The sequence below is a fragment of the Oncorhynchus nerka genome, linkage group LG25, assembly GCF_034236695.1.
Source record: "Oncorhynchus nerka isolate Pitt River linkage group LG25, Oner_Uvic_2.0, whole genome shotgun sequence".
Classification (NCBI taxonomy): Eukaryota; Metazoa; Chordata; class Actinopteri; order Salmoniformes; family Salmonidae; genus Oncorhynchus; species Oncorhynchus nerka.
In genome coordinates, this window is record NC_088420.1 from 27261346 (window position 1) to 27385459 (window position 124114).

At 43.9% G+C, this 124114-nt stretch overlaps 2 protein-coding genes and 1 long non-coding RNA gene across 6 annotated transcripts; 1 reads left to right on the forward strand and 2 right to left on the reverse strand.

Annotated features, from left to right (window-relative positions):
* Positions 1-2344: 2344 nt before the first annotated feature.
* LOC115109298 (SNF-related serine/threonine-protein kinase-like) lies at positions 2345-53474 on the reverse strand. Of its 2 annotated transcripts, none has more exons than XM_029634057.2 (6): positions 53219-53474; positions 22262-22985; positions 11231-11372; positions 8035-8247; positions 7691-7828; positions 2345-7448 (listed from the first exon to the last, which is right to left on the reverse strand). In XM_029634057.2, exons 2-6 carry the CDS (start codon positions 22848-22850, stop codon positions 6056-6058), a joined length of 2475 nt encoding a protein of 824 aa, XP_029489917.2. In that variant the 5' UTR covers positions 22851-22985; positions 53219-53474; the 3' UTR covers positions 2345-6055. The 2 variants fall into 2 exon arrangements, with proteins under 2 accessions (XP_029489917.2, XP_029489915.2); XM_029634055.2 differs by lacking the exon at positions 53219-53474 and adding an exon at positions 49048-49362.
* Positions 52999-98439, forward strand: LOC115109300 (uncharacterized). 2 transcript variants are annotated; one of them, XR_003860499.2, is made up of 4 exons: positions 52999-53276; positions 57371-57475; positions 57617-57772; positions 98137-98439. It is a non-coding gene; the product is annotated as an uncharacterized LOC115109300 (long non-coding RNA). The 2 variants fall into 2 exon arrangements; XR_003860498.2 differs by lacking the exon at positions 98137-98439 and adding an exon at positions 59780-60031.
* On the reverse strand, positions 58257-98204 carry LOC115109299 (E3 ubiquitin-protein ligase znrf1-like). 2 transcript variants are annotated; one of them, XR_010461103.1, is made up of 6 exons: positions 96947-98204; positions 84112-84207; positions 62708-62813; positions 62283-62373; positions 61456-62003; positions 58257-60789 (listed from the first exon to the last, which is right to left on the reverse strand). XR_010461103.1 is itself a non-coding variant. In XM_029634059.2 (5 exons), exons 1-4 carry the CDS (start codon positions 97329-97331, stop codon positions 62316-62318), a joined length of 645 nt encoding a protein of 214 aa, XP_029489919.1. In that variant the 5' UTR covers positions 97332-98204; the 3' UTR covers positions 60819-62003; positions 62283-62315. The 2 variants fall into 2 exon arrangements, 1 of the variants encoding a protein (XP_029489919.1); XM_029634059.2 differs by lacking the exon at positions 58257-60789 and having other exon boundaries at positions 60819-62003.
* Positions 98440-124114: the final 25675 nt, after the last annotated feature.

Consider the following 124114-nt stretch of genomic DNA (forward strand, 5'->3'; position numbering starts at 1 on the left):
ACACTAGACAGACAAAATGCATACACAAATCACAAGGCAAATCCAACAACATTTTACAGGTATCCTCCCCCATTCGAAAAAATATATAAATTTCAATACATTTAACGTAATGTAAAATATATTTCAAATACATGTAGATACATTTGCATCTTTACTAAAATGCATGTAATGCCTGACAATATTCCGGAAACGCATGGCTATGACATCTAGTCTAAAGGGTGTCAAAGTGGTTCCTAATTGGGAAAAACTTAGGCAGTGATATCATTTAAATTGTGATGGTGAGTACAAAAAAAAAACATTTGATTTCACCTAATTATTTCATTCTGTCATAAAGAGCACATGTTCAACTTCATAAAACATATGTTTTCCCCATAGAAAAAGTAAGTGCCTTCTAGTAAGTGCCTCTCTTCAGCTTAATTAAATAATAAAAACATTGGGCACTAGGCTGTTTTTATTATAATAAAATGTTTTATCAATTCAAACAAAAACGATACATAATACAATGCTCCACAATATGTCAAAGTGTAGGTCTAGGTCTTGTGCTTCCAATGAGTGGTTTTATAGCAGCTCTACAGAGGATGGTTAGTGGTGTTATAGCGGCTCTACAGAGGATGGTTAGTGGTATTAAAGCGGCTCTACAGAGGATGGTTAGTGGTATTATAGCGGCTCTACAGAGGATGGTTAGTGGTGTTATAGCGGCTCTACAGAGGATGGTTAGTGGTATTATAGCGGCTCTACAGAGGATGGTTAGTGGTGTTATAGCGGCTCTACAGAGGATGGTTAGTGGTGTTATAGCGGCTCTACAGAGGATGGTTAGTGGTATTATAGCGGCTCTACAGAGGATGGTTAGTGGTATTATAGCGGCTCTACAGAGGATGGTTAGTGGTGTTATAGCGGCTCTACAGAGAGGATGGTTAGTGGTGTTATAGCGGCGGCTCTACAGAGGATGGTTAGTGGTGTTATAGCGGCTCTACAGAGGATGGTTAGTGGTGTTATAGCGGCTCTACAGAGGATGGTTAGTGGTGTTATAGCGGCTCTACAGAGGATGGTTAGTGATGTTATAGCGGCTCTACAGAGGATGGTTAGTGGTATTATAGCGGCTCTACAGAGGATGGTTAGTGGTGTTATAGCGGCTCTACAGAGGATGGTTAGTGGTGTTATAGCTCTACGTGTTATAGCGGCTCTACAGAGGATGGTTAGTGGTGTTATAGCGGCTCTACAGAGGATGGTTAGTGGTGTTATAGCGGCTCTACAGAGGATGGTTAGTGGTTATATTACAGAGGATGGTTAAGCGGCTCTACAGAGGATGGTTAGTGGTGTTATAGCAGCTCTACAGAGGATGGTTAGTGGTGTTATAGCGGCTCTACAAAGGATGGTTAGTGGTATTAAAGCGGCTCTACAGAGGATGGTTAGTGGTGTTATAGCAGCTCTACAGAGGATGGTTAGTGGTGTTATAACGGCTCTACAGAGGATGGTTAGTGGTATTAAAGCGGCTCTACAGAGGATGGTTAGTGGTGTTATAGCAGCTCTACAGAGGATGGTTAGTGGTATTAAAGCGGCTCTACAGAGGATGGTTAGTGGTGTTAAAGCAGCTCTACAGAGGATGGTTAGTGGTATTAAAGCAGCTCTACAGAGGATGGTTAGTGGTATTAAAGCAGCTCTACAGAGGATGGTTAGTGGTGTTATAGCGGCTCTACAGAGGATGGTTAGTGGTGTTATAGTAGCTCTACAGAGGATGGTTAGTGGTGTTATAGCGGTTCTACAGAGGATGGTTAGTGGTGTTATAGCGGTTCTACAGAGGATGGTTAGTGGTGTTAAAGCAGCTCTACAGAGGATGGTTAGTGGTGTTAAAGCAGCTCTACAGAGGATGGTTAGTGGTGTTAAAGCAGCTCTACAGAGGATGGTTAGTGGTGTTAAAGCAGCTCTACAGAAGATGGTTAGTGGTATTAAAGCAGCTCTACAGAGGATGGTTAGTGGTATTAAAGCAGCTCTACAGAGGATGGTTAGAGGTGTTATGGTGCATTTGTAACCAATTGGGAATTTACCAAATCTGGGAAAAACACACTTGAATGGCCCTCCAACTGGTAACTACTAGTTAAATCAGCCATAAATCCCCTTGTGACAGGGGGATTGGAAGCTTTATTCATATTGAAAATCAGATTTTTTGAATTATCCTTGTGGTCTATATCAAAGGGCACTTAAATTCATATAACAGGCTTTCAAAATTCAATAGTGGTGTATAATTTCTACTTAACATAAAAGGGACGCAAAAAGGCACCATTTTTGTGGAACAACCCAGTACACGTTAAATTCTGCCCGTTGGACATTGGTTGCAATGCTCTCATCAAGTTTGTTTGTTTATTTGTCATATGCACATTCACTGACCGATAATGTATCATATTTGTAGTTATTTTTGTAGTCATTTAAATGCATGTATTTTCATGTTAGTGCTTTTGGTATGTGTCAAGTACAATAAATGCATTTTGACAAGATAGATTGTGTAATAGTGGCAGCCTATTAGAAGACTTGGAGGTGTGGCTTGTTGGGGTGTGGCTAAGTCTTTTTAGCCTCTCATGTGACAAATTGACATGACACTTAATGTGTTATGTTGTGTTCTGTGCTTAAATGTTGAGCTTGTAGACTGACAGTTCTGCAGTCTTAATGAGACTCACATAACTGCATGTGATACCAAAGAGCCTACTAAAGCTTCATTGTTAAGACAGTCACCATTTTGCTGCAATATGATTTGGCATTTCTTTTCCATGTTTGCCATACATTTTAATAAAAAAATATATTTCTTACAAATACATTTAAATGCATGTTGGAATATATTTAACAAAACACTTCCAAATACATGTCAAAATATATTCTAAAATACATCTTTAATGTATTTCAGAGTGCATTTTAAAATACATTAAATACATTTTCTGATGACCTTAACATATATTGTGATATACATTTTATAAACATTGATATAAACCTTTTAAATATATTCTGTAATTTATGTCGGAATGTATTTAAAGTGTATTCAATAAATAAAAATGCATTATTTGGCCAATTTTGTTTTTAAATTTCACATGTATCCTAAATAATTTATCAAAACATATATTTGAAATGTATTTTTTTCCCCCGTATGGGCACTCATGAGACTCATGATCACTCCGGATGAATTCTGTCAAAACTTACAACACAAAACAATTGTTATAATCACACACCTCTCTTCTACAACAACAAAAAATACGTTATGATAAAAGAGTTCAATAGCATTTGTAAGAATAAAGTACATATACACAAATAAGCTGGAAGACCTGCATTTACTTAGCTGATACCATATATATATATACACTGCTCAAAAAAATAAAGGGAACACTAAAATAACACATCCTAGATCTGAATGAATGAAATATTCTTATTAAATACTTTTTTCTTTACATAGTTGAATGTGCTGACAACAAAATCACACAAAAAATATCAATGGAAATCAAATGTATCAACCCATGGAGGTCTGGATTTGGAGTCACACTCAGAATTAAAGTGGAAAACCACATTACAGGCTGATCCAACTTTGATGTAATGTCCTTAAAACAAGTCAAAATGAGGCTCAGTAGTGTGTGTGTGGCCTCCACGTGCCTGTATGACCACCCTACAATGCCTGGGCATGCTCCTGATGAGGTGGCGGATGGTCTCCTGAGGGATCTCCTCCCAGACCTGGACTAAAGCACCCGCCAACTCCTGGACAGTCTGTGGTGCAACGTGGCGTTGGTGGATGGAGCGAGACATGATGTCCCAGATGTGCTCAATTGGATTCAGGTCTGGGGAACGGGCGGGCCAGTCCATAGCATCAATGCCTTCCTCTTGCAGGAACTGCTGACACACTCCAGCCACATGAGGTCTAGCATTGTCTTGCATTAGGAGGAACCCAGGGCCAACCGCACCAGCATATGGTCTCACAAGGGGTCTGAGGATCTCATCTCGGTACCTAATGGCAGTCAGGCTACCTCTGGCGAGCACATGGAGAGCTGTGCGGCCCCCCAAAGAAATGCCACCCAACACCATGACTGACCCACCGCCAAACCGGTCATGCTGGAGGATTTTGCAGGCAGCAGAACGTTCTCCACAGCGTCTCCAGACTCTGTCACGTCTGTCACATGTGCTCAGTGTGAACCTGCTTTCATCTGTGAAGAGCACAGGGCGCCAGTGGCGAATTTGCCAATCTTGGTGTTCTCTGGCAAATGCCAAACGTCCTGCACGGTAAGCACAAACACCACCTGTGGACGTCGGCCCTCATACCACCCTCATGAAGTCTGTTTCTGAACCGTTTGAGCAGACACATGCACATTTGTGGCCTGCTGGAGGTCATTTTGCAGGGCTCTGGCAGTGCTCCTCCTGCTCCTCCTTGCACAAAGGCGGAGGTAGCGGTCCTGCTGCTGGGTTGTTGCCCTCCTAAGGCCTCCTCCACATCTCCTGATGTACTGGCCTGTCTCCTGGTAGCGCCTCCATGCTCTGGACACTACGCTGACAGACACAGCAAACCTTCTTGCCACAGGTCGCATTGATGTGCCATCCTGGATGAGCTGCACTACCTGAGCCACTTGTGTGGGTTGTAGACTCCGTCTCATGCTACCACTAGAGTGAAAGCACCGCCAGCATTCAAAAGTGCCCAAAACATCAGCCAGGAAGCATAGGAACTGAGAAGTGGTCTGTGGTCCCCACCTGCAGAACTGCTCCTTTATTGGGGGTGTCTCGCTAATTGTCTATAATTTCCACCTGTTGTCTATTCCATTTGCACAACAGCATGTGACATTTATTGTCAATCAGTGTTGCTTCCTAAGTGGACAGTTTGATTTCACAGAAGTGTGATTGACTTGGAGTTACATTGTGTTATTTAAGTGTTCCCTTTATTTTTTTGAGCAGTGTATATTTTTAAGTCTCCATTATGAAACTCTGTCCAAAAATGTTTCTCTCCCTGGGTGTTGCTCTTACATTCAGTTTACATCCCAAGCCTTGCTACTGTAACACACGTGATATGAACCATGGTCTCCCACGGGTCCCAACGCAGACCCTGATCACGTGACCATGAGCAACCAAGTCTGACAAGTCCACTACATTCACCCCCCTTTGACCTCCTCCCCCACGAGAGATCGCCTCACGTTGGGCGCCAATGTAACATACAGGATATCATCGCGGGTCTCCCTAGGGAGCAACCAGACCATTAGACCAAGAGGAAATTCCCCCATGGTCCAAGGTCAGACACTGGTTTTGAAGTTTGCAAGCGGGGCTACTTCATCACGTGACCATGAGCAACGCTGCCCGACACATCTCCTCTGCACTACTGTGTACCACTGAGATTCAACAATCCACCCACATTAGTGCACCAACAATGTCATTGACGTAAGTAACCCCCCTCATTAAATGATACCCTGCTTCCAGCTACACTGTCTAGAGCCTCATCACACCTTCCATCATGCTGCTAGCTGAGCTAACGAAGGATGGCGCCTGAGGCATGGAGTGTAGCTTTCACCTATACAGCATGCATCATCTTACACATTCCAATTATAGCACTGTACTAGCAGGCCTCAGAGTGACAACATACCATATGCTAAAATGGGCTCAGTTCTAGATAAGCTAGTACTAAATGAAAAGCTATGATACAAGGGCAAATAAAATAGCAATCAATTCAAAGCTACAGTATATAGTGATAGTCTAAGAAGACCACACAAAAAGCATTTTCTATAGTCCAGTACATAGCAGCACAATGAGGTCCAGTGTTTGTCTCGTAAAGAAAGCAGCACTAGACAGTAAGTATAAAGAGGTCAGGGTGGGGGCTACACAGGTCTAACTACAATTGGCTGGAACGTGTCGGAGGTCACAGTATGATAATTCCGTTTAGGTTTACTGTCTGCACCAGTGTTTTGTGTTGAAGTTGAAGTAGATGGAACAGTGACAGGGTCTGGGCCTGGTGTGAGGGTGTCTGGAGTGATGCCCATTCCTACCCCTTGGCTAGGGGACAGAGTGAGTAATGTGGGAGGTATAGGGTATCTACAGGTGGCCCTGCCTACAGTACATGGCAGCAGTTGTACTGGGCGAAGGGCAGGAGTTTCTCCTTGGAGGTGGGCTGGATGTTGAAGGACAGGGCCTTCTCACAGAGAGGGAACTGCAGCAGGCGGTCTCTCAGGTTCACGTTCTTCCCCTTTCCAGGATCCAGTCTGAACGTAGGGTCGGTCCCCGTCTCCCTGGGCCCAAGGCGACCCTGTGGTGCATTGTGGGATCTCTCTAATTGAAGCTCCTCCGGAGTGTCCCCTTCAGACTCCCCAACAGGCCCTTTCACCTTGCGGGTCGTCTCCACCCCGTCGGGGCCCAGGTCCACACAGTGGTTATGGGGCAGAAAGCGGGGTGAGGCGCCTGGGGTGGGCCCCCCACCCTGCACCAGGAGCTTAAGCTTGGACTCTGTGGTGTTGTTGTTTTTAAGAATAGCATCTTCCCCTTCTATGATGTCTGGGCTGGGAGTTTCCTGTTGCCCACAACAACACTGCACCCCCCCGAGGCGATGCAGGTATGGAGGGTGAGCTTTAGGGCTGATCGAACTACTATTGATTGGCTGGTCTGAAGTCAAATGACTACCTAGCCTCAGTTGGTCACATGACATGTCTCCTTCCTCCATGGGCTTCTCCCCTGACTCCATCGTACCCTGTTCTTGTTCCTGTATGGCTGCCAGCTGGTCACATGACATGTCTCCTTCCTCCATGGGCTTCTCCCCTGACTCCATCGTACCCTGTTCTTGTTCCTGTATGGCTGCCACCTGGTCACATGACATGTCTCCTTCCTCCATGGGCTTCTCCCCTGACTCCATCGTACCCTGTTCTTGTTCCTGTATGGCTGCCAGCTGGTCAGGCTCCATCTCTCTGCTGTGGCTAGAAACCCTGGCCTGCAGCTCCCTGTCCCACTCCCCCCTCTCTGTCTCCAGTGCCTCCTCCACTGAGGTGGCTAACAGGCCTGTTTCCTCTCCCTGAGCTAGGACTACTCTGACTGGGCTCTGTGGAGCCTCTGGAGCTGTGAGCATGGGACTAGACTGTTCTGTAGACACAGAGGTTGATACCAAGCCTATTATATGAGGCAGTGTTTGAATATTATGAAGTCCAACATGTGGTTTGCCTGTCTCTTCCGCCTCATCTTCCTCCTCCTCTTCCTCTTCACAGATGAGCTGCAGGGCTCCCAGGCTCTTGATCTGTGGAGGTTCGTCAGGGGGTGAAGGGCGCAGGGTGAGCCCCAGGTAGGGCTCTGTGCTGTACTCAGGGAAGGGGCTCTCTGTGCGACTTGGCTGTGGCTGAAGCAGCAGGGGCCTGTGGGTCAGGAAGTCCACAGCATCAGACACCCCTCGGCGGGGACAGCCAGCCAGCAGGCCATGGAGCCCCCTCTGCTCCAGATCCAGAGGCTCAGACCGCGGCCTCCTGCAGAAGAGAAAGATATATTAGAAATTAGTAGAGTTCATGATCAGCTAGTTGCATTTTTACTATGACTGACTGACTGCACTGTGTGCCTTTGTGAATCATTGTGACTGACTGACTGACTGCACTGTGTGCCTTTGTGAATCATTGTGACTGACTGTACTAAATGAATGCTGAGTCTTACTGGAGTTGCACTGATGGTGAATCATTGTGACTGACTGTACTAAATGAATGCTGAGTCTTACTGGAGTTGTGATGGTTCGGCCCACGAACTGTCGACTTTCGGGATCTCGCTGGGCTGCTCCTGCTTGTCTCTCAGGATGCGCTCCCCCAGCAGGTAATACGTGGCTGTGATGTGGTTGTATTGATCCGCTTCTAGAGCCCTGGGTGTACCACAATGACACACAATTTTGTTTAAATTTAGAATAGAATATTTTAAAACAACCACATTTCAGAACTGCATCCACAAATGCATTTCACCAAGTTATCTTGCTTGAAAAGCGTTCAGATCTGAGGTAGAGTACAAAGGAAGAGGATTGAGAGAATAGGAGAATATGGGGAGAAGAGGAAGATATAGGGAAGTCCTCACTGTTGGATGGCATCGCGGTCAGAGATGTTGCCGCTGGTCATGGCATGGAGGATGATCTCGTGTTCCTCCTGGGACAGGCTGCGGTGGGAGGTGAGGGGGGCGGCACTGTGCCCTGTGGGGGAGGGGTTGACCCCCTGCAGCCAGGGATGGTTCTCGATCTTCTCCAGGGAGGCACGACTAGACGGGTCCCTCTGCAGCATACGGGAGATCAAACTGGAAGAAAGAGAGAGAGAGACAGATAGAAAGAGAGAGAGAGACACAGTTGAGAATTCACCTTCCATAGATCAGATACTATATATACCTCTGTGGCCTCTTGTTTGTAACACCGGTACACGAGTGAAGTTCTCATGCATACTGATTCAGTTATTGACAGTCAAAGCACATAACCCCATTTATCTGCGATACGAGAGTGAATGAGATCAAACTGTCAATCTATTTCATCATCAATATTCATGAGCGCCTGCAGACATCAGACAGTCTTTAGGTGCATCCATGCAGGGCAGGTAATTTGATGAAAGGCATGGCTGAGAGGCATGGCACAGCCTGACTCTGTGCATCATCATGCAGGCTCTGACGCAGGATGGGGACTTTGTATTCCTCTCTATATGTCTGTGTGTGTGTGTGTGCAGAGAGGTATGCAAAGTCTGCATCAGACTAATCTATTTGTTATTGTGACTGTTTTAATGCACTGCAGTGAGGCTGAGAGCTGGCTCTAGTCTGGTGTAGAGGAACAAGTTCCTGTGAATGACCACCAGGGGATGCCACTGCTCCCTCCGTCTCACTGGTAGGCGTGTGTGTGTGTGTGTGTGTGTCATCTTGCTCTTTTATCCTCGTGGGGCCCTAAAATCTCCAAAAGTCCCCACAGGGATAGTAAAACAAGGAAATATCTCCCTCGTGGGGCCATGGAATATGTTATTTTGAGTTTAGGGGTTACAATTAGGGTTAGTGTTGGAATTAGGGTTAGGGTAAGGGGTTATGTTTAGGGTTAAGTTTAGGTTTAGGGTTAAGGTTAGGGTAAGGGGTTATGTTTAGGGTTAAGGTTAGGTTTAGGGTTAAGGTTAGGGTTAGGGGTTAGGGAAAATATAATTTTGAATGGAAATCAATTTTAGGTCTCCACGAGGATAGAAAAACAATTGTGTGTGTGTGTGTGTGTGTATGTTTGCACACGCCTTTAAGTGGTTTAACCATGCAAGACCAGGATCACCATTCAGCCTAAAGGCTCTATCCTCCTTTAATAATGCCCTATTTTCCCTTATGTCCATTTACACTGTGCAAGTACCCATACTTCTCTGAACCTCCAATAATGCTCTTGTTGTTTGGTATATCCTACTCATACTACTGAAATATTAATACAAACGAATGATTTACACACTGTCTTCCTAACTGACCCATGCACATCTCACAACACTACTACGCAGTAAAGTAAAGCACTTAATACAAAGTAAGAGTAGGTAGGGAGAGAGAGAGAGAAAAAGAGCAACAGAGGGACAGCACAAGAGAAAGAGAGAGATAGCAGGAGAGAGAGAGATAGCAGGAGAAAGAGAGATAGCAGGAGAAAGAGAGCAACAGAGGGGAGAGAGAGATAGCAGGAGAAAGAGAGATAGAGGGAGAGAGAGATAGCAGGAGAAAGAGAGCAACAGAGGGGAGAGAGCAGGAGAGAGGGAGAGAGAGAGGGTGAGAGAGAGCAACAGGGGGGAGAGAGAGATATCAGGAGAGAGAGAGAAAGAGAGAGGGGAGTGAGAGGGAGATAGTGAGAGAGAGATTGTAGGAGAGAGAGGGAGAGAGAGATGGAGGGTGGGTGGGTGGAGAGAGGTCTGCTTTCGCTCTGTTGATTGTGCCCACAGGACTGTTCTGTTTTGCAAGGAATCATCTTCCCATGAAAATAGCTTTCATCAGGGCCTTGGTCATATGACCCAGGTTTTATGTTTGAAACTGTTCCTGAGCCAGTCAGTTAGATGTCTGAGGCTCATTCATCTGACTCAGAACCACAAGGTCTGGGAGGTCTGGACTGCGGTTCAGTGGCCGCAGGGGTGTTCTTGAGTCTCAAACACAAATAGCATTGGTACCAAGGGGCTTAGCTAATTCATCCCCTTTTAACACAAAGACAGTTATGTTCAGATTGAACTTTAATAGATACCAGAGCTGGGGTGAGATCTGGGGTGAGATGTAGAATGGAGTGACTAGGTATCCAGGGATTGATCCTAACCACGCAATGAATTACAGACAAGTGGCAGTCCAATACAGCACGGATCTGAACCAACTCACTCAGCAACTCTCAGTTTCCTAGAACTCTCATCATTTTTGGAAATCCTGAGATAAACTTTCCTTTCAGCCATCTCTTTATTCTACCCACTGGTTGGCTGGCCACCTCAAATCAACTTTCAATATTGTATTCCCTATTCAGTGATTGGCTTGCGCCCTCTGACAAAAACAGCCAAAGAGCACAGGGTAGACTGTGTCCAGAAGGCTGTTTGCACGAGGTTCTCAGTCAGGCGTGAGGTTCGGAGTTTGGGCGATAGGAGACATGGGTTTAATAAAATCTCACCCACCTCTTTGAAGTCATGCAGATCACATCAATACGCTCCACAAACGTCTGCCTTGCCTAACATCCCTGTTAAGATTTCAAATGACAGATGATCAAGCCCGCTGGTGTCTAGAGAGTTAGGTAAATCAACCTTTCATTTTCTTGCACCTTACTTGTGGAATGATCAACAATACAACTGGTGCCTCTAGGGCATTTCAGCCGTTTGTCAGGGGTCCTTTTTACTGACGAATGTGTCCGTTTTTTAGGATTGTTTTGCTCTTCATGTATTGTTGTGTATAATAACGTGTATTTTATTGTGCATATGAATGTGTAGTTTGATGTGTATTGTGGTGCTATACAGGGCTCATCTGGAAAACAGACCGTGGTCTCAGCACTGACTCCTTGTCAAAATAAAGGTTGGCTGGGGCTGACTGGGATAGGGCAGGTTAGGGCCAGGCATTCAGAAACACACAGAGAGCCGACAACTGGCATCGTTGTTATTATGTGTCTGTATGTATCACTGTTGCATAACCACAGTCTATTTCTAGTGCATCTGAGAGAATTATAAAAACCATATGACATATTTAAACTGCATTGTGTGACACCGTGTTGAGGTTACTGCATGGTGTGTGTGAGAGCTGGAGGCCCAAAGAAGAGAGTGATGCTACTCACTCTTTACAGTCTGCGGAGACATGGGTGGGGACGGTGTAGCGACAGTCCATAATCATGGTGAGCGTCTCACTGTCATTGGTCTCCTGGAATGGCGGCTGTCCACACACCAGCATGAAGAGGATCACCCCCAGTGACCAAATATCTGGAACACAAACACCATGCATACAGTCACCATAGATACATAAACACATTGTCAAACTTCGTAATGTGAGTATGCACACACATACTATTTGATCACTAGGGCCCAGATATTTGTTTGTTCAGGACTCCTTGCCCTAATAATCACTGGAACAAACCAACCAACAAACATCTACAGTATAACTGTCCCTCAGTAGTCTGGTTCCAGTGGCTGAAATGAATGATGTTGTTTACAGATCCAGGCCTTTGTCCCAGACAGCTGGTGAGTACATACAGTATGTAACTCTCCCTCCCCCAGTCAGTGTGTCATTGGCAGGGTCTGGAGCCTGGAGCAAACACACAGGCCTTGAGACACTCCGGGCAAACCTCTCACACACACTGTGAGTGGCCCTATGAGACAGAGAGAGCCAACCTCTCACCCACACTGTGAGTGGCCCTATGAGACAGAGAGCCAACCTCTCACCCACACTGTGAGTGGCCCTATGAGACAGAGAGAGCCAACCTCTCACCCACACTGTGAGTGGCCCTATGAGACAGAGAGCCAACCTCTCACCCACACTGTGAGTGGCCCTATGAGACAGAGAGAGCCAACCTCTCACCCACACTGTGAGTGGCCCTATGAGACAGAGAGAGCCAACCTCTCACCCACACTGTGAGTGGCCCTATGAGACAGAGAGAGCCAACCTCTCACCCACACTGTGAGTGGCCCTATGAGACAGAGAGAGCCAACCTCTCACCCACACTGTGAGTGGCCCTATGAGACAGAGAGAGCCAAACTCTCACCCACACTGTGAGTGGCCCTATGAGACAGAGAGAGCCAACCTCTCACCCACACTGTGAGTGGCCCTATGAGACAGAGAGCCAACCTCTCACCCACACTGTGAGTGGCCCTATGAGACAGAGAGCCAACCTCTCACCCACACTGTGAGTGGCCCTATGAGACAGAGAGAGCCAACCTCTCACCCACACTGTGAGTGGCCCTATGAGACTGAGAGCCAACCTCTCACCCACACTGTGAGTGGCCCTATGAGACAGAGAGAGCTAACCTCTCACCCACACTGTGAGTGGCCCTATGAGACAGAGAGAGCCAACCTCTCACCCACACTGTGAGTGGCCCTATGAGACAGAGAGCCAACCTCTCACCCACACTGTGAGTGGCCCTATGAGACAGAGAGAGCCAACCTCTCACCCACACTGTGAGTGGCCCTATGAGACAGAGAGAGCCAACCTCTCACCCACACTGTGAGTGGCCCTATGAGACAGAGAGAGCCAACCTCTCACCCACACTGCGAGTGGCCCTATGAGACAGAGAGAGCCAACCTCTCACCCACACTGTGAGTGGCCCTATGAGACAGAGAGAGCCAACCTCTCACCCACACTGTGAGTGGCCCTATGAGACTGAGAGCCAACCTCTCACCCACACTGTGAGTGGCCCTATGAGACAGAGAGAGCTAACCTCTCACCCACACTGTGAGTGGCCCTATGAGACAGAGAGAGCCAACCTCTCACCCACACTGTGAGTGGCCCTATGAGACAGAGAGAGCCAACCTCTCACCCACACTGACACTCTGTGTTCCTATGGCCCTGCCCAGAGCCTTCTATATATCCGGCTCTGGCTATGCTCTTACTGACTGACATTCTGTTTTAGCATGCTAGCAGATACCCATAGACTTCCAGTCATTGAGCTAGCGCTAGTTAGCAATGGCTCGCAGAACTACTTATAACTTCTGTCATACTGGACATAGAGACATAACAATGCTATCCACTGACTCTGGGGAAGTATCGCTTCAAGGTTCAGTTAATGATGTGGGGCGGCAGGTAGCCTAGTGGTTAGAGAGTTGGACTAGTAACCGAAAGGTTGCAAGATTGAATCCCTGAGCTGACAAGGTAAATATCTGTTGTTCTGCCCCTGAACAAGGCAGTTAACCCACTGTTCCTAGGCCGTCATTGTAAATAGGAATTTGTTCTTAACCGACTTGCCTAGTTAAATAAAAGTAAAATGTATGTGAGAAAGCCCTGTATGAGGATAGATTTTACCCATGTGGAATCCCAGTGGTTATTCTCCTGTTCTGTCTCTGTGATCTCTCTCTATATACACTGAACAAAATATATAAATGCAACATGCTACAATTTCAAAGATTTTACTGAGTTACAGTTCCTATAATAAAATCAGTCAATGTAAATAAATAAATAAAACAATAAACACGTAACACAAACAACGCACCAACATGAAAACAGAGTCAATAACGCCTGAGGAAAGAACCAAGGGAAGTGACAGATATAGGGACGATAATCAAGGAGGTGATGGAGTGCAGGTGAGTGTCATGAGGCGCAGGTACGCGAGACGATGGTGACAAGTGTGCGGGATAAACAGCAGCATGAGGTGAATGAATGGCATGACAATGGGCTTCAGGATCTCATCACGGTACCTCGTTGCATTCAAATTGCCATCAATAAAATGCAACTGTGTTTGTTGCCCATAGCTTATTCCTGCCCATACCATAACCCCACCGCCACCATGGGGCACTCATGGTGGCACACCACTCACCCACACAACGCTCACCCACACAACGCCATACTCGCTGTCTGCCTTCTGCCCAGTACAGTTGAAACCGGGATTCATCCGTGAAGAGCAAACTTCTCCAGCATACTAGTGGTCATCGAAGGTGAGAATTTGCCCAATGAAGTTGGTTACAATGCCGAAGTACAATCAGGTCAAGACCCTGTTGAGGATGAAGAGCACACAGATGAGCTTCCCTGAGACGGTTTCTGACAGTTTATGCAGAAATTCTTCAGTTGTGCAAACCCATAGTTTCATCAGCTGTGACTGGTCTCAGTTGATCCCGCAGGTGAAGAAGCCGGATGTGGAGGTCCTGGGCTGGCGTGGTTAAACGTGGTCTGTGAGGCCGGTTGGACGTATTGCCAAATTCTCTAAAATGACGTTGGAGGCGGCTTATGGTAAAGAAATAAACATTACAATATCTGGAAACAGCTCTGGTGGACATTCCTGCAGTCAGCATGCCAATTACACACTCCCTCAAACCTTGAGGGATCTGTGGCCTATTGTTTGAAATTTTAGTGGCCATTTATTGTCCCCAGCACAAGGTGCACCCGTGTAATGATGATTTCATGACGTCCCTAGGAGGGGTGCGTCACTTGAGAGGGTTGAGTCACTGATGTGATCTTCCTGTCTGGGTTGGCGCCCCCCCTTGGGTTGTGCCGTGGCGGAGATCTTTGTGGGCTATACTTGGCCTTGTCTCAGGATGGTAAGTTGGTGGTTGAAGATATCCCTCTAGTGGTGTGGGGGCTGTGCTTTGGCAAAGTGGGTGGGGTTATATCCTGCCTGTTTGGCCCTGTCCGTGGGTATCGTCGGACGGGGCCACAGTGTCTCCTGACCCCTCCTGTCTCAGCCTCCAGTATTTATGCTGCAGTAGTTTATGTGTCGGGGGCTAGGGTCAGTCTTTTATATCTGGAGTATGTCTCCTGTCTTATCCGGTGTCCTGTGTGAATTTAAGTATGCTCTCTCTAATTCTCTTTCTCTCTTTCGTTCTCTCTCTCGCTCTCTCTCTCCGAGGACCTGAGCCCTAGGACCATGCCTCAGGACTACCTGGCATGAGGACTCCTTGCTGTCCCCAGTCCACCTGGCTGTGCTGCTGCTCCAGTTTCAACTGTTCTGCCTGTGATTATTATTATTTGACCATGCTGCTCATTTATGAACATTTGAACATCTTGGCCATGTTCTGTTATAATCTCCACCCGGCACAGCCGAAAGAGGACTGGCCACCCCTCATAGCCTGGTTCCTCTCTAGGTTTCTTCCTAGGTTTTGGCCTTTCCAGGGAGTTTTTCCTAGCCACCGTGCTTCTACACCTGCATTGCTTGCTGTTTGGGGTTTTAGGCTGGGTTTCTGTACAGCACTTTGAGATATCAGCTGATGTACGAAGGGCTATATAAATAAATTTGATTTGATGCTGTTTAATCAGCTTCTTGATATGCCACACCAGTCAGGTGGATGGATTATCTTGGCAAAGGAGAAATGCTCACTAACAGGGATGTAAACACATTGCATTTTATTACAGCTCATGAAACATAGCATCAACACTTTACATGTTGCGGTTATATTTTTGTTCAATATACATTGTATACCTACCGAATGCTTTCACTCACTCACACTGTGTTTTTGTGTGTGTGCATTCGTTCAAGTGTGTGAATATAAGGATCATGTGCAGACAGACATACACAGAGCTCAATGCTGCTAATTATTGACCTGCCCACAGTCTGATGTGTGTAGGTCAATGGAGTGGGCGTCTGACGGCCAAATCTCTGTACTCTCTTTCTCTGCTCTCCCCCTCTCTCTCTACCTGTGCCACCCCCCTCTCTCTACCTGTGCCACCCCCCTCTCTCTACCTGTGCCCGCCGCCTCTCTCTCTCTCTCTCTCTCTCTGTGCCCTCTCTACCTGTGCCCTCCGCTCTCTCTCTCTCTCTCTCTCTCTCCTGTGCCCCCCCCCTCTCTCTCTCTCTACCTGTGCCCTCTCTCTACCTGCGCCCTCTCCCCCTCTCTCTCTACCTGTGCCCTCCCCCCCCTCTCTCTCTCCTCCCTGTGCCCTCTCTCTACCTGCACCCTTCTCCCCCTCTCTCTCTACCTGTGCCCTCCCCCTCTCTCTCCCTCTCCCTGTGCCCTCTCTCTACCTGCGCCCTTCTCCCCCTCTCTCTCTCCCTCCCTCCTCTCCCTGCGCCCTCTCTCTCTGCACCCCTCTCTCTCTCCCCTTCTGTCCCTGCATCCTCTCCTTGTGCCCTATCTTACTCTCCCCCTTCCACTTCTCCCTGTTATCCCCCTCCTCCTCTCCCTGCGCCCCCTCTCCGCCCTCTCTCTCTAAATATCCCAGCAGATGGTGTTTGTCTCCAGAGGAAATCCGCTCCCTCACTCAGATGAAATACTTTGTTCTAGAGTACATAATGAGAGCTCTCTCCCATCTACATCTCTCCCTCCCTCTAAACCTCACCCCATCTGTTCATAACTCTTAGTACAAAATTCACAACAGATCATCAAAAAGGCAGTGGTTTCAAAACTCTAAGCACATTTTCAATTGACAAAGTACAACACAAAATCATAGTCACCTTTTCACCAAACTTAATTAGTGTTTCATCTAGAAATACATGTATACAAATACATCAAATGTACTTGCTCTTTTGTTAAAATATATGACTTAATCCTATTGCTCTTAATTGACGATCACTTAAATGTTCGGTAAACCTAGAGGTTTGACATGTCAACTGGTTTGTCTACAAGAGATTTTGAGAAATACTGTCACATGAATGACGCTGGAGATACGTTGCAGGTACGGGGAGTAAAACATTTAATAAATAACGGACATGGAACGAGACAGGAACAGTGTCAGCAAACAGGTAACACAAAAAAAAGACAATGCATCAGCAGCGAACAGAGCTGGGAACTGACAAATATAGGGGAGAAAATAAACAGATGAGGAGTGAGTCCAGGTGAGTCCAATATCGCTGATGCGCGTGACGAGGGAAGGCAGGTGTGCGTAATAGATGATAGGAGTGCGTGATGCAGGGCAGCCTGGCGCTTGGGGGGGAAGAGCGGAAGCAGACGTGACAAATACATAATGAAAATGTCTGCCTGTGAAGTAGACTTGAATGTTAAGGCAGAACAGAGGTAGACAGACAAGTTCTAATGAAATAGCCCAGGACACAAGACAAGACAGAGGGCCTGAGATGGTATCTGACTATCTGTTCTTCCCCACTCTGCTTGGTTTGGCTTATGTAACGTTAACAGCCATGTGTTAGACACAAAAAACAGACTCCCTCTCCGATTGCCCTGGGTCTGGGACGTACCCTGTGTGACTCTGCACACACAGGCCTCTGATTGTCTCTGCCTCATCATATAACCACTGTGTTCAGACAGTCACACTGCTCTCATAATAACTAGGAGACAGACACTCAGTTCAATGACCCTGGAGGTCCATTCATAGCAGTATGCAGTACCCACCTATACAATATTCCATACAATATACAGTACACACTGTACAAATAGTCAATACATGATTCTACATGTGTGCGGGTGCGTGTGTTCGTGTATATGTGTGTGTATGTGTGTATGTGTGTGTGTATGTGTGTATATGTGTGTATATGTGTGTGTATGTGTGTGTATATGTGTGTATGTGTGTATATGTGTGTATGTGTGTGTGTGTATATGTGTGTATGTGTGTGTATGTGTGTGTATGTGTGTATATGTGTGTATGTGTGTGTATGTGTGTATATGTGTGTATGTGTGTGTGTGTGTATGTGTGTGTGTATGTGTGTGTCTCTACAGCTCTTCTTCACCTGGCAGTTTGCTGCAGGGCCACGTTCTGCCCATTCAGCAGATGAAAGTCCAATCTTTCAGGTGTCATTTACCTTCAGAGTGGTTGGAAATTCAATTCACTTTCTGAATTGCCTGAATTGAAATGGAGTTGACCTCAACCCTGTGCTGTGTTTTGTTATGCTTTGCACTGTTGCGTTATCATTAGCAGGGCTGTATGGCAGTGTAGTGGCGGCAGGCCTCAGTGAGCGAGCTGCCTCTCTCAGCTGGCACTCTGTCACCGAGGCCTAAAGTGTGGATTAAACCAGCACCTGATCAGTGGACCAAAATAATAGCATGCTGAGCTAAAGAATATGAATTGAGAGTCAGTCATACTGTAACTGTACACCACCAGCCAGGGAACCTGTGGAAATACTACACCACTCTGACTCAGTCTCCATCCATGGAGTTTTCAGGCGTCATCTGAAGACTACTGAGTCACAGAGACTAGACCATATAATGACATATATAATCCTGTAGTAATAGGACCCCCCCCCACACACCCACACTCGTCAGGCCTTGTCCCAGCTTGACTTCAACACAGCCTGTCAGATTACATCAGAGACAAGTTGACACTAGACAAAGGTATCTTCTGCCACATTGCTATGTGTGTGTTTCCCAGGTTCTGTTTAGACAGGGCGCTAATCACTGGGTCATCATGACCGGGCTCAAACCAGGTTAATGCCAGAAACCTGTCCCGTGTCGTGTGTTGGTTGGGGAATGGGACCTTTCGCTGGTCAGTTCACACAGTCTCACACACAACGCTAAGGCCACCCACATGCAATAGGCCCAAAAATGTGGGATTTTATTTTATAGCAGTGCCACTGCCGTGTAAGCCAATAAACATGTTTTGATTTTTGTGTGTGTCTGTCGCAGATGTGTTTGTGGATTAGCTGATACATCAAGCGGATGTATTAACCAGTGGGAATGAAAGCATCCACTACAAATGTAGGTGAACACTGCCCAAACACACATTGACACACACAGGACTGATCAGAGAATATAGATCTAGGGATTCTGTCACAAATCTCCTGGGCTGGCTCGTGTAGTCTTTATTTTGGGGGCATGTTTGAGGTGTGTAGGTGCTCACGCCAGGTCCTGATTCTGCAGGTGAATAAGGTGGTTGTGGTTTTGGTTTCAGTGCACGTGCCTAAACCCACTGCGGTCCCTCTGCAGTGGGCGGCCCCCTTGGCTCTGGTCACCTCGTAGGCTGGTCTGGGTCTGTGTCTCAGAGGAATCTGACCCAGTTAGGGGCTTTCAATCTGGCACACTCCCAGCACAGCACCACATACAGCCCTGTACTGTAGTATTACCAGTCCTGCTTGGGTCACACTGTGCTGAAATATCAACATCAAACCGTCTCAACTAGATTTTCTAGAGTATGTACCCATAGGAGATATACTTTACTTAGTGTAGTGCTGATCTTCATTATTTCACATGGCCAATCCCATCAGCAGTTATGACTAAGGAATGTATAGAACCACACTGTGGACTAGTAGTGTGTGGTGCTGAGATGAGGTGGGAGTCTAATTAGATTCCCTCTAAGCTGTAATCCTGTCCTCCTGTATATGTGTCTGTCTGGGTCATTGAACACTCAGCTGTTCCCTGGCCGGTGGCCATATTACCTAGCAGATATAATATGTTTACTGGATTCCACACTGCTAGGAACAGAAGGAATTGCTCTACCTTCACTCACCTCTTTGACTGTCTCTCAGTGTTCTGTTAGGGTGATAATGGCACAGCACCATAACACGCTCCACATGTGTGTGAGGACGTCATGGCGTTTTCACAACAACAGTCCATTTTCTTAGCAACGAGGTCAGGTGAATACGGTGCAGCCAGGTGTTCATATATCTGGGGCAGGATAGAAGTGTGTACTTGGGGAATGTTAAGGTCAGGAATTACTGCAGGTCTGGAGACCTAGTACATATCTTCATAGTTCATTCATTCTCCCTGCACTACTCTCCATTTGATTTAATTCGATTTAAATGGAAGAAAAAGCCCATGTCTGTCTGCGGTAAACAGACCAGATTAAAAACAACATCAGTGTGCGGACACACTGAACTGTAAGTGGCATCCCACAATCCTCCTATTCTGACACAGAGACAACTATACCCCTGACTGTGGGCTTTAAGCCCAGCATCGGCACAGCTTCAACGTCCCTGGCCTAGATTAAAGCCGTGCGAGGATTGCTATGCCGCCTATCCATGCGCAAATTACATTTCCATTCCAGATTCTCTGCAGCCCAGAGACCATCTGTTCACATTTGTGTGTTTGTATGCGTGTGTGTGTGTGTGTGTAGAAAGTCTACATCCCCTTGAATTTCTTTTCACATTTTGCTGCTTTAAAATCTAAATAGGGATTCAATGAATATACACTTGTGTTGGGTGAGCTAGAGTAATGATTGCATCATGGACAGACCGACAGACAGTACCACAGATAAACAAACCCATGTTCATTTCTCCAGCTTTATAATGGTCTCAGAGGATTTGTGTAAATTCTGTGGAGCTCCCAGGGTGCACGTTATGTTTTCTACCCTAGCTATATACAGCTGATTCAAATGACCAACTCATCACCAAGCTTTGATTATTTTTAATCAGCTTTGTAGTGCTAGGGCAAAAACCAAAATGTGCACCCAGGGAGGGGGGCACCAGGACCGAGTTTGGAAACCCTGGCGTAGAGGGACCAGAATGTGGTCTGGACAGAATTTTAAAAAAATCTGTGAATCGTTTGTCGGTAAAATGGATCACACGCTGACTTTGTTTTCTATGGAGAATTATATAGAACTGTCTTTCCACATACAGCGCCCCTTTTAACATACAGTACCCCTTTTAACATACAGCGGCCCTTTTAACATACAGTACCCCTTTTAACATACAGTGCCCCTTTTAACATACAGTGCCCCTTTTAACATACAGTGCCCCTTTTAACATACAGTGCCCCTTTTAACATACAGTACCCCTTTTAACATACAGTGCCCCTTTTAACATACAGTGCCCCTTTTAACATACAGTACCCCTTTTAACATACAGCGCCCCTTTTAACATACAGTACCCCTTTTAACATACAGTGCCCCTTTTAACATACAGCGCCCCTTTTAACATACAGTGCCCCTTTTAACATACAGCGCCCCTTTTAACATACAGCGCCCCTTTTAACATACAGCGCCCCTTTTAACATACAGTGCCCCTTTTAACATACAGTGCCCCTTTTAACATACAGTACCCCTTGACGTTTTCCACATTTTGTTACATTACAGCTTACTTATTTTTGTTAGTTTTTAATACTACTACATTTGAAGCACCTTTGGCTGTGATTACAGCATAGAGTCTTCTTGGGTATGATATTACAAGCTTGGCACAGCTGCATATGGGGAGTTTCTCCCATTCTTCTCTGCAGATTCTCTCAAGCTCTGTCAGGTTGGATGGGGAGCACTGCTGCACAGCTATTTTCAGGTCTCCCCAGAGTTGTTTGATCAGGTTCAAGTCGGGGCTCTGGCTGGGCCACTCAAGGACATTCAGAGACTCGTCCCGAAGCCACTCCTGCATTGTCTTGGCTGTGTGCATTGGGTCGTTGTCCTGTTGGAAGGTGAACCTTCGCCCCAGTCTGAGGTCCTGAGCGCTCTGGAGCAGGTTTTCATCAAGGATCTCTCTGTACTTTGCGCCGTTCATCTTTCCCTCGATCCTGACTAGTCTCCCAGTCCTGCCGCTGAAAAACATCCCCACAGCATGATGCTGCCACCACCATGCTTCACCATAGGGATGGTGCCAGGTTTCCTCCAGATGTGATGCTTGGCATTCAGGCCAAAGAATTCCATCTTAGTTTCGTCAGACCAGAGAATCTTGTTTCTCATGGTCTGAGAGTCCCCGATTGTGCAATCTCCCCCGATTGCGCAGTTTGGCCTGGTGGGCCGCTCTAGGAAGAGTCTTGGTGGTTTCAAACTTCTTCCATTTAAGAATAATGGAGGCCACTGTGCTCTTGGGGACCTTCAATGCTGCAGAAATGTTTTGGTACCCTTCCCCAGATCTGTGCCTTGACACAATCATGTCTCGGAGCTCTACTGACAATTGCTTTGACCTCATGGCTTGGTTTTGCTCTGACATGCACTGTCAACTGTGGACCTTATATAGACAGGTGTGTGCCTTTTCAAATCATGTCCAATCAATTTAATTGGACTCCAATCAAGCTGAAGAAACATCTCAATGATGATCAATGGAAACAGGATGCACCTGAGCACAATTTTGAGTCTCATAGCAAAGGGTCCGAATACTTATGTAAATAAGGTACTTCTGTAATTCAATTTTTAATAAATGTACAAACATTTTAAAAAAAGGGTCTGAATCTTTTCTGAAGACACTGTATATCTTTCTCTCATCTCTTGAGCCTTATGATAGAAAAAGCCATCCAGCCAGCCATCCATCCATCCAGAAAGCCAGACAGACAGAGAGAAAGTTAACCAGCCAGACATCCAGATGGACAGACAGACCCCCTGCTCATCCAGACACCCACTGTCCATGTCCCCCATGTGTCTTACCTACAGCCGGAGCGTCATACTCATCCCCCAGCAGGATCTCTGGGGCGGAGTAAGCCAGCGAACCACAGCTGGTCATCAGCATGGTCCCGGGCTTGAAGAGGTTGCTGAAGCCGAAGTCGGTCAGCTTGACTGTACCCTGCTGCCTGAAGAACACCACATTCTCTGGCTTGAGGTCTCGGTGCACCACATGGAGCCGGTGGCAGTAGGAGATGGACTGGACGATCTGGGCGAAGTGAACTTTAGCCGTGTCCTCGGCCACTCCACCCTCGTGGCGCAGGATATAGTCATACATGTCCCCTCCATCGCCCAGCTCCAGGATGAGGTAGAGCTTGGTGGCGGTGTCGATGACCTCATATAGCCGCACCACGTTGGGGTGCTGCACCAGCTTCATACAGCGCACCTCCTGCAGCAGGTGGCCCGTTGCCATGGTGTCCAACTTGGTCTTGTCAATCACCTTGACCGCCACCAGCTGGCCTGTGAAGACGTGGCGGGCCAGCTTGACCACGGCGAAGTGGCCTTTCCCCAGCGTGCGATCCAGGTCGTAGAGGCCGGCGATCTTGCCCTCGTAGCCACCCTTAGAAGCAGCCATGTCTGGGTGGGGCGGGGCAAGGGCGGGGTGAGGGGAGTGGTGTGTTGGTGCTGGAGACAGTCTCAGTCTGGATGAGGGGTCTCGGTATGAAGAGAGGGAGGGTTGGGCTGGAGGCTCTCTCTACTGATGCATTACCTGGACATATTAAGCGATGGGAAACACAGTCAATACTTCATATCAAACAAGATGGAGGAGGGTTTTTATTATCCAGATTGTTATGGGAGATGTGGTGTTTGAAATACTATAAAAAACACTTAGATCCTAACAACATTGAAGTGCACTGCAATTTCTTCAGCCCTGCAGTCTTTTGCAAGCAGCTATGTTCCTTATTAGAGTTTGATTGCTCAGATCTTTTATTTTACCAGGCAAGTCAGTTAAGAACAAATCCTTATTTTCAATGACAGCCTACCCGAGACGTTCCTGGGGCAATTGTGCACCACCCTATGGGACTCCCAATCACAGCCGGTTGTGATTAAGCCTGGAATTGAACCAGGGTCTGTAGTGACTCCTCTTGCACTGAGATGCAGTGCCTTAGACCACTGTGCCACTCAGGAGCCCGCAAGTGGTACAGGAAGAGTACTCAGTGGGTGGTCTGCCAAAAATAAAGGCTCCACTGACAGATTTACCATTACAGGGCTGCTATGGTGACAACACACATTACACAACACACATTACACAACTTTAATGAAGCAATTCATTGTATCGGCCTTATGCCTATAGATCCCAAATACGGGCGATTCCAAGCCAGCTAAAAATATTTTGGGTATCTCAGATTGTTCTGGCAATTCTGAAATAGAAACTGAATTTACATCATATGCTCTTATCCGGAGTGACTTATTGAGTCCATACATTTTCATACTGGTCCCCCATGGGAATCAAACCCACAACCCTGATGTTGCAAGTGCCATGCTCTACCAACTGAGCTACACATGAAGAAGGATGTTTGAAATGCTATTTACATTTGTATCACAAACCATTTTTTAACCTACTGTATACTGTATATGCCTCCTGTAAGACCCTATGATCTGTGAAACGTACATGATACAGACAACATCTTGGTGTCAGGATACTCCTTATAGTGTTCTCTCAAATATGGGGAATGTCTAGATTCTGAAATACACATTTTCACATGATTTTCGTCAACATTAAAAATATTTACATTGATATCTCAAAACTATCTTTTTAGATGCATCTTATTTTAGACATATTGTTGGTAACAACACACTCTTCAAACTTGATTTGTCACAATATCAGTATCGCGATACTACAACACCAGATTTTCCATGAAAAAAAAAAAACAGGAATTAGACTTAACTCTATCCCCATTGAGACAATGGGGATAGACTGAGATGGCCGCCTCGCTTCGCGTTCCTAGGAAACTATGCAGTTTTTTGTTTTTTTACGTGTTATTTCTTACATTAGTACCCCAGGTCATCTTAGGTTTCATTACATACAGTCGAGAAGAACTACTGAATATAAGATCAGCGCCAACTCACCATCAGTACGACCAAGAATATGTTTTCCGCAACGCGGATCCGGTGTTCTGCCTTACAAACAGGACAACGGAATGGATCGCATGCAGCGACCCAAGGAAACGACTCCGAAAAAGAGGGAAACGAGGCGGTGTTCTGGTCAGACTCCGAAAAAGGGCACATCGCACACCACTCCCCAGCATTCTTCTTGCCAATGTCCAGTCTCTTGACAACAAGGTTGACGAAATCCGAGCAAGGGTAGCATTCCAGAGGGACATCAGAGACTGCAACGTTCTCTGCTTCACAGAAACATGGCTTACTGGGAAGACGCTATCCGATGCGGTGCAGCCAACGGGTTTCTCCACGCATCGCGCCGACAGAAACAAACATCTTTCTGGTAAGAAGAGTGGCGGGGGCGTATGCCTCATGACTAACGAGACATGGTGTGATGAAGGAAACATACAGGAACTCAAATCCTTCTGTTCACCTGATTTAGAATTCCTCACAATCAAATGTAGACCGCATTATCTTCCAAGAGAATTCTCCTCGATTATAATCACAGCCGTATATATCCCCCCAAGCAGACACATCGATGGCTCTGAACGAACTTTATTTAACTCTTTGCAAACTGGAAACCATTTATCCGGAGGCTGCATTCATTGTAGCTGGGGATTTTAACAAAGCTAATCTGAAAACAAGACTCCCTAAATTTTACCAGCATATCGATTGCGCAACCAGGGGTGGTAAAACCTTGGATCATTGTTACTCTAACTTCCGCGACGCATATAAGGCCCTGCCCCGCCCCCTTTCGGAAAAGCTGACCACGACTCCATTTTGCTGATCCCTGCCTACAGGCAGAAACTAAAACAAGAGGCTCCCACGCTGAGGTCTGTCCAACGCTGGTCAGACCAAGCTGACTCCACACTCCAAGACTGCTTCCATCACGTGGACTGGGACATGTTTCGTATTGCGTCAGATGGAAATATTGACGAATACGCTGATTCGGTGTGCGAGTTCATTAGAACGTGCGTCGAAGATGTCGTTCCCATAGCAACGATAAAAACATTCCCAAACCAGAAACCGTGGATTGATGGCAGCATTCGCGTGAAACTGAAAGCGCGAACCACTGCTTTTAATCAGGGCAAGGTGTCTGGTAACATGTCCGAATATAAACAATGCAGCTATTCCCTCCGCAAGGCTATTAAACAAGCTAAGCGTCAGTACAGAGACAAAGTGGAATCTCAATTCAATGGCTCAGACACAAGAGGCATGTGGCAGGGTCTACAGTCAATCACGGACTACAAGAAGAAACCCAGCCCAGTCACGGACCAGGATGTCTTGCTCCCAGGCAGACTAAATAACTTTTTTGCCCGCTTTGAGGACAATACAGTGCCACTGACACGGCCTGCACGAAAACATGCGGTCTCTCCTTCACTGCAGCCGAGGTGAGTAAAACATGCGGCTCTCTCCTTCACTGCAGACCAGCTGGAGGTGAGTAAGACATTTAAACTATACCAGTCTGTTATGCTTCAAGAGGGCCACCATTGTTCCTGTTCCCAAGAAAGCTAAGGTAAAGGCTGCAGGCCCAGAAGTGCTTTGAGAGACTAGTCAAGGACCATATCATCCCCTACCTGACACCCTAGACCCACTCCAATTTGCTTACCGCCCTCAGAGCATGCAATCTCAACCACAGACCAGCAAGAGGAATACCTATGTGAGAATGCTGTTTACACGGACATATCAATCTCGACCCGCCCTGTGCCCTATTCCAGTCTGCTGTGGCCATGCACGATCCTCCAACTCAATCATCAAGTTTGCCGCACGCCTCCAACTCAATCATCAAGACACAACAGTGGTAGGCTTGATTACCAACAACGACGAGACGGCCTACAGGGAGGAGGTGAGGGCCCTCGGAGTGTGGTGTCAGGAAAATAACCTCACACTCAACGTCAACAAAACTAAGGAGATGATTGTGGACTTGAGGAAACAGCAGAGGGAACACCCCCACATCGATGGATCAGTAGTGGAGAGGGTAGCAAGTTTTGTTCCAAGTTCCTCGGCATACACATCACAGACAAACTGAATTGGTCCACTCACACTGACAGCGTCGTGAAGAAGGCGCAGCAGCGCCTCTTCAACCTCAGGAGGCTGAAGAAATTCGGCTTGTGACCAAAAGCACTCACAAACTTCTACAGATGCACAATCGAGAGCATCCTGGCGGGCTGTATCACCGCCTGGTACGGCAACTGCTCCGCCCTCAACCGTAAGGCTCTCCAGAGGGTAGTGAGGTCTGCACAACGCATCACCGGGGCAAACTACCTGCCCTCCAGGACACCTACACCACCCGATGTTACAGGAAGGCCATAAAGATCATCAAGGACATCAACCACCCGAACCACTGCCTGTTCACCCCGCTATCATCCAGAAGGCGAGGTCAGTACAGGTGCATCAAAGCTGGGACCGAGAGACTGAAAAACAGCTTCTATCTCAAGGCCATCAGACTGTTAAACAGCCACCACTAACATTGAGTGGCTGCTGCCAACACACTGTCATTGACACTGACCCAACTCCAGCCACTTTAATAATGGGAATTGATGGGAAATGATGTAAATATATCACTAGCCACTTTAAACAATGCTACCTTATATAATGTTACTTACCCTACATTATTCATCTCATATGCATATGTATATACTGTACTCTAGATCATCGACTGCATTCTTATGTCACTAGCCACTTTAACTATGCCACTTTGTTTACTTTGTCTACATACTCATCTCATATGTATATACTGTACTCGATACCATCTACTGTATGCTGCTCTGTACCATCATTCATTCATATATCCTTATGTACATATTCCTTATCCCCTTACACTGTGTACAAGACAGTAGTTTTGGAATTGTTAGTTAGATTACTTGTTGGTTATCACTGCATTGTCGGAACTAGAAGCACAAGCATTTCGCTACACTCGCATTAACATCTGCTAACCATGTGTATGTGACAAATAAAATTTGATTTGATTTGATTTGAGATCGTTTCTGTGCCTTCGATCTAGATTGGGCAAAAATCGCCCGTATATCGCCCGAACAGTGTAGTTATTCCCTCCGCAAGGCAATCAAAAAAGCGAAATGTCGGTATAGGGACAAAGTGGAGTCACAATTCAATGGCTCAAACACGAGACGTATGTGGCAGGGTCTACAGACAATCACGGATTACCAAAAGAAAACCAGCCACGTCACGAACACCGACGTCTTGCTTCCAAGCAAACCAAACACCTTCTTTGCCCGCTTTGAGGATAATACAGGATAATACAGTTTCACCGACGCGGCCCGCTCCTCTCCTTCTCCGCTCCTCTCCTTCTCCGGCTGTCATGATTAAGACATTTAAACGTGTTAACCCTCGCAAGGCTGCTGACCCAGACGGCATCCCTAGCCGCGTCCTCAGAGCATGCGCAGACCAGCTGGCTGGTGTGTTTACGGACATGCTCAATTGCTCCCTATCCCAGTCTGCTGTTCCCACATGCTTCAAGATGGCCACCATTGTTCCTGTACCAAAGAAGGAAAAGATAACTTGAACTAAATGACTATCGCCCCATAGCACTCACTTTTGTCATCATGAAGGGCTTTGAGAGACTAGTCAAGGAACATATCACCACCACCTTACCTGCCACCCTGCCATCATCGACTCAGTGGGTTTTGTCTCTGGACCTATACATTGTCACGGTCATACCCTGGATCATACCTTTGTCCCGTGGAATAAATATTGTGAATCTTAATGTTTTTCCTCATAATCCTGGACTATCGGACTGAGTACTGAGACTGCACTCGTGAAGGTGGTAAATTACCTTTTAATGGCGTCGGACCAAAGCATCTGTCCTTGTGCTTCTAGACCGCATTTGACACCATCGATCGCCATATTCTTTTGGAGAGATTGGAAACCCTAATTGGTCTACGCGGACAAGTTCTTGCCTGGTTTAGATCATATCGCTCGGAAAGATAACAGTTCATCTCTGAGGATGGTTTGTCCTCTGTCAAATCAATTGTAAGTTTCGGTGTTCCTCAAGGTTCCGTTTTAGGACCACCACTATTGTTTTCACTATATATACACTAACTCTTGCTGATGGCATTCGGAAACACAATGTCAACATTCACTGCTATGCAGACGAAACACAGCTGTACATTTCGATGAAACATGGTGAAGCCCCAAAATTGCCTACCCTGGAAGCCTGTGTTTCAGACATAAGGAAGCGATTGGGGGCAAATTTACTTTTAAACTCAGACAAAACAGAGATGCTCGTTCTAGGTCCCAAGAAACAAAGAGATCTTCTGTTGAATCTGACAATTAATCTTGATGGTTGTACAGTCGTCTCAAATAAAACTGTGAAGGACCTTGGTGTTACTCTGGACCCGTATCTCTCTTTGATGAACATAGCAATAATATTTCATGGGCAGCTATTTTCCATCTTCGTAACATTTAAAAAATCTGAAACTTTTGTCCAAAAATAATGCAGAAAATCTAATCTGTGCTTTTGTCACTTCTAGAGTAGACTACTGCAATGCTCTACTCTCCGGCTATCTTAGGACCATCAATAGTCGTGGTCCTAAATAAACTTCAGTTAGTGCTAAATACGGCTGCTAGAATCTTGACTAGAAACAAAGAATCATATTACACCAGTACTAGCCTCTCGACACTGGCTTTCTGTTAAGGCTAGGGCTGATTTCAAGGTTGACGCTAACCTACAAAGAATTACATGGACTTGCTCCTACCTGCCGTATATACCTACACATAGGCTATGGTCACAAGACACAGGCCTCCTAATTCTCCCTAGAATTTCTAAGAAAACAGCTGAAGGCAGGGCTTTCTCCCATTGAGCTCAATTTTATGCCTCTGACCCTATTACGGGGGCTGAGTCACTGTCTTACTAGTGTTCTTCAATGCCGTCCCTAGGAGGGATGCGTCATGTCATGCCAGGCGTTTTTGCTCTATACTCAACTTGAGTGTGTTGAGTCACTGACGTGATCTTCCTGTCTGTTCTTTTGCTTGTGTGGTGGAGGAGATCTTTGTGGGCTATACTCAGCTTTGAACCAGGGTAGTAAGTTGGTGGTCTGTTGATATTCCTCTAGTGGTGTGGGGGCTGTGCTTTGGCAAAGTGGTGTCATACGGGGCCACAGAGTCCCCCGACCCCGCCTTTCTTAGCCTCCAGTATATATGCTGCAATGGTCTATGTTTTCGGGGGGCTAGGGTCAGTCTGTTTTATCTGGTGTCCTGTGTGAATTTAAGTATGCTCCCTCTAATTCTCTCTCTCCCTCCCCTCCCAGAGGACCTGAGCCCTGGGACCATGCCTCCAGACTACCTAGACCGATGCCCCCTGGCTGTCCACCTGGTCGTGCTGCTCCAGTTTCAACTGTTCTGCCTGCAGCTATGGAACCCTGACCTGTTCACCAGACATGCTACCTTGTCACGGACTTGCTGTTTTTGACTCTCCCTCCCTCCCTCTCCCTCGCTCTACCCCACCTACTGTCTCGACCTCTGAATGCCCAGCTATGAAAAGCCAACTGACACCCAAAAGAGCACCCAAATGAGAACCAAAAAGGGGTTCATGAAAGGGTTTCCCTATGGGGACAGCCAAAGAACCCTTCTATACCGTACAAAAAATATAAACACAACATGTAAAATGTTTCATGAGCTGAAATAAAAGATCCCAGAAATGTTCAATACGCACAAAAAGCTTATTTCTCTCAAATGTTGTCCACGCTGGCGTGGAATCGCCCATATAATACTAGCAGAATCACCCTTTACAATCTTTAAACTCATTTTAGTAGTCATAGTGGCCATAGTCACCATATATGCAATAGAGACATTTAGCTTCAGAACTGTTGCCAAAATTTCCTGGCTGCATTTCATTCTCATTTCCAGTTTCTCACACACACACAGGCTGACATTGAACCCACGCAGAGGGAGTGTGTGTGTGTGTGCATTCTTGCACAGTACATAGTGACCTGACAGACAGGTTAGGGAAGTGTTCCTTCCTATAAACATAAGGGACTGGAAGCAGGAGCCAGGTGGCCTCATCGACTTCTGTCTAACAAACACAGCCAGTTGAACAACATCATCTTGAAAAAACTACAACAACAAAAAAGGCTTTTTTTTGGTAATACATGACATAAAACAATCTCAAATCCCTTAATGGCATCATAAACATTCCAGCATAAACAGTAGAGGTACACCTCTGTGCCTCAGTTACAAGTTACAACCCGCTGGGCAAAAACTGGTTGAATCAATGTTGTTTCCACGTCAATACAAACAAAAAATGTGATGACATTGAATCAATGTTGTTTCCACGTCAATACAAACAAAACATGTGATGACATTGAATCAATGTTGTTTCCACGTCAATACAAAAAAAAATGTGATGACATTGAATCAATGTTGTTTCCACGTCAATACAAACAAAACATGTGATGACATTGAATCAATGTGAAAAACAGATTGGATTGGAAAAAGTCATCACCATAAGGGCATTTAGTCTTTTTTTCACCCAACTTTAAACCTCAATCCACTGACATGGTGACATTTTTTGTTGATGTCATGTTGAATTCCCCTTAGTTACCAAGTCAACTACATGTAAATCAAAACTAGATGTTGAACTGACTTCTGTGACCAGTGTGAACTGTCCAAGAATCCCAGAGGACTATCGAAGGAAACAGGAAGGGAGGCAGAAAGAACAACAGAACAGGCGTCACCATAGGTGTGGATACACGTAACTGTGAGAGGATAATGGACAGGACAGAGGAAGGGCTAGAATAAACAGAGGTAGGTGGGGAAGGACTAAATGGAGAAGGGTGGCAGATACAGACAGGGTTGGTAGGAATAAAGGCTATGGATGTTGAGTGCGTTCATGCAACAATGGTATGGATCGATATCTGTAATGGGATATTATAATTTGTTTGTGTGGGGTGTGTATCCGTGTGTGTGTGTGTGCTGCTGCCATGCAAGTGTGTCTGTGTCTGCGCTCAAGTGTGTGTTTGTGCTGTAACTGAATGGTTAATGTGCCAAAGAAGCAGAAGGGATGGGGAGAGAGCAGGCCTTCTCACATGTGTCTGAGTGCTGAGTCCTATGAGGAGCATGTGCTGACAGACATAGAGCTCTGTTTATCTGCAGGAATCAATTCTGTGAATGATTGACCTGCCCACAGTCTGATGTGTGCAGGTCAAAGGAGTGGGCATCTGATGGCCAAGTCTCTGTACTCTCTCTGTGCTCTCTTTCTCTCTGCACACTCTTTCTGAGCTCAAGTGGAATGTTTACAAAACACTGTAAAGCTGGACAACCAAGGTTATAGCTAATTAAAAACAAAAAACAAAAGCTGAAAAAGAAAGGAAATTCAAGAGCACCACAATGCCTACTCAATCCATGCTCTACCAAGGTTTTCCAGCACACAGCTTTGACCTACTACAGTAGCTATGTTGTTATATTGTATTTCAAACAATGCGTATGCAGGTTGCTTAGGATTGAAACTTTCTCAAACAGCCTAGTTCATACTCTTAGAGGTGCTCCCACAATAATGGGCTTCGTACCGCATACATGTTGAATCGTTCTTCACACACCACACTAATCCCATTCCTCTAACAATTCAACCTTTTTTTATTATATGAAAGCAAGCTCTGCTTTTATAATTACAAGACCACAATGCTTGATTGAGCCAGCTGTTTTGTCTTGTAGAAATGTGGTGCCTGCCTGTATTTCCTTAAATCTTTATTTTAGCTATACATGTCATTGAGAATTTAAAAAATATTTAATAACATATTTTTTTTGTTCAGTATGTCACCATCATAACAACAGGTTGGACACAGTTTCTCATATACAGTAGAGGTCTATAGAACCTGTCTCTATTCCTGATTTCTGTAATTGTGTAATACTGACATAAGCTCAGAAACACTTGCTTTTTTAAACATGGTCCTGTTGCTGATCAATGGGCAGTTCATTACCTCTATCAAATGAATATGCAGCTTAAAGTAATTTGTGTATTTGTGTTTATTTTTGCAATGAAGAAGGTGACGCCACAATAATACACATTTACAATAGGCCTACAGTACCTTCGGAAAGTATTCAGACCGCTTGACATTTTCTACATTGTCTTACGTTACAGCCTTATTCTAAAAACAATCATCAGCAATCTAATACCTTGTATTGTCCATAGAGCTCCGAGGCAGGATTGTGTTGAGGCACAGATCTGGGGTAGGGTACCAACAGATTTCTGCAGCATTGAAGGTCCCCAAGAGAACAGTGGCCTCCATCATTCTTAAATGGAAGAAGTTTGAAAAGTCACATGACAACTCACTTGGAGTTTGCCAAAGGGCACGCAAAGACTCTCAGACCACGAGAAACAAGATTCTCTGGTCTGATGAAACCAATATTCAACTCTTTGGCCTGAATGGAAAACGTCATGTCTGGAGGAAACCTGGCACCATCCTTATGTTGAAACATGGTGTTGGCAGCATCATGCTGTGGGGATGTTTTTCAGGCGGCAGGGACTGGGAGACTTGTCAGGATCGAGGCAAAGATGAACGGAGCAAAGTACAGAGAGATCCTTGATGAAAACCTGCTCCAGAGCGCTCAGGACCACAGACTGGGGCGAAGGTTCACCTTCCAACAGGCCAACGACCCTAAGCACACAGCCAAGACAATGCAGGAGTGGATTCGGGACAAGTCTCTGAATGTCCTTGAGTGTCCCAGCCAGAGCCCGGACTTGGACCCAGTCGACCATCTCTGGAAAGACCTGAAAATAGCTGTGCAGCGACGCTCCCCATCCAACCTGACAGAGCTTGAGATAATCTGCAGAGAAGAATGGGAGAAACTCCCCAAATACAGCTGTGCCAAGCTTGTAGTGTCATACCCAAGAAGACTCAAGGCCGTAACGCCTGCCAAAGGTGATTCAACAAGGTACTGAGTAAAGGGTCTGAATACTTATGCACAGTAAATGTAATATATATATATTTTTATATAAATTAGCTAATACAACTTCTCATAAAACTGTTTTTGGGGTATTGTCTGTAGATTGATGAGGGAAAAACAATTGAATCCATTGTAGAATAAGGCTGTAACCTAAAAAGAAAATTGTAAAAAATTCAAGGGATCTGAATACTTTCCGAAGGCACTGTACATCAAAAATGACATACAGCCTAATGATATGACATACAGCCTAATGATAGATATATAAACTGACTATACCAAACATTAGTAACACTTTCGCCCTCGGAACAGACTCCAGTGATCGGGGCATGGACTTCACAAGGTGTCCAAAGCATTTCACAGGGATGCCAGCCCATGTTTACTCCAATGCTTCCCACAAGCTGGATGTCCTTTGGGTGGTGGACCATTCTTGATACACATTGGAAACTGTTGAGCGTGAAAAACCCAGTAGCGTTGTAGTTCTTGACACAAAACAGTGCACCTGGCACCTACCACCATACCCCGTTCAAAGACACTCCTGACACCTACTACCATACCCCGTTCAAAGACACTCCTGACACCTACTACCATACCCCGTTCAAAAACACTCCTGACACCTACTACCATACTGACACCTACTACCATACCCCGTTCAAAGACACTCCTGACACCTACTACCATACCCCGTTCAAAGACACTCCTGACACCTACTACCATAACCCGTTCAAAGACACTTCTGACACCTACTACCATACCCCGTTCAAAGACACTCCTGACACCTACTACCATACCCCGTTCAAAGACACTCCTGACACCTACTACCATACCCCGTTCAAAGACACTCCTGACACCTACTACCATACCCCGTTCAAAGACACTCCTGACACCTACTACCATACCCCGTTCAAAAACACTCCTGACACCTACTACCATACCCCGTTCAAAGACACTCCTGACACCTACTACCATACCCCGTTCAAAGACACTCCTGACACCTACTACCATACCCCGTTCAAAGACACCTACTACCATACCCCGTTCAAAGACACTCCTGACACCTACTACCATACCCCGTTCAAAGACACTCCTGACACCTACTACCATACCCCGTTCAAAGACACTCCTGACACCTACTACCATACCCCGTTCAAAGGCACTTAAATATTTAGTCTTGCTCATTCACCCTCTGAACGGCACACACACAATCCATGTCTCAATTGTCTCAAAGCTTAAAAATCCTTATTCAACCTGTCTCCTCCCCTTCCTCTACTCTGAGACAACCATTTTCAAGTCTTGCCATATATTTTCAAGCAAATTGAAAATTCAAGCAAATTGAAGTCAACCCTGTAACTCGGCCACTCAGGAACATTGACTGTCTTCTTAGTAGGCAACTACAGTGTAGATCTGGCCTTGTGTTTTAGGTTATTGTCCTGCTGAAAGCTGAATTAGTCTCCCAGCGTCTTCATTTAGCCTAGGCCTATATCTCAGCAGTCTCTATATCTTCCCCTTAAAACTTTTCTTGTGAATTGATATGATAGACTACATTGATTTAGCATTATCCTATAATGTAGACTAATTTTTGATATCGTACAGAAAGGATTTGAAGCTAAGGCAAGGTTTTTAATACGTTTTTGGGGAAAGGAGAATTATGATTTGCTTGTGTGTCTGAGTGAGATTTACAGCAGGCGGCTTTGACCGATGGGTCCTTTTCGGTGGGTGGGTCAGTGGGTGTATGAGTTTGCTAATTCTCTATGTCCATTCAGAAAGTTTCCTAAAATATGCGTAGCCTGTCTGGACTTCATCTCTTTAATCAGAAACTGTAGGCAGCAAGCGTCATGATGGTCAGCATGTGCGATCAGGAATGACGACAGGTGCTTGCTTTGCATTTCCTCTCTTATTAAATAGGTGTAAAGAATGAAACGTAGACAAGCTCTTTTCATGATTCAATCCTGTAGGATGATAATACTAATATTTTCAGGAGCTTATTATTTTTCCAGTAGGCCTATATGATTTTTCTCTCATTACTGTGTCATCTCTAGCCACTTTGAACAATATAGCCTATTGCCAGTGGGAATGGCCGCAGCAGCCTATAGCCTACTTTGCGAGAGCCTGACAGCTGACAGATTCGATTTTTAAAAACATTTTATTTTATCACAAGATTTAGGGCAACTTGCAAAGAAAAGACTAATAGTAATAAACCAATAGTGTCATTATAGAACGCTAGTGGATTTATATTAAGTAGCAAAGTGAAAACAGCATTGTTGTCATCAACATTGTTATTTAAATTTTAAATTTTATTTAACCTTTATTTAACCAGGTAGGCTAGTTGAGAACAAGTTCTCATTTGCAACTGCGACCTGGCCAAGATAAAGCAAAGCAGTTCGACACATACAACAACAGAGTTACACATGGAATAAACAAACATACAGTCAATAATACTGTAGAAAAAGTCTATATACAGTGTGTGCAAATGAGGTAGGATAAGGGAGGTAAGGCAATAAATAGGCCATGGTGGCGAAGTATTATAATATAGCAATTAAACACTGGAATGGTAGATGTGCAGAAGATGAATGTGCAAGTAGAGATACTGGGGTGCAAAGAAGCAAGATAAATAAATACAGTATGGGGATGAGGTAATTGGAAGGGCTATTTACAGGTGCAGTGATCTGTGAGCTGCTCTGACAGCTAATGCTTAAAGCTAATGAGGGAGATATGAGTCTCCAGATTCAGTGATTTTTGCAGTTCATTCCAGTCATTGGCAGCAGAGAACTGTAAGGAAAGGCGGCCAAAGGAAGAATTGGCTCTGGGGGTGACCAGTGAGAGATACCTGCTGGAGCGCGTGCTACCGGTGGGTGCTGCTATGGTGACCAGTGAGCTGAGATAAGGCAGGGCTTTACGTAGCAGAGACTTGTAGATGACCTGGAGCCAGTGGGTTTGGCGGCGAGTATGAAGCGAGGGCCAGCCAACGAGAGCGTACAGGTCGCAGTGGTGGGTAGTATATGGGGCTTTGGTGACAAAACGGATGGCACTGTGATAGACTGAATCCAATTTGTTGAGTAGAGTGTTGGAGGCTAATTTCTAAATGACATCGCCAAAGTCGAGGATCGGTAGGATGGTCAGTTTACGAGGGTATGTTTGGCAGCATGAGTGAAGGATGCTTTGTTGCAAAATAGGAAGCCGATTCTAGATTTAATTTTGGATTGCAGATGCTTAATGTGAGTCTGGAAGGAGAGTTTACAGTCTAGCCAGACACCTAGGTATTTGTAGTTGTCCACATCTTTGAAGAGGGGGACGACCGTGGCAGCTTTCCAATCTTTGGGAATCTCAGACGATATGAAAGAGAGATTAAACGGGCTAATAATAGGTGTTGCAACAATTTGGCAGATCATTTTAGAAAGAGAGGGTCCAGATTGTCTAGCCCGGCTGATTTGTTGGGGTCCAGATTTTGCAGCTCTTTCAGAACATCAGCTATATGGATTTGGATGAAGGAGAAATGGGGTAGGCTTGGGCGAGTTGCTGTGGGGGGTGCAGGGCTGTCAATCCGGGTAGGGGTAGCCAGGTGGAAAGCATGGCCAGCCGTAGAAAAATGCTTAATTCTCAATTATAGTGGATTTATCAGTGGTGACAGTGTTTCCTAGCCGGGAGGTGGGAGGAGGTGCTCTTATTCTCCATGGACTTTACAGTGTCTCAGACCTTTTTTGAGTTTGTGCTACAGGATGCAAACGTTTGCTTGAAAAAGCTAGCCTTAGCTTTCTTAACTGCCTGTGTATATTTGTTCCTAACTTCCCTGAAAAGTTGCATATCACGGGGGCTAATGTAGAACACCACAGGATGTTTTTGTGCTGGTCAAGTGCAGTCAGGTCTGGAGAGAACCAAGGTCTATATCTGTTCCAGGTTCTAGATTTTTTGAATGGGGCATGCTTATTTAAGATGGTGAGGAAGGCACTTTTAAAGAATAACCAGGCATCCTCTACTGACAGGATGAGGTCAATATCCTTCCAGGATAACCGTGCCAGGTCGATTAGAAAGGCCTGCTCGCTGTAGTGTTTTATGGAACGTTTGACAGTGATGAGGGCTGCTCGTATGACTGCAGACCCATTACGGATGAAGGCAATGAGGCAGTCATCGCTGAGATCTTGGTTGAACAGCAGAGGTGTATTTGGAACAGCAGAGGTGTATTTGGAGGGCAAGTTGGTTAGGATGATATCTATGAGGGTGCCCGTGTTTATAGATTTGGGGTTGTACCTGGAAGTTCATTGATAACCTGTGTGAGATTGAGGGCATCAAGCTTAGATTGTAGGATGGCCTGGATGTTAAGCATGTCCCAGTTTAGGTCAGCTAGCAGCACAAGCTCTGAAGATAAATGGGGGTGCAATCAATTCACATATGGTGTCCAGGGCACAGCTGGGGGCAGAGTGTGGTCTATAGCAAGCGGCAACGGTGAGAGACTTGTTTCTGGAAAGGTGGATTTTTCAAAGTAGAAGTTCGAATTGTTTGGGCACAGACCTGGATAGTAAGACAGAACTCTGCAGACTATCTCTGCAGTAGATTGCAACACCGCCCCCTTTGGCAGTTCTATCCTGTCGAAAGATGTTATAGTTAGGGATGGAAATTTCAGGGTTTTTCGTGGTCTTCCTAAACCAGGATTCAGACACGGCTAGGACATCCGGATTGGCAGTGTGCTAAAGCAGTGAATAAAACAAACTTAGGGAGGAGGCTTCTGATGTTAACATGCATGAAACCAAGGCTTTACGGTTACAGAAGTCAACAAATGAGAGCGTCTGGGGAGTAGGAGTGGAGCTAGGCACTTCAGGCCCTGGATTAACCTCTATATCACCAGAGGGACAGAGGATGAGTAGGATAAGGGTAAGGCTATCAGAACTGGTCATCTAGTACATTCGGAACATTGAGTAAAAGGACCAGGTTTCTGGGCATGAGAGAATAGATTCAAGGCATAATGTACAGACAAAGGTATGGTAGGATGTGAGTACATTGGAGGTAAACCTAGGCATTGAGTAATGATGAGAGAGATATTGTCTCTAGAGACGTTTAAACCAGGTGATGTCACTGCATATGTGGGAGGTGGAACTAAATGGTTGGTTAAGGCATATTGAGCAGGGCTAGGGGCTCTACAGTGAAATAAGACAATAATCACTAACCAGGACAGTAATGGACAAGGCAGATTGATATTAGGGAGAGGCATGCGTAGCCGAGTCATCATGCGGTGACTTCGATAGACCAGTCGTGATGGATTAATAGGGTTCAGAGTAGCAGAGGGGTCCAAGTCCAATTGGCAAAATAGGTATAGTGGCCCAAGAAATTGGCCGATGGATCTGTTCAGCTAACAGTCCAATATGCTCTAGACAGCTAGCGGGCAGAGGCTAGCAGCTAGTGGGCCGCGGCTAGCAGATGGGAATTCAGGGGACGTCGCGGCATAGGGACCAGTTGAGTGTTCTCTCGAGCAGGTTACGTTGGTAGTCCAGTCGTGAAGGATCGGCCGGGTTCCGTGCCCGGTACCGGCAGTAGAAGCGGTCCGGGTATTGTAGCCCAGGAGTGGCTGATGGGCCTCTTCAGCTAGCCGGGAGAATGGGCCTAGCATGGGCTAGCTCCAGGCTAATTGGTGCTTGCTTCAGGACAGACGTTAGCCAGGAGTAGTCACTTGGATTGCAGCTAGCTAGCTGCAATGATCCAGGTGAAAAGGTTCAGAGCTTGCAGTAGGAATCCGGGGATATGGAGAGAAAATAGGTCCGGTATGCTCTGGTTTGAGTCGCGTTGTACAAACTGGCGAGAGCTTTCCGAGCTAAAGGTTAGCTGATGGCCGCTAGCAGTGGTTAGCTGACTACTAGCTAGTAGCTAGTGAGCTGGCTAGCTTCTGTTAGGGGATTCCGGTTCCGAGGTAAATAAAAATACTTTAGAAAAAACAGATCCACACCATTTTGATTTTGAAGTTTAGAAAAATATGAAAAAGATATGCGAAGAAAAAGTCATAAAAAGATATATACATGGAACACGACAAGAGGAAGGACAAAGACGTCTGACTGCTACGCCATCTTGGATTGTGAATTGCATGTGCTGCATAGACCATGCAGACTGAACGCAAATGTCTCGTGGTTGAGGAACATCAAATGCGCTCCTTGAGTGAAAGGGGCGTGGCTAGGTCTGTGTGGAAAGTGGCATGGAGAGAAAGAGCGGAGAGAGATGGATCAAGTAAAAATTGACATTACACATGGCGTATCACATTCAACAAACCAAAACATTCAAAAACTGGTATAGAAGGTCAAGTAAAAACCCAAACCAGTCCCTGCATCAATACCGGTATATCATAAAAAACAGTATACCATGCAGCCCTAATAAGACGTAGGCGTCACGCAGACGTTATGCAGGCGGTGGTATCACGACATGTCAGTCAATGGTAGGTGACAGACAGTAGCTAATTTGGCTCATGATTGGCTCTTTTCACCAGCGATAATTGAGTTTAAACTAATTCATACTGGCGTGACTACTTACTGACTGTATTGTCCCCATGGAGAAATTTTGTTGCAGTATCATGTACAGGTTTAAAGTGGTGTTTAAATACAGTAGAAAACAAATTGACAATACAACATTCATAACAGTTACATACCAATAAAAAGAGCCTAGCCTGCTGGCCTTACTGGGTTGATAGGAACATTAGACCGAGCTGTTAAGGAGGGATATCACACCTGGTACAAATTAGTTCAAAGTCCAGGTACAGGGGTTGGCTTGGGTCCAAAATAATTTTGTGAGCCTTGCTGAGGGCCCTGACCTTAAAGATCTCATCCAGGCCTGTCTGTTTGACTCCAAGTACCTTGCTTCCTGTGGTGATAATCCTTCTCAGCATATTTTTCTGTCTGACAGTGGTTTTGCCAAACCAACAAACAATACAAAAAGTTAAAATACTCTAATGAAAGATTTGTAAACAGAATCAGTATAGTACAGTCAACATGAAAAGATCCCAGCTTTTTGAGAAAATGCAGTCTCTGTTGACTCTTTTTGTAGATCAGGTCTATACTCCACTGAAGCTTATTGTCCACACACAGATATTTGTATTCCTTTACAATCTCTATGTTCTGAGTAGATGATACAGTGCCTTACAAAAGTATTCGGCCCCCTTGAACTTTGCGACCTTTTGCCACATTTCAGGCTTCAAACATAAAGATATAAAACTGTATTTTTTTGTGAAGAATCAACAACAAGTGGGACACAATCATGAAGTGGAACGACATTTATTGGATATTTCAAACTTTTTTTACAAATCAAAAACTGAAAAATTGGGCGTGCAAAATTATTCAGCCCCCTTAATTAATACTTTGTAGCGCCACCTTTTGCTGCGATTACAGCTGTAAGTCGCTTGGGGTATGTCTCTATCAGTTTTGCACATTGAGAGACTGACATTTTTTCCCATTCCTCCTTGCAAAACAGCTCGAGCTCAGTGAGGTTGGATGGAGAGCATTTGTGAACCGCAGTTTTCAGTTCTTTCCACAGATTCTCGATTGGATTCAGGTCTGGACTTTGACTTGGCCATTCTAACACCTGGATATGTTTATTTTTGAACCATTCCATTGTAGATTTTGCTTTATGTTTTGGATCATTGTCTTGTTGGAAGACAAATCTCCGTCCCAGTCTCAGGTCTTTTGCAGACTCCATCAGGTTTTCTTCCAGAATGGTCCTGTATTTGGCTCCATCCATCTTCCCATCAATTTTAACCATCTTCCCTGTCCCTGCTGAAGAAAAGCAGGCCCAAACCATGATGCTGCCACCACCATGTTTGACAGTGGGGATAGGGTGTGTTCAGGGTGATGAGCTGTGTTGCTTTTACGCCAAACATAACGTTTTGCATTGTTGCCAAAAAGTTCAATTTTGGTTTCATCTGACCAGAGCACCTTCTTCCACATGTTTGGTGTGTCTCTTAGGTGGCTTGTGGCAAACTTTAAACAACACTTTTTATGGATATCTTTAAGAAATGGCTTTCTTCTTGCCACTCTTCCATAAAGGCCAGATTTGTGCAATATACGACTGATTGTTGTCCTATGGACAGAGTCTCCCACCTCAGCTGTAGATCTCTGCAGTTCATCCAGAGTGATCATGGGCCTCTTGGCTGCATCTCTGATCAGTCTTCTCCTTGTATGAGCTGAAAGTTTAGAGGGACGGCCAGGTCTTGGTAGATTTGCAGTGGTCTGATACTCCTTCCATTTCAATATTATCGCTTGCACAGTGCTCCTTGGGATGTTTAAAGCTTGGGAAATATTTTTGTATCCAAATCCGGCTTTAAACTTCTTCACAACAGTATCTCGGAACTGCCTGGTGTGTTCCTTGTTCTTCATGATGCTCTCTGCGCTTTTAACGGACCTCTGAGACTATCACAGTGCAGGTGCATTTATACGGAGACATGATTATACACAGGTGGATTGTATTTATCATCATTAGTCATTTAGGTCAACATTGGGTCATTCAGAGATCCTCACTGAACTTCTGGAGAGAGTTTGCTGCACTGAAAGTAAAGGGGCTGAATAATTTTGCACGCCCAATTTTTCAGTTTTTAATTTGTTAAAAAAGTTTGAAATATCCAATAAATGTCGTTCCACTTCATGATTGTGTCCCACTTGTTGTTGATTCTTCACAAAAAAAATACAGTTTTATATCTTTATGTTTGAAGCCTGAAATGTGGCAAAAGGTCGCAAAGTTCAAGGGGGCCGAATACTTTCGCAAGGCACTGTAGGTGGAAATTGCAGAGGTAGGTGTTGTTCGCACCTATGCACATCTCTTTGGTCTTGTTGCTATTGAGGACCAAGTGTGATTCATCACACCACTCTACAAAGTCATTTAGGACCGGGCCACGGTGTTCCTCATCATATAACACAAATACAAATAGAAAGAACAAAAAAAGGGAAAGAAATCCCTCAGTTTAAAATAAGTAATACCATATGAATTTGGTACAGCAAAATAATCACATTGCAGTGAATCAGAAAAAGAAGACAGGGAAAAAGCCTTGAACTGTACATCAAGGCTGTACAGGAGAGGGGACAAAACACATCCCTGTGGGGAGCCTGTGTTGGTGGTGCATATGTCCGACACGTGGGGACCCACCTTGACCCGCTGTGACCTGTGGCTCAGGAAGTCCAACAGCCACAAAACCAGCCCCCCATCTAAGGAGACGTTCATTATGAGTCTCTGTGCTTTAATGGCGGGATTATGTTGAAGGCAGAAGAAAAGTCAACAAACAGAATCCGGACATGGGATTTAGCGGCCTCTAGATGTCTATAGACCATGTTAATACACCCTCTAGATGTCTATAGACCATGTTAATACACCCTCTAGATGTCTATAGACCATGTTAATACACCCTCTAGATGTCTATAGACCATGTTGAGGAGCATAAGAATGGCATCATCAACTCCTCTGATAGGCAAACTGAAACAGATCGAGGAGCTTCTGGGTGGCGCTGACTTTTCACAATTTTCATTACTAAGGATGTCAAGGCAACAGGGCAGTTGTCATTCAGCACAGAGGGATTAGACGCTTTAGTAATGGGTATAATTATTGCGTTTTTCCACAATACTGGCACATTTTGCTGGTCGAGCAAGGATTGTAAAATGTCTGTAAAAACACCAGCTAATTGTTCAGCACAGTGCGTCAACTCATGTCCACTTATTTTGTCTGGGCCTCAGCCTATTAACAAGTTGTTCAGGTGATGTAACGCACACAATCTACCTGAAACATTCTGGGAATCAATCATTGTTAGTTGAACTATGTATACATACCCTAGTAGTATATACACAGAAAGTCTAACTCACATTTGTGCATTCAAATGCACACAGTCACACACACACACACATGTTTTGTGCATAGGACTTTGTAAGATAGGACTTTCCTCAGGATCTGTTCTTGGGATAGAGCTTTTATGTTTCCATTTGAGAGAAACACCAGCAGTTATGCTAAACCAGGTTCAGTGCACAAGCTGTGCTGTGGTAGACTGTAAAATAGAAGAGAGATGTGAGAAAGAGATAGACAGTGGGGAGAGATGAGAAAGGGAAAGAGAACAGAGACTGAGAGACTGAAAGAGAATGCCACCCTCCTATTCACTGTGGCTTTCACTGCCTCTCTTGTCAGCTACCAAAGCAGAACAGGCCTAAAACAGCACAGTGTGAGACCGCTGCGTCCTATAGGGAGCAGGGAGGAAACAACCCTGTTTCCTTCTGATAGTGTTCAAACAGGGACCAGGCTTCCGCTGGGGAGATGACTTTCACTGTTATAAACACACAGACACACACAACTGACAACTAACACATACTGTATATTTCTCACAGGCACATGCACACACTCACAGGCACATGCACACAAACATTAATAAACAATGCTAAAGCATCAGGATTTCAGCAAACTTAGCATGTTTGTTTGCTAACATCTTGAGAAAATGAGTGAGAATATCTATTCTTCTGGTGCCTGGTGCTAGCTGAGCAGAAAGGCTGAGAACACATTGTACCTAGGTGAACATACCAGACAAACAAGCAATAGAGGTACTGCACTTAACACAAGGACCAGAGTGGATATGGACAAATCCACTGCCACACACGCACGCGCAAACATGCACACACGAGACATGGCGCTTGATTGGATAGCGGTTGTTTTACGTGCTCCTTATCAATTCTGCTATTTTGGGTGTTTCTTTTGCATTGATCTTAACTATTTTTCTACATATTGTTTCCACCATCATTTCTTATGACCGAATAGAGCTTCTGGACATTATAACAATGATCTTTGGATGAAGATTTCTACATCAATGAGTCGGAAGTGGAGGACATACTGTTCACCCCGGACTAGGTCCTAATCCCCAAAACTCAGAGAAGAAAGAACCAGCGTACAGTAAGTGAAGCCGAAGTGCGTGCACTCTGGAGAAACTACGTTGGCGAGGGAATAAACCGCCTCTACCCAGCATTCTATTGGCGTACATACAACCACTGGAGAATAAACTGGACACGCTCCGTTCAAGACTATCCTATCAACGGGACCGGAAGAACTGTAATATCCTATGTTACTCGGAATCGTGGCTGAACATGGATGATATACAGTGCCTTCAGGAAGTCTTCACACCCATCATTTTCTTCTTCACATTTTGTTACAAAGTGGGATTGAAATGGATGTAATTGTCATTCTTTGTCAACGATCTACACAACATTAACTGCAATGTCAAAGTGGGAGAAAAAAATCTATCATCTGTAAAAAAAAGAAATGACATGAAAAAGAAAACACTAATAGGTCTTGACCTTTGGCAGAAATTGCAGCTGTGATTCTTTCTGGGTAAGTCTCTAAGAGCTTTGCATGCCTGGATTGTACAACATTTGCACATTATTCTTAAAACGTTCTTAAAGTTGGCTGTTGATCATTGCTAGACAGACATTTTCAAGTCTTGCCATAGATTTTCAAGCCGACCAACTCAAGTGTGTATATGGCTTTGTGTTTTAGGTTATTGTCCTGCTGAAAGGTGAATTTGTCTCCCAGTGTCTGTTGGAAAGCAGACAGAACTAGGTTTTCCTCAAGGATTGTGCCTGTGCTTAGTTCTATTCCTTTTCTTTTTATTATAAAAAAAACTCCCAAGTCCTTGCCGATGACAAGCATACCCATAACATGATGCAGCCACCACCATGCTTGAACGTGGTCTGCGGTTGTGAGGTCAGAGGACGTACTACCAAATTCTCTAAAACAACGTTGGAGGTGGCTTATGGTAGAGAAATTAACATTAAATTATCTGGCAACAGCTCTGGTGTACATTCCTGTAGTCAGAATGGCAATTGCACACTCTATCAAAACTTGAAACAATTGTGGCATTGCATTGTGTGACAAAACTGCACATTGTAGAGTGTGAGAGCCACAGACGGAAGTGTGTACGGCCCAGTACATCACTGTGGCCAAGCTCCGTGCCATCCAGGACCTCTCTACCAGGTGGTGTCAGAGGAAGGCTCAAGAAATGGTCAAAGACCTAACCCCTCAAGTCATAGAAATAATCTCTGCTACTGCACGGCATGCGGTACCGATGCACCAAGTCTGGAACCAACAGGACCCTGAACAGCTTCTACCCAGATGGACGTCTGTTTTGTCTTGTCCTGTGTATATATTTTTTTCTTCGTAAATATTTTCAATATAATTTTTATATTTTTAATCTCAATTTCCATCTATGGATTGAACATACTCTTCTGCAACCCGCCCCACCCAACAGGCTCTTCTGTTGCGACGTACCCCGGATGCCCATCTGCTAGCCTGCTAGCCCCAGCCCGCTAGCTGTCTGATTCGCTGTGTCCAGCTTGCCTAGCTACTCACTGGACCCTATGATCACTCGGCTACACATGCCTCTCCCAAATGTCAATATGCTTTGTCTATTGCTGTTTTGGTTAGTGATTACTGTCTTATTCCACTGTAGAGCCTCCAGCCCTGCTCAATATGCCTTAGCTAGCCCTTTTGTTCCACCCCCCACACATGCGGTGACCTCACCTGGCTTAAATGGTGCCTCGAGAGACAAAACCTCTCTCATCGTCACTCAATGCCTAGGTTTACCTCCAATGTACTCACATCCTACCATACCCTTGTCTGTACATTATGCCTTGTATCTATTCTTCGGCGCCCAGAAATCTGCTCCTTTTACTCTCTGTTCCAAACGCACTAGATGACCAGTTCTTATAGCATTTAGCCGTACCCTTATCCTACTCCTCCTCTGTCCCTCTGGTGATGTAGAGGTTAACCCAGGCACTGCAGCCCCCAGCACGTCTCCCATTCCCCAGGCGCTCTCATTTGTTGAGAATTGAGAATTTTCTATGGCTGGCCATGCTTTCCACCTGGTTACCCCTACCCCGATCAACAGCCCTGCACCCCCCACAGCAACTCGCCCAAGCCTACCCCATTTCTCCTTCACCCAAATCCAGATAGCTGATGTTCTGAAAGAGCTGCAAAATCTGTACCCCGACAAATCAGCCGGGCTAGACAATCTGGACCCCCTCTTTCTAAAATGATCTGCCAAAATTGTTGCAACACCTATTATTAGCCTGTTTAATCTCTCTTTCGTATCGTCTGAGATTCCCAAAGATTGGAAAGCTGCCACGGTCGTCCCCCTCTTCAAAGGGGGAGACACCCTAGACCAAACTGCTACAGACCTATGGAACGAATTGAAAAAAATCACTGAAGTTGGAGTCTTATATCTCCCTCTCTAACTTTAAGTATCAGCTGTCAGAGCACCTTACCGATCACTATCCCTGTACACAGCCAATCTATAAATAGCACACCCAACTACCTCATCCCCATATTGTTACTTATCCTTTTGCTCTTTTGCACCACAGTATCTCTTCTTGCACATCATCATCTGCACATCTATCACTCCAGTGTTAATGCTAAATTGTAATTATTTCTCCTTTATGGCCTATTTATTACGTTACCTCCCTACTCTTCTAAATTTGCACACACTGTAAATAGATTTTTCTATTGTGTTATTGACTGTACATTTGTTTATGTGTAACTCTGTGTTGTTGTTTTTGTCGCACTGCTTTGCTTTATCTTGGACAGGTCGCAGTTGTAAATGACAACTTGCTCTCAACTGGCCTACCTAGTTAAATAAAGGTGAAATAAGTACATTTCTTTTAAAAAATGACTCCAAGCCGAATCACATCCGGCCGTGATTGGGAGTCCCATAGGGCGGCGCACAATTGGCCCAGCGTCGTCCGGGTTTGGCCGTGGTAGGCCGTCATTGTAAATAAGAATTTGTTCTTAACTGACTTGCCTAGTTAAATAGAGGTTAAATAAAATATATCAAATAAAATAAATAAATAACAATTCTGTCTCTTATCAAAGGAGAGTAGATCGGGATGGAAGGAGGAAAGGGGAGGGAGGAGGGTAATGGAATGAGGATAGTGATGGGGAAAGAGGAGGGAGGAGGGAGGGGTTATGGGTGATGGAGGAACGGAGTGGGGTTTCCTTATGTAGGATCTCATCTCACTTGTTCCCATCATGCAATATTCAAAATGGTGAGGTCACCGTGAGAATAGGGGAGCAGAGAGACTTGAGAGAGCACTCTCTCTTCTGAATTCTTAATTCAGTCATTATCACACAGAGAATTCAATTCCACACTCATTTCCAGCATTTAAACTCTTATCACATATTTAACTCCTCCATTTCTTCTGTCTCTCTCTTTGTATGGAACAGCATGTTAATATTAATAGGAATTGAAATAGAATTGTAATTCTATTGGAGGAGAAGTACAGGGTTGAGTGAGTTGTGTCTGTAGCTGCATGCTTCTCCTGTGACCTGCCTCTCCTCTCTGACCCAGGGGACAATGTCCCGTCCTGCTCACAATAAAGTATGGAGAGTTACAAGCAGTCACATGTACACACGTATGCATTCTCACACACACTCACATGCATGCTAGCTATATATACACACGCACTCTGTTAGTTCACTTTGACTTTTCTCTGCTATTCAATCACCCCATCTGTATTCTCCTCCACCCTTTCCATCTCCTCTCCCCCTTGCTCTCCATCTTCCTATCTGGTTGGCAGTCCTGTGATGACTCAGAGTTGGCCCGTGCTCCCTGGGGATGGCAAGGCAATAGAAAGACAAGGTGCAGGCCAGGAACCAGCTCTTTTGTTACAGTAACGAACAATAGCCTAGAGTTATGAGAGATGGGGAGTGATCACACACTGCACTGTGAGATGCCACCAAACGTGCTACTCCCTAACAAAGGGCAACACACACAGAACAAATGGGTAAACTTAGACTTGGTCTCACAATCATTTTACTCATCATCCCCTGTACTACAATCATTATCATCATGTCCCATTCATGGCCCGGTGCAGTCAAAAACGTGATTTGGTGTGTTGTATATATATTGTAATGAAACGGGCAGGGAGCAGGTCTTGAATTCTCAACCTTCTAATCCAAAGTCCAGAGCGCTATCGACTGTGCCCCAAAAGCATGCTCGAGCTATTCGATATCCGCGCTTATAAACCCAGGGTCGTTACAATATATATATTTCCACACTACAAGGTTGGAATTATCCTGTGAAATTGTGAAAATTGTGAAATGTCTGTTTTGGTGGGATGGAGTATTGGCTAGCCCGGTGACATCACCAGGCGGTATATGAATGAATAGACCAATAAGAAAGCTATTTTTGTGTCTTTTCGATCATTTTAATTGAAAAGAATCACAGTAAGGTACTTAGGTTAACCATAAATGTTATAATATTGCAATGAAAACGGCTGCATTGGACCTTTAATGAATTAAGATATCCTTACCAAACAGTTACACAAATATATATCATTAACATAAACATATCTTTAAATGTATTTTAAAGCATTGTGAAAGTTTTGTATGACAGCGGTATTGGAGAGGATGGATCATAAGTTAGTCGGTATAATTTTATGTAAAAGCTGCCAGCGCATATATCTAGTTATCAAAGTACAAATGATGATCATTCTAGTCTCCACATGGACATGAATACCAGCAGTAGGCTATAACAGCCCATCGTAAACACTTGCTTTAATTTCGACTGGTAACGTTAAACTTCCACTCCGCAATCAGTCCTGAGTTCGCAGTCCCGAGTTCGTAAAATACACATATACTGACTAGCCTACGCATCTGATGAAATGCAAACATAGACTTATCGTTCACATCTGGCACCGAAATCTGACAATAACATTATAGCCAAAATAGATTATTCTTAAATTGCTAAGAGTGGGAATATAGTTAGCTTAAAGATTAAAAAAAGAAATACTTACCATTGTTAGGAAAATGCGTTATCCTTGAGGCTAGTGGAGCGACCCACCACTGTAAACAGCAATGCACTTCTTTCTATACCAAGAATACTAGCCTACTTGATCTGTTCAAATCGTAATAACGCTATTACACAATATTTTCCCCTCGCCCTGTTGTATTGACTGTGCCAGGTGCGTAGTGTTTGCGTGCCCCGATGTCTCCGCAAATGACGAGGCAACAGGGATGCTCGATGTGAGTGCGTCTCTCTCTGCAGTAGGCTTGCCTATTCGTGCATTCACCTCCGTCTGATCGGCTCTGGGCGCTGGCCTGCTACTGACGTCAAAGCATTCCAGCTAACTCCGGTCTTATTCGGAGGATGTTCTCTCCTATGGCGCGCTAGGGCTGAGGCAGGCGGAAAGGCCTAGAGGAAAATGTCTGTTCTGAAGTCGAGAGAGCAGAAAACTATTATGGCCTATGCAATTGAACAGCCAGCGTGTCTATAATTAGGTATGCGGAGGAGATGAAGGAGCATAATGGGAAGAATACATTCTTCACATATTTATATTTGGGTGAGGCATAGCGGTCTATAGGGGAGGCCTTTCCAACCACATCACATTAGGTCAATTGTAGCGTTGACTATGATTCACAACTCCAAAGACAATGCTTTTTACAAATGTGAATTATTTAGAATGCCTTTGGAGGGAAATAGTAAAACACATTCTCTTTAGTCAGTATGGACACAGAGTTCAACCGTGCTTACGTACAAAATACACCCCAAAAGCAGGCATTTATAAAAATGTAACTTGACGTGAGAATGTGCTGACCTCCCCGCAAACTTTAGACCATGCATACGCACATTTTCTAGTGCTTGAAAATTGTATCGCAAGCTGGCAAGTAAGTATTTTGTGCAAATGGGACATATGATGAAAAGCTTATTCACAAGAATGCAACCATTTGCCATTAGTGAGAAGAGCGAAAATCTATGTGTTTTATTTTTTAGAATCTAAAATAATTAGACATCGGAATCGTATCATTAGAAATAGGAATCGTTTTACTATTTTATTTTCATAACCATTCCAGAATATATTCCTCCTCTTTTCTGGCTGTGATGGTTTCATATTCCCGAAGGAGCCATACAACAAATTACCATGCGAATCTCTCATTTAATTGGACCTAATAGCCTAGTAAATACACTGAACAAAAATATAAACACAACATGCAACAGTTTCAAAAAATGTACAGTTCATATAAGGAAATCAGTCAATAAAAAAATAATATTATGCCATTATCTATGGAGTTCACGTGACTGGGAATACAGATATGCATCTGCTGGTCACAGATACCTTTAAAAGGTAGGTGTGTGGATCAGAAAATTAGTCAGTATCTGGTGTGGCCACCATTTGCCTCACGCAGCGCAACACATCTCCTTCGCATAGAGTTGATCAGGCTGTTCATTGTGTCCTGTGAAATTACGTCCCACTCCTCATCAATGACTGTGTGATGTTGGATATTGGAGGGAACTGGATCCAGAGCATCCAAAACATGCTCAAGGGGTGACATGTTGGATGAGTGTGCAGGCAATGGAAGAACTGGGACATTTTCAGCTTCTAGGAATTGTATACAGATCCTGTAACATGGGGCTGTGCATTATCATGCTGAAACATGAGATGATGGTGGCGGATGAATGGCACGAGAATGGGCCTTAGGACCTTGTCACTGTATCTCTGTGCATTCAAATTGTCCATGCCTGCCTGCCCATACCATAACCCCGCAGCCACCGCCACCCTGTTCACAACATTGACATCAGCAAACCGCTCGCTCACACAACGCCATACACGTGGTCTGCGGTTGTGAGGCCAGTTCAACGTACTACCAAATTCTCTAAAACAACATTGGAGGTGGCTTATGGTGGACAAATTAACATTAAATTCTCTGGCACCTGCTTTGGTGGACATTCCTGCAGTCAACAGTCAGCATGTCAATTGCATGCTCCCTCAAAACATGAGACATCTGTGGCATTATGTTGGGTGACCTGCGTGGTTTTGGTACTGGTTTCAACCCACATTTTTGCTTACAATTTGATCTGTGGACACCGTAGATCGAAGTGGCTTGCATTGAGCAATAGCCCAGGTTTCCAGCGACACAGTTGTATATTTTCTGAGTCTGTGTGATGTAGGATGTGAAATCTGAAATGACGTGAAGCTGGAATGTCCCTCCTACCATTTAATTTGCTCTTACGACTGTCCATCAATTCCTGGCGGAACCCTACATCACAGCCACTGACAAAGAACATGCCTGCAATCTTTACCCTGTAGCACAGCAGTTAGCACATTCAGAAATCAATTTATAGCCATTCATCTAAAACAATTCATAGAATTTAAACAAAAAACACTTTCTGTTTGTCATAGACACCCAAGTCTAAGGCACTGGTCTAAGGCACTGCATCTCAGTGCTAGAGGCGTCACTACAGACCCTGGTTTGATCCCAGGCTGTATCAGAACCGGCCCTGATCATGAGTCCCATAGGGAGGCACACATTTGGCCTAGCATTGTCCAAGTTATTACGGGAGGGTTTGGCTGGGGTAGGCCGTCATTGTAAAATAAGAATTTGTTCATAACTGACTTGCGTAGTTAAATAACAAAAAAATAGCCGGACAAGAGTAATATGAGATGAAAGAAGAGTTCAGGAAGCCAAGCTAGAGCTCTGCTCCGAGTCCAAGCCAGCGCAGGCGGAGTCAACTCGAGTTCAGGAAGCCAAGCTAGAGTTCTGCTCCAAGTCCAAGCCAGCGCAGGCGGAGGTAACTCGAGTTCAGGAAGCCAAGCTAGAGCTCTGCTCCGAGTCCAAGCCAGCGCAGGCGGAGTCAACTCGAGTTCAGGAAGCCAAGCTAGAGCTCTGCTCCGAGTCCAAGCCAGCGCAGGCGGAGTCAACTCGAGTTCAGGAAGCCAAGCTAGAGCTCTGCTCCGAGTCCAAGCCAGCGCAGGCGGAGTCAACTCGAGTTCAGGAAGCCAAGCTAGAGCTCTGTGAGACGTTCACAGCAATGGGGGCAGACGTTTTGATCACAAAATATGCACATTTTCTCTAACACTAAACATACAAATATGTATTTTACAGCTATATATAAGGTGAAATCTTCTAGCTAGTCATTGTATAAATGGATTATTCTATCTTTAGATACCATACAAGTCATTTCAAGCCTTATTCATACAGTGTTGTTGAATAGGAAATAAATCATATGCAGTATAATATTTCATATATGTATCATGTTTTTACTGTGCACTTGAGCTTGTGTCCTCAAAAGTGACTACACCTCAGCAATGTATTACACTTTCTTACCATAAAGATGATATTTCAACCTTTCTTGGAGTATACAGCATTACTAGTTATTGTTTATGGCCATCTCATGATTAACATTTCTTTTAAATAAAGCAATTAAAACAATTACTTTTGGGGATTAAGTCGATTACATTTTCGATTACATGTAGGTACATTTAACTGCTACTGATATAGCCAATCTTGACTTTGTAGTTGTGGTAACTCGTGGAAACTGGGGTTTGGGGTTTAGAAGTCAATGAGATAAGTGAAAAATTATTCCTTAGTTGTTAACTTTCTTGAAATCTAAAGGCACAACCGAATTTCTAACCAATGTCTTAAGTAGTTGAAAATCTTATTACTCCAACCTCGTGAAACTGACACGTTTTCATTTTAGTCAAAAGCAATTTTATATAGGGTGTCCAATCAAAAACGCATATTTTCTTTTTCTTCGGTAGCATGGCGTTCGCACATTTTGTTTGTGCATGCTGCCACCTACTGTGCGGTAGTGTGTCATCAATTACGTTCTATTTCGTGATACAAAAATGTTAAAGGACGGGGGGAAAGGAAAACATTGCAACACCAACTAACCCTACGCCTATATACCACTATTTAATTCAAATTAATATCACCACCCCATTCGACTACTTTGACCCTAACTGATTCTACACCAGGCCGACAGCCTGGGAGGGCAGGACCCTTTCGTTCAACACACCTTGTATCTCTTCTGCAGTAAAACCTCGTATACCCATGTACTTTTCTGCAGCTGAGCTAGCTTCACCAATCAAACAGTACCCGACTTCTTTTCTACCCTGGCCCGAGACTGCATATGGATCAGCCAAAAGGCAGGGATCTACTTTCTCCCAAAATCTCACTCCCACTCACCCCTTTGCATGACCATCAGGCTCGGACTTGGAGGTCGTCACAACACTTGCCACCACAGGTAATTCATCCTCTTGTCAGGTTCAATTTCTGCGCCATCAGCGACAGCAGAATACGGTTTTTACTTGGCGCCATTCTTCCCCAACACACATCTTCCCACTGCACTCGGCTCTTCTCCTTCTTCCTCGTTTTCCATGACCACGTTTATGCGTTCACCACTATTTTGCCGTGCCTTCTTCCGCTGTATTGCTTGCACACAGTGATGCCGCCAAACCCAACTTCGGTTTCTTAACCCAATTTTTAAGTCTGGCTATTTCTGGCCTCTCTGTGCTTCTCTTATATCGTAAGCCTCATCCAGCAACCAAAACGCATCTTTTGACGAATGGGTAAAATAATGAATTAATTGTGTAGATAATAAAGTTATTGGAGTTTTAATGCACGTATGATGGTCAGAATTAGGGTGACTAAATCAATGGAGGCCGGAGAAAAAAAGTTGTAAAAAATCGTGAAAATCTGGATTTTTTTTTCTCATTTTGTCTGTCATAGTTGAAGTGTACCTATGATAAAAATTACAGGCCTCTCATCTTTTTAAGTGGGAGAACTTGCACAATTGGTGGCTGACTAAATACTTTTTTGCCCCACTGTATGTTTTTTATAGTTATAAGGAAGGGGAAATATTATAGTTAGCTGGTTTATAATTTATTTATACTATTTTTAGAAAGCATGTAAGTGATTTGAAGCCTTATTCATACAGTTTTGTTGAATAGGAAATACGTCATAAAATATTTCATATTTTCATCATATTTGTACTGTGCACTTGAGCTTGTGTCCTCAAAAGTGACTACACCTCAGCAATTTATAACTATTTTAACAGAAAGGTGAGATTTTAACCTTTCTTAGTGTATGCAGCATTACTAGTTATTGTTTATGGTCTGCTCATGATAAATAATTACTTCTGGGGATTACATAGATTACATTTAATATTTCATGTAGTTACTGTATATTTAAAAGGACATATACAGTGCATTCGGAAAGTATTCAGACCCCTTGACTTTTTCCACATTTTGTTACATTACAGCCTTATTTTAAAATTGATTAAATTGTTTTTTCCCTCATCAATTTACACACAATACCCCATAATGGAAAAAAAAACACAGTTTTTTGCTTTGTTTTTGCTTGGTGAAATAGCTGTGCGTCACTGCACAGCTATTTTCAGGTCTCTCCAGAGATGTTTGATTGGGTTCAAGTTCGAGCTCTGGCAGGGCCACTCAAGGAAATTCAATGACTTATCCCGAAGCCACTCCTGCCCTGTCTTGGCTATGTGCATAGAGTTGTTGTCCTGTTGGGGGGTGAACCTTCGCCCCAGACAGAGGTCCTGAGCGCTCTGGAGCAGGTTTTTATCAAGGATCTCTCTGTACTTTGCTCCATTCGTCTTCCCCTCAACCCTGACTAGACTCTCAGTCCTGACCACTGAAAAACATCCCCACAGCATGATACTGCCACCACTAGACTTCACCGTAGGGATGGTATTGGTCAGGTGCTGAGCGGTGCCAGGTTTCCTCCAGGTGTAACACTTGGCATTCAGGCCAAAGCCAGAAAACCTTGTTTCTCGTGATCTGAGAGTCTTTAAGTTCCTTCTAGCAAACTCCAAGCGGGCTGTCATGTGCCTTTTACTGAGTAGTGGCTTCCGCCTGGCCACTCTACCATAAGGCCTGAATGGTGGAGTGCTGCAGAGATGTTTTTTCTTCTGGAAGGTTCTCCCATCTCCACGAGGAACTCTGGAGCTCTGTCAGAGTGACCATCGGGTTCTTGGTCACCTCCCTGACCAAGGCCCTTCCCCCCGATTACTCAGTTTGGCCGGCCGGAGCTCTACACACAATACATTCCAATTAATGGCTTGGTTTTTGCTCTGACATGCACTGTCAACTGTGGGACCTTATACAGACATTGTGTGCCTTCCAAATCATGTTCAATCAATTAAATTTACCACAGGTGGACTCCAATCAAGTTGTAGAAACATCTCAAGGATGATCAATGGAAACAGGATGCACCTAAGCTCAATTTCAAGTCTCATTGCAAAGGGTCTGAATACTTATGTAAGGCTTATAATAATATGAATATAATGTTTGTCTATGCTGTTTTTTCACCTTTCAACCTATAATGTCTATAGATGCAGGGTATACACTTGAACAATTAAGTGCAGTAAGCCTATGTGGTTCTTGTGTAGTCCCTTTGTTCAATTACGGATTAAATATTATTATGCTATTATTAGCCTAATAGAGTGGTGAGTAGGAGCAGTGATCCCTGCATTCCGCTCTGTGTGTGTTGAAGATGGAGTGTCCTTGAGTGAAGCAGTCAGGCAGCAACATGGCAGAGACGAGTCTGTGCACGTGAGCTCAGCCTTCTGGCACTGAGCAGGTGTGTCCTGTCTCACACACACACGCACACACACTTGATTTGAATCCACCAATCAATAAAAAAGATTGAAACATGCATGGTCACTCAAGGGTTCAGAAAGCACCTCCTTTTCCAAACAGCCAGGCTGTCCACGACAGCTGAAATAGAGCAATACCTAGCCAACTGCCTTGTCCTAGTCTTGGTAGGCCTGCAATCTGGAGGCCATGCACTGCAAGCCTGTGTATGTGTCCAAGACTGTAAAATATCAGCGTCGCCAGCCTGCACCTACACCCGATGCTGTCCAAGCGTGCAACGAGGGGCTGTTGTGGGCAAAGGCATTCTCCATGTAGCCATCAAATGAGCAGCCCACTTCCAAAATGAGCACCTCCCTCTGGCCACCCCCCACAACAACAACAACATCTGGTGTATTTGGCACACAGGAAAACACATCATTATCAACATCAAACCAGCTTCCTGTTACACATGAATGTTTATTGATGTGTGCTGTTGGTGACCAAGACTATTCCTAGAGCTGGCAGCCCAGCCAAACTGAGCAATCGGGGGAGAAGGGCCTTGGTCAGTGAGGTGAATAAGAACCTGATGATCACTCTGACAGAGCTCCAGAGTTCATCTGTGGAGATGTGAGAATCTTCCAGCAGGACAACCAGCTATGCAGCACTCCACCAAGGAGGCCTTTATGGTAGAGTTGCCAGACGGAAGCCACTTCTCAGTAAAAGGCACACGACGGCCCGCTTGGAGTTTGCCAAAAAGCACCTAAAGACTCTCAGACCATGAGAAACAAGATTCTCTGGTCTGACGAAACCAAGATTGAACTCTTTGGCCTGAATGCCAAGCGTCATGTCTGGAGGAAACCTGGCACCATCCCTACGGTGAAGCATGGTGGTGGTGGCAGCATCATGCGGTGGAGATGTAATTCAGCGGCAGGGACTGGGAGACTAGTCAGGATCGAAGCAAAGATGAACGGAGCAAAGTACAGAGAGGTCCTTGATGAAAACCTGCTCGAGAGCACTCAGGACCTCAGACTGGGGCGAAGGTTCACCTTCCAACAGGACTACAGCCCAAAGCACACAGCCAAGACAACGCAGGAGTGGATTCGGGACAAGTCTCTGAATGTCCTTGAATGGCCCAGCCATAGCCCGGACTTGATCGAACATCTCTGGAGAGACTAGAAAATAGCTGTGCAACGACGCTCCCATTCCAAGCTGACAGACCTTGAAAGGATCTGCAGATAAGAATGGGAGAACTCCCCGAATGCAAGTGTGCCAAGCTTGTAACGTCATACCCAAGAAGACTCGAGGCTGCAATTGCTGCCAAAGGTGCTTCAAGAAAGTACTGAGTAAAGGGTCTGAATACTTATTTAAATGTTATATTTCCGTATTTTTATTTCTTAAAACCTGTTTTTGTTTTGTCATTATGGGGTATTGTGTGTAGATTGATTTAAATCAAGTTTAGTATAGGCTGTAACCTAATAAAATGTGGAAAAAGTCAAGGGTTCTGAAAACTTTCCGAAGGCACTGTAAATCACTTGGTGCTGATTTCCTAGTGTTTTTACAATCTTTTATGTCCAACAATGAACATAAAAAAATATATATAAGTTTAATAATAATAATAATAATATTTTGCTCAGAAAACTGGATGGGCCAAATAAAACTGCCTTCGGGCCGCTAGTTGGGGAACTGATGTCCATGTATATGTTTGTGTGCACAGTAGTGTCTTACGGCTTCTTTCTCTCCTGAGGTCTGATTGTGGGTTATGTTGGAGATGGAAACTTCCACTGTATAATGGTCATGTACCCCTAATGACCAGGATGAGGTCACTAGAGTTCACTGAGAGACTGGCCAGGTACTGTACGTCTCTCTTTCCTCTATATTTTCTCCCTAGTTTTTCCTACCTCGTCATTGATCGGCCCCTTGTACCTCACCATGGAACTCATTCTCTCTTATCCCTGTCTTCATATTTCTCTGTTTCTCTCTCACTCTGTAGAAAAGCAGTGGCACTGGACGGGACATGCACATGGAAGCACGGGGTGGGCCTGGGCAACGAGTGTTGCTTCGTGAGGAGATGGGACCCCTTGCCATGGAGGTCATGCAGGGCCTCAAGGCCACTTTGGACCCCAATAACCTAATGAATCCTGGGAAGGTACTGAAGCTATCACCTTATCACAGAGCACTGAATAAATGAATGAAGTGTACAGTACTACTTAGGGATGCAATACCTCTGTCTGCCACCGGGTGTCAGGCGTTTGGTATACTTGTTTTTGTAGCGTGAGTGACTGACTAGTCCCAAGGGCAAATTGTGTATTATTGTCTGTCCTCTGTTTATCCTCTTAAGTTCCTCAGAATTAATTGCTTCTTTAGATTTTACTACAATATAACTGTATGGCTTGAAATTATTTATTGACTACTTGTAATGAACTAAATCCATCGGTTTCATTTGGTTTCTGCTCTATTTTGTGCCGTTGATGTGTGCATACTGTACTTCAACTGTAAAGGGCCCCTTCTGATAGAGACTTAAGTATTTATTTATATTGCAATGGTGAAGTTGCTCATGTCTCTAAAGATATCTTCTTACAATCTTATTTGCTCAGTGGTGACATGTGTTGAGACAAGCCAATGAGACTAGAGAAAAACAACCCAGGCTTTATGCAACAGAGCAATAACACCTGTAAGTAATCACAGGAGTGATCCCAGTTTTCTCCTCAAGAGAATCCATCAATCTATTCAGGACAGAAGAGAACACAGCTTTTGCCTTTTAACATTAGCTGATGGGTCAACAAAGTAGCTTAATGACAAGCATTAGCACACCATTATTTATTGAGTAGATTTGTTAAACTTAACATTTAAGCCTGAATCTAGTTAAGGAAATTACATGAAAAAGCATGTTTATTTTGTCATTTATTTATTATTATTATATATATATATATATATTTATATACAGTATCAGTCAAACGTTTGGACACACCTACTTATTCCAGCATTTTCTTTATTTTACACATTTTCTACATTGTAGAATAATAGTGAAGACATCAAAACTATGAAATAACACATATGGAATCATGTAGTAACCAAAAAAGTGTTAGAAAAAAATCTAAATATATTTGAGATTCTTCAAAGTAGCCACCCTTTTCCTTGATGGTAGTATTGCACGCTCGTGGCATTCTCTCAACCAGCTTTTCTTCATGTTTTTTAAAAAATTGAACCTTTATTTAACTAGGCAAGTCAGTTACAAACCAATTCTTATTTACAATGACGGCCGACCCCGGCCTAACCCGGACGACGCTGGGCCAATTGTGCGCCGCACTATGGGACTCCCAATCATGGCCAGATGTGATACAGCCTAGAATCGAACCAGGGACTGTAGTGACGCCTCTTGCACTGAGATGAATTGCCTTAGACAGCTGGGCTGGAGCCCGAGCTTCATGAGGTAGTCACCTGGAATGCATTTCAATTAACAGGTGTGGAATTTCATTCCTTCTTAATGAGTTTGAGCCAATCAGTTGTGTTGTGACAAGGTAGGGGTGGTGTACAGAAGATAGCCCTATTTGGTAAAATACCAAGTTCATATTATGGCAAGAACAGCTCAAATAAGCAAAGATAAACGACAGTCCATCATTACTTTAAGACATGAAGGTCAGTCAATCCGGAACATTTCAAGAACTCCAAGTGTAAAAACCATCAAGCATCAAATGCTTCACAGAGTTCAAGTAACAGACACATCTCAACATTAACTGTTCAGAGGAGACTGCGTGAATCAGGCCTTCATTGTCAAATTGCTGCAAAGAAACCACTACTTAAGGACACAAATAATAAGAAGAGACTTGCTTGGGCCAAGAAATATGAGCAATGAACATTAGACCAGTGGAAATCTGTCCTTTGGTTTGATGAGTCCAAATGTTTGATTTTTGGTTCCAACCGCCGTGTCTTTGTGAGACGCAGAGTAGGTGAACGGATGATCTCTGCAGGTGTGGTTCCCACTGTGAAGCATGGAGGAGGAGGTGTGATGGTGTGGGGGGGTTTTGCTGGTGACACTATCCGTGATATATTTAGAATTCAAGGCACACTTAACCAGCATGGTTTACACAGCATTCTGTAGCGATAAGCCATCCCATCTGGTTTGCGCTTAGTGGGACTATCATTTGTTTTTCAGCTGGACAATGACCCAACACACCTGCAGCCTGTAAGGGCTATTTGATCAAGAAGGAGAGTGATGGAGTGCAAAGCTGTCATCAAGGCAATGGGTGGCTATTTTGAAGAATCTAAAATATAAAACATATATTGATTTATTTAACACTTTTTTGGTTACTGCATGATTCCATATGTGTTATTTGAAGGTTTTGACGTCTTCACTATTATTCTACAGTGTAGAAAATAGTACAAATAAAGAAAAACCCTTGAAGGAGTTGCTGTGTCCAAACTTTTGACTGGTACTGTGTATATATCATTATCAGTATTCATCCCACAGATTGCACATCAAAATGATCAAACAATTAGTTGGTACCTCCAAAACAGGCACCCATTCACATCCTTGGAAAAAAAGTAATCTCAAAACATTAAATGAAATCAAGGTATATGGCCCTTTAGCAGAGTCGGGCAGGGATACAGTTAGCAGGAGACATGAATATGTATAGTATACTCTATCATAACTGACTAGTAGTCTGTCTTCCCTGTGTTCCTTGTTCAGTTGAAACTTGGTGGTTGTCTGCTTGCTAATGAATTGTTTATAGTGGCCTCACAGGTACTATATTCTCTACATTTTCACCCTACAGAAAGTGAAAAAATATTCACCCATTTGTTGAGCTATGTTCGTTGTTTTCTTCCAGAATAATCATTCTGTTATTCTTTATACACTAGAGTCATTCTGAAGAGTAATGTATGTTTTCTGACAGATTTGCGAAAACAAATCTTGTTAAATGTGAATATAACCCCGGAATAGCTCCAATAGCTCCACGATGTGACTGTCATTTAGGTCTTTAATACGTCCATTACATTAAGTCACATCAGCCAACACAACCAGAGAGGACCTGACCTATTTCATCAGAAAACATGTGGGGCACAGACAGTAGCTTAGACCAAGAGGCATCACACATACGAACACACTCAAGGCCCTTACAGGGAAATGACTAATTCTGGTCAGCGTTTCCCCATCGCAGCAAAAACCTGGTGGACAAAAACAAGGAGAAAGAGTGTGTATGTCATGTCGATTTTATGTAACTGTAAACATTAGCAAAATAAAGGGAGCGATACCACATTCACACAGGGAAAATGGACATCTAAATTGTAAACATTTCAAACACAGACCAACACATAGTATTGTCTCAGACTTCTATTTGACCCTTTAGCAAATCAGGCTCTCACACTACAGAGATGGCTGCATCATCACCCCAACCTCAACCACACCACATGTATGCTTACGGACGTCATCCTCACAGCCCCAGAACATAGAAAAACATAAACCAACGACCCCCAACAGTTCCCCACGACACATAAGCACACTCACACACATTCACCTACCACCAAGCATAAACGACGTACCCCTCCACACACTAACGCACACAGAACAAGTGTAGTCTGACTGATATTTTCACTGCCCCGACACATATAGAAGCATTGTCTACACCCCTCCACACACACACACACACACACACATAACCCAAACAGAAACCTACATAGACAGACCCTGCCTCCCACACCAATGCTGCACTTCACACATCGCTGCTCCACCTCAAAGTAAAGACTAAGACAAGCGCATGTCTCTTCAACTAATGATTGGGTGGGTGGGTGCTGTAACTCTGGGGATTGGGGGAAAGCCTTTTGATGCATTACCAGACAACGTCCTGGGAGTCTACCCTGCCCTGGCACACAGGATTCATCCAGCCATATTCTTCATCTTTATCTTCATTATCCTCCTCTGTCTCTTCCTGATGAAGGCCATGAGATGGCTGGATCCAGATGAATGATATGGAGCCAGGCAGGGCCAAACTCAGGAGGCAAAATGGAAGGCAGAGCAGAGCAAGGGCCAGACCCCCGGAGGAGCCCAGAGAGGACCAGGCCATGTGGCGTGGTGACTGGCTGGCTGGGGGCCAAGCAGCCTGGTGAGGCAGTTGGCCTGGAGGGATGGTCAGCCTAGTTGGGCCAACATAGGGACTGGCAGTTAGCAGCCTTTAGGGCTAGGGGGAGGTGGCAGGGAGGAGGGGCACTCTTTTATGCATGTGGAAGTGAAAGTATAAGCTTAAATGTTTTTTCTCTTGGTTCCGTTTGCTAGGAATTCTCTTGATAGATTGATAGATCAATTGATAGATAGGTTGTTTTGATTGTTTAGTTTTTTTGGTTACTTCAGTGTCCAGATATCCATGATAGGAACATAAAGTGTCCTGATAGATAAAGAGAGAAATGGAGGGGAGATGTTAACCATACATTAAAGTGGATACACAAAGACAGTTCAGAAGATTATTTCGAGTGCATAATTTACGCTTACAGTATGCTCTAGCTTCAAACTGACTACGAATGTGAGTTTTATTGAGGGTGGTCGTATGTGTGCGTACTGCGTATGCATTATGCAGTGAGTGAGTGAGCTATGTGGATCATAATGTTCTTTGAAACACCTCGTGTCACCAGTCTCCTGTGTGGAAGAGAAGGAGGTGACCTCTCACCTTGAACAGTAGGAGTAGGAGCACAGAGGTCAGTCAGTCTGAAGGATGCTCAGGGCAGGAACGATTGATCTCAAACCAGGAGTCTATACAGCTGAACAGAAAGAGGAGAAAACCCACCATCATCACATGAATGCACATATCTCTCTGGCCTTAGCTACAGTACATCGCTAGGGCCTAAATGTATTGCCCCACTGAGTATAATTAATTAATCTAGTGGTCATTTCAGGCTGTGTGTAATCCTGTGAGCCTGCGTGCGTATTGTACAGTCAGGATCAGGAACTGAGCTCAGTCTGAAGGTGTGCCCTAAAATGGCACCCTATTTCCTGTGGCAACCTACTTTTGACCAGAGCCCCCAATTGACCCTAATCAAAAGTAGTTCACTATATAAGGGACAGGGTGCCATTTGAGTAGTCCCACCGTCTCACCTTTTGTGGTAGATGCAGAGGCACGGCAGTCTGGCGATGGTGTTTCCTTGCTGCAGCTCCTCCAGACAGATTACACACTCCCCGGCATCCCTGGCCAGCACGTCATCTGGAACACACACACAAACACACACACACAGGCAAGCAGGTACACATACACACAAACACACAAAAGAAAACACAAGACAACCGTGAGCGGCAATGACACATCATCAAATTGTACCTAATATGAAATAGCAAAGGCAGTGAGGCAGTGGCACATCAAGATCAACAACAAATCTGTAAATTACTATAGGCTTTACAACTACAGCAGCAATAGAACAGAAATACCAGAATAGAACAGAGCAAAAGACACACAGCTGGGGACTAGTCAGATGGAAGAGCATCTAGTCGGTGCGTCAGAAAGAGGTCTAGGCCTGATCTGGTTGCTGCTATGTAAATAAACAGCAGGGGGAAGCATTGAACACAGTCTAGTCTGGACCAACAAATCAAAATCAAATCACATTTTATGTCACATGCACCGAATACAACAGTGAAATGCTTACTTACAAGCCCTTAACCAACAATGCAGTTTTAAAAAAATATTTAAAAAATGCCTGAAAAGAAACAGACTATTAAAAGAGCAGCAGTAACATAACAATAGTGAGGCTATGTACAGGGGGTACCGGTACAGAGTCAATGTGCGGGGGCATCGACTACGCACGGTAATTGAGGTAATATGTACATGTAGGTAGAGTTATTAAAGTGACTATGCATAGATAATAACAGAGAGTAGCAGCAGTGTAAAAGTAAGGGGGGGCAATGCAAACAGTCTGGGTAGCCATTTGATTAGATGTTCAGGAGTCTTAAGGCTTGGGGAAAGAAGCTGTTTAGAAGCCTCTTGGTCCTAGACATGGCGCTCCGGTACCACTTGCCATGCGGTAGCAGAGAGAACAGTCTATGACTAGGGTGGTTGACGTCTTCCTCTGACACCGCCTGGTATAGAGGTCCTGGATGGCAGGAAGCTTGGCCCCAGTGATGTACTGGTGCAGCTGTAGAACCTTTTCAGGATATGAGGACCCATGCCAAATATTTTCAGACTCCTGAGGGTGGAATTGGTTTTGTCGTGCCCTCTTCACGGCTGTCTTGGTGTGCTTGGACCATGGTAGTTTGTTGGTGATGTGGACACCAAGGAACCTGAAGCTCTCAACCTATTCCACAGCAGCCCCGTCGATGAGAATGGGGCTGTGCTGTGCAAACTGTTTCAACTGGGAAGCATGCGACAGGCTTAAGCCGGTAAAACCCTGCATCAGTCTTTAGTAGAATGACACCAGAGAGGATGGATGACGTTTTACGTGCTCCTAACAAACTGTGTTATTTGTTTGTTTTTTGCGATGTTTGTAACTTTTTATTTTTATTTTGTACATGTTGCTGCTACTGTCTCTTATGACCGAAAATAACTTATGGACATCAGAACAGCGATTGCTCACCACGAACTGGAAGAAGCTTTTTCCTTTAACGAGTCCGACGTGACGGATATCCTGCTTTCCCGGGAACAGGTCCAAGTCCCCGTCATTTGTGTGAAGAGAAGACGGAGAAAAAGGGGGCGGATGTCTGGCTGCCTTCTGAGAATTTGTAGGCGAGCGAATAAACCCCCATTGCCATCAGTTCTATTGGCCAATGTGCAAACACTGGGGCCCCTCAGGGGTGCGTGCTCAGTCCCCTTCTGTTCTGTACTCCCTGTTCACTCATGACTGCACGACCAGGCATGACTCCAACACCATCAGTAAGTTTCCCGATGACACAACAGTGGTAGGCCTGATCACCGACAACGACGAGACAGCCTATAGAGAGGAGGTCAGAGACCTGGCCATGTGGTGCCAGGACAACAACCTCTCCCCCAACATGATCAAGACAAAGTAGATGATTGTGGACTACAGGAAAAGGAGGACCGAGCCCGCTCCCATTCTCATAGATGGGGCTGTAGGGGAGCAGGTTGAGAGCTTCAAGTTCCTTGGTGTCTACAGCTGCACCATCAAGTGCATCTTGACTGGTTGCATCACTGCCTGGTATGGCAACTGCTCGGCCTCCGACTGCAAGGCACTACAGAGGGTAGTGTGAACGGACCATCCAGGACCTCTATACCAGGCGGTGTCAGAGGAAGGCCCTAAAAATTGTCAAAGACTCCAGCCACCCTAGTCATAGACTCTTCTCTCTGCTACCGCATGGCAAACTAGTTTATTAACTTTCAAAGCAGAATTACTTTCCCATTGATTGTCAAATGCAGTTTATGATATAACATTTTGTAGCTCTATGTTTCTGTTTTATAAAAACAAAACACAATTTCAAATTTTTCTACATAAGACTGAATCAAGGCAGTCGGTCACACATTATGCCCATCCTTTGGAACTTTGGTTTTCCTAGATATGGCTACTGAATTATGATCACTACATCTGATGGATTTGGATACTGCTTTAGAGAGGATTTCTGCAGCATTAGTAAAGATTTGATTAATACATGTGGATTATTTAATTCCTGTACTGTTTGTAAATACCCTAGTTGTAAGGGTTTTCCTGTGGTGAAGGAGAAGCGGACCAAAAATGCAGCGTCGTTTCTTTGATTCATGTTTAATAACAAAAAGATAAACACGAACACTACAAAACAATAAACGTGGAAAACCAAAAACAGCCCTATCTGGTGCAAAACACAGAGACAGGAACAATCACCCACAAACACACAGTGAAACCCAGGCTACCTAAATATGATTCTCAATCAGAGACAACTAATGACACCTGCCTCTGATTGAGAACCATACTAGGCCGAAACATAGAAATACCCCAAAACATAGAAAAACAAACATAGACTGCCCACCCAACTCACTCCCTGACCATACTAAATAAATACAAAACGAAGGAAATAAAGGTCAGAACGTGACACTAGTAGGTTGACTGATAACCTGAACCAGGTTGAAGGCACTGGTTACAGTTTGATGAAAGCCAGTCAATATTTAGGTCACCCAGAAAATATACCTCTCTGTTGATATCACATACATTATCAAGTATTTCACAGATATCATCCATATACTGACTATTAGCACTTGGTGATCTATAGCAGCTTCCCACAAGAATGAGCTTCAGGTGAGACAGGTGAACCTCTAGCCATATTACTTCAACAGCATTTGACATGAGATCCTCTCTAAGCTTTACAGGAACATGACGTGAACATACACAGCAACACCTCCACTATTGGCATTCCTGTCTCTTCTGCAGATGTTATAACCATGTATTCCTACCATTGTATCATCAAAGGAATTATCTAAGTGGGTTTCAGAGATAGACAGTATATGAATTTTATCGGTTACTAGCAAGTTATCGATTTCATGAATGAGGCTCCACATGTTAATTTTAGTAATGACAGGGGCAATCATGGGAGTTAGAGGGACATAAATTAGATTACTTACATTATGACTGCCAACGCCCCTCGGACAATGTACATTTGCAGCAGCACTATGACAACTCAGCAACACAATAGCAGGGATTATCTGAGCAGGTCTTGGGTCACAGATAAGTCATTGGCTGCATTCCAAACACTTAAAAGACACACCCTCCCCTCAGCCCTCAAATTAAGTAGGCACTTCTGATGACGTACCATGACGTCTGACGAGTTTACACTTGCAGGGCAAGGGGTGAGGGAGGAAGGAAGGAATTTTAAATAGACCACCCTTGCCCGGAAATTCGTCCCTCGTTCGTCCCGCGACGATTGTGTTTTCAGTCACCGGTAGCTTGTGGGTGCTTTATATGTGCTACAGTCAATTATGATTGCATGTCTACTAATATTAACTATATAATTATTCATATACGCCTACTGTATGATAGCTAGCAAATTAATTAGCTAGCCTGCCTAGCTGGAACTTCTGAAGAAGGAAAATGTTTTATTTCTACAATTTCCAAAAGATAACCAAACAAAAACATCACTTTTACTAGATGTGTTTGTGCCGTCATGTGTACTAGGACCACAATTTATTTACATTTGTTTTTACTTACACTTGTATCTTGACTTCTCCATATTGACGTTGAGGTTTTAAGTCTTAGTGGATGTACAATCATCACAAATTGAATTATGGGGCGTTTCAGTCCCCGAAGTGAACATAATTGTACACTCGCGAACTCGATTCAAAACGAGGGCTGAGGGGCGAACTTCACTTGCTTGGCTAATCATTTGGACTGACGACAAAGATGATTATGGGGATTCCCCCAATGGCATAAGTTGAGGGTAAGTGGACGAGCGTGTGTCTCTTACAAGTTTGAAACGCAGCCACTGTCTCAATGCAGCCTTGAAATGCATGGACAGGGTCTAGGAGCGAAGATGATTTGGATTTACTCCTTAGTATGCGAGGCACAGACGTTCACTTCGCCTTGTCGAGTTCTGCTAGGAGCAAACCGAACCTAGTATTCTGGGCGCCTTTACACAGTGCCATCACCACATCATTGTTTGGCTTGTAGACCCAACATGGCTCACAGTTACTGTCTCTGTGCACAGGAAGAACCTGGAGACTGTGTTGTGCTGTGCTGTGCTGCCCATTATAAAAAATACACATGAAAACATCACAAAAAAAATAAAGAAGAAACATTTGTTGTTGACATTTTCAAGAGTCAAACACTCTCAAATCCATAGACTAAGCTGTGGATGCAAGGACTGACCTTCTACGATATCGAAATTCTAGTTTTAACCATCATTATTTTACACTATACAGTGTTTGTTTACATTTACTTTGTTTACAAACAGAGTAAAACAAGATTATATTTTGGGTTCTGATGGAGTACAACAATTAAACTAAACTCATGAGGCATTTGTACATTATATTCTTCAAGAATCAATGGGTATATGTCGTTCATTTATAAATCCAAAAATGGATTGCCCCTTTAACAGGTAGCACCCTTCATACAGCAAAACAATGTTGCCATTTGAACATGATCCATTAACCTGCCCCCCAAAATTATTCTGTCCACTGCTCCGCGAATGTCCCTCAAAATCATTCCCTGGTCGTGCATTTGGGCTTTTTAGATGTTCCTACCCTAACTCCACCAGTGGAAATCATCTTTTCACATGTGGGGAGAATAACATTATTTCAACCCCACAGGTGCATCTGCAATTCCAACCCCACAGGTGCATCTGCAATTCCACATGTGAAAGTGAGATTTTCAAGTGTGGAGTTCTTACATGTGAAATGGCAAATGGGATTTTCACATGTGAATTTGAAAATCACAGTTATAGAATTGCAAGTTAACATATGAAAAATAATATTTGCAGTTTCACGTGTAAGAAAACTCCCTTTGAAAATCTAACTTTCACATGTGGAATTGCAGATGCACCTGTGGGGTTGGAATTGCAGATGCACATGTGGGGTTGGAATTGCAGATGCACATGTGGGGTTGGAATTACAGATGCACCTGTGGGGTTGGAATTGCAGATGCACTTGTGGGTTGGAATTGCAGATGCACCTGTGGGGTTGGAATTGCAGATGCACCTGTGGGTTGGAATTGCAGATGCACATGTGGGGTTGGAATTGCAGATGCACATGTGGGGTTGGAATTGCAGATGCACCTGTGGGGTTGGAATTGCAGATGCACCTGTGGGGTTGGAATTGCAGATGCACATGTGGGGTTGGAATTACAGATGCACCTGTGGGGTTGGAATTGCAGATGCACTTGTGGGTTGGAATTGCAGATGCACCTGTGGGTTGGAATTGCAGATGCACCTGTGGGTTGGAATTGCAGATGCACATGTGGGGTTGGAATTACAGATGCACCTGTGGGGTTGGAATTGCAGATGCACTTGTGGGTTGGAATTGCAGATGCACCTGTGGGGTTGCAGAACCTGTGGGTTTGCAGATGCACCTGTGGGTTGGAATTGCAGATGCACATGTGGGGTTGGAATTGCAGATGCACATGTGGGGTTGGAATTGCAGATGCACCTGTGGGGTTGGAATTGCAGATGCACCTGTGGGGTTGGAATTGCAGATGCACATGTGGGGTTGGAATTACAGATGCACCTGTGGGGTTGGAATTGCAGATGCACTTGTGGGTTGGAATTGCAGATGCACCTGTGGGTTGGAATTGCAGATGCACCTGTGGGTTGGAATTGCAGATGCACATGTGGGGTTGGAATTGCAGATGCACCTGTGGGGTTGGAATTGCAGATGCACATTTTCACGTGAATGTGAAACCCGCAAATTTCATGTGAAACTACAATTCACATGAGGTGAAAACATGGTATTCTCCTCACATGGGTACTTTGTTGCTACTTTGCTACCTGCCAACTTTACGTTTTTTAAAACTTTTTTAATAACCGTTTAATCAAAATCTTAGTTTTACACATTTACCAACGTCTAAAGTTTTTTTTTTTCTCGCTCAACTTTTTTCATTCAACTTTTTCACCTCAGACGCTTTATCTGGACATGGTTCTACAGGACCTCCGCCAGCCGAAGCTAAGTAGTAACATTAACATCGCTGTATTCGTAATATACAGGAAAACTATTGCCTTATGGTGAGGATAGCCGTGCTGCAAGCCCAGCTTCAGACGTAATCGTTAGGCAATGGTAATTTAAGTGTAGGAAAGAATTAAACAGTGTTTGTGCCACAAATAAGCACAGACAGCAGTATAATTCCCCTCGCACAGTCCCCGCAGCCAGACTATTTTCTCATGGCTTCTGGAAAGAAATGCTGTCGGAATGCTCAACCAGTTCTCCTCATTAAGCAACGAGTCGGAGTCAGAGGCCAAGACTTCTCTGGTCTCTCCTCCACCCGTTACGGGGTCTGAGCCACCGAAGCCTCCCACCATTACCTCTGACAAATTGAAAACCAGTCATTGGCGACTCTATTACCCGCAGTATTAGACTTAAAAAGAATCATCCAGCGATCATACACTGTTTACCAGGGGGCAGGGCTACTGCAGACTAATCTGATGAGGCTGCTGGCTAAGGCTAAATCTTGCGAGCGTAGAGAATATAGGGATATTGTTATCCACGTTCGACACCAACGATGTTCGGATGAAACAGTCAGAGGTCACCAAGCATAACATAGCTTCAGCGTGTAAATTAGCTAGAAAGATGTGTCGGCATCGAGTAATTGTCTCTGGCATCCTCCCAGTTAGGGGGAGTGATGAACTCTACAGCAGTCTCACAACTCAATCACTGGTTGAAAACTGTTTTCTAACCTTTCCAAAAGATAGAATTTGAAGATAATTGGCCCTCTTTCTGAGACTCATTCACAAACAGGACCAAGCCTGGCCTGTTGAGGAGTGACGGACTCCATCCTAGCTGGAGGGGTGCTCTCATATTTTTTATTTTTTTTATTTCACCTTTATTTATTTAACCAGGTAGGCTAGTTGAGAACAGGTTCTCATTTGCAACTGCGACCTGGCCAAGATAAAGAATAGCAATTAGAGACATACAACAACACAGAGTTACACATGGAATAAACAAAACATAGTCAATAATACAGTAGAACAAAAGAAAACAAAAAGTCTATATACAGTGAGTGCAAATGAGGTAAGATAAGGGAGTTAAGGCCATAAATAGGCCATGGTGGCGAAGTAATTACAATATAGCAATTAAACACTGGAATGGTAGATGTGCAGAAGATGAATGTGCAAGTAGAGATACTGGGGTGCAAAGGACCAAAATAAATAAATCCTGTATGGGGATGAGGTAGGTTGTTGGATGGGCTGTTTACAGGTGGGCTATGTACAGGTAGTGATCTGTGAGCTGCTCTGACAGCTGGTGCTTAAAGCTAGTCAGGGAGATATGAATCTCCCGTTTCAGAGATTTTTGCAGTTTGTTCCAGTCATTGGCAGCAGAGAAATGGAGGAAAGGCGGCCAAAGGAGGAATTGGCTTTGGGGGTGACCAGTGAGATATACCTGCTGGAGTGCGTGCTACTAGTGGGTGCTGCTATGGTGACCAGTGAGCTGAGATCATGTGGGGCTTTACCTAGCAGAGACTTGTAGATAACCTGTAGCCAGTGGGTTTGGCGACGAGTATGAAGCGAGGGCCAACCAACGAGAGCGTACAGGTCGCAATGGTGGGTAGTGTATGGGGCTTTGGTGACCAAACAGATGGCACTGTGATAGACTGCATCCAGTTTATGGAGTAGAGTGTTGGAGGCTATTTTATAGATGACATCACCAAAGTCGAGGATCGGTAGGATGGTCAGTTTTACGAGGGTATGTTTGGCAGCATGAGTGAAGGATGGTTTGTTGCGAAATAGGAAGCCAATTCTAGATTTAATGTTGGATTGGAGATGCTTAATGTGAGACTGGAAGGAGAGTTTACAGTCTAACCAGACACCTAGGTATTTGTAGTTGTCCACGTATTCTAAGTCAGAGCCGTCCAGAGTAGTGATGCTGGACGGGCGAGCAGGTGCGGGCAGTGATCGGTTGAATAGCATGCATTTAGTTTTCCCTGCATTTAAGAGCAGTTGGAGGCCACGGAAGGAGAGTTGTATGGCATTGAAGCTCGTCTGGAGGTTAGTTAACACAGTGTCCAAAGAGGGGCCAGAAGTATACAGAATGGTGTCGTCTGCATAGAGGTGTACCAGAGAATCACCAGCAGCAAGAGCAACATCATTGATGTATACAGAGAAGAGAGTCGGCCGAGGATTGAACCCTGTGGCACCCCCGTAGAGACTGCCAGAGGTCCGGACAACAGGCCCTCCTATTTGACACACTGAACTCTATCAGATAAGTAGTTGGTAAACCAGTCGAGGCAATCATTTGAGAAACCAAGGCTGTCGAGTCTGCCAATAAGAATGTGGTGATTGACAGAGTCGAAAGCCTTGGCCAGGTCGATGAATACGGCTGCACAGTAATGTCTCTTATCGATGGCGGTTATAGAAACTGAGGTGAGGTGCACCCATGACCAGCTCTGAAACCAGATTGTATAGCGGAGAAGGTACGGTGGGATTCGAAATGGTCGGTAATCTGTTTGTTATTTTGGCTTTCGAAGACCTTAGAAAGACAGGGTAGGATAGATATAGGTCAGTAGCAGTTTGGGTCTAGAGTGCCACTCCCTTTGAAGAGGGGGATGACCGTGGCAGCTTTCAAATCTTTGGGAATCTCAGACGATACGAAAGAGAGGTTGAACAGTCTAGTAATAGGGGTTGCAACAATTTTGGCAGATAATTTTAGAATGCGAGGGTCCAGATTGTCTAGCCCGGCTGATTTGTAGGGGTCCAGATTTTGCAGCTCTTTCGGAACACCAGCTATCTGGATTTGGGTAAAGGAGAAATGGTGGGTGCTTTGGCGGGTTGCTGTGGAGTGTGCCGGGCAGTTGACCGGGGTAGGGGTAGCCAGGTGGAAAGCATGGCCAGCCGTAGAGAAATGCGTATTGAAATTCTCAATTATAGTGGATTTATCGGTGGTGACAGTGTTTCCTAGCCTCAGAGCAGTGGGCAGCTGGGAGGAGTTTCTCTTATTCTCCATGGACTTTACAGTGTCCCAGAACTTTTTTGAATTAGTACTACAGGATGCAAATTTCTGTTTGAAAAAGCTAGCCTTAGCTTTCCTAACTGCCTGTGTATATTTGTTCCTAACTTCCCTGAAAAGTTGCATATCACGGGGGCGATTTGATGCTAATGCAAAACGCCACATGATGTTTTTGTGCTGGTCAAGGGCAGACAGGTCTGGAGTGAACCAAGAACTATATCTATTCCTAGTTCTAATTTTTTTGAACGTGGCATGCTTATTTAAGATGGTGAGGAAGGCACTTTTAAAGAATAGCCAGGCACCATCTACTGACGGGATGAGGTCAATGTCATTCCAGGATACCCCGGCCAGGTCAATTAGAAAGGCCTGCTCGCAGAAGTGTTTTAGGGAGCGTTTGACAGTGATGAGGTGTGGTCGTTTGGTCGCAGACCCATTACGGATGCAAGCAATGAGGCAGTGATCGCTGAGATCTTGATTGAAAACAGCAGAGGTGTATTTGGAGAGCGAGTTAGTTAGGATGACATCAATGAGGGTGCCAGTGTTTACGGATTTGGAGTTGTACCTGGTAGGTTCATTGATAATTTGTGTGAGATTGAGGGCATCAAGATTGTATTGTAGGATGGCCGGGGTGTTAAGCATGTCCCAGCATGGGACCATTCCTCAGGACTACCTGGCCTGATGACTCCTGGCTGTCCCCAGTCCACCTGGTCATGCTGTTGCTCTAGTTTCAACTGTTCTATCTGCGGCTATGGAACCCTGACCTGTTCACTGGACTTGCTACCTTTTTTCAACTCTTTCTCTCTCTACCGCACCTGTTGTCTCGAACTCCGAATGCTCAGCTATGAAAAGCCAACTGACATTTTTCCTGAGGTGCTGACCTGTTGCACTCTCTACAACCACTTGATTACAATTATTTGACCCTGCTGGTCATCTATGAACGTTTGAACATCTTTGCCATGTACTGTTTTTATCTCCACCTAGCACAGCCAGAAGAGGACTGGCCACACCTCAGAGCCTGGTGCCTCTCTAGGTTTCTTCCTAGGTTCCTGCCTTTCTAGGGAGTTTTTCCTAGCCACCGCATTGCTTGCTGTTTGGGGTTTTAGGCTGGGTTTCAACTGATGTGTAAAGGGCTTTATAAATAAATGTTATAGATGTGAAAAGGTGGTGTTAACATGTGAACTCTGAATTAAATTTCACTTGTGAAATGTCAGCTCAACATGTGAACATGTCTTTTTTCATAAGGGTATGCTGTACTGTGTGTGTGTCTGTGTGTCCGTATAGTCTGAGCTGTTACTGAAACATCCAGCCGGTTGTTCAGCAAGGTCTTGATCAGCAGGATATGACATGTTAGCTCATACTCCTACCGTGACTCACTGAAACACATGTTGAAACAGAGTGTTCTTTGAAGACGAGGTGGTGGATTCCAGTAAACCTAGTTTTAATTTGACAGGAAATGCTGCACCGTGCCAGACCAAAGTAGGAGACCAGACCACATCCTGTTACAGCAACTCACTCACTTCTGTCACGCCCTGACCTTAGAAATCCTTTTTATGTCTCTATCTTGGTTTGGTCAGGGCGTGAGTTGGGGTGGGCAATCTATGTTTTGTGTTTCTACGATTTTCTATTTCTATGTTTTGGCCGTGTATGGTTCTCAATCAGGGACAGCTGTCTATCGTTGTCTCTGATTGGGAACCATACTTAGGTAGCTTTTTTTCCCCACTGTTCTTTGTGGGAAGTTGTCTTTGTTTGTGGGCACTATTGCCTTTAGCTTCACGGTTTGTTTTGTATGGTTTTTTGTTTTTTGTCGGCGTCATTCTTTAATAAAGTAATATGTACGCTGCACCTTGGTCCTCATCCTTCAACAGCCGTGACAACTTCATTATGGAGTGAGATTTGTTTCCTTATTCTGTAAATATGTCTACCACGATCTGTGCGTACATTCAACATACAGTGCCTTGCGAAAGTATTCGGCCCCCTTGAACTTTGCGACCTTTTGCCACATTTCAGGCTTCAAACATAAAGATATAAAACTGTATTTTTTTGTGAAGAATCAACAACAAGTGGGACACAATCATGAAGTGGAACGACATTTATTGGATATTTCAAACTTTTTTAACAAATCAAAAACTGAAAAATTGGGCGTGCAAAATTATTCAGCCCCTTTACTTTCAGTGCAGCAAACTCTCTCCAGAAGTTCAGTGAGGATCTCTGAATGATCCAATGTTGACCTAAATGACTAATGATGATAAATACAATCCACCTGTGTGTAATCAAGTCTCCGTATAAATGCACCTGCACTGTGATAGTCTCAGAGGTCCGTTAAAAGCGCAGAGAGCATCATGAAGAACAAGGAACACACCAGGCAGGTCCGAGATACTGTTGTGAAGAAGTTTAAAGCCGGATTTGGATACAAAAAGATTTCCCAAGCTTTAAACATCCCAAGGAGCACTGTGCAAGCGATAATATTGAAATGGAAGGAGTATCAGACCACTGATTTTATTGTCTAACAAGACACCAGACACAGGTTAAGTGGATATAGGACTCGTTTTTACTGTGGATATAGATTATTTTGTAACTGTTTCCTCCATCATCTCCACAAGGTCATTTGCTGTTGTTCTGGGATTGATTTGCACTTTTCACACCACAGTACATTCATCTCTAGGAGACAGAACGCATCTCTTTCCTGAGCGGTATGATGGCTGCGTGCTCCCATGTTGTTTATACTTGCGTACTATTGTTTGTACATATGAATGTGGTATCTTCAGGCGTTTGGAAATTGTTCACAAGGATGAACCAGACTTGTGGACGTCTACAATTTTTTTTCTGAAGTAATGGCTGATTTCTTTTGATTTTCCCATGATGGCAAGCAAAGAGGCACTGAGTTTGAAGGTAGGCCTTGAAATACATCCACAGGTACACCTCCAATTGACTCAAATGATGTCAATTAGCCTATCAGAAGCTTCTAAAGCCATGACATCATTTTTCTGGAATTTTCCAAGCTGTTTAAAGGCACAGTCAACTAAGCGCATGTAAACTTCTGACCCCCTGGAATTGTGATACAATTCATTATAAGTGAAATAATCTGTCTGTAAACAATTGTTAGAAAAATTACTTGTGTCATGCACAAAGTAGATCCTAACCGACTTGCCAAAACTATAGTTTGTTAACAATACATTTGTGGAGTGGTTGAAAAACAAGTTTTAATGACTCCAACCTAAGTGTATGTAAACTTCCGACTTCAACTGTACAACCGATGCTAAGTAAAGCTAGCTAACTATAGCTTGCTAGCTATAACATCGGCTAGCTAACAACGTTGGATGCGATAAAGCTAGCTAACATAGATGGCAATCTCGTCATGTTTATGCTAGATGAACAACTTACGTTAAACTAACTAATTCTAACTTCAGGAATGTGTCAATTATGAAGGACCGCACAGTTTTTAAATTCTGAATTGGTGATCTTGCTAGCCAGATAGTTAGCTAGCTGATATTTTCATTCAGGAACTAGAGGACAAGTAATTCGAGGCAGGACAAATCGCTCTTTCCCAACTGGTTTGAAGGTATGAAATTTGATCATTATCTGATTAAAAAGGTAAGAAATGCTGCTTGCTGAGTTTTGCTCCATCTAGGCTTATTTGCTAGCTAGTCAAGTAATTTGTTGTTCATTGTAACATTGATTAATATATTGTTTCCTAGTCAATGACATGCATTCTGTTTCTGTCGATTTCCTTTGTCAGTTTCCTGCCCTTTGTCTTGTGGGTTTAGGGCAATGTTACCTGTTAAATAAAAGGCTACGTTTTGTAATCATACTCTACAGACTTAACTTGAGCATAAAAGCACATGATATGAATCTCACTTTAATGTCATACACCTTGTCATGGGTGTCCATGCCTCCGTGGATTGAGCTCAGCTGTGGTCCATGTTTTTCTTGGGGAGAAAGGCAGATACTGCCACTGTGGAACTATATGACTGTCTGGCTTTGGACATCCGTGAAACCAGTAAGCTGGTGTGTATATTGATACATTTGTGTACATTATTGTCATTCTAAGAACACAATATGTATTGTGTCAATGTGTCATTATAATAGATTTACTTTATCCTGTTGTTCTGATCCTGAGACCACATATGCGGTCTTTGTTAATTCATGGTGTCTATACTATGTGTTGGTACCAATATCATGGACTGGGTGCTGCTCTAAGGCTTCACCACATGGGTTGAGAGACTACAAATATAATGCTATTTGAGACCACGTCTCTTTCTTAATTGTCTTTCCTAATTGTGTTCTCGGGCGCCGAAGGCATGGATGTCGATGAAGGCAGCCCTCAGCACCTCTCTGATTCAGAGGAGTTGGGTTAAGTGCAGAAGACACATTTCAGTTGAAGGCATGGATGTCGATGAAGGCAGCCCTCAGCACCTCTCTGATTCAGAGGAGTTGGGTTAAGTGCAGAAGACACATTTCAGTTGAAGGCATGGATGTCGATGAAGGCAGCCCCCAGCACCTCTCTGATTCAGAGGAGTTGGGTTAAGTGCAGAAGACACATTTCAGTTGAAGGCATGGATGTCGATGAAGGCAGCCCCCAGCACCTCTCTGATTCAGAGGAGTTGGGTTAAGTGCAGAAGACACATTTCAGTTGAAGGCATTCAGTTGTACAACTGACGAGGTCTCCCCCCTTTTCCTTTCCCTTTTTTTTTTAGATTCCTCTGACATTTTTCTCACGTGTTTTTTGTTGTTGTCGTGGATTCAAGGAGGTGAGGAAAACAGGAAATACAGTTGAGAAAGAGCCACGGTCTGGGATAAGACAATAGCCTATGTAGTCTCTCAACTCAAGAGGTCAAGATGCACCACTGAGTACAGACTCTTGTTGGTTACGTTGATGTAGAAGTGGAAGTGATTAAACACAAAAGTTAAAGGGCACATTGCTTTGTACACGTGTAAGACAGATGAGCATGCCCTGCCAGTGTGCAATGGATAATGTCGGGAAAAAAAACGGTATTTATCTGTCATTTTAAGATGGTTAGTCTCGGTCAGGTCTTGTTTGTCTACATTTAAACGTGTCTTGGTCTCGACACACGGGGGCTGGGGTTGAAAGCTGAAACAGTGCGACTGGCCGCCCCGTGCGCAATTGTTATTGTTTTTTGTCTTGAGGAAATTAGCATATAACTGCATGAAGCCAACATTTTTATAAAACATTTTAAAACTGTTGCACTGCTTCCTCATCACCTAAGGCTTGTGTGCATTGTAGTCATGTATTTTAGGTGGTCTGACAAACAATGAGAAAGGGCCTTCAGGAGACCACCGTGTGGAACTTCCTGACATAGCGACCAGACATTGTTACATTGGTGTTTCGGTGAGAGGCAGCCGCTGTCTTAAGCCTAGAGGTATAGTGCCCTTCATAATATTTAGACATTTTAGTAAATCTATACCCTTTACCTAGCCCTGGCTGTGCATCTGGGGGCAGATCTTTGATGTTGATGGCACAATGAGTCAATAATTGGGGTGGATGTGCTTTCACTGGTTGCATCTCTCTGTCACTCAGACACTCACTCAAAACACACACACACACACACACACAGCCTCTGAGCGCTGCCTCCTCGCTTTGAAAACCGTTTGTTTTCAAATTCAAACAGCAGGTCTCAACCCCCCTGGGGAAAAGAACTTGTGTAATAACCAATCAGCGCGAATGCTGGAAATCTGAGTGCACGTTCTCACCTAACGTTCCAATGAGAAAGAGAAAAAAGGAGAATTGGGTATTTAAGGTTATGTTATACCACAGGGTCAGGATCTCAGTCTAGAGATCAGCCTAGCACTTTTTGGTCCTAGTTATTCTCAAGAGGTGCTTGAATTATTTCATTTTTTTCTATTAAATTGTACTTGCACAAATAGTCTGGCCCCTGGACGACGACAGTGATGAGAATGTTGACGAATGCCCAACAGATGCAAAATGCCTGACAACTGGATACCTCCGGCAGTTTTTTGAAAACGGGAATCAAGTTCAATACCTATGTAGACATTCAGTTTTGCTATAATAGTAGTGTGTACTATAAAAAGTACAAACTACTAAAGTAGTGGAATGATTTTGTTCTGTTCATTATTAGCTTTAAGAGACATGCTAATGATGCTCCTCAAATTCTGGGTTGGGTGGAAGATCCTGACTCAATCAGTGAAGGTTACAGTGAATGATGGCAGCCTTCCAAAAGCCTCAACATGCTTCCAGACCCTCCGCCTACCAGGGCACCATCATCAGTACATTCTGTAAAGACTGGATTTCTTCAATCAGCATAGCAGACACATGGTTAGTTTAGGAACCAAAATCTACCAAGAAATAGTTGGGGAGTGACTTGGGACCGGACGTAAGTGAGATTTTAAAAATCCAGAAAATCACATTGTAGGATTTTTAATGAATTTATTTGCAAATTATGGTGGAAAATAAGTATTTGGTCACCTATAAACAAGCAATATTTCTGGCTCTCACAGACCTGTAACTTCTTCTTTAAGAGGCTCCTCTGTCCTCCACTCGTTACCTGTATTAATGGCACCTGTTTGAACTTGTTATCAGTATAAAGGACACCTGTCCACAACCTCAAACAGTCACACTCCAAACTCCACTATGGCCAAGACCAAAGAGCTGTCAAAGAACACCAGAAACAAAATTGTAGACCTGCACCAGGCTGGGAAGACTGAATCTGCAATAGGTAAGCAGCTTGGTTTGAAGAAATCAACTGTGGGAGCAATTATTAGGAAATGGAAGACATACAAGACCACTGATAATCTCCCTCGATCTGGGGCTCCACGCAAGATCTCACCCCGCGGGGTCAAAATGATCACAAGAACGGTGAGCAAAAATCCCAGAACCACACGGGGGGACCTAGTGAATGACCTGCAGAGAGCTGGGACCAAAGTAACAAAGCCTACCATCAGCAAGGGCATTGAAGATGAAACGTGGCTGGGTCTTTCAGCATGACAATGATCACAAACACACCGCCTGGGCAACGAAGGAGTGGCTTCGTAAGAAGCATTTCAAGGTCCTGGAGTGGCCTAGCCAGTCTCCAGATCTCAACCCCATAGAAAATCTTTGGAGGGAGTTGAAAGTCCGTGTTGCCCAGCAACAGCCCCAAGACATCACTGCTCTAGAGGAGATCTGCATGGAGGAATGGGCCAAAATACCAGCAACAGTGTGTGAAAGCCTTGTGAAGACTTACAGAAAACGTTTGACCTCTGTCATTGCTAACAAAGGGTATATAACAAAGTATTGAGATAAACTTTTGTTATTGACCAAATACTTATTTTCCACCATAATTTGCAAATAAATTCATTAAAAATCCTACAATGTGATTTTCTGGATTTTTTTCTCTCATTTGGTCTGTCATAGTTGAAGTGTACCTATGATGGAAATGACAGGCCTCTCTCATCTTTTTAAGTGGGAGAACTTGACTAAATACTTTTTTGCCCCACTGTATGTGCCTCGACACAATCCTGTCTTGGAGCTCTATGGACAGTTCCTTTGATCTCGTGGCTTTGTTTTTGCTCTGACATGCACTGTCAACTGTGGGACCTTATATAGACAGGTGTGTGTCTTTCCAAATCATGTCCAATCAATTGAATTTACCACAGGTGGACTCCAATCAAGTTGTACTGTGATATTAGCAAACATTTAACAGAAATCTGTTTTTGCTTTGTCATTATGGGGTATTGTGTGTAGATTGATGAGGGGAAAAAAACTATTAATCAATTTAGAAAAGGCTGTAACGGATTTCCTCCTCTTCGTCTGAAGAGGTGTAGCAAGGATCGGACCAATACACAGCGTGGTAAGTGTCCATGTTTTAATAGAAAAGACTGAACATGACACAAATACAAAATAACAAAGTGAAATGGAAACTAAACAGTCCCGTGTGGCACAAACACTGACACAGGAAACAATCACCCACAAAATACCCAAAGAATATGGCTGCCTAAATATGGTTCCCAATCAGAGACAACGATAAACACCTGCCTCTAATTGAGAACCAATCTAGGCAACCATAAACCTATATAAACACCTAGCTGGACAAAACCCCATAAATCTACAAAACACCCTAGACAGTACAAACACCCTAGATGAGACAAAAACACACATATCGCCCATGTCACACACTGACCTAACCAAAATAATAAAGAAAACAAAGAATACTAAGGTCAGGGCGTGACAGTAACGTATCAATGTGGAAAAAGTTAATGGGTCTGAATACTTTCCGAAGGCGCTTTATGTTGAATATACACACGGATTGTGATAAACATATTTACAGAGTTAAGAAACAAATCTCACTCCATACTCCTTCCCCTGGAAATGTGTGCTGCCTGCATGCTTTCTTGCAGTGACTGTTTTGTGTGAGTGAGTGTGTGGTTTTAAAACAAAGGGTAGCCTACTAGTTGATAGCTGCTCTGAATCTCTGATGCTCTATTCAAAGCATTCAAGGGAGTGTGTCTTTGAGAATGACCGTTAAAAATGTTTGATCCCTGGGTAAATACCGTAAGGTTGCAAAATTCTGGGAACTTTAATATTAAATTCCCTCGTTTTCCAGAATCCTGGATGGAGGAATCCGGATTTCCTGCTTATTCCCTCCTGATTCCGGGAACGTCCCAGAATTTTGCAACTCTAACTATAAGTATTGAAGCTCCTCATATGAACAAAGGAAAGCGGGAGAAGAGGGAGGAGGGAGGGAGGGAATGTGGGGCAGCTAAGGTGAAGGGAGGAGAAGACAGCGTGAAATGGAGTGAGACAGACAGAAGACATATGCTCTGAATGTAAATCAGCTTAGCTTAGCCGCCCAGTCCCATCAACCCCCTAGCTGCCTCCCCCTCTCCCCCACCCCCTTTCCTCCTCCAGCATCCTCAATCTCCAAAACTGGATCTCAGTAAGTCTATACACAGCTGTTCCCCTTCCACACTCCTCGCTAGAACAATAAGCACCCCGTCCTCCTCCCCCAGTCCACTCTCCTGCTCCTTAGCTTTATCCTCTAAGGAGCTATGGCTTCAGCAGCTTCCTCTGCATTACGCCAACCAGCCGGAGGGAGGGTGGAGACAGGTTAGTTGTGAGTGAGTGTGTGTGTTTGTGTACATGCAATGTGGTCTACAGTACAATGGATGGATTTAGGTCTAGGTCAGGGCTCTCCAACCCTGTTCCTGGAGACCTACCGTCCTGTTGGTTTTCAATCCAACCCCTGTTGTAAACTAACTGATTCACCTTATCAACCAGCTAATTACTAGAATCAGGTGAACTCAATTAGGGTTGGAGAGAACCTACAGGACAGTAGCTCTCCAGGAACAGGGTTGGAGAGCCCTGGTCTAGGTCTTCACACTGCAATGTACAGTGCATCATGTCTACAGGGCTCTCTGTATACGGCTTATGTACTATATGTTTGTGACTGTGTGGTGTGTATGTATTTTTATTTGTGTTAAATTGTTTAATTCTTGTGGTTGCTAAGATAGGGTGTCTTATGTTTGTGTTTTCTAGGATTCTAGGGGTGTTCGTGAAGTGGTTGTTGAGTGAATGAATGTGCCACTGTTTTAGTGAACATGTGAGTATGAGCTGAAGAGTGAGGCCTTGGTATACGCAGTCCACGTGAGCTGACCACTGTGTCTTTTTTGGGCTACGACTTTGTATGCTTAAATATAGCCCTTGAATAGAGAGGATAGAGTTGGAGAGAAAGAGAGAGAGAGAGAGAACAAACTACTTTCCTCCTATTTGATGTGTTTGGGGAGAATGCCAAATCTCTGTTGGTAATATACTGTATGCAAATGACACTGAGTGTGGAAGGAGTTTATCAGCTAAGAATTACATGAATAATTCAATACAGTCAAGATATTACATTGTCTCATATCATTTTGATGGAACTACTGTTAATGCACTGCTATTTCTGTATTATCTGGGTGTAACTTACGTGTCACCCCATGTTCATCCCCTAGCAGGAGCAATACCCACTGGGGTAGATGGGAGTTCATGGAGCTAAGCACCAGTAAATACCACAGGGTATACAACACAATAATGTTTGGCATTTCAAACCCTTAACCAATATCACAATGCAAACCTTGTTGGCCAGATAGACAATACATACATTGTGTGGGTATCTCATTATTTCTCGATAGACACACACAAAAATGCTCCACAAACAGAAACACAGTAAGTATACAGACAGGCACACACATTTATCACGGGCCACTGCGGGCAGGGTGTGTGTGTGTGTGTGTGTGTGTGTGTGTGTGTGTGTGTGTGTGTGTGTGTGTGTGCGTGTGTGTACATTGGCCTTGCAGAGACGAGATCTGCTGATGTGTGACAGGCAGTGGCCCCAGCTGATTGACAATAGACCACAGAGCATTCTGGGAAATAAGATAAGCCACAGTCCTGTCCCTGTGTGTCACAAATGTAGGGGATTGCGGACAGAGGGGGGGGGGGGGGGGGGCAAAATACGGAGAGAGAGACAGACTGTGAGAGAGAAAGAGAGTGACAGATAGAAGGAAAGAGATAATGATAGAGAGGGATAGCGGAAGAGATGGAGAGGGGGAGAAAAAGTTTTTTTTAAAAGAGAGTGACAGGGAAGTGGAAAACCACACAAACAAGGAGAAATGTATCTTCTTACTCCTCTCCAATCTTACTCTTTATCAGCCATCACTGTATCACTCTCCGTGCTCTTCCATCAATCCCAGTCAGTTTCTCTTTTTATTTCTTCTCACTATCTCAATCAATCTTTTACCCCCATTCATTTTCAGCCTCTCATCGGTCTCCTTCTCCCTCTCCCTATGTGTCCAGACATACCTGGCCTTAAATGTGCCCCAGAAAGCAGACTGGTCATATGTGACACGTAGCCCACAGGGTCACCTTCAGCCCCAGACAGTCCAGAAAGGCTGGGCCGGACAGTCAGTCAGTCAGTCACACAGGGCTGCCCAAGACTACAGGCAGACAGATATCTCAGCCAGCCACACTGACAATCACACAACCTGGAGCCAGGCAGGCACACAGGGAAAAGAACAGCAAACAGGCACCCATAATGTCCTGGAAAGGCTGATTGTATACCTGAATCGACTTTGAACATACTGTGCTCAGGGAGTCAAGACAGGTATACATGTGAGTCGTTTCAGGAAACTAGGTGTATGTCGTCACTACTTCACAGTAGAAGCATTTGAACGTAAACATGTATTTTTTAATCTAAATCCATTTTTTGGCAGAAATGCCTTCTGAAACATGTGAACTTTCGTGTGTCTTAATAACAAACTTGTATGCCATCTGTAAAATACGAATAAAATGGTTAAATTACGAGCCTAGTTGGTTTAGCCAAGGAAAAAGAGGGGAATCTTCCCGCTAGCCCCAAAAAAGACAGGAGCCTTCCCTCTACCATTTTCTATCTCTGTCTCTACTTTTATCCAATGTAAAAAACACAATTTCAAATGTTGCTATATACTGTAAGAAGACAGACAGACAGACAGACAGACAGACAGACAGACAGACAGACAGACAGACAGACAGACTAAGTAGTGCTATGGAGAGAGTCAATGGAGGGAATAACGCACCACTGTGACCCCAGCTCTGGTACTAGAGAGACAGGCCACATAGAGTTCACAGCTACATTCCTACAGTCACAGCCAGCATCATTTGAGTAAGATGAGGAAGAGAGGCTACATGAACCAGAGAGAGATGGAGGGATGAAGAGATGGCAAGAATTTGAAGTAGGAAAAGAGAGAGATGGAGAAGGTTTCAGAGATTCACATGGAGGAAAAGTGGCAGACGTGAGGGGAAGGAAGCAGAGATGAGGAGGGAGGAAGCAGAGATGAGGAGGGAGGAAGCAGAGATGATGAGGGAGGAAGCAGAGATGAGGAGGGAGGAAGCAGAGATGAGGAGGGAGGAAGTAGAGATGAGGAGGGAGGAAGCAGAGATGAGGAGGGAGGAGGCCATATTGTATGAGGAAGGGTGTCTCACCGTTGTAGGACAGGCGGGGCTTGCTTAGACACATGATGAAGTGCACCTCCATCTCATTAGATGCCACAGACTTGGAGCAGACAGGACACTTGAACCCTGTGGAGAAAGAGAGGGAGGATTGGTTAGACTTTATTGTATGCATGTTACACTGGCTCTCTGGCTCTCACTGCCACCATCCAACTCACAACAGTGAATAAGTGAACCAAATGATCCTAGATGATTACAAACCAGTATTCCCAACTAGAATGGGGCACCACAAACAGTGGCATCAACCATGTAGACTCACATTTAATCACTCTGTCTGTCTGTGTCTCTCTGTCTTTCTGTGCGTGTCGGTCTTTTCAAGTCATTCCCCTTTGCATGTAATACAGACCTGTCTCTTATTCACTAAAAATGATGAATGTTAACCTGCATATTAAAAGACATTGCCAATGAAAATGAGCTATGTTGCTAAATCTGATCATCTGAATAATAAAAAACGAAATGTTGATACAAATGAAAGACGTACAATGTGTATATCCCATTCCAAATAGCAGACATAAATTACTGCAAAGCTCTATCTTAGCTATCTCTCTTACAATGTTTGTTTTCAGCTTTGTGCATATTACAGAATTAGCAAAGCACATAAAAGGAGATTACATCAATTCCTGGCGTGGCTCTCCCTCCAAACACATGAGTTGAGTTTTGCATCATGAGTCCTCAATACTGTTTTAACACAGACACCAGTAGTGTTCAGATAGCTGCACCCAACACTACACAACTACCAGAAGCACAGACACCAGGGCTCTGTCCAAACAGCACCCTATCCCCAACCCTGGTCAAAAGTAGTGCACTATATATGGAACAGGGTGCCATTTGGGACTCAACTCAGTAGTGTTTAACTGGCCGCTGCATCAAACCCTGTACATTTACATATTTACCATCCCAGATCCCCAGCAAATGGCTGGACTTGCCAGTCTTTTTGGGCACAACAGCAGGCCATTATCACGTTGGTCATTGAACCACTCAGTCTAGGGACCACGCTGTTCTGTGTTTACATTGCCAAAAAAAATCTCACCTGTGCCAAAATCAGCTTGTTTTTGGTCCAATGACAACTATACAGTCATAAAGGTTGTTGCTATTCATTCCTCGTTACGTATTTTTTCTTTATTCAGACAATATTGAACGTACATGTTGGGATACAGGTAGCGGAGAGATCGCATGAATGTGTCAGGGGTGGGTTTTGTACCCATATCGTTCATCTATACTTGGGAGACTGCAGCACTATCGCTGCTCCACGCTCCCGCACCAGAATGTGTGTTTTAATGTTAATGCTAAGTCAATATTTATTCATTCCTTCGGTGGGATCAGAGTCTAAACTCTTACTTTGAGACTTGTCTGGTTGGTCTGAGTCTGTCTGGGATTCACCTAGAAAGCATAAAGCAATAACCAGACAGACCAGCACAGTCAGGAAGAGATGGAGAGATCAAACACCCCGTAAAGGCCTCAAGCTGAAGTGAATGAGCCAGCTTTATAAATGAGAGAAAGAGAGTAAGGGGGAACTGGAATGAAACAGCAAGTATGACAAAGGGATGAGGGTGGGATTGATAGATAGAGGGAGCAACTAAGAAAGATAAAAGTAAACCTAGTCAGTCAGTAAACCGAAGCCACCCCCCCATGACAGCTGACCCACATTTCCCCTGGCTGCTATTTTCAGCCCCCACTTAGGGACAGACAGAGAGAGGAATGGAAGACATTTTAGAAACAATAGAGGTGCAGGAGAAAGGTAGAGTGAGGACTTTCTATGAGAGATGGTAGGATGTGATGGACAGAGACAGTCCATGGATCACCTCCCAGAAGGCAAGAGGCCAAAGAGGCCCTATCTGTAAATGGCAATGCAGACAGTATATGGCAACAGCTCTATGACCATTTCAATGATCAAAGAAATGTTCAGAGTTCACATGAAGATACTGTGGACCTCTTTTTGTGCGTGTGCTCATCCATCCACTGGCAGCACTGAAAAGAAATCAGTCTCTGAGAACATACTGTAACTGAGAAATACCACTCGTTGCTTGGAACAACTAAAGTTTACAGTAAGTCATGGGGGATTAATTGTATTCTAGGAAACTGTGAGGTTAAATAGGGACCATTAAAGTAAATCACAAGACTGCATGAAAACATACGCAAACAAAGATATCCCCTACAGTGAACACAGAGTGTTTCATGAACACAGAGCTGGCCCTTCATCAAACCACTAACAAGACATATTTCATACTGGCAGAGAGAGCACAAATATCAACACAATACAATGTTCCAACCTGAAACTAACCATCACAGCAGATTCATTATACCCTACTAAGTAATAGTACAGCCGCTGTTTACTTACCCTGAACATTGTACAGTATAGTTGTCACACTGTATAGATATCAAGCCATTGGTATAGGCCTAGTGACTATGGAGTGGACATGCTCTGTTTCTACAGAAGTGAAATAGAGCCGTCACACTGCGCTCTGTTAAAGTGTCCCATGGCACCTCTCCACAAAGCTGACACATTTCTCAACCCAAGCCAACTGACTCAATCTTTACTCCGTGCATTTTTTATGATACCTCTGTAGTCCTGCCTCATTCCCCATGGTCAATGATTAAGAATTAAAATCCTTACAAAAATACTTGTGTCTCGGAAGCTCATAAAATGTCCATGACTGGCCACCAGCATTATGATAGCTTCCTTCCTTAGGATCATTACCCTCTCAATATATTCCCACTCCTCTCCATGTGTTAGACAGAGTAGAGAGGGAAAGCCATATCCTCTTTTAGGCGATGTTAAACAGCATTTACCCTTCTTCAGAAGTGCTTAAAATGTAAATGACTGTGATTTGAGGGTAAATTGTGAACATTACCCTCCCCATACCCACCAATGTTGTCTACACTTAGACTGAATCAATACAACAAGCTATCACAGTCTCACTGTAGATTTAGACGTTTTTTCACTTTTCTTCAAATGTGAACCGATTCAGGAAACTACGAGTATTCCGCAAGTCACGACTTCACAGGAGAGCTGTTTGAACGTAAAAAATATTTATTTTTAGCTAAATTAGTTTTTGGGCAGAAATGCCTTCTTGAACATGTGAACTTTCATGTGCCTTAATATAAAACCTGTATGCCATCTGTAAATATGAATAAAATTGTTAACTTACGAGCCTAGTTGGTTTAGCCACAGAAAAAGAGAGCAATGTTCCCGCTAGCCAAGATTGGCTGAGATAATGAGTGGGCTGGACATGCCGAGAGATTAGTTTGGATTGGTCTGCCATGTAGCATGTGTCTGTCTATTGGAGCTGATCAGTATGTTTAGATAATCATGTAGAACGTGGCTTTAAAAAAAAAAGTATTGCGTAGTAAAACTGTATAAACCTAATGTCAAGTTAAAGTGTACTGTTAGCTAGCTAACGTTAGCTGGCTAGCTTGCTAGCTAAGGTTATGTGCATGCTCTCCACTTTCTGGAGGACCGAGTTTTGAAATCAGTGAAATTCGAGTATGATAGCTAAGGAGATGGAGAAATCACCAGTCTGGATTACATCGTCAAACTAAGGGCAACGATGCATGGCATCAGACAGGAGACACGTCCAACCATGATGTATACTGGTATGATTTTCAGATATTACACGTTTCTAATTTTGACAGAAAGTGGTTTCATTTCAAGTGTACTGTTAGCTAGCTAACGTTAGCTGGCTGTGTCGCTAGCTAACGTTATGTGTATGATCTTATTATTCGTATCTCAGACACATTTGTTTGACTAGTTAAAGCCATAGAACCTGGTTGGTTAGCTACCTGCAGATTCATGAGGGTAGTAACATCATGAGTTGATATTATGGTTCATTGTTTAGCTAGCTAGCTACATGTCTTAACAAAAGACTCCACTCTAATGTTAGCTGGCTGGTTCGCAAACTAATGTTATGTCATGCTTTGGGATTAATTGTTTACCTAGCTAGCTATCTAGCTACATTTCTTAACAATAGACTCTCGTCTTAGTGTGCCAGAGCGCAGAATAACTGATGCATTTTTGAATGCTCAAAACCCGTTGAATATGAACGGTGTCAGTAAATGTCAGCAACAAAGTGTCATACAATTGAGTGATTTGTTCTCTCATTATGTGTCTGGAAGTAGCTAGCCAATATTAGCCAGTTAGCTTGGGTGCTTAACAGAGCGATAGGGCGAGTAATGTTCAGTGAGCTGTTCTCTCTCTCTCTCTCTCTTAGATATCTGGAAGTAGCTGGCAAGTTAGAACAGAATGGTTGGAGATGAGTGGGGCTAAGGCTTAAGAGGGTGTGAACAATGCTGAATGGGTATAGACAAAGAAGGGCTCTCCAATAGTACTACCAAAATATTGAAAGACGGTTTTCTCAAAGGTGAGTTTACAAGTTTATCAACTTTCAAAGCAGAATTACTTTCCCATTGTTTCCTCAAATGCAGTGAATGATATACAATTGTGTAGCTCTGCGTCTCTACTTTTATCCAGTGTAAAAAACAGAAATGTAAATGTTACTACATAAGACCGAATCCAGGTGGTAAGTCAATCGATAGTAAGGCAATGGATAGTAAGGCAAGGTCATGCATCTGACATAATCGTTCACTCATGTGGCACAAACACCACTGCGTAATTACAATTAATTCAACTCATTTACTCCATAGGCCAAAACTGTGAATCTCTCTTCTCATTCAAGGACAAATGTTAGCCAGATGAACCTGGGACTGAAACTTCAACTGGAAAACAAGGAAGGAAATGCAATGATATAGTTTTCTAGTTTTGAATGAATGAAGTACTAACTTTTAGACCTTAGTTTCCAGATGTTTCCAAAGACCTTCATCATGACTCATCCTCTGCTTCCAAGCCAACATACCATTTTCATTCATTGTAGCAATTCATTTAGACAAATGTTCTGCTTCTGTCTTGAGCTTGAATTGACTTTATAGCAATCATGAATCTGTACGCTACATGAACCATGCATCTCTAGTTTAATGGAATTCTGTGTTATATCCTGAAGCATTCTGCATAAATGATATATAATATTTGATGGTTGATATAGATTAGAATATTGAAAAATAACATGTATTAGATCAAAGGAGTCGGTTTCAGTGGGTTTAAAATCCATGGATGCCTACCCACATGTTCTCTTAAGCCTTCCATAAACATAAACATCTATAGGGAGTCTTCACATTAAGAAGACGCCCTCAGGGGCAGATCATTGGATTTCAAAGTCCCAATATCAATATTCAGATGCATATTTTAATATCACTCACTTAGCTCATTGGTATCAATTTGTGACAAACCGGCGCGATTCGGTTATAAATATCATACACTGCAGTTGAGGAACAATGGGATAGTAATTCTGCTTTGAAAGTTGATAAACTTGCAACCCCACTTTTGAAAAAATGGCCCTTGAATGTTTTGGTACACGAAGTGGAGCTCTTTGTCTACACCCATTCAGCATCGTTCACACCCTCTTAAGCCTTAGCCCCAACCATCTCTTTCACATGTGAAGTCATGTGCTGAACAGAGTGAGTAAGGAAGTGTAGAAAACAACCAATGATTTCAAGACTAAAAGTGGTGTAAGTGGTAGCAAAAACACACTTTATCTAGTCCTTGACCTACAGTATATCCTAATCTGACTTTGGTGCAGGTCATGTTGTTCTTCACATTTCCGTCTCTGGTAAACACACACTATATCAAATAAAAATCTAAGTTTGTCACATGCACAGGACACAGAATGTGTAAACAATACAGTGAAATGGTTACCTGCATATTTGCCTAGTAGCATCATCAAAAATAGAAAGTGTCCAGATAAATATTGTCTAAATATTATAGAATTATTAGGTGATTTTTACCCAGACACACTGGGTCATTAGAAATAAAAGCTATAACCACCCCCAGCCACATCTAGCTAAGTGGATGGGTCACTATTGTCTAGACATGTACACATGTTTATGAAATACAATAGATGACCGTAATCATCCCCAGATACACCTTGCTAACTTGATGGGGCATGTAAACATCTGGCGAAGTGGAGTCTTTTGTTCAGACATGTAGCTAGCTAGCTAAATAATTAACCTAATGGTGCTTTCAAAACATCTGGGAACTTGGAAAAATACAAGGTCAAATTATGACGTCAGTGATCTTCAGGTCGGAAAGTAGGAACTCTAGAAAGAGGCCAGGGTTCCTGAGTTAGAATTCAAAGTTGGATGACCGTTCAAAGAGATTTTTCCGAGTACCCAGTTGTCTTGAACGCACTGAAGTCAGAAGTCGATGATTTCTAAATTCAGAGATCCCATTTGTTTTGGACACGGCAATAATCCCAACTAGGGCTGTTATGGTGACCGTATTACCGCCACACCAGCGGTCACGAGTCATGATGGCAGTCAAATTCCACGTGACCGTTTAGTCACAGTAATTAGGCTTCTCCAAGCTCTGATGCTGCTGATGGTCATTAGTAGCCTACCAAATGTGCTAAATGCCTGATACTCAGCACACTATTGTCCCTCTAATCACTCTGACATCAATGACAACGTAATCAAATATCTATAGGCTATGCAATTGCATGAGAAAACAGAGTGATGGCCTCTATTAAAAAGAGGAGGATCCCATCATCTTTCTATAGGCTAGGCATACTATATTTATTTATCAACTTTGCTAATATTAACCAAATTGCTTCTATTTACAACAGGAGTATAGCCTACCTGGCTGGCATGCAAATGAACCACGGGAAAAGTGTCCTCAATTCGCTATTTAAGTGCACAGATTACATAAATTTTTTCCACTGCCCGCTTTTGAGACAGGTGCATGATAATGGACCATTCTAAATCTAAACTAATTTCACACATATATTATTTAGTATATGGAATAGTGTGATGGGTGAAAATATTAGCTTGTGAATGATATATTAGCAGTTTAAGGTAAGAAACAGCGCATGCTTTTTTTCTCGACTTCAAATCACCTCATGTAGCCTAGCCCATAGGCCAATATGTTTTGATAAGGTTGTTTCACAACTAAAGTGGACAAATAACTTCTTAAAATGAAGCTTAATAATCTGCTTTACAACAGGTATAGCGCCCAAATGGCATACATAAGCAGAATGTGAGTTTCAAATTTGGGGAAGATAATTTTCACCATAAAAATGCACCTTTATAATAAAAGCATTACATGCGTAATCACATTTGTGGTCACTTTTGATAATGGCGTTAACGCTTATAGCCTACTGCCGTGTGCACTTTGCTGCACTTATAATGTGAAGAAATAGCCAAATAGTTTATCACGTTTTAAGCTAAATACTCTCATCTGTTGCATCAGGCTCATTGCTTAAAACAGGTTTTTTGATGCTAGTGGTTTTATTAATTTGGGATCTATCGCATCCCACAACTGTCCCATACTATGTTTGGAATATTTATTTCTCACACAGAATAGAATAGGTCCACCTTTGTGCTATGGAGGATAGTAGATTGACATAGGCTAGCACTTTTACAGTTCTTTAGGCCTACTCATCTTGTCGGCTGACGAAAAGTAAATGTGGATAGTTCATCCAATATCTTCAATATGCGCCTCGGAATTGGATAAGGACGTGCGCAGTTGCGTCCCTGATGTATTCGTCTTCACTTGTAGCCATGTGAGTGAGAGGCGCTTCGGCTGGGAGAAGGGAATTATAATTATTATATTTAACCCAAGGGCACAATGGCCACTGGCCGCAAAAGGCATGGATTTTTGGGGGGGCATTACGGCCACACAAAGGGGATGCAGACGTTTTATCACAACTAAAGTTAGATAAATAACTTTAAATTAAGCACATAGTTGGACCTGTTTCTTTGTTAACCATTCAACACAGACTAGCCACATGTGTTCACTCCCTCAAATCATTTGTAGAAAATATCATTTTTATTTTATTCAGTTATATTCAACTGTATTCTTTATACTATAGAATAATATACAAATAATGCCACGGAATTCTAAGCAAATCTTGTCCGCTAAATTAACTAGTGTAGCCCACAGCCATATGGCATAGCCAGATCAGGACCTAACATAAGGACAACTCAGAGTATGCTATTCTGTTCTTCTGAAATAGACTACATTTGCTTCATATCATGTTTCTTTAGACCTGTCTAAAATAAATCATGGATTTATTGTGATGGTGTAGGCTATATTACATGGATTTATTATACTTTTTAAAATATAGATGTTCTAAAGGTCTGCATCATTGGCTTGTAGGCTATGCGTGGATGCAAAATTTCATGACTGCCACAGCCCTAATCCCAACCCATACTATTTTTATTTATTTTTTCACCTTTATTTAACCAGGTAGACTAGTTGAGAACAAGTTCTCATTTGCAACTGCGACCTGGCCAAGATAAAGCATAGCAGTGTGAACAGACAACACAGAGTTACACATGGAGTAAACAATTAACAAGTCAATAACACAGTAGGGAAAGAAAAAAAGGGGGGGGGGTCTATATACATTGTGTGCAAAAGGCATGAGGAGGTAGGTGAATAATTACAATTTTGCAGATTAACACTGGAGTGATGAATGATCAGATGGTCATGTACAGGTAGAGATATTGGTGTGCAAAAGAGCAGAAAAGTAAATAAATAAAAACAGTATGGTGATGAGGTAGGTAAAAATGGGTGGGCTATTTACCGATAGGCTATGTACAGCTGCAACGATCGGTTAGCTGCTCAGATAGCAGATGTTTGAAGTAATACAAACCGATTATCATAGCTAGCCACCACGCATGAATCTGCAGGTAGCTAAAGCTAACCAACTAGGTTCAAAGTTAGCCTAATGTTGGCTAGCTAGCTATAACTAGCAATGCAAATGGATTTCTGAGACACAAATAATATTACTAAAGAGATCATGCACGTAATGTTAGCTAGGGAGCCAGCCAGCTAACGTTAGCTAGCTAGCTAACAGTATGCTTTAACTTGCAATGAAAATGACTATCTGACAAACTTAGAAACGTGTAATATCTGAAAATGTAGCTAGCTAGACTCTTATCCGTATGCATGTATGCTTCTCCCTCTCTGTCACAGATGCCATGGTTGGCCTTAGTCCGGAGATTTTCGACTCCCTCCGAAAGCAATCAAACGCTATAATTTTCTCCATCTCCTTTGCTATCATATTCTGCTTACACCGGGCATTCCACTTATTTCAAAACTCAGGCAAGTTCTTCCGTGATAACAACACAAATTCAGGGCAGGAATGTTGAGAGCACTGTAGTAACACTTTTGCAGTTTTTATTGATATCTTTCAAAAAAGCTGCAGGAGAAAGTATTATCTACACATACTGAGCAGCTCATGTTATAGACCGAAGCATGCTACATGACAGACCAATCTGAACTCATCTCTCGGCAAATCCAACCCATCCATCCGGTCAAAAGCAGTGTACTATATGGGGAATAGGGTGCCATTTGGGATGTACACAGAGGAGAGAAGTCACCATTAAAGGTGCAGATGGGAGGTCTGTGGCTGCCTCTAGCTCCTGCTCTAATCAAATGGCAGGCAAGCAGTGTGACAGCTAGCTAGCTCCCTGTAATTCCCTGCTGTCTAGAAAGCCTCTGTCTCTCAGAAGAATAAACACCTTGCTGTTTCATGCCCTCTTTCTGTCATGTCAAGGACGTCACTTGTTTACTGTCTATCACAGGTCATTAGACTAGACAACATGGATAAGCTTATTAAATGAGTGACCTTGTTTGTTAGTGTATGCCTGTGTGCATCTTCCTTCCACGTGTCTGGGCTGGTTGTCCCTCTAATGATGATACTAAATGCTGGAGTGTGTCAGCATGTCTAGAGACCTGTTTAGTCCAGAATACAGGATATTATGCCCATACATGGACTGTAGCCATTTGATTACATCACATCCAACTCAATCGCAACTCAGACAACTCTTTACCTTACCGGAAGGAACAGCAGTTTCCATGGAAACAGCTGAATGAGAAAGGTAAAGACGGAGAGGGAGATGGGGAGGAGGGAGCTGTGAGAGAGACATACTGACCTATTGTTGTATTCCTCACTAAACTCCTTGATTGCAGGAGGTAATGTGGCCTTAGATACAGGTGAAATGGGGGGTAGAGTGTGGGTTGGAGGGAGGTGTGTAATGGCATTGGGGTGTATTGTGTGGGAGAGACTAGGGTATCATTACACAGTGAATGAGACTGCTTTGCTGTGACGGGAAGCACTGGGAAACGATGTGATTTAGGTTTGTGATGCTAAATGACATAGAAAGTATCCTGTGATCAGTGTGATGCTTGCTATTCAGTGGCATCATCTGCCTTTTTGATTGACAGAGGCTAATGCCCCCTGCTACTGAAGTCAAAGGTTTATCTTTAGAAAGTCTCTGCTGTATAGTGACAGGATTTAGTCCCTGCACCATGGCAACGGTTGCCACTGCCTTTGCCCTCACCCCCTGTCCTTTTAATTGGCCAGTTGTTTGCACTTGTGGCATCCTTTTATTAGAAAGGTCTGTCGGCTGTCACTCAACAATAGACTGGCTGTGAAACACTGGTGACAGGAAGTCTGTCAGAGGAACATGTCAAGCCTCTCTCTCTCTCCCTCTCTCTCTCTTCCCTCTCTCCCTCCTTTCCTGCATCTCTCCCTATCTCCCTTCTTCCCTCTCTCCCTCCCTCGTCCTCTGCGTCTTGATGAAACAAGTGTGTGAGGATATTGTGAGGGTGGTACGGAGCAAGCAAGTGTTCATCTTGAAAATAGCAGTGACAAGAAACGTGGTTGTCACAGACGCAGCAACAGAAACTCCTCACTTAGCCATCCAGTGTAGAGTGTGTGTGTGTGTGTCTCGGAGTCTGTGTACACTGTGCTGAGACATTGGGAGAAGAGAGAGAGACAGAGATAGAGAAAGAGTGTGTATGAGGGGAAGGGAAAACATAAATGAATTGAGAATGACCTATATTGTTGAATTCCACTGCCAGACAGTTCAGCACAGATCTTCAGACGTTCAGTTCAGCACATCCCATCATTCTTAAAAGACTTGCCACTAAAACCCAGCCACAACACTGTGTCTACAGTAGCATGCGTGTGTATGTGTTCATGTGTGTTATCATCATTATTTACATTTAAATTAAAATGGCGGTGTACACAAGTGAATGATTGCTTATGGCTTTAATTTTAGAACAATTACATTGGCTTCTGCTCAAAGAGAGTTCAGTCAGTGCCTCTGCTCTGCTCAAATCGGTGAGTGATTACTTAGCTCTGTGATGGGTGAGTGAGCACCATGGGTCTATCACAGGAGGAGAGATTACACAGACCATTGCTAAGGGGTCTCTAATCTGAGAGTGCATAACAACAACAGTAGGTGAGCAATTTACTAAGTAACAATGTAGACGGGACTCTGTTCAGGAACTGGATCAGTGAAACTGTTTGCTCCTGGATCAAGCAGTTGGCTATCAGAATGAGGTTTCCTGCCAGGATCAGACTAATCAGCAGTCATACAATATTAATTAAGAGTATTAATGGAGTATCAATGAGGCTGCATGGAAAATGGCAGGCCAAAACAGTCCAGTTGGTAAATATCAGAAGGCTCTGCAATATTTGTAATGCTTCAAGCCTAAAAAGTGTGTCGGCATGTATACCATTGTCATAGGGGATTTCTGATGTGACCTTGTGTCAGACTTTGGGATTTAAAGTATGAATTACATTGTTTATTATGCTGCAGAACTGTCTACTATCATGGTGGCACCTCACCAGAGTCTTTCATGCTTTGCAGACCGTGAGTACTGTTTTTAGTTTGACTAATCAGTTGTTGTTTTTTTGTTTGTTTTTTTACCTTTATTTTACTAGGCAAGTCAGTTAAGAACAAATTCTTATTTTCAATGACGGCCTAGGAACAGTGGGTTAACTGCCTGTTCAGGGGCAGAATGACAGATTTGTACCTTGTCAGCTCGGGGATTTGAACATGCAACCTTCCGTTTACTAGCCCAACACTCTAACCACTAGGCCCCATGTGTCAGAGTTGAAGGCAACAAGACGTCTGACCAATGCTCCACCGAGATAAGAGAAAGGCTCCAAGAAATTTCCAGAAAAAAAATATTTTTAAATGGTTCTTTCAATCAATTCAAATCCATACTATGATAGGAGTGTGACCACACCAGACTGGAGAGTTTGAAATTGGTAAAATGTAAGATCTGGTGTCTCTGTCTTCCTTCTACCCCCCACCCCTCACTCCCTCACCACTTCCCAAGGGCACTTGACGGAGGCACCTGTGATCAGCCCTATTAATAGCCATTTTACAGAGAGGACAGAGAGAGACTCCATGTCTTGAAAACAGGGCTGAATTATGTACCTGAAGCAGGACCATAGCCTTATCCGTTATGGGAGCGTTTCAGTCATCAAAAGGAACAGCAGGGTCACCTAGCAATAAAAGGCAAACAGTCTGGACGTTGACGCCTGACATTCCCTCTTGTGGGTTGCTGGTTTGGGCTTTGGTAATGAGTACCTGGGGACCTGAGCCAGTGTCGTCAGTATTCTGCAGCTCAGGCCCTGACAAGCCCAGTCAGTGAGACAGATGATAGCTGTGCATCATCTTATGTGTACATAAGGTACATAAGGTCAGACACTCAATGAACCCCTGATTAACTGCCCTGATGCACACACATGCGCCCACACACAAACACACACACACACACACACACACACACACACACACACACACACACACACACACACACACACACACACACTAATTCATGAATGAAGTTCCATGGATGGCAGGGAAGTTTGCTGATGACATCAAGGCCTAATGTCATTGTAAGCCCTGATAACTGTGATGTGTGCAGCCAGCCATGGTTGGCTGTGTTGATACTTACCACTGTGGGCGCTAAACCACCGGGGTGCAATGTGCAGGGGCAAGGTGTCTGCCAACGACCCTCGGGAGCCCAGATAGAGCATACCATCCGTGTGATGCCCGCTGCCCGTTTCCTGGTAGCCGTTACCATGGGCGGCGTTAGTGCCAGACCCCCCTCCAGCCCTGTCCGAGTCTGTTCCTCTGGGGGTATAAAAACCAAAGGGCACCGTAGGACTATGTTCTATGCCCATCCCAGCCACAGAACTCACTGAGCGGCTGCGTAACCCCATAGTGCCACTTGGTCGGTAGTGCCCAAAGTGGGCCGAGGGTGCCACTGCGCTGTCATCCGCCGAGACACCGTGAAAAGCACCCCGGGGCCGCCCTGCCGTACTCTGCTTGCCCCCCATCCAAATCGCCCGATAAAATTGGGTGGGGGCTGTTGAAACGGGGCTCCCGCAGAGAGTCGAGAGCCGTCACTGGAATCGCCCCCGACACGCCTGTCTGCAGTGCACTTGATCGCCTCTTGCCAGGGACAAAACGGCAGCTTTAAAAAATCCCGGTTGTCAAGTCTGACTAAAGCAGCTGTGTATAACAGACGCAACAGCCCATTTCCCTGACAGGAACATGAGCGACTCGAATGTTTTGATTCAGCTCAACAGAGAAAAACGATCATTTATAGGAGGATGATGTCAAATGAATGACAGAAAAACAACTCCCTTTGATGAAGATAAGCAAAACGTTTTCCCCTCACAACGAATGACAGGACAGCCTGCTCCAAATCACAACAGGGATGATGACAAGCACAAAGCGCAACAACGGTTCCGACAGTCGCGCTTCCCTGCAGTAGGCTAGGCTACCCCCCTTTAATGTTATTATTTTTGTCTTGAAGACGGGTTCAGCTGATCATAACCATATCCATGACAACTGTTGCTGTCTGTCTGCCAGTCTGTCTTTCCAACGACATACGTGTGTCCGGGTCCGCTTGTTCTCCGGTTCCCGGAGATTTGGGTCAATGTATGCCGCTCCCCTGCATTCTCATATCCGCGCGCTCGCTCTCACTCCTTGCTGCTGGTAGACAATGGAGGCGTTCAGTGCGCATACTCGGATTAACAATGTAACGCGTGTGAATAGGGAATATACAGTAGTCTATATATATTCTTAATCACGAGGAATTGATTAAAATATTGTCCTAATTGTCTGTTTATCTTTTAGAAATCCAATGAAGGCGCATGTCTGGCTCGCCCCAGCTACCAAGTCAGACGAACGCAGTGTGAGCAGAGGACAGAGATTGATATGAGCTAGTAACGCTGTCATAACCAAGTTAACATGCAGATGGCACAGCATTCATATATTTTTTTTATGCTGAATTATTGAGATTGTTGACAAATGACAATTAGCAGCCTAAAGGTATTTCCCCAAATAGGCCTATTGGTTATTGGCATGAATTTATCACGCAATTATCATACAACTGTTTATTATTGGTTCTTAAACTATACATTTAAAAAACAATAAATACTATTAACCATTGACAAACCCTTTATAAACGTTACGTAAATTATTACTGCCGCTGTTTGCTATTAATGAGAAAACTATTATTCATGCATGCATCAAAGTTGAAAGACAAATGATATACCATGAACACATCGTGTGTGTGTGGAATGTATCAGTATAATGAGGATGATCTCTTGGATTTAGGCTAATGAGCAGGTTTGAGTGACAGCACAGTCGGGAGTGACAGACACCTGTCACTCCCATTCACTCCTGCAGAATAAAGCCAGTCTAACACACAGATTCTCTGATTCTCATATCTGAGATCAAATAACCCAATTCAGGACATCACACACACAGACATACTGTACAGGCACACACACACACACACACACACACACTAATTAAAATGCCAATCTGGCCCTCATACCTTCATGGACACTTTATCCACAGCTTCCTATTGGCTCATTCAATCATCCCTTCTCCTCTCCCTTGTAATTACTGCCCAGGTCATTGCTGTAGATGAGTACCGGTATGTGTTATCAGTCAACGTACCTGTTAAAATAAGAGTCAAATAAATCAAAACAATTAGGGAAATCTACCAACTGCTTTTTAAGAAGGGGCAATTCCATGGTAACAGAATGATGCTGAGACTCCAATTCTTTCACTTTAAAATGTATGTCAAAATGCAGATACAACGTTTGGTAACAGAATCATGGCACAAAGAGCACAACCCATCATTATGTTACTAATCTTTGAATCTGCACGGTTCTTCATGTGATTTTGTAAAATCTTCTGTGGAAATTGTTCAAAGTAGTCCTTGTTTATAGAGTTGTATGGTTTGTTTAACCTTGCAATCATTGTTTTTTGTTTGACATACATTTAAAGTGAGAAATGTGAGTCTGAGGATCATTCTGTTATCATGGAACGGCTCAAAGGTAGCCCAACGGGGCCGCAAGATGGTGCTATTATTCATTTGAAGTTTGTCATAGGGTTGTTGACAATATTCTGTTTGTTTTTTTGCTTGTCAAAATTATAATACAATTTGTTTTTGTATTCCTAAAATGATACTAGCATACTCCTGTCTGAACATACTGGAATCAAATAATTTAAAACACTACACCAGAGAGCATCATTTAGCCACAGAGGATCAGTAGCCGCTAAGAAATAGCTGTGGAAAACATTTTATAGTAAGCACTTACTGTCATGAAGGCTGCAATTTGGGCAGCGCTTGCCAAATATAGAACAGCTTGTTGCATTGTGGCCATAGTCATATAATCCATAGAAGGATTGTGGAACCTTTAACCCCGGCACTTTGACTGTTAAACTGATGTTTACCCTAGAAATGGTTGCCAATCCTGATTGGAATGGAAACTGCATCTATGGATTATATTTCTATGGTTGGTTGTGGCTGTCAATTAGCTTTTTGCAAATTTCAAAATACAATCACGAGAAAATCATAGCCATACAGTTTGGAAAGCAAATGCCTGCTGCTGAAAATGAATTACTAATCTGTCTGTAGAAGCTAACCACAATTTTTTGAGTGATTCTGAGCGAACAGCGCTGTTTTTCAAAGTAGCTTATTTTAAGATAGGCTATTGATTTGCACGAGCGCATCGGCCATGACAGGTGAGTAGCCTAGGGTTCATCTTCATCATTGGGTGAGTCAGTGTCACTGGAAAGTCTATTTTGTAGCCTACTGCAACCTATAATATATACTGTATATATATATTTACTGAGTATAGCAAACATTAGGAACACCTTCCAAATATTGAGTTTCCCTCAGAACAGCCTCAATTCGTCAGGGACATGGACTTTACAAGGTGTCGAAAGTGTTCCACAGGGATCCTGGCCCATGACTCCAAGGCTTCCCACAGTTGTATCAAGTTGGCTGGATGTCCTTTGGGTGGTGGACCATACTTGATACACACTGGAAAATGTTGAGCGTGAAAAAACCAGCAGCATTGCAGTTCTTGACACAAACCAGTGCCCCTGGCAACTTTTACCATACCCCATTCAAAGGCACTTAAATATTTTGTCTTGCCCATTCACGCTCTGAATGGCACACATACACCATCAAATCAAATCAAGCTTTATTTATACAGCACATTTCAGACATGGAATGCAACGCAATGTGATTTACAGGAAAAAAAAACGAATAAAAAACAATGAAAACTTTACTCCCACCACAAACATAAGATAATAAATCATTTACTGACACAAACTGAACTAAAAAACACCCTAAGGAAAGTCACTGTTTTAAGATGCATTTTAAATCCTGTATATCCACAGTTTCAGCCCCTCTCAGGTTCTCTGGCAGGCTATCCCAGAGACTGGGCGCATAATAAGTAAAGGCTGCCTCTCCATGCCTCTTGGTCCTAGGCATTGAGATAGTTAAAAGGCCTTTGCAGCCTGAATGGAGGATGTTTTATGTACGAGCCGGTCCATAAGGGACGCTAATGTATTACTGGCTGGACTGACTGCGTCAATACCAACAGGTATTACAACATCAGGAAAATTACGCCCTCTAGGGGTCTCGGCGCTAGCTCAAAAGCAACCTTGGGCCCTCCACTGGATAAATGACTAATTGCAAATGAAATCACTCACCTCCACTGAAACTTTCATTGTTGTTGCAAAGGAATACAAGTCACCTAAGATAAACATGCTGTCTACTTTATCTTCAGAATTTAATATCGAGAATGTGTTTAATGAGACAGGTGAGCCTATTTATTCTGTGAAAATGTAGCAAGTCTGCTATATATTTTTTAAAGGTTTAAGCTAAGCACACGTCTCTCATGTGCTCTTCTCATAATACCACGTAACTACAGGCCAAATGTTTACAAAGCTCTCTATTTTATTCAATTGTTTTGACTGTTGGAAATCGATTGCTCTCGATTGACTCAATAGCCAACCGTTGCGCCATTTTGAAGTTTCGTGCCAAACCAGGGAAGCAAAGTGTAAACACACCAGGGAAGCAAAGTGTAAACACACAGCAGAAGCTAGTAGCTAGCTAATGACTTGTTACTTGGCGGGTATCTACTTTTTAACTACAGTGACTTTTTAAATGGAGACAGTCGGACCTTCCCCTGCCTCCCTCTTCTCCCTTGAAGATATTTTGCTTCCTCACGAGAGGCTGCCTAGCCGGACAGAACGCACGTTTCCCTGACTTGAATTCCTGGAGAAATCTAGTGACCTGCGGGGCATCCAAGAGGTCGGTCACAAATGTGAAACAATGTACAGTGCATTCGGAAACTATTCAGGCCCCTTAACTTTCTCCACATGATCTTATTCTAAAATAGATTAAATTGTTTTTTTCCCCTCATCAATCTACACACAATACCCCATAATGACTAAGCAAAAAGTGAAATATCACACGTACATAAGTATTCAGACCCTTTACACAGTTGAAGCACCTTTGGCAGCGATTACAGCTGCCAACCATTTTTGGGTATGACGCTACAAGCTTGGCACACATGTATTTGGGGAGTTTCTACCATTCCTCTCTGCAGATCTTCTCCAGCACTTTATATTTTGACTTTATTTTATTTAGTAAATATTTTCTTAACTTTTTCTTGAACTGTACTGTAGGTTTAGGGGTTTTAAGTGAGCATTTCCAAGTAAGGTTGTATTCGACGCATGTGACAAATACAATTTGATTTGATTTGAGTGAAATGCTCACACTGTGGAGCCCTGAAAACCCGCTACCGTGGCTGGTGAACTAGTCATCTTATCTGCCAATGCCAAAATGGAAGGTGGCGGGTGTTCATTTTAGGCCCTGACCGCTAGGTTTCATGGGTATTATGACACCACTGTGTGGCTCTATTATACTGCCACTAACGCTCGTCGTATGTGGCAGGGCTTGCAGACAATAACGGATTACAAAAGGAAGCCCAGCCGTGAGATGCCCAGCGATGCAGAACTCCCAAACTCACTTCGAGGAACATACCACTGCCTTGCATGAAAAATCCAGTTTTTCCGGATGACTGTGTGATCTCGCTCTCTGTCGCTAATATGAGAACAACTTTTAAACAGGTTAACAATGACACGGAATACCAGGGCGATCTTAAAACATACACAGACCAGCTTGCAAGTTTCTTCATGGATTTCAATCTCTTCTTGTCTCAGTCTGTAATCCCAACATGTTTCAAACTGACCACCATTGTCCCTGTTGCCAAGAGCACCAAGGTAACCTGCCTAAATTACTATCACCATGTTGCACTCACATCTGTAATTATGAAGCGCTTTGAAAGGCTGGTCATGACACACATCAACACCATCATCCCAGACGCCCTAGAGCCACTCCAAATCGCATAGCGCCTCAACACATCTACAGATGAGACTCAATATCAATTGCACTTCACACTGCCCTCTCCCACCTGGACAAGATGGGAAATAACTATGTGACAATGTTGTTTATAGACTACAGCTCAGCATTCAATACCATAGTCCACTCTGAGCTGATCACCAAGCTGCGGACCCTGGGACAAAATCCCTACCTCTGCAACTGAATCCTGGACTTCCTGACTGGCCACCCCCAGGTGGTGAGGGTAGGCAACAATACCTCCTCCACGCTGATCATCAACAGAGGGACCCCTCAGGGGTGTGTGTGTAGTCCCCTCCTGTACTTCTTGTCACCCACAACTGCGTGGCCACACACGACTCTAACACCACCATCAAGTTTGCTGACCACATGACTGTGGTAGGCCTGATCCCCGATGGCGACTTAGCAGTGTGGTGTCAGGACAGCAACCTCTCCCTCAATGTAAGTAAGGCCAAGGAGCTGATCGTGGATTTTAGAAGAAAGAGGGGAGAGCATGCCCCCATCCACATTGATGGGGCTGATGTGGAGCGGAGTCCTGAAAAGGGCAAGGCAGTGCCTCGTCCCCTTCAGGAGACTGAAAAGATTTGGCACGGGCCCTCGGATCCTCAGAAAGTTATACAGCTTCACCATCGAGAGTATCTTAACTGGCTGAATCACCGCTTGATATGGCAAATGTATGGCCTTTGACTGCAAAGCGCTACAGAGGGTGGTGTGGATAGGCCAGTACATCACTGGGGCTGAGCTCCCTGCCATCCTGGAGCTCTATATCAGACGGTGTCAGAGGAAGGCCCAAAGAATTGCCAAAGACTCCAGCCACCCAAGCCATAGACTGTTTGGCTAACGGCACAGCAGCATCGGCTCTAGGACCAACAGGCTCTGAGACATCAAAAAGAAAGAAGGACCAATGCACTCTTCATATTAATTCATTCAAATGCCTTTATTTGTATGGCAAGTTCAATGGAACAAAGAATTTAAAACTTCATGGCCTTCATCAGGGAGTTTAAAGATAAGATGATACGTCTTATTTTTTAACAAAACATTTTCCAATCAATTCTGATTGAAGAGGGAGTGGTTACAGAATAGTTAATAGTCAATATTCATTGGAGTAAACAAGAGACCGCCTGAAACCCCAAAGCTAGGAGACTGCTAAATTCCTAGACCGCTAAATAGCCAGACTGCTAAATAGCCAGACTACTAAATAGCCAGACTGCAACATAGTCAATTAATGGTACCCAAAATATCTGCACTGACCCTACCTTGCACTGACCCTACGCACACACACTAACTACAGTATATACTGTATACACACCATATACTACTCACTCACACACACTACATTGACACAAAGCCCACACAAATTCACATACACTACATACGCACACACACACACATAAACACACACGCATACCGACACAACACGAACACACATTTATGCACACACACATACAGTGCCTTCTGAAAGTATTCACACCCCTTGACTTTTTCCACATTCTGATGTGTTACAGCCTGAATTTAAAATGAATTAAGTTGAGATATTGTGACACTGATTCACATATAATACTACATAATGTCACAGTTGAATTTAGTTTTTAGAAATGTTTACAAATAAATGAGAAATGAACAGCTGAAATGTGTTGAGTCAAGTATTCAACCCCTTTTGTTATGGCAAGTTCAGGAGTACAAATTTTGCTTAACAAGTCACATAATATGTTGCATGGACTCACTCTGTGTGCAATAATAATGGTTAACATTATTTTTGAATGACTACTCCATCTCTGTACCCCACACATACAGTTATCTGGTAGGTCCCTCAGGTGTGTAGTGCATTTCAAACACAGATTAAATCCACAAAGACAATGGAGGTTTTCCAATGCCTCACAAAGAAGGGCACCTATTTATAGATGGGTAAAACAAGGTTCAAGGTGAAGTTATCAATTACGCTTCGGATCGTGTATCAAAACACCCAGCCGCTACAAAGATACAGGCGTCCTCCCTAATTCAGTTGCCAGAGTAATACTGCAAAAACTGTGGCAAAGATTATTATTTTTTAATCCCTGAATGCAAAGCGTTATATTTGGGGCATATCCAACACAACACGTCACTGATTACCACTTCATATTTTCAAGCATGGTGGTGGTTGCATAATGTTATGGGTATGCTTGTCATCGGCAAGAATTAGGGAGTTTTTTTAGTCTCCCAGATGCTGCACTTCGACAGCCCTGAGAATCCGGAGATTTCACAGGTGGTGCTTCAGGATACAAGTAGGTCTACAGCATGCCCTCAAACACACAATGCACCTACTCCCTGCTAGTATTTTTGTGTTGAAGAGCACCCTGTCTGCCACTACATGAAGGACTGTGTCTCAGTTGGTGGGGCATGGCACATGCAATGCTCACCCTTACGAATGCATTTTTATGCACACACTAATGTAGGTCGCTTTGGGTCAAAGCATCTGCCGTATAAGCTTAAATGAAACAGCTAATTTTATAGATTTTTTGTTGTTGCTGCCATCGGAATCTACTGCATGTAGGCTATATTGATCTTGAACTGCTTAATGTCCTTTGTGCAGCACATGATCAATTAACTAGACTACAGGATTTCATACCACTCAGCTATTTACCTTTCAAAACCCTGTCGCGTAGAGTAGGCCAGAAGGCTATACTGGAAAACCTGACCTCTGTCAAAATAAAAAGATGGCGGAGCCGCAAAAGTTCTTCTGTGCTTCAGGGTGTTTATTTACAAAGTGATTTCGGAACAAAAACAACAGTACTGCCATCAAACATATACCTTATGGGCCAGCTAAAAACAATGCTTCCCCATCTACAGTACTGCCATCAAACATATACCTTATGGGCCAGCTAAACACAATGCTGCCCCATCTACAGTACTGCCATCAAACATATACCTTATGGGCCAGCTAAACACAATGCTGCCCCATCTACAGTACTGCCATCAAACATATACCTTATGGGCCAGCTAAACACAATGCTGCCCCATCTACAGTACTGCCATCAAACATATACCTTATGGGCCAGCTAAAAACAATGCTTCCCCATCTACAGTACTGCCATCAAACATATACCTTATGGGCCAGCTAAACACAATGCTGCCCCATCTACAGTACTGCCATCAAACATATACCTTATGGGCCAGCTAAAAACAATGCTTCCCCATCTACAGTACTGCCATCAAACATATACCTTATGGGCCAGCTAAACACAATGCTGCCCCATCTACAGTACTGCCATCAAACATATACCTTATGGGCCAGCTAAAAACAATGCTGCCTCATTCACAGCTCAATCTAAAATGCATTCCCATGAACTGAAAGAGAGGCTCCTTTTGTAGGGCTAGCACCTCCCCTCAGAACAATTAACACCAATTAATTAAGCAATTAATTACCTAGTCAAACCTACATTTCCATTAACTAAACATACTAAAGTATATACAGTGGGGGAAAAAAGTATTTAGTCAGCCGCCAATTGTGCAAATTCTCCCACTTAAAAAGATGAGAGAGGCCTGTAATTTTCATCATAGGTACACTTCAACTATGACAGACAAAATGAGAAAAAAAATCCAGAAAATCACATTGTATGATTTTTAATGAATTTATTTGCAAATTATGGTGGAAAATAAGTATTTGGTCAATAACAAAAGTTTATCTCAATACTTTGTTATATACCCTTTGTTGGCAATGACAGAGGTCAAACGTTAAACAAACAAACAAACATACGCACTCATCCACAACATAGATAAGTAAAATACATATTGCTTGTATTAAATATGAACATTGACATAAGTGTGAAATGTATGTACTAAGACAGAGAAGTTAACTTGTGTGTCGACCCACATTGTTACCTTATCTGATAATGGAGCAGGGAGGAGTGATGAATGTGTGCGTGCGTTAAAGAACCAAATGCTGCCCGCGGCCAGTGACGGACTTCTACGTCGCAATAGCTCTTATGTTCGTAATCTTATTTATTACTATTTCTCATTTGTTGTTGCATTGTCGAGAAGAAACCTGCAAGTGAGCAATGTGTACCATACATATCCCGTGCATACAACTAATACAACTTGAAACGTGATATCTGTCCATGAACAACTCATTCAGTGTTATGTCCCATAGGTGGCCACTGGAGGGTGCCATCTGATCATGTCCTCATTGGGCAAATTTGTTTTGCATGTTCCAGTGCCCAAGAAAAGTGGAGATTTATTTAAAGGACAATGGAATGGTTTAAAGAATAAAAAATAAAATTCAACTCACCCGGGGCACCGAGCCATGTAAAACGAACTTGCCCGTTGACTAATGTAGGCTACTGTGTTGTTTTTTCGCTGGGCAAATCACATCACAGTCATCTTTGAAAAACAACAAACAAGTGAATTCAACAGGACTATTAGTAGATTAATTTGTGTTTCATCATGTTTTTATCAACCTCTTCTTCTTGAGGTATGTACACTCCCCTACATATTTGTTTGGACAGTGAAGATGAAACATTTCATTTGGCTCTATACTGCTGCATTTTGGATTTGAGATCAAATGTTTTTGAGGCAACAATACAGAATGTCACCTTTTATTTGAGGGTATTTTCATACGTATCTGTTTACCGTTTTAGTAATGAAAGCACTTTAGGTATCTAGGTCCTCCATTTGAAGATGTCATAAATATTTGGTCCCATATCCCTGCAACACATTGATTACATCAAGCTTGTAACTCGTCAGAGGCTTTTGCCGTTTATTTTGGTTGTGTTTCGGAGTATATTGTGCCCACTAGAAATGGATGGTAAACAATATATTTTGCAGTAAATTTGATTGTAAAAAAAAATAGAATATGTTTCTCTACACATTAATGGTTACAAATAAGCATGAATGAAGGATGATTGAGAAGTTACAGATGCACAAAGATCATGCCCCCAAAACATGCTAACCTCTCAACATTACCAATAACTGAGGAGATTAGCATTTTTGGTGGGGTATGATAGTTAAGGAAATCAGAATTGGGCTCCTTGTCTAAATGCGGCCAATATTACAGTGTAAGTCTGTGTTTGATTTCTGAGATCTTCACACATGCAGTACACGTGTTTTTCAAAGGCTTTGTTTCATGTTATGGAAGTCAGTCTTTGAATTGGATGTTGTCCTTGCTCTTATGTAACGAATGAATGCTGGGGAAAAACCGGAGAGGTTTTGTGAGATCTTATTTTGAAAAGTGTGTGGTTTGCAGATGATCAGAGATGATGTAGGCCAAATCACTTTAAAATGGTTGTGTAACATGTATTTATTACCATAGTCTAGCTCTGCATGTGTAATGAATATAATCTACCCTTTCTCCATAAATGTAACTTCTACAGCAACTTCATGTAAATATGCCATAACTGATTTACATCTAATGAGTCCATTTGAACCCCATCTACAGTACATTAACATTGGGCTGCAGAAGAGGTTGGATCTGCATTAGAGTCCATAGTGTCAACACAGTAAACAGGGCAGCAAGTAACCTAGCAGTTACTGATACTGTCATAAGGTATTGCCTAGTTAAGAATAGATCTCTGTGTCTACTGTGTCTTCATCAAGTTTCAGCCTGTGAAAAAAATGAATCACAAGGTGTGATTCTTCACTAAAACACGTGTAAGAAACTCATTCTCACATTTGTTTACCTGTAATGTTGACATTTAATAATAATGACATCTGATTTTATCCTCTCTGTACAGTATATATTCATTCATGAGATGCAGTGTCTCCATATATATATGTATGTCTGTCATGTCTATGTTAATGTTTTAAATATACGTAAATTGTAAAGTATTTTTTTCTTTATTGTCTTTTTCATTGCGTGTTGGACCCCGGGAAGACTAGCTGTCACTAATGGGAATCCTAATAAATATCATGATTCATGTCTGCAGTCAGGGAGCCCTACGGAGATGTTATAGCCGGCTGAGGGCACATGGTTACAATGTCCACGTTTAATGGTTTATTTGGAGGAGAAGTGTTTTAGTGTGAGATACATGTTTTAATGTGAGATACATGAATGTGAGTGTGTTGACCTTTCACTGCTTGTCATTCACTAGCCTTAGTGTTAATGTGCACTGCCTGTTTCCCAGAGGTGACATTGACACACACGTCATATTTCTGTGTGTGAGAAATCAAAAGCTCCATCTACGTCATTATGCACAAGGGCAAATCTCAGCACTTCACACACACACACACACACACTCAAATGAAAGACCTGTAGGAATTTTATAGGACCTATAGAAGTTTACTAAGGAGACTGAGTGCAGCACATTCTCTATTGTCAAACTATTGAACTTCATCCCTGTTGGGAGGAAATGCACATACCATTTGTGTGGTATACAGGAGGTTGGTGGCACCTTAATTGGGGAGAACGGGCTCGTGGTAATGACAAGTGGAATAGGTGGAATGGCATAAAATGCATCAAACAGATGGTTTCCAGGTGTCTGATGCCACTCTATTTGCATCGCTCTGGACATTATTATGGTGTTGTAGTTAATCGGAGTGTGTTTGTTTAGTGCAGTGAAAGTCCTAGCTGTTCTCTCATGTGTTAAATGTGGGTCAGCTGATGGCTGTCCTGTTAGTGAGTTGGTGATGTGATGGACCCTATTGATGTTCCCCTCTGGGGTCTAGACATTGATCCTGGGGGGACTGCCCTCTGTGGGGAGGGGAGTGGTTGAAGAATATGATTAAACTTTACCTCGTGATGGTCCTACATCACAATGTACTGTAATTTTTTATGCTGGACCATCAGGAATCTTACCAGACCATTTGGAGGGTCAATGCAGTATGGATGGAAGAGGAAGCGAGATATCCCACTCCCTCATTTTTATGTTTAGATGAAAGTCAAGGACCTTAACAGACTGCTATCGCATTGGTGTCTATGGGATAGCCACCCCCTTAAGCAGACAATGGTAAATGGCCTGAGTGAGCTATCTTCATTTATTCACAATTTTTGTCTGCAGTTCTGGTAATGGTAGAAGTGTGTTGTCATTGATTGGGCAAAGAGTGTTTCCTGACCACATGACCTGACCAGGAAAACTTCTGGTTCCAGTCGTTGATGCTGAAGAAATGTTCTTAGCTCTAGCACAGGATCTATTTCTCCATGGTCTTGAGGTGAGAGTGAGACTATCATGGCTTGGCTTGAGTAGCTGTCAATCAATGATCCGCCAGACTGAGCCAGGGTTGTCTATCAGGGATTCCCAGTCCTGGGGCCTCCCCTGGGTGCACGTTTTGGTTCTTTCCCTAGCACTACACAGCTGATTTAAATAACCAACTCATTATCAAGCTTTGATTATTTGAATCAGCTGTGTAGTGCTTGGGCAAGAACCAAAACATGCACCCAGGGGAGGTCCCAGGACTGAGTTTGGGAAACCCTGGTCTAGAGCACTGGTTTTCAACACTGGTTTTCAACACTGGTTTTCAACACGGGTGTTCTGCGGGGTTACTGTAAGTGGGCCGAAACATTACATTTTTTTTTAAATATTCCAAAACTAACATTTGGGAGTATTAATTTTTACTATAAGCAATCATTTTGATCTAGAAGTTATTTTATGTAAAAAAGCTTTTGGCAGTGAATTGGTGGTCTCCGGAAGGTAAAAGTTTGGGAACCGCTCATCTAGATATCTGAAGATTGTAATGCAATGTGTGTGTGATTGTAATGTATGGCTCATTTGCAGACGTCTAGAATGTTCTGGTCTGCTCTTGTCTAGTGCTGTGACGGCTGTCAGAGCTCTCCCTGGAGCCAATTAGAGACTATACTTGGCCAAAAGATTATAAATAAAAAGGGTAGAGTCGCAGATGGAGTCCAGGAACTGACACACACCACCCCATACAGCAGCCTCTGCTTTCTGTTTAGTTTAAGGGTCTCTGACAGGGAAATGTAAAACTAACCTATTTATGTACTCTTGCTGTGTTGAAGTAAACTTGGACGAGTACCTTTTCTGCGATAACACTATCTCGTCGAAAGATGTGTTTTCTCACCTTTCTACTTTCTGATTGTCTTCTGTGGGGTGTCTGCCCTTCTTACCCACATGACTTCACAGATCAAATAAAGGTAACAGCATAAAGTATCTTAATAGGTCTTTGGGTCACCACGAGCCAGAACAGTTGCAATGCACTTTGGCATAGATTCTACACGTCTGGAACCTTTTAAAAATGACTTATTATTCTTTCTTCTTTTTTTAAACTATGTAGAATAGTCTGTATACATACAAGAAGTACACAAATAGACACATAGTCTGGAACTTTACTACCATTCTTCCAAGAGAAATTCCATTATTTGGTGTTTTGTTGATGGTGGTGGAAAATGCTGTCTCAGGCACTTGCTCCAGAATCTCCCATAAGTGTTCAATTGGGTTGAGATCTGATGACTGAGACGGTCATGGCATTTGTTTTTCATCATTATCATGCACATCATACCATTCAGTGATCACTCGTGCACTGTGGATGGGGACATTGTCATCCCAACCATGCTAGCCAAAATAATGGCCTGCCCACAGTGCTCGGCATTTTTATGCATGACCCTAAGCATGATGGGATGTTAATTGCTTCATTAACTCAAGAACCACACCTGCGTGGAAGCACCTGCTTTCAATATACTTCATATTCATCATTTACTTAAGTGTTTCCATAATTTATGCAGTTACCTGCATTCTGCCGTATGGAAATGGTTTCAGTGCATAGCATGGCTGAATAGGAAAACTGCACAAAAATGTGAACAATACCCTACACACTAGAGTTTTATAAGAAGGTATTATCATGAATTTTAAGGAGATATAATGTCAAATTGTACTCATGTACGTTATGTGTTTGTAATCTTGTGTATAACACTTATGCTACTTTCTTGGAACTTATAAAAATGGATGCCCACCGCAATGTGAACTTCCTGGTTAAATAAATTATAAGATCATTTTTTAATTAAATGTTCAATACCTGACAGCTGTCTCTATTCATGTTTTGAACTACACTACCCAGCAGCATAAAGTATCTTGTTTAATCAGTACCATGACTTCAGTGAGGTGAAACTTTAACACAAGCAACTAAAAGTCAACTTTTGATGTGGTGTACTTCTGTGAGAGTTGACACCTTCCTCTCGTCCTCACCACAGGGAGCATGTAGCCTAGCTACATCAATAGAACTATTGCTGCATCTGTCTGCTTTCTCCTCTTCCTCTCTGTCTCCTCAGACTCCATGTCTGTGTGAGTGCTCTGCAAGAAGCTGAGGCGAACAGAGGCTCCCTGCCTGAAGGCATAGTGTGGGAGAGGAGCTGAGGCGAACAGAGGCTCCCTGCCTGAAGGCATAGTGAGGGAGAGGAGCTGAGGCGAACAGAGGCTCCCTGCCTGAAGGCATAGTGAGGGAGAGGAGCTGAGGCGAACAGAGGCTCCCTGCCTAAAGGCATAGTGAGGGAGAGGAGCTGAGGCGAACAGAGGCTCCCTGCCTGAAGGCATAGTGAGGGAGAGGAGCTGAGGCGAACAGAGGCTCCCTGCCTGAAGGCATAGTGAGGGAGAGGAGCTGAGGCGAACAGAGGCTCCCTGCCTGAAGGCATAGTGAGGGAGAGAAGCTAAGGCGAACAGAGGCTCCCTGCCTGAAGGCATAGTGAGGGAGAGGAGCTGAGGCGAACAGATGCTCCCTGCCTGAAGGCATAGTGAGGGAGAGGAGCTGAGGCGAACAGAGGCTCCCTGCCTGAAGGCATAGTGAGGGAGAGGAGCTGAGGCGAACAGAGGCTCCCTGCCTGAAGGCATAGTGAGGGAGAGGAACAGAGGCTCCCTGCCTGAAGGCATAGTGAGGGAGAGGAGCTGAGGCGAACATTGCAGCCACAGTGATGAGGTGTCAAGATTAGGTATATCTGAGCGAACACCCCCACAATGCTCTTCAAATGGTTATAATCTCCCCCCACTTCGCACTCATTGGTACTGATGCAACAGCCCAACAACGCCATGGGCTGGAGGTGGGAGGATAGAGAGAGAGGAACATATTCTTCCCAATATTATGCGGCAAACACTGGTTTTGTAATAGGTTGGTAACAGCTAGGTAGTGGTAATGGAAAAACTGTGATACAGAACCATTGTTTGCCTACAGTAGGTGATGACACACAGCATGGATAAACTACCTATACACGCTCTATAAAGTATACCTTAATGTACAGTACTGGTCAAAAGTTTGAACACACCTACTCATTCAAGGGTTTTTCTTTATTTTTACTATTTTCTACATTGTAGAATAATAGTGAAGACATCAAGACTATGAAATAACACAGAATCATTTAGTAACCAAAAAAGTGTTATATATTTATAAGTTTATTTATATACTTGAGAAAATATATTGGCGCAGCGGTCTAAGGCACTACATCTCAGTGCAAGAGGAGTCACTGCAGTACCTGGTTCAAATCCAGCCTGTATCACATTCGCCTGTAATTGGGAGTCCCATAGGGCGGCGCACAATTGGCCCAACGTCTGGCTGAGGTAGGCCGTCGTAAGAATTTGTTCTTAACTGACTTGCCTACTTAAGTAAACATTTCTAAAAAAAATATTGTCCCAAGCAAGTCTCCTCTTATTGGTGTCCTTTAGTAGTGGTTTCTTTGCAGCAATTCGACCATGAAGGCCTGCAGTCTCCTCTGAACAGTTGATGTTGAGATGTGTCTGTTACTTGAACTCTGTGTGGCATTTATTTGGGCTGCAATTTCTGAGGCTGGTAACTCTAATAAACGTATCCTCTGTGCAGAAGTTACTCTGGGTCTTCCTCTCCTATGGCGGACCACATGAGAGCCAGTATCATCATATTGCTTGATGGTTTTTGTGACTGCACTTGAATAAACTTTAAGTTCTGGAAATGTTCCGCATGATGTCTGTCATTTCGTTTCTCTTTGCTTATTTGAGCTGTTGTAACGATATTCGTCGTCAGAAGATGAGGAATCATCGGACCAAAGCGCAGCGTGGTAAGTGTTCATACTTTTATTTCAGCTGAACACTAAATAACAAAAATCACAAAGAGAATGAACGGAAACTGAAACAGTCCTGTCAGGTGCAGAAACACAAAACAGAAAATAACTACCCACAAAAACCCTGTGGGAAAAGCTACCTAAGTATGGTTCCTGATCAGAGACAACGATAGACAGCTGTCCCTGATTGAGAAACATACCCGGCCAAAACAAAGAAATAGAAAAAAATAGAAAAAGGAACATAGAATCACCACCCAAATCACACCCTGACCAAACCAAAATAGAGACAAAAAAAAGCTCTAAGGTCAGGGCGTGACAGCTGTTCTTGCCATAATATGGACTTGGTATTTTAAAAATAGGGCCATCTTCTGTATACCACCCCTACCCTGTCACAACACAACTGATTGTCTCAAATGCATTAAGAAGGACAGAAATTCAAATGAACTTTTAACAAGGCACACCTGTTAATTAAATGCATTCCAGGTGACTACCTCATGAACCTGGATGAGAGAATGCCAAGAGTGTGTAAAGCTGTCATCAAGGCAAAGGGTGGCTACTTTGAAGAATCTCAAATCGCAACTATATTTTTATTTATTTAACACTTTTTTTGGTTACTACATGATTCCATATGTGTTATTTCATAGTATTGATGTCTTCACTACTATTCTCCAACATAGAAAATAGTCAAAATAAAGAAAAGCCCTTGAATGAGTGTCCAAACTTTTGACTGGCACTGTACATGTAAAGTGTTACCACTCATCCATCTCCCTTTCTGTCTTGATTGACTCTCTCTGCCTTGATCCCTGGTTCTCTCTGTGTTCTATTACCTCTGTTGGTGGATTGAATGTAGCACTGGGTGGTCTGTCAATGGACAAGGGAGCGTCTCAAGAGAAGAGGTTTCCATAAATACATCAGAGGAGAGTCACCCTCGCTGTCTGAGAGCTGCCCAATCTCAGCATAACACACAGACGAGTCATTACTCAGATCCACTCTGGCACTCTGGGTGCCTGTCGCCACCACAGCCCCTAGACTGGCACAGTAGCATTAGTGGTGAAAATTAGGGTCTCTTACTGTGGGCCATAGATGAGCAGATAAGAGTGTTGCAATTGATATACTGTTTAAGGCATGTAGTTGTCAACGTGCAGCACAATGAGAGGACATGTTGCTACCCACTAGGGAGATGGCGGGTGTGATCGATTGTGAAATTGGGAGTGTTAGCGATTGGGCAAACAAATGGAATCAAAGTGAGTTCAATAAGCACGCAGAACTAAACCACAACTAACCCACAAAGGCTGTTCACCACTCCACAGTGTGTCTCAAATGGAACCATATTCCTTATTAGTGAACTACTTTTGACCAGAGCCCTGGGCACTATAAAAGGAATAGGTTTGCAATTTGGGACACAGTCCCTCAGTGTGCCAGGTCTCCCCTCAGCTTCTCAGCTGCCCACGCCCCTTCGGCTATCGCCTGTTCTCTACTCAAGTCTACTCTCCTGTCTACAACCCAATAAAGTCTCTGACCTGTTTACTGTACCGGACCATCAAAACCAGTATCCCTGCACAGAGACAAATTAGGGCCAATTGGTTCCTGTTTGTGAACACTGTGTATACTAATCTGTCTGGTGAAGACTGAGCATTTTGTTTAGACTGAACAGGTCAGCGTAGAACTGTGACTCACCCTGCTAAATTAGCTTTTCTTGGACATTCTCTCTCTGGCCTCAAAACATACATGGCACTGGTCCCAGCAGTGGATTGTGAGTTCTCTTTCTTAAGAGCATGGTCCCCTATTTGTATATCTGCTCCTGTCAAATGTACTTATGTTTGGTCTTGCTGTTAATGAAACTGATTGAAGCAATGGCCCAAAGGAGATATTTTTCTAGTAAAGCGGGCTCTGGTGAAGGGCTGTGTCCAAGATGACCGCCCTGACAGCCTCAGGATACTAGATAGATTATTTATGAGACTTTGGTAATACAGCTTGTGACAGCTTGTCACATAAGTGTATAATAATAACCATGGTGGTGGTCAACAACCAGGCTGTGGTGGTACACTCTGCCAATCTGTACAACTGTATTTCTATTCCGCAACAAAGCCTCCTTCACTCACGCCGCCAAACTTACCCTAGTAAAACTGACTATCCTACCGATCCTCGACTTTGGCGATGTCATCTACAAAATTGCTTCCAACACTCTACTCAGCAAACTGGATGCAGTTTATCACAGTGCCATCCGTTTTGTCACTAAAGCACCTTATACCACCCACCACTGCGACTTGTATGCTCAACCCGCTTCCGGGTTGGAGCGAGCCGTTCGCATCCGCACTTCGGTCTGCAGGTAGTATAACATTTCATTACATTTCATTATAGTACAACGGTTTGATTTGTCTAATCTTAGCAATTTCTTCTTAGCTAGCTACATAGCCGTCTTTGTATCAAAGATAATTGCGTAATTATCGTATTTCGTCGTCCTAACGTAGTCTACACTGCTATCTGCCCAGCAGCTAGCCAGCTAGCAAACGTCCACCGTCTACCGAATAGCAGCACTGTAGAAACTATTACACTCAACTGAACGACTTGATTAGTGTAGTGTTAGCTAGCTACATAGTTGTCTTTGCTGTCTTCGTATCCAAGATAATTGTGTAGTTTAGAGTGTGTAGTCTTAGAGTGATTATCTTAATTTACCGAGGTTAGCTAGCCAGCTATTTGTCGTCCTTAACGTAGGAGACACTGCTAGCTAGCCAACAGCTAGCCAACGTCTACCGAATAGAACTTCCGCACTCAACAACCGGTCGCATTCCGCTTCGCTCCACAGGTAGTATCACATTTTCATTTCATTTCATTACAGTACAACGGTTTGATTTGTTTGATCGTAGCTAGCTACATAGCTAGCTACATAGCCGTCTTTGTATCAAAGATAATTGTGTAGTCTAGAGCGATTTTCTAGGTTAGCTAGCCAGCTATTGTCGTTCTTTTAACGCAACGTAACGTAATCAACACTGCTAGCTAGCCAGCTAGCCCCCGAATAGCAGCACTGTAGAAACTATTACACTCAACGGAACGACTTGATTAGTGTAGTGTCAACAACGCAGCCACTGCCAGCTAGCCTACAAAGTCAACAACGCAGCCACTGCCAGCTAGCCTACTTCAGCAGTACTGTATCATTTTAATCATTTTAGTCAATAAGATTCTTGCTACGTAGCTTAACTTTCTGAACATTCGAGACGTGTAGTCCACTTGTCATTCCAATCTCCTTTGCATTAGCGTAGCCTCTTCTGTAGCCTGTCAACTATGTGTCTGTCTATCCCTGTTCTCTCCTCTCTGCACAGACCATACAAGCGCTCCACACCGCGTGGCCGCGGCCACCCTAATCTGGTGGTCCCAGCGCGCACGACCCACGTGGAGTTCCAGGTCTCCGGTAGCCTCTGGAACTGCCGATCTGCGGCCAACAAGGCAGAGTTCATCTCAGCCTATGCCTCCCTCCAGTCCCTCGACTTCTTGGCACTGACGGAAACATGGATCACCACAGATAACACTGCTACTCCTACTGCTCTCTCTTCGTCCGCCCACGTGTTCTCGCACACCCCGAGAGCTTCTGGTCAGCGGGGTGGTGGCACCGGGATCCTCATCTCTCCCAAGTGGTCATTCTCTCTTTCTCCCCTTACCCATCTGTCTATCGCCTCCTTTGAATTCCATGCTGTCACAGTTACCAGCCCTTTCAAGCTTAACATCCTTATCATTTATCGCCCTCCAGGTTCCTCGGAGAGTTCATCAATGAGCTTGATGCCTTGATAAGCTCCTTTCCTGAGGACGGCTCACCTCTCACAGTTCTGGGTGACTTTAACCTCCCCACGTCTACCTTTGACTCATTCCTCTCTGCCTCCTTCTTTCCACTCCTCTCCTCTTTTGACCTCACCCTCTCACCTTCCCCCTACTCACAAGGCAGGCAATATGCTCGACCTCATCTTTACTAGATGCTGTTCTTCCACTAACCTCATTACAACTCCCCTCCAAGTCTCCGACCACTACCTTGTATCCTTTTCCCTCTCGCTCTCATCCAACACTTCCCACACTGCCCCTACTCGGATGGTATCGCGCCGTCCCAACCTTCGCTCTCTCTCCCCGCTACTCTCTCCTCTTCCATCCTATTATCTCTTCCCTCTGCTCAAACCTTCTCCAACCTATCTCCTGATTCTGCCTCCTCAACCCTCCTCTCCTCCCTTTCTGCATCCTTTGACTCTCTATGTCCCCTATCCTCCAGGCCGGCTCGGTCCTCCCCTCCCGCTCCGTGGCTCGACGACTCATTGCGAGCTCACAGAACAGGGCTCCGCGCAGCCGAGCGGAAATGGAGGAAAACTCGCCTCCCTGCGGACCTGGCATCCTTTCACTCCCTCCTCTCTACATTTTCCTCTTCTGTCTCTGCTGCTAAAGCCACTTTCTACCACTCTAAATTCCAAGCATCTGCCTCTAACCCTAGGAAGCTCTTTGCCACCTTCTCCTCCCTCCTGAATCACCCCCCTCCTCCCTCTCTGCAGATGACTTCGTCAACCATTTTGAAAAAGAAGGTCGACGACATCCAATCCTCGTTTGCTAAGTCAAATGACACCGCTGGTTCTGCTCACACTGCCCTACCCTATGCTCTGACCTCTTTCTCCCTCTCTCTCCAGATGAAATCTCGCGTCTTGTGACGGCCGGCCGCCCAACAACCTGCCCGCTTGACCCTATCCCCTCCTCTCTTCTCCAGACCATTTCCGGAGACCTTCTCCCTTACCTCACCTCGCTCATCAACTCATCCCTGACCGCTGGCTACGTCCCTTCCGTCTTCAAGAGAGCGAGAGTTGCACCCCTTCTGAAAAACCTACACTCAATCCCTCCGATGTCAACAACTACAGACCAGTATCCCTTCTTTCTTTTCTCTCCAAAACTCTTGAACGTGCCGTCCTTGGCCAGCTCTCCCGCTATCTCTCTCAGAATGACCTTCTTGATCCAAATCAGTCAGGTTTCAAGACTAGTCATTCAACTGAGACTGCTCTTCTCTGTATCACGGAGGCGCTCCGTACTGCTAAAGCTAACTCTCTCTCCTCTGCTCTCATCCTTCTAGACCTATCGGCTGCCTTCGATACTGTGAACCATCAGATCCTCCTCTCCACCCTCTCCGAGTTGGGCATCTCCGGCGCGGCCCACGCTTGGATTGCGTCCTACCTGACAGGTCGCTCCTACCAGGTGGCGTGGCGAGAATCTGTCTCCTCACCACGTGCTCTCACCACTGGTGTCCCCCAGGGCTCTGTTCTAGGCCCTCTCCTATTCTAGCTATACACCAAGTCACTTGGCTCTGTCATAACCTCACATGGTCTCTCCTATCATTGCTATGCAGACGACACACAATTAATCTTCTCCTTTCCCCCTTCTGACGACCAGGTGGCGAATCGCATCTCTGCATGTCTGGCAGACATATCAGTGTGGATGACGGATCATCACCTCAAGCTGAACCTCGGCAAGACGGAGCTGCTCTTCCTCCCGGGAAGGACTGCCCGTTCCATGATCTCGCCATCACGGTTGACAACTCCATTGTGTCCTCCTCCCAGAGCGCTAAGAACCTTGGCGTGATCCTGGACAACACCCTGTCGTTCTCAAATAAAATCAAGGCGGTGGCCCGTTCCTGTAGGTTCATGCTCTACAACATCCCAGAGTACGACCCTGCCTCACACAGGAAGCGGCGCAGGTCCTAATCCAGGCACTTGTCATCTCCCGTCTGGATTACTGCAACTCGCTGTTGGCTGGGCTCCCTGCCTGTGCCATTAAACCCCTACAACTCATCCAGAACGCCGCAGCCCGTCTGGTGTTCAACCTTCCCAAGTTCTCTCACGTCACCCCGCTCCTCCGCTCTCTCCACTGGCTTCCAGTTGAAGCTCGCATCCGCTACAAGACCATGGTGCTTGCCTACGGAGCTGTGAGGGGAACGGCACCTCAGTACCTCCAGGCTCTGATCAGGCCCTACACCCAAACAAGGGCACTGCGTTCATCCACCTCTGGCCTGCTCGCCTCCCTACCACTGAGGAAGTACAGTTCCCACTCAGCCCAGTCAAAACTGTTCGCTGCTCTGGCCCCCCAATGGTGGAACAAACTCCCTCACGACGCCAGGACAGCGGAGTCAATCACCACCTTCCGGAGACACCTGAAACCCCACCTCTTTAAGGAATACCTAGGATAGGATAAAGTAATCCTTCTCACCCTCCCCCCCCTTAAAAGATTTAGATGCACTATTGTAAAGTGGCTGTTCCACTGGATGTCATAAGGTGAATGCACCAATTTGTAAGTCGCTCTGGATAAGAGCGTCTGCTAAATGACTTAAATGTAAATGTAGTCGGCTGGCCCTCGCTACATATTCGTCGCCAGCATCTACAAGTCCATGCTAGGTAAAGCTCCACCTTATCTCAGTTCACTGGTCACGATGGCAACACCCGTCCGTAGCACGCGCTCCAGCAGGTGTATCTCACTGATCATCCCTAAAGCCAACACCTCATTTGGCCGCCTTTCGAATTGCAAAAATCGCTGAAGTTGGAGACTTATCTCCCTCACCAACTTCAAACATCTGCTATCTGAGCAGCTAACCGATCGCTGCAGCTGTACATAGTCTATCGGTAAATAGCCCACCCAATTTTACCTACCTCATCCCCATACTGTTTTTATTTATTTACTTTTCTGCTCTTTTGCACAGCAATATCTCTACCTGTACATGACCATCTGATCATTTATCACTCCAGTGTTAATCTGCAAAATTGTAATTATTCGCCTACCTCCTCATGCCTTTTGCACACAATGTATATAGACTCCCCTTTTTTTTCTACTGTGTTATTGACTTGTTAATTGTTTACTCCATGTGTAACTCTGTGTTGTCTGTTTACACTGCTATGCTTTATCTTGGCCAGGTCGCAGTTGCAAATGAGAACTTGTTCTCAACTAGCCTACCTGGTTAAATAAAGGTGAAATAAAAAAAATAAAAAATAAAAAATGCACTCCATACTCAAAACAGTAACCTCACTGAACCTAAAATAAATGAGAACTCTGGTACTGTGTGTAGCTAGTGTAGATATACAGGTTACGGCCAAAACAAAGGAAACACCAACATTGTGTCTTCATAGGGCGTTGGGCCACCACGAGACAAAACAGCTTCAATGCACATAGCATAGATTGTGTTGTCTGGAACTCTATTGGAGGGATGCGACACCATTCTTCCACGAGGAGAACTTCCATAATTTGGTGTTTTGTTGATGGTGGTGGAAAACACTGTCTCAGGCTCCAGAATCTTCCATAAGTGTTCAATTGGGTTGAGAGCTGGTGACTGAGACAGCCATGGCATATGGTTTAAATCATTTTCATACTCAACAAACCATTCAGTGACCACTCCACTCGTGCCCTTTGGATGGGGGCATTGTCATCCTATGGGCGCATAGCCATGGTCGACAACATAATGGCCAGCCCAGCATTTTTATACATGACCATAAGCATGATGGGATGAAGGTTGCTTAATTAACTCAGAAACCTGTGTGGAAGCACCTGCTTTCAATATACTTTGTATCCCTCATTTACTCAAGTCACATCACACCCACTATACTACTACCATCTTTCTCACAAATGCATACAATTGTACAGACATGTTCTGCATACCTCTTTAAAGTGCACATCCTCATCTGTGAGCAACCGATTGAGTCTGACAGCCTGTCAGGAGCTGCATGAGACATTTCTGAGGTGTCTGCCTCAGTCAAATAGACTGTAGAGCCATAGCAACGCAATACCGTTCTCAGACATTTTACATTTACATTTACATTTGAGTTATTAAGCAAATGCTCTTATCCAGTGTGACTTACAATTAGTGCATTCATCTCAAGAGTCAAGATACTGTAGCTGGGTGAGACAACCACATATCACAGTGGTAGCAAGTACATTTTCCCTTAATAAAGTAGTGTTCAGGAAAGCTAGGGATAGTAGGAAAATACTCTTTGAAAAGGTAAGGTTTCAGACGTTTTCTGGAAGATGGGCAGTGAGTCTGCTGTCCTAGCTTCAGGGGAAGCAGATTCCACCATTGGGGTGCCAGGAGAGCTGTTCAATTGTGTTGAAGAGCTTTGACTGGGCTGAGCGGGAGCTGAAAACCCACAGGGATGGGGCGGCCAAGAGACCAGAGGTGGCAGAACAGTGCTCGGGTTGGGGTGTAGGGTTTGAGCATAGCCTGAAGGTAGGGAGGGGCAGTTACCCTTGCTGCTCTATCGGCAAGCACAATATTCTTGTGGTAGATGCCAGTGAAGTTTGCGGAGGAGCGTGGTGACATGGGAGAACTTGGGAAGGTTGAATACGCTGCAGCGTTCTGGATAAGTTGCAGGGGTTTGACAGCACAAGCGGGGAGCCCAGCCAACAGAGATTTTCAGTAGTCTACAGTAGATGGGAGACAAGAGCCTGGATTAGGACCTGCACCACTTCCTGTGTGAGGTAGGGTCGTACTCTACAGATGTTGTAGAGCATGAACCTGCAGGAGTGTGTCACTGCTTTGATGATAGCAGAGAATGACAGGGTGTCGTCCAGGGTCACGCCAAGGTTCTATGCACTCTGGGAGGGGGACACCGTGAAGTTGTTAACCGTGATGAAGAGGTCTTGGAGCTGGCAGGCCTTCCCAGGAGGAAGAGCAGCTTTGTCTTGTCGAGGTTGAGCTTGAAGTGGTGAGCCGACATCCAAGTTGAGATGTCTGCCAGGCACACAGAGGGATGACTCAATAACCAGGACACATTGATTCAATAGGCTGGTCATCGTGCCACAGTCTAACTGATCGCCCAGGTTAAGCCGACTGTGTAGACCTATCTCTAGATAGCTTATGATTGATATATATCTGAAGAGAGATACCATACAATAACAAAAAACATTTGTGATTTATCTCAATTAATGTACCAGTTTACCTCCACTTACAAGGAGAAAAATACGTAGAATATAATTTACAGTAATGATTACATTTCATGAACATAAATTCTCATACGTTAGACATAAGCATATTTGAAACCAGGGGCGCAACTTTCACTGGGGACGAGGGGGACATGTCCCCCCCACATTCTAAAATTGCATTCCCCCCACAGTTTTATCACTGGAATGTGATACAAAACGAGGTAACAATGTGCTTTTGGACCATGCGAAAGCCTCCGACCGATTTATTAATGAAATAAAAAGTTATGTCCCCCCCACTTCTAAAACCAAAGTTGCACCCCTGTTTGAAACCTTTTTTAATTATTGCATACAAAGTCTCCTCTTAGCTGAGATAAACAAGGTATGAAAGAGATTTTGGCAATCACTCCATCTGGTCTGATACCACTGTGTCTAGTCAGTCTGATAACACTCTGTGTCTAGTCAGTCTCATAACACTCTGTCTAGTCAGTCTGATAACACTCTGTGTCTAGTCAGTCAAATCAAATCAAATCAAATCAAATTGTATTTGTCACATACACATGGTTAGCAGATGTTAATGCGAGTGTAGCGAAATGCTTGTGCTTCTAGTTCCGACAATGCAGTAATAACCAACAAGTAATCTAACTAACAATTCCAAAACTACTGTCTTATACACAGTGTAAGGGGATAAAGAATATGTACATAACACTCTGTGTCTAGTCAGTCTGATAACACTGTCTAGTCAGTCTGATAACACTCTGTGTCTAGTCAGTCTGATAACACTCTGTCTAGTCAGTCCTGATAACACTCTTTGTCTAGTCAGTCTGATAACACTCTGTGTCTAGTCAGTCTGATAACACTCTGTCTAGTCAGTCTGATAACACTCTGTGTCTAGTCAGTCTGATAACACTCTGTGTCTAGTCAGTCTGATAACACTCTGTCTAGTCAGTCTGATAACACTGTCTAGTCAGTCTGATAACACTCTGTGTCTAGTCAGTCTGATAACACTCTGAGTCTAGTCAGTCCTGATAACACTCTTTGTCTATTCAGTCAAAGCAAATCAAATCAAATCAAATTTTATTTGTCACATATACATGGTTAGCAGATGTTAATGCGAGTTTAGCGAAATGCTTGTGCTTCTAGTTCCGACAATGCAATAATAACCAACAAGTAATCTAACTAACAATTCCAAAACTACTGTTTTATACACAGTGTAAGGGGATAAAGAATATGTACATAACACTCTGTGTCTAGTCAGTCTGATAACACTGTCTAGTCAGTCTGATAACACTCTGTCTAGTCAGTCCTGATAACACTCTTTGTCTAGTCAGTCTGATAACACTGTGTCTAGTCAGTCTGATAACACTCTGTGTCTAGTCAGTCCTGATAACACTCTGTGTCTAGTCAGTCTGATAACACTGTGTCTAGTCAGTCTGATAACACTCTGTGTCTAGTCAGTCTGATAACACTCTGTCTAGTCAGTCTGATAACACTCTGTGTCTAGTCAGTCTGATAACACTCTT

Excerpts from the sequence above, each read along its gene's own strand:
- LOC115109298 (XM_029634057.2), bottom strand. The coding sequence starts at position 22,850 with ATGGCTGCTTCTAAGGGTGGCTACGAGGGCAAGATCGCCGGCCTCTAC. Across the intron at positions 11,373-22,261 it reads GTATGACGCTCCGGCTGTAG|ATATTTGGTCACTGGGGGTG; the intron begins GTAAGACACATG and ends TTTGTGTTCCAG. Across the intron at positions 7,829-8,034 it reads GACCGCGATGCCATCCAACA|GGCTCTAGAAGCGGATCAAT; the intron begins GTGAGGACTTCC and ends TGGTACACCCAG.
- LOC115109299 (XM_029634059.2), bottom strand. The coding sequence starts at position 97,331 with ATGGGGGGCAAGCAGAGTACGGCAGGGCGGCCCCGGGGTGCTTTTCAC. Across the intron at positions 84,208-96,946 it reads GTGGTTTAGCGCCCACAGTG|GGTTCAAGTGTCCTGTCTGC; the intron begins GTAAGTATCAAC and ends CTTTCTCCACAG. Across the intron at positions 62,814-84,111 it reads GCCCCGCCTGTCCTACAACG|ATGACGTGCTGGCCAGGGAT; the intron begins GTGAGACACCCT and ends TGTGTGTTCCAG.